At 43.5% G+C, this 107,999-nt stretch overlaps 1 protein-coding gene across 2 annotated transcripts; it reads left to right on the top strand.

The window, feature by feature from the left end:
- The first annotated feature begins 6,395 nt into the window (after window positions 1-6,395).
- Window positions 6,396-72,698, top strand: LOC306921921 (uncharacterized protein). Of its 2 annotated transcripts, none has more exons than XM_079499237.1 (29): window positions 6,396-6,475; window positions 6,598-6,708; window positions 39,515-41,414; window positions 45,525-45,586; window positions 46,158-46,187; window positions 46,345-46,547; window positions 47,090-47,200; window positions 47,621-47,913; window positions 48,421-48,633; window positions 50,232-50,330; window positions 51,250-51,284; window positions 51,429-51,457; window positions 52,311-52,345; window positions 52,611-52,730; window positions 53,235-53,366; window positions 53,617-53,658; window positions 54,429-54,578; window positions 55,980-56,144; window positions 56,811-56,964; window positions 57,517-57,599; window positions 58,005-58,158; window positions 59,014-59,297; window positions 59,895-60,211; window positions 64,100-64,283; window positions 64,675-65,034; window positions 65,500-66,292; window positions 67,932-67,994; window positions 68,465-68,586; window positions 70,647-72,698. In XM_079499237.1, the coding sequence occupies exons 2-29, from the start codon at window positions 6,629-6,631 to the stop codon at window positions 70,680-70,682; spliced, it is 6,249 nt and encodes a 2,082-aa protein (XP_079355363.1). In that variant the 5' UTR covers window positions 6,396-6,475; window positions 6,598-6,628; the 3' UTR covers window positions 70,683-72,698. The 2 variants fall into 2 exon arrangements, with proteins under 2 accessions (XP_079355363.1, XP_079355364.1); XM_079499238.1 differs by lacking the exons at window positions 6,396-6,475; window positions 6,598-6,708 and adding exons at window positions 33,183-33,220; window positions 35,565-35,642.
- Window positions 72,699-107,999: the final 35,301 nt, after the last annotated feature.

The raw sequence follows: 107,999 nt of genomic DNA, 5'->3' as shown, positions 1-107,999 counted from the left end.
TCTTAAGGACGACTTCAACCATTTTCAACATATCTTCATATAACTGGTCCTCACTAACGCTCATTATAATATGGCTCTCTGTCTACTCACTCTTGTCTCAGAGGAAGACTGTGGACTGCTCAGAAAGCTACCAGTGACATCACCGGTAGGCAGGTTTTGTTTGTCATTACCAAACCAAAACTCACACCCGTGTGAAGTGATCATACATCATCTCATTCCGGCCAATCAGAACTTGCGTCTTCAACGTTCGTGTTTACGCAATGTTTGTGTTTACACATCACTCAAAGCTGGCCATTCATTGTCAATGGAATTCAATGTTTCTGTTGGGACAAATGCTCAAAGCTGGCCATTCATTATCCATTGTTATTCAATGTTTGTGTTAGGACAAAAATACTGATTTGCTCAGATACATATGATGTAATTTCTCCATTCATTGTCAATGGAATTTAATGTTTGTGTTAGGACAAAAATCTACACTACAGCTGAATATAGGAGGTGCTAGCACCCCTCAAAAAATAGAACTTTCCATTTTATAATGAGCCATAACGAGGGCCAAATATGTGAAGATAGGTTGCCAACTTGACAAAGATATTAGTACCAGCGAACTGGCCAGATGTATTGAGAACCGACCGAGAATGACTGGAGGCGATGATGGAAGGCGTGTCTGAGGACAACCTATAGAGAGGTCCTTTATGTAAAAACAAACAAACAAATAAATACATAGTGTTACAAGCAAAAAAAGGAAAAGTACAAACGTATTGGTGTCAGTATATATTATACTTAAAGTAACAAAAGTAAAAGTTCCCATTATGCAGAACATGCACCGGTTATTTTATTTTTTATCTACTGTGTTTATTTTTTCAAAAGCTTTCAAAATGTGTAGAAATCTTCAAGCCCTAAATGTACACACATCTAAAGAAAACATGGATTTATTTCTATTTACCAACTGTCCAATCTGAGCATTGACTGGGATTATACATCACGTTACTGTATGACCATGTCCATGGGCACTGCCATTTTGTGGCCTCAGGTTTTGTACAGGTCCGGGTCATGTATGTCACGGTTTTATACGGGTCAGGTGACGGGTCCGACATCTCTTGGTACTGCTCAGGTCTGGAACTCAGATTTCTAATAATAGCCGGGCACTCTCACTCACTGCATATTTGCTTCAGATTATTGATCATGGCTTCTTCTGAGTCCATGTATTAACTGCTTTGCTAGCATTCTGGTGTAAGACTTCTGAAAGTTACCCTTGTCGGCAACAAACTTGAACACTATATGCTGAAGCTGGTAAATTTGTCCTCCACCTCGCTCTCTGTCCTTCCTTTTGCAGACTTCCTTAGCAGCTTGTCACAGTACCTGGCCAGCAGTTCTGGGGCTTTGCATAGACTTGGGTTCTGACTTCTGAGTAGTTCACCGCATAATTCAAATACTTGAATACTGAATACTGAAATAGCGATATCTGTTCAGAACTGTGTAAATGAGCTGAACAAATTTACCGTGAACATCCAGCACGGCCTCGACAAACCGGGTTGGCAGATGTTCCTGGAGGACTTTAGTGGCTCGGAGGCCCTCATTGTGGATGTGGTCCTGCAGCTCCTGGATAATGTGGGATAAGCCACTAGACACGGTCCGTAGTAAGGGGTACATTTTGGCCATGTCATCTGTCTTCTCTTGCCGGATGATGTTCTGACAGTCCTTAAGAAGGAACTCCAGGTGGTCGCCAACCATCCTCTGCTGACATACCTGGATGACTTTGAAGGTGGTGCTGGGTTGCAGATGCTCCTGACATCGCTCCTCCTCTAATTTCCCCCTGGCTATGACCTTTGTCATATACTGTGAAGTTTGTGAACAGTTGGACATTTGCAGTAGCAGATTGGATGTATACAACCTCCCCATTTGTGTCAGAAATGGTTTCTCTATAGGATATTCTGATAAAAGTCGGTTGAGCTTCTTCTTGTGCTCTTCTACTTGACCAAAGGAGGCAAATTTAAGTGAAGTAATGACTTTATTTTTGTTTTTGTTGAGCTGCATCCGGATCAGCCCAGCTTTACATGGCTGGAGTATGAACTCCAGACTTCCACATGTCTAACGCCTGCATGCATCTCTCGGATATCATACTTCCGATTTTCTTCTGACCGTTGTCGTGTGATTTGAGCCTGCCTTCTCTTTCCATCTCGTTTAGATCGATCAGCCATCAGATACCAGAGTGATGACTAGTGCAGATCGAGTGGATGGGATTATGAGATGTATGGGCTGGGTCATCTATACGGTACCTAAACATGCATTAATTGCGTTAAAAATGTTAATCTAATCAATTTCACAAGTTAACCAACTCAGTTAACTCAGTTATTTTGACAGCACTTAAATTGACCCAAAAGTAACAACAAAACAAAGTATTTCCTTGCTTACGGCAATGGAAGTATTCCATAAGTGTTGCGCTGGGTAACCCAACTCCGCCAGATTGCGGCAGTATTGAGTTCACAAGTTCTCTCCTCCTGCCTGCATCTGGTCTCTCTCAAGCAGAAACGATGAACCGGAAGCCGGAATCTGATTAAACATTTGAATGCTTTGAAAGGCCTAAACAATTTATTAATTTATTCATAAAGTAGCCGTGTAATAAGCGGGATAACTGACATTTTGTTTATAAATAACCTCCTTCAGTATTATTAAACACCTCAGCTTCGCCTCTGTGTTTAATCATCGTGTCTTGTGGTTTCTCGATTATCCCTTGCTTAACATACCATACCAATAACATATTACATGCAGCTTTAACTTGGCAGACTGTTTCACTGAAACATGTTGTAGCCTATATACTATCCATTCTCACTTGTACATCCTTTTGGTAGCAGATCTGTACATATTGTCACTATGGATAAAACAATATTTTTGCATCTGCCAAAGCTCTGCTGACATTCCCTTTGTTGAGTTGGTGTGCAAGCATTTCCTTTTATCTTTTTGGTCTTTTGCAGTAATGGAAGAAGTATAGTTTTTTTTAATTAAGTAAAAGTATCACTTCTTCATATAATTCTAGTAAATTGTAAATACTGAAGAAAGTAAAAACAAAATAGCCTGCCTCAAAATTGTACTTTTGTATAGTACTTTACATGTAGATACTGTACACCACTGATCTTTTTTATCCTGACTCGAGCGCAAATGTTTCTCTGATCTTCAGTTAACTAAAAAGTGTTTATTTTTCTATGTATGGTATGGTATGGTATGGTATGTTTGGTTGATTGATTGATTGATTGATTGATTGATTGATTTATTGATTGATTTATTGATTGATGTCTTTATTGATGTCATCATATAGGTTACTAAAACCAAACCTAGACAGCGAGGTGGAGGAACCATCATCATGGTCTGTTGGTTTGTTTCTAGTAATAAACCATGGCCTCCCCAGAGTCACATTCACACACCCATCCAACTATTCAGGACACTGAATAGGTCAATTGTTAGTTTTTTATGGGTTTGGGGACATTGCTGTTTTAAAAAACTGAAGCCACACTATTTTGGGTAATGCTCTTTAGCTGCAGCTGAGCCACTGGGGGTAATAATGTTGACATCCAGAAACTCTGAGACAAAGGTGATGTGTGCAGCTGGGAATGTCTCTCTGCTACGATTGGAATGATTTTATTCTTCTTGTCCGAGAGAGACAATGAAAGACTTCGTCACTGGAAGGAATGGATTGTAATGATGTCAACAGGAAATATGACAGGAAACCTCAATGAGACAATGCGTTACAATGCTACAGCGTGTGTTGGTACTCACTGGGGATTCTGTATACAGTACATGATGCATTCCATATTCCAGTGCACCAACATTATGAGAGAGCATTTTTTAAACCAGCATACCGGCTATAAATAATACACTTTTGGTAATTTAACAGATTTAGTTGCATTCCGTGAGTCCTAAAACTCAGGGTTAGACACCAAAACCACCATTCCACATATAATAGGCAAATTGAGATTTTTAAGATCCCAGCAGCCTGCTTGGACGCCATGTTGAAGTTCCGGAAGTTCCTATAGTGCTTTTTTCATGTTAAATAGTATTTAACATGCCCTAATCCATTGGGTAAAAAAACATTTGCATAAATTATTTGGGGGTTCAACCATATACTGACCTGTCTCTTCATACCGGCACTAGTGGGCCAGATGTTTTTTGAAAACCTTACACCCACTATAATATAGGCCTACTGTAGCTCTTCTATCTTTAACAGGACGGTGCTTCCATCTACTGGTCACACATGTAAGTTCTTCCTCAGTACCTTCACTTCACCTCAACAAAGACACGCCTTGAAGTACGAATAAAATGTGTTTTGTGGGCTTTGTTCCAGTGTAGAACATTAATCTGTGTAGTTTGGACTATTAGGCTTACATTAGAACAAAGCATTGATCAATTCTAAATAATAGAATAAAAGTGCAAAGGATTGTTGCTGTTGAAATAAGTAAGTAAGTAAGTAAGTTGAAAATAATCATTAAGTTACTAGGCTACTATCTCTGCTGACTATTATCATGACTTCCATGATGCCATCAACTAGTAGGCCTAGTAGATCGATCATGAGGACGCCCCACATTAACATGCATACGTGAACGTGGATGTACTCAAGAATGATACAGGAGCGCAAAGTACTGGTCAACAAACTGGCCATATATATGGAGAACCGGAAGTGGCGATGGAGGGATCGTCTGAGGATGATGTAGTGAGAGAGAAGTGTGCACGGCTACCAATCCTTTAAACCAGGGGTTCCCTAATAACGTCTGTTTTTTCCCTAATGGGACTGATCGAGGGTAGCTACTGGGACGTAAGTAGGGACTTGATCACCCCGGCTGGGTCACCTGAGTGAGGGGTATGATGTTGGGAGACCCGAAACCCCGATGACCTTGGGATACATCACTGAGGATACGTCCCAGGTGCATCCATGTATGTATGTGTTTTGTTTTAGTTATTCTATTTATAGTGACTCATAGGAATAGACTACGTGACAACCAGGAATAGTCTGGTGACCACCGGAGAGACGGGTGGCAGCCGGAAAGTAGACGGCACCTGGGAGCAGTATGGGTTGGTGCCCCAGCCTGTGTCTTCCGTGAGGAAGAAGCCCAACAAACCCACGGTGAGGCCTTTAGGAGGGCCATTCAAGCCTCAAGCGGAGCCTGCGGCACCACCAAGGGCAAGGTGGAGCCTGCGGAACCGTTGCGGCTCGAGAATCCACCATTCCTGAATAAAGTGCCTGGTGCTGGGTGTCTGGTGCAACGCACAGGGCCTGACCTGGTGAGAGCAGGAGTGGACCTGGTGAGACGTAGGAGGGGCCCAGACAGGAGTCAACCCACAGAGCCTAGTCCTTCCACGCGCCAGAATGGTACCTCCGAGTCCCGGCAGAGTAGTTCAGGAGGAATGGATTGTGTGGCCCTGGTTTTTCCCTAATGGGACTGATCGAGGGTAGCTACTGGGACGTAAGTCGGGACTTGATCACCCCGGCTGGGTCACCTGAGTGAGGGGTATGATGTTGGGAGACCCGAAACACACATATATTATATATATATATATATATATATATATATATATATATAACCATATAAAGTTGGATATTTTCTCACAATCCTTAATTTCAATGGATTCCTACCAGAGGTCATCAACACATCCGTACACAGACAAATGTGTGTGTGGCTAGAATTGTCCTTGTCCGTGGAACAAATGCAGTTTGTTATTATTACATTATTATTTTGATCATATGATCCACTTACTGAATGTCCGTCTCCAGGTTTTCTTCAGTATATGACACTGATATATGACATATAGGAGTCCACCATCAGAACTTTTTATTTTCATGGACCCCCATAACTCTCCACTAAATATTACATTTTAGTGAACATACAGTTGATTTGGCGGTGCACTTGATGGGGTCAAAATGCCTAATTCCACCCACTCAGCTAGGAGTGGGGGGGACTGATCAAGTTGCAGAGGATGAGTTGGCAGAGGATGAGTTGGCGGTGTGTGTGTGTGTGTGTGTGTGTGTGTGTGTGTGTGTGTGTGTGTGTGTGTGTGTGTGTGTGTGTGTGTGTGTGTGTGTGTGTGTGTCTTCATGACCTGCGTATAGGGTGTTGGGGAATCCAGAGAAGTGTGTGTGTGAGAGAGAGAGAGAGAGAGAGAGAGAGAGAGAGAGAGAGAGAGAGAGAGAGAGAGAGAGAGAGAGAGAGAGAGAGAAAGAGAGAGAGAGAGAGAGAGGGGGGCAAACAGCAAACCATGTACACCCATTTGAACTGGACTATTAGCACATGGAAGAAGCATTTGACAGCTCATGGCTTAGAGTTTAGAATTATTTTAGAGCTTAGATTTAAAAGTTTTGAGTTTGGACTTTGGAGCTCAGGGTTCAGAGTTTGGAGTTTGGAGTTTACTGTTTAGAATTGAAGAACGCTGAATGCTGTAGAGTTCAACTGCAACCTTCAGTGTGAATCTTGTGTGTGTGAGAGACAAGGTATGCAAGTCTACAAGGCATGAAGACCTAATTTCCACATACCTTCTCTGACTATATACAACCTATGGGCCTATAGACTTTTTTTTACATCCTCCTGCTATATAATCTGTGTTGGCGAGCAGTGCTGCTCTCTCTGCTGTTAGCAGCCTGGACATGCAGAAAGGCAACAGGAAGAGACAGACTCAGAAGACCTTTCTCAGTAGCACCATAGTCGGCAGCACACCCACACATCAGTGAGTAACCACGTCTCCATAAGACCCTGTTTACACTTTACACCCGTTACCCGTATGTGGATTTTGTCGACAAAAGAAATAAATAAAAAATAACGACATGTTAGTCGACTAGACATTTTTGAGGGGCGCTAGCCCCTAATATGCCCAGCTTTGAGTGTTTGTGTAAACACAAACATTGAAGACAAAAGCTGAGAAGTTTCAGAAAATGTGACCCGTATAGTCAGTATAGTCATGCAGTATAGTCAGAGTTACAGTACAAGTGTATACAAGGTATCTGCACATTTCTAAAGTGACAATTACTTTTAAGACCTTTTTAAACACTGCAAAAAAATGTTCAAAGAATAAGACTATACTGTATCAAAAGTAATCAAAATACTATAGGCCTAGCTATTATATGAAAAATAATCAACATTTGCAGAACTGTGGGAAAATGACCAGAGAAAGATAATTTTTTTTAAATTAAAATGGTTGAAAACGACTGCTTTGCCATGTTAATTGGGATGGGCATTTGAACCTTTTCCTTCTTGTAAACGTGTAACCTTTTTGTTAACCGTCTATGACGTCATGTTAATGTAACATTGCTTTAATTGACACGCCTATTGACTATTGTCTATGCTTGCACACGGACATGCCCTGGTATAGGCCTATCTATGAATCTAACACTGAAACCCATAGCTCTGGGTACACAATACACATAAATCTAACAACTGTATTAAGTGGCTGAAGCTGTACGTTGCTTACTAGGCTGCCATGTGTTTGCCATTCTGTAGTTTCTAAACCTGAACTGGAAAACAAACTGCAAAATCAAAGGGCAGTGATTCTCGACATTTATATCATCATCACCTGTTTTATTTTTACGTCCAGGACAGGCTTCAGGCGCGCCTCCATTAATATTTAAAACAATGAAAATCGGGACACCAATATATGCATTATAGGGACTGAGGGCCTAATGCCTATACAAAATAAGAAATGAGGGATAAGGCGGTGTCCTTATCCCTCATTTTTTATTTTGTATAGTTTCACTCTGAAACGGAAAGCTGTGTGTTTTTTAACCAATCAGAACATCACATCCCTCCAGGGTATAAGACGTAGATCCGCTACATGCGCGACCCGTGTTTGTTTGTTTACAAAGTCACAGAGAGACGGGCAGCAAAGCTCGTGGCTTATTTCTAACCTATAATGTTTTCACATACATATTTTAGCGTGCTGATTAAGTTTAAAACGAGAACGAGAACCACTGTCTCAGTCTGGATGTAGTTCTGTAATCAGAATCAGTTGTGTTTGGACGGACGCGCATCAATGGGAAATAGACAGGTGAATGAAATCATAGATTTTTATGGACTGTTGACATAAAAATACACAAAAATTTAAAATGTCCCATTGTTTTGGCATCCATTGTTAGGTATGCCCATATGATGGCCCATATGATGACCCATATGATGACCACGGATATGGTCTAAAAGTGTGAAAGAATTTCACCAGTTCTTTAAAGTAGTCAAAATAGCTGACTGTTATTTTCACTCTTTTAAAATGTTTTCAATATTAATAATAGAAAAGCCTAATAACATTGGACATAAACTACTATACATGATCAGTTCCATTGATCGAAGCTCGAACACGATTGATTGATTGATTGATTGATTGATTGATTGATTGATTGATTCAGAAAAGGTTGAGAACCACTTCATGCCCCTTTAATTGAAAGCTAACCACCTGAACAATGAATTAGAGCCCAACCAATATAATCTGTGATTATTTGACTTTTTTGACACCATCGGTATGGGCAGTTATGCTGCTGTGTCCTAATTTTTAACCACTTGCAATAATTCTGTCACTATCTTTTGGGCATGTTATTCTTCATAAAAATGAGCAAATGTACAAGCTCTCAAGCTTGTGGATCTGCTATTTTTTTAAATTCTTTGAATAGCGCTTAAATGTTTGAATGAAATCAATTCGGGGCAGATCTTCTCAAACAGAAACAGTTTTTTTTTAATCAGTGATCTATATGACTCTAAAATTGTGATCGACATCACACTCAAAATTCTGGCATTGGCCAATTTGGCCGGGCTGTACAATTAATTTCTAAGTGTCCTCCTGGGTTTTATGCAGATCATATGATGTATTCATCACACATATGGAGTACTGTGTGCAAATAGCTTTAGACTGGAACGTTTAAAGAGACAGGAGTGAGAGACGTGAGGACACACCACTCTGTCTGGAATGGAACCGAAGACGTTGAAACCAGACCTGTTGAAAGAGAGAGAGAGAGAGAGATTTATGACACTTTTCGATCTCGCTGTAATGCGATCATGTGGCTCACGTCATATTTTTAGTTAACAATTTCTATGGGGTATTTTGTGTCACTGTACATATTTGCACAAATGCGTCTGCATTTACCAAGCCTAATTAGTGGGCGCTTTATAAACTCTCACATCACTAACACTCATTATGAAGATCAATGGCAATGCAGCCCAGGGCAATAATTTGACGGAGTAGATGGCGGGCTGATGTTTACTCGTGAGATGAGATGAGAAGTTTTGCAACCCCGCTGATCCGAGTGAGGAACGCAGGTGTCGCTCCCTGTCTGGCAAGGGCAGCAACATTACAACATCAACGTCTTCACGTACCCTGTTCCAAAATAGTTTTCCGTATTGGAATTTTTAGAGAAGCATTTATTTTAAAAATCACTTTAAAACAAGACAAAACAAACAAAGACGTTGTTTCTTTTACTGAAATTGTTATTTTAATGGTTCCATATTTGCTAACAATTTTATAAAAAAGCAATAAACCAAAATAGACCATGGTAAAACCACAGCGTCTTGTGTCTTATTGCCTCATTAGAATCAAGCGTGATCTGTTGGCATCCTGAACACTGACTGCCCCCTAGTCAGAGGGACTGGTCATTCTGCTCGAATTACCATTCTGCGAGAAAGTGTGAACTAGATGACACTGACACTGACGCTGACGCTGACACAGTATCACACATGTTCTATCGTTTATTCGAGGATATATATACATTCGCACCAGTCACATTACGTGACCGGAATTATTATGCGAGTTGTGTGATACAGAAGTAGGCAGGAATACTGTATATTCTAACAAGCAGATGACAGGTGTTCTTTGGAAATCCTGAATACTGTACTTGGGCCTGCAGTACACCGATAGTAAAAGAGGACAGATAAGAGGGCACATAGTGAAAGAGGACATGAAGTTAGTTGGTGTGAGAGAAGAGGACAGGGTTAGATTGAGGCAGATTGCCCCTGAAGGGACTAGCCGAGAGGATAGATGGTGTCAGAAGCACAATGTTAACACTAATCGTGTGTATTTATTATCTAATATATCTTGATACTGAAGTAAAAGTATCAATACGGCAATATAAATTCGGTACTAAAGTAAAAATCTGGAATAGAAGTACAACAGTATGCTTAAAGTACCAAAAGTATATAAAGTACTCATTATGCAGAATGTCTCATTTCACAAGTTTGTCTTTTTCAAATGTTCTATGAAATGCATAAAGATGTATGAAAATAGCAGATATACAAGCGATGCATTGTGAGGATTTATATAGTGCTTTTCTGAGTACGTAAGTCGCTTTGCAAGTGTGTGTGTGTGTGTGTGGGGGGGGGGGGAGTATAAACATCTATACATCTATGGTATAGATGAGGTAACAAAAATACCTCAAAATTGTGCTTAAGTAGTACTCACTTGAGTAAATGTACTTAATTACTTTACACCACTGGTTAAGAGCTGGGATGTGAGTCAAGCCCTGTGTGGGTTACCACCACCACATACGTCTTCGGGCCAAATAAATAAAAATAACTATTGCCGCCCGCTACCACTGGAAGCTCAACACTTCTAGTTCAGCGGTGGGCAAAAGAAACAAATGGACTAAAAGTGATGCCTGTGGCAGCGGGTGTTCTCTTTCTATAGCCAAGGAAAAGAGAGCGTGCGATCACCCAACCCACCCGTGGCCCGGCCGGCTGCAAATAAATGTCAGTTTTACGATGAGCAGCCATTTGCAGGCTATACACCCTGTGGTGTTGGGAGTCAGCAGTCATGAGACCCCAATGGGTGTAACTGACGTATCACCTGTCACATTCCAAGCTCCCGTAGGCTTGGGTTAACTCAAGACTCCGGTCAGCTTGAATTTGTTCTGAGACAGACAGACAGACAGACAGAATATATACCACTCCTTTAGTGGTATATTTTCTCACTGTACATTTACATATAGGCCTGCGTGAAATTTGACCTTTAACCCATCCTAACTTAACATTTCATCTCGAAACTGTTACTTTTCACAGATTAAAAAAAAAAGAAACACAGCAAAAGTAGCAGAACTACAAGCTCAAAAAGATCTGCCACTTTTGATGCTTTTGTGTGACGCTGTAGTATGATCAAGTAGGGCGTTCATTTAAAATCACACCCGTGTGAACTGAGTGGTGCAACTCCCCTCTCCCCCTGCCTCTCTCTCTCTCTCTCTCTCTCTCTCTAATTAGCAGGCAACAGTGCAACACTATCTCTCTCTGTTTCAGCGCCACTTTTGCCCCTACTGGTACTCATAGTCACATAGGTGAAGACATACGGACATTGCTGTTCCTTGGAGTGGTTGCACCACTCAAAACAAACACAGAAAGTCTTCCAGTGACATCATCATTAGGCAGATTATTTTTGAAACAAGATTTTTTTACAAAAATGTTTAGATTTCCATTATCGTGAGAACGATGGCTTCCATTTTCGCATTGCAACTTTTCAGAACTAGAAATCCTGCAGTTTTTATTAGCTTGTATTCCCCATCGATGATGGGGAATACAAGACGGTTTCTGAACTGCCCACAGCCCTCCTATGAGACACAGACCGAGTGGAAAACAATTGCGCCATTTTTTCAAGATTATTAGTTAGGACCTATTATATGAAGATAGGTTGAAAAGTGGTGAAGTGGTCCTTTAACAGAACAGCGTTCCGCCACTGAATCTTTTAGCGGAACCCCCTGCCTCCACTAAAAAAAGCTGATGAATGCAAGCCATATAGTAGAAGTTATCAGTCACAAGCTTTGACTTAGATGATAGATCAAAGTTAGCATGACCTTTCCGTGACCCTGTAACTTAAATTGCTACAAGCTTCGATAATTTGAGAGGCATCGTACCCTAGTGGTGTTGAGGAGGGTATGCCTCCTCAACACCATTCTTCCACCCACACGTGCGTGCGTGCGTGCGTGTGTGCGTGCGTGCGTGCGTGCGTGCGTGCGTGCGTGCGTGCGTGCACCCAGTGTAAAGCTATCTGCACACAGAGATCCTTCTCCTGTAACATGTGTGTTTAGAAGACCTACTGCGACTGGCCTCACAAGTATGTCTGCTGTACAATATCAATCGTAAAAGTAATGGTCAGACAACATGCTGAAGGTATTTGACAGCTCGTCAGCAAGTAAAATTAACCAAGATTTACTTGGTTGGAGTACTTCTTCTGACTACATATACAGTACATGCATGACCTAGTATGAGCGAATAGGGGAAGGGGATCAACGTCATGTGATTCTTTGTTTGACCCCGCAAAAACTCAGATGTGTGTCTCAAAGAATATGATTATTGTTTAAAATTATTATTTTTTCATCGGTTGTTGTTGCAATTACCTGCACTACAATACTTCACCATTATGTTGCGCTATGATGAAAACAAAGTGTAACAATGTGTAGGCCTACATTCCCTAATGCCCTAATTCCAATGGTAAGCTCAGCTGTGTTGTTTTCACCCTATGCAAGGAAGCTTAGAGAAGGAAAGGTCATGGTCACGTGACTGGGCACTTTCATGGACACTTTCATGGGAGCCAAATCACGCACCGGAAGTTCCATGAATACATGGCAGTGAATGGAGCCGGCTGGATCAGCTCATAACAAACATTATTTATGAACAATTGAGACCTTTGTCATATAATCGATTCAGGAATACTTGCTCTTCGATTTGCACAGAGTGCACAGTACATAATTTTATTTGAGGATCTGATGTATATTTAGCACCAAGTTACCCAAATTGTGTCTTTAGCAGTGATGGTCGTCGAGGTGGAAGAAAGGAAGTCAAGCAGGTTGTCGTCACATTCTGATCAGTTTTATTGAACAGAATAACTCAGTACAAGGCTTTCCACGGGCGGAAGGCCCCGTGGAATACATGAAGTCACATCATAGCTAATCAGTGTGGACTCTGCTAGTTTCACAGCGTCTACAGTATTTACTAACTCCTAAGTCCCGCCTCCCTAGAAACTCACAGGATCTTCCGGTGAAGGAGGAGGGACCCATGGCATTCAGCTCATGTGTCACTCTATAAGTTTTATACCAAATAAGACTAATTCAATATCTATACTATATATGAAGTATGCCGAACACATGTAATGAAATAGTTCAAACTATATTGTTAACCAGTCTAAATGATTAAGCACAAATACACAGTGTAGATTCATGTCAATTCTGGAGCAGAGAGCAGGAAGCTCTCTGCCACACGCACTAAGCAAGATTAGAAACAGCACCCAGACCCCCTGGGGTGCCTGGCCGCATTCTTAACAAAAGGCTTTGTTTTTACAGACTGGCTGTAAATAGCTCTAAGCCGTTTTTACTCTGTGCTAGTCACCAAGTCTCAACTTACAGAGCTCCTCTTGTGTCCTGTGCAAACTGACACTGTGTGTCAACTGTCTATTAAAATATCAACTGATTGATATATACGTGTCCATGTCTATAAAATATCCATCACATCCTCCCTCAACAGGCTCTTACGCCTGTTGCAATACCATAACAGCATCATACGTCATAACCTGCCTAATTAATTTTTCCAAAAATAAATTGCCAAAAATATTTCTTTTTCCAAAATTAAAAATTAATCATTTTAACCATAGTACAACGTGATAGACCCCCCTGGACACAGAAGCATCTTTTTAACTACCTAAATTGTATCAAATTAGAACCGAACAAGCATGGAGCTTGTTCTGTTGTATCTCTTGTGGGACAGACCTGAAACTGAACCATATTTAAAACAGAAATTAAACTCCTTATTTAACTGAAATCCTATTTAGACTAAATCAAATTCCTATATTGATTACATTCAAATACCTGTCCTTCTTTAACTGAAATCCTATTTTAGACTAAATCAAATTCCTATATTGGTTACATCCTGTTTAGACTAAATCAAATTCCTATATTGATTACATCCTGTAAATGAAAAGTTAACACTCAAAGCATGACAAAATGGTTAGACCATAAAAACAAACTTTAACAGTACTATTTCAGTACCTTGTTATATCTACCTTGACCTATGTCAGCACAGAATACAACAACATACAAACATTAGAACAACATTTTCCAACATCAATCACAATTCAGATGAACCACGATTTTCTTTCCATGACGCAAATTGTTCAGACGTTCAACGCGCAGTAGGAAACGGTTCCCACAATTATTTTTTCGCCTATAGAATAAAAACGCTTGGAACATCCTTCTTGATTCTCAGAGCTAGCACATAGCTCTCAGATCTGTAGGTTTGAAGCAGACCGTTGTCACCATATGCTTCAGCACACACGTGAACCACAGCTTAACTGCAGTCAGCAGTAGAACTTCCTTTGAGCATCACAAGGCTCGAGTGGACTGCAGATTCTCCTTGAGCAATCACAAGGCTCTTAGTAGACAGCTTATTGCTTAGCCATGTCAATCATGACAGCAAAAGCATTGAAACGCTCCTGTAGCAGGAACGCTCCTCTTCTCCATTGTATACGAACATTGGAACGGTCTCCCTTGGACCTCTCCTCCCTCCTAGTGCAGAAGGAGAACCAGTTGGCACCGGCCCGTGGGCCGTAGCCTCCCTTGGACCTCTCCTCCCTCCTAGTGCAGAAGGATAACCAGTTGGCACCGGCCCGTGGGCCGTAGCCGCAGAAATAGTGTTCGATCCAACACCTCCGGTAGCGAACACAGGTCTGTGAAAGTCACCTGCTGTTGATTTCCGACGGTAGAAGCTGAGTTAGGAGCTCCTCTGTTGCTGTTGTCACAGCTGCCTGCAGACACCCCCCTGGACTCTCTGCCCTCGGGATGACCTCCTGTAGGCGCTGTTCAGATGTCACCGTTGACATCTTGGAGACCTGGTGGTCTCCCCGTGATCCTCTGGGTGCAGTCAGATGTCACTTTCGACACCTTCAGGAATCCATGGATGGACTCCTCTCCTCCACACCTATTAAAGGAAGAAATGCAGGCTCCCACTACAAATATCCCCAATCATTTCTTAGGATATTGATGACACTACAAGCTACTGGTCACTAAGATGACCTCTCTGGCATTAATCTCATTCTCTTTTGCTTTTGATGGACAGGTGTTTTGAGCTGAGGGGCTGGCTTGCTTTAACCCTAAAAGGTTCAACCGTGGGTGATCATCCCTCGGCTGAAACCTCCACTCCTAGAGATATGGGTCAACTCCCCCTCCGCAATGCTACCAGCTAGTCGTGCTCAGAACACAGGGTTGCGAATTCCTGTGATCACCGTTATGTAGTAAGGCTGTTAGCCGCCGCCTTCATCACCCTACACACAAACAGACACTTTTGACTAAAACCAATACTTAAAATTCACACCATAATACACCCGTAAAAATGTAGTCCTTAATTGCGATCTACGGTTGACATCAGACTCCGAAAAGCCAACATCACATCGTGTTCATGTCATTGCATGCCACTGGTCAATCAGTCACTCTTCACTCCTTCTTCAAACACTGTCCCATCTGTTTCTCTAAATAGCACCCCCAATAAATAGCTGCCTGCAGGACAGCTCAGTGGGTCTTTTAAAACAGACAGTGATAGGAGATAAGGAAGGGACAGGATGTCCACACCTGGCCCTAAAGCTCTCTATCTTAAAACTATTTAGGGTGAGAAGGGATTTTAGCTCTCTCCCCCTCTTTCCCTAAAAGCACATTCCGTCAGAGCATGCTAAAATGGTCATTGCAATTCCTCACACGTAGCTCTGTATGTATTTACTCATTTAACTATCACTTTTAGAATGGCTCCTACTAGCAATATTTCACCGGACATAGCTAGAACCTTCTTGAATTAAGTAAGTCTAGTATGAAGTACATTCAATCATTCATTCACTCACACATACATTATTCTCAATCAATTCTCGATTTCATTCACACCACAAACACTCTCAGGCTTGTGTGACCTTCTCATTGAAACCCCTGGCTGGTGTCTACCCCAAACTCAAGCTTCATATGGCCTGGCAAACATACTGTACGTTTCTTCTGACACTCAAGGTGTACCAAACCATATCCACCACCAAAATAAAAAAGATCAACCGTAGACAAGTCTACCATTGCTATGCCTTTTTTCAATGAGAAGTTCCCTGGCCTGTACACACTCTCATACAGAGTTGATTCAAAAATACTACCACTGTTTTAGTAGTATTACTTTCCAACCCTTCAAACTCACTCACTTCACACAGTCGAACAGGGCAGAAGTAATCTCTCTACCACTGCGAGGGGAGAGGGACCCCCCTCGTTTCACTCACTCATGCACTCAAACAAACAAGGTGGAAGTAATTTTTGACTTCCATTGCAATAGGAGAAGGACCCCCCTCGACTCTCTCACTCCGTGACACAATCTCACACACACACACACACACACATGGGGGAATAGTTACCCCATCACCCACACACTCATTTGCATACAACCAACCCCATACTGAGTTCACCCTAAGCAACTGTTTTTGTCCCAGAATCAAATTACTCACGCAGACTATATATAAATTTTACTAATGAGAACTGTGTTTTTAACAATCCCTTATTAACCTATACCTAACTTTTACCTAAATGTAACCATTTCCACTGAGAGATGCATTTCTCATTTACCTTCTAAATTTTATTCGGACCCCCAAATTGAACCCACCTTTTTAAACCTTAATTGTCCTCAAACTCTGAGTTTTTGAGCACAAGACAACAAAAATAGACTGAGCTGTTGTCTCCGTCAAAATTTAAATGAACCTCCCTACTGTAATATCTATATTATTCATTTAAGAAAAAAGTCAATCTACCTTTGAACAGTCTCTGATAAAAAATGAGGTAACACCCTATCATTATAGCTACTACGTTCACCAGGGCCTAACCCCACACCGTATTCCTACAGTGAAGTTAATAGACTCGCTATCGTGGTTACTATATGCCCAGTGGTTACTCTTAGCCCCACATTTTAACACAGAAATTGTCCATAAATGCACTTTAAATAATTTCTCAAATATCATTTCACACTCCTTTATATGTGTACACTCTAATGTACATGAATAGCCATATTATAGTTCCCTTATCTAATTTAGTTCATGCATCCAGTTTATTTGTTAACCTCCTATTAATTTCGTTCATTTATCTAGTTTGTTCATAAATGTATTAACCTATACTCCCCCCTGAGCCATGACCAACATGGCTCATGACAAGAAACAGATCATCACAGAAAACAGTGCTACGCCATCCATAACATCACTCTCAGTACAGTCATACAGTCAGTGGAACAAATCAACCGACACACACACACTCCCATCACGCACTCATCAGACGCACCCAAGCAAGGCAGGCACGCACGCACCATAAACAACCATCCACAAGTACACACGTACAGTACAGTTCCACAGTCAGCAGAACAAATCAACTGACACACGCATATCACAGACGTACCATATCACAGACGTACCACGCACTCAAGGCACATGCACGCACGCACGCACGCCAAAACCATAGGCTTTGTCAAGCCAAAGATAAACTGTCACTCAAAGTCCCCAAAGAAAACAAAACAGCGCCGAAAGAGCGCACACCCACACGCACACGCGCACGCACGCAGCGGGCGTAAGGGAACAACTTTAGCCAGAGCTGCTGACAGAAAACCAGCTCAAGTTTAGAAACAACGCTCCTAGTTCAAGCATTCTACTTCCCCACATTCCCTGTAATGGAAAGTGAAAAATAAAAAGCATAAACAGTCCGCATCACATACCGGAAGTCTGAAGAGACTGTAAAAAATAAAGAAACGCTCCCGAACGGGAACAAAGACAGTACGGCCGTCGGATAGCCAGTACTCAAAGAGCCGCAATGCCACTGGGAAAACCAAAATGGCCACGAAGAGATATTAACAACAAGATGAGCACATCCAATATGAGCGTCACCCAAATGATACAAACAGCAAAAATAAATCAGCACGCTGCACGTCCCACTCAGGCCTCACAGGAAGAGCAACCATAAACACAATGAAAAGCAAAGCGTAACCAAATCGAATGTAAGACGCACGTTTAGTAATGCAGAAACATTTAAAAAGCGAAAAAAGATCCGATTCCTGGAAACACTTGCTCCTCACATAGGTTACCCACTCCCCCAAAACAATACGCCCAAACGTGGAAAGCAGTACGCTGACGACAAATCATTGGCAAAAGTGTAGCAACAACATAACATCGCCACACTTTACCTGTCCAGACCCTTGTCCACAGAACAAAGGAAATACGACTCTGCCATCACATCCCACGCATCTGTGTGTAGCGCTGCTCAAAAAAGACTAGCCCTTATACAAGAGAAATACTCATCTAATCCCAGAATAAAGCGCTCCACACAGACCCACGCGATGTTTCAGCAAAAGCCCCTGTACTTTTCTTAAACAAAGGACCCCATACCCCGTCGAGCAGAGACCCCCCACCCCCACTTATACGAAGGTGTAAAACATTTAAACGTACACCCGTGTTTTTCCACAAATCACCGCCAGGAGGAAATAGTGCCAGCACAAAGTGATCATAACCAAACAAACACCATAAATGCAGGCACATCTCCCCAGCAGCAATGTAAGCAAAAAAAAACACACGTACACAGCAGTGCGCGCACATATGCATCGTATATATATATACGTCACAAAATCTCGGTTTTGCAATACGCTCGCCGGCTCGTCTTACTGGGCCTTGCGTAATCCGACAACAATCTCAGAAGAATAATATTAATAAATATTAATATTAATAATCCAAAAGCAGACTCCTATTCCATACACCCAGCAACGTGGGGCCTCAGTTTTCCCACTAAACACTTTCGGCTTGCCCTCAGGAACGCACAAAACCGTCCAAATATTGTGCACTTCCATTTAATATGAGGGCAGCCACGCAAACAGAACGTGGACATGAAAGACAATCGCACACCAGGCGCGCCTCCCGGTTTCCCGAAAAACGCGTCCAGTTTGCAACTGCCTTAACCTATAAGGCACGCTACTCTGAACACACGCTTCTATTCGAAGCAGAAGGTAATAATTACATAGATTTAAAAAACCCACATCTTCCGCACATTGGCCAGGAATGCTTCATGACAGCCATCACTTGACGACGGACTATCAAAAAGTAGGAAAGTACTTAATTGTCGTAAAAAATGCGAGATAAAGGGATAAAGACAAGTTTATGACTAGCCCGCCTGGCGTTTACAGAAAAAATAAAACAATGGTGAATGAAAACACGCGTTGTCACTGAGCAGACGACCCCCCTCTTCACCCCAACTCACCTCGATCACCCCATCACCGCCACGACACAGAGCCACAAAAGTGACCCCCAGCAGGTCGCAGGTCCGTTCAGCGTGGCATAGAAACTACACCATCATTCCTCCAGTCCATTGGGCGCCATTTATGATGTATATTTAGCACCAAGTTACCCAAATTGTGTCTTTAGCAGTGATGGTCGTCGAGGTGGAAGAAAGGAAGTCAAGCAGGTTGTCGTCATATTCTGATCAGCTTTATTGAACAGAGTTCACTCAGTTACAAGGCTTTCCACGGGCGGAAGGCCCCGTGGAATACATGAAGTCACATCATAGCTAATCAGTGTGGACTCTGCTAGTTTCACAGCGTCTACAGTATTTACTAACTCCTAAGTCCCGCCTCCCTAGAAACTCACAGGATCTTCCGGTGAAGGAGGAGGGACCCATGGCATTCAGCTCATGTGTCACTCTATAAGTTTTATACCAAATAAGACTAATTCAATATCTATACTATATATGAAGTATGCCGAACACATGTAATGAAATAGTTCAAACTATATTGTTAACCAGTCTAAATGATTAAGCACAAATACACAGTGTAGATTCATGTCAATTCTGGAGCAGAGAGCAGGAAGCTCTCTGCCACACGCACTAAGCAAGATTAGAAACAGCACCCAGACCCCCTGGGGTGCCTGGCCGCATTCTTAACAAAAGGCTTTGTTTTTACAGACTGGCTGTAAATAGCTCTAAGCCGTTTTTACTCTGTGCTAGTCACCAAGTCTCAACTTACAGAGCTCCTCTTGTGTCCTGTGCAAACTGACACTGTGTGTCAACTGTCTATTAAAATATCAACTGATTGATATATACGTGTCCATGTCTATAAAATATCCATCAGATCTAAACAGCACCAGGTATATTTTCTGTCTCGGAGGTCTTGCAAGATTTGGCTGTCAGACAGGAAACGGCGGACAGTCTCGCAAAAGTTGGTATGTTCAGAAACGTACTTTTTGCTCTTTAGAGCGTGTACACATCGAAAAGCAACACAGCAGACAATAATGTGTTATATGTCTTCTGTTATTTTCCAGAAGCGATTACTTTACAAAAGGTCTCAGTTATTCAGAAATAGTGTTTGTTCATGAGCTGGTCACTGGGCTCTTAATTGACTCCAATGCATTCCACCAAACTTCCGGGTGTAGTTTGGCTCCCATGGTGTGCCGAATCTGCCGTCTGGAATTGCATGATAGCGAAAATGACGTTGGTGACCTTACCTCCATTCCATCTACCTTGACTCCATGAAGGAATGGCGGATCCGGCCACGCCCCAAAATAGTCTACCCATAATGTGTCTCAAAGAATTGGGGCATTTTATTTTAAAACACTTTTGGGCTCATTTTAACATCTACTCTGGCTATAGTGTTTCACCTCAGAAAGATTTTAAGTCGACTCGATTCAATATGATATTTGATATTAATGTAATCAATCGCCCCTGTCATGTTATGTCACATTATCGTTGCTTAACCTATCCACATTGGGCCTCATGCGCCAATAAGTTCCTAACTTTTCCTCTTACATTTATTCCTAAGTGAATTCCTAAGAGAAGTCCAGTCAGATTCATGAAACGTTCTTAAGTAGGCAGAATTGTTCGTAAGCATGTTCTTATGATGATGAATCCAAATCCTCGTAACTTGAAGGGGTGTGCCAGTTCATTCAAATTATCATAGGTAGACGCCCCACATATCCTAATTAGCATCATAATTACCATAGGGAACCGCCCCACCAATCCCATATAAGGCATTGGGAATTCACTTTCCTACCTGTGTTCACCCAGGTGGGTGTGGTTTTGCATGACTCCATGGCCTTGCCTGCAGTCACACCTGTGTGTGATTGCAGCACACATAAATCACAGGACCTCACACATAGAAATAAAGTTGAGTGAAGTCAAGAATACCTAAACTAAAGTCTAAATATGGTGGAACACCAGACTCCAAACATTAAAAATCAATAATACTGTGGAGGTACTGAAGTGAACAGACATTTTCATATTTTCAATATTTAAATATTTTCAATATTCATGAATGTATTTTATTATTTATCTCACAATAGTCAACTTGGGGAGGGGGGGGGGGGTGATGGTGGGTGGGGTGGGGGTTATGTGGTGGGTATGGTGCGTTTGTTTGGGTTGGGTTGTAAACTCTAAACCAGTGGTTCTCAAACATTTTCATGTCAAGGACCCCCAAATTGACATGCATTCTGCAGACGCACATATGAAAATATTTTCTGCTAGGGAAATGTTTTGAAGATTTATCAAAATGTTTCGAAAATAGCCGATCTACAAGCTCAAAATGGGCAGTAATGGGACGCGTTTGTGAGCTTGTAGATTGGCTATTTTCAAAGTATAAAATGGGATTAAAGTGGTAAAATGTTCCATATTTTGCTGTGGACTGCCTGGAACTTCCTCAAGGACTCCTTGAGGTCCTCAGACCAAACTTTGAGCATCATGCAGATGGCGCTGTTTTTCCTTTATGTTTTCAGATTGCACTTAAGAACGAAAAAGGAACCCTAAGAGTGCTCCACAGTGTGCGTAGATTCTGTTCTTACCTACGAACAAATCACAGCTAAGAAAATATTGAGGGATCCCAAAACCTTCTTAAAAACTTCCTAAGTGGGTCTAAGAACAAATTTCCTCTTAAGAACTTCTTAAGAACGGTTGGCGCATGAGGCCCATTGTTCCTTCATATTGGCTCATACATGTTATACACTAACAGAGATTTAGGTACAGTGTTGCTTGGACTTTACACTAGTATCAGGGACTTGAGCAGAGCGAAAAATGGGATTTGAACCATGATCCTCAAGTAAACCCTCGCTGAAGAGAATCACCCCCTTTCTGAAACCAGCTCCTCGTCACTCGCTCTACACACTTGCCCTCGATATGCGCGTTCACGCGAGGCTGCGCCATATTAAGTGTCGTCCGAAACCAAGCAGCCTTGAGTGGAAGTGGCTTATAAAGCCCTCAAGAGCGAGTCTGTGCCGATCTAGACTCGATTGCCTTGTGCAGCCCTGTTCTCTGTCCACATGGAAAACGCAACCTACAAATGTAAGTACCACCACAAATAAATGATAAATAAACTCCTCCTAAACAATCTTCATCTGATGCAGAATAGACAACACTCCAACTGATGTTCACAAGGGCTCTTTATTTACCCCACCGTGAAAAAAACTATGAATGAAAGTTATGAAACCACACAAACAACATGTCATTTTTGACAGTCACGCTGTATTTCCTTTTTCCATATTAATGAAATCCACATGTCACAAACATACTGTACACGATGCAATGCAATATAACTGTACAAACAAAATAACAGGTAACACAATTGCGTGATGGTAACCATGGCAACGAATGGTGTCTGTTTCCTGTTTCTGCACAAGGAGGGCGAGTGTATTTCCAAACAGTTTTTTATACCCAGCACCCTAATCAAGGGAACTTGATTCAGATGGAGGGGCACTTTCTGACGAGGGAACCTCCCGAGAGCACTTCAAGTCAAGGGACTGGTTTCAGAAAGGGCCTCAGGGTGCTTGGTGAACCTCTCCCCTTGAGCAAATAAAGGTTAAAATCCCACTCGTGTGAAGTGAGTGGTGCAACTCCGTGTGGGGGTCCCCAGGGGGGTCCCGGAAGTTCCAGAGCCACAGGAATGCGGCCAGGGTGCCGGCCGGGTTCCGGCGAGCCACCCCACGTCCGAAACGGTAGAGAAATGAGAGAGTTACCATGTGGGGGTCTCCGGGGGTCCCCGGGGAGTCCCCGGGGGGGGGGGGGGGGGTCCCAGGGGCCAGGGGGCCAGGCTCATTCCGGCAAGCTGCCCCGCGTCCAAAACGGTTGAGAAATGAGAGAGTTACCGTGTGGGGGTCCCCAGGTGGTCCCTCTACTGTACTGTACTGAACTGTCACTGTACTGTACTGTAACACCTCAAATCATCATACAGTTAATATGTGTGTATGTGTGTGTGTGTGTGTGTGTGTGTGCGTGCGTGCGTGCGTGCGTGCGTGCGTGCGTGCGTGCGTGCGTGCGTGCGTGCGTGTGTGCGTGCGTGCGTGCGTGTGTGCGTGCGTGTTAGGCTGTGCAACAGTGACACTTGGTTGTGAAAACCAACCAAACGCTGTTTTCGTGCTCGGACACAGGGACAGACCCAGGGACCCAAGGACACACATAGCTACTTAATGGAGTGGTTGCACCACTCAAAAATAACAGGTGGATTGCAAGGAACCCACAGCAACCCCAATGAAGTGGCCAGTAAATTCACAATAAACAACCTTGAGCTGTCACTGCCGCGTGATTGATTGAGTAAACTAACTGAACACCTAACACCTAAAGCAGCATGCATGCAGGCCTAACTTTACAAGGCATACTGATACCACCAGTCTGTGTTGTGACATTACATTTAACGGTGGACATCATGTACCGGTATTAATGCGTGTCAGTGCCACCACGTGAGTGCGTTGGTTTAGTCTAGTGTGTCCGAGTTGGAAGCAAGTCAAGTGTCATACTGTGCTGAAAATTCCACCAGTTTCTCACTTACGGAGTAGGTCACCCAAACCAAAAGAAATTACTATTTTTCTATCATGAATCCTCAAATTCATGGAGATTTGTTTAGTTTTTGTCACATTCCACAGCCAATAATTTGATGACCGGTGTAGTAATTGTAGAAAGAGAGAAATGTGAGACTGCTTTAATAAACAACAGAAGTTGAAGTTGATCAAAGATTGTGTCTCATTATCAGTTTGAGCCTATAGTGTTTTTCATTTAGTCTGTAAGTTACGAATTCATATAGTAAAAGAGTGTTAATTTATTTCATTACAAATGGAACTAAATGGACCCATCATGTCATATACAATGTAGCATAAACGGAGAAAGCTAAACAATTACTAATGTTGAAAATGCAAAGTAAGACTTTTGAGAATCACTGGGGGCGAGTAAAATAAAGTAAAGTAATAAGTAACAAGCTACTTTTGGCAGGGAGTAATATGTAAAGTAATACAATTACTTTTTAAAGTAACAAGTAATACAGTAGGTCATATATTACTCAAGTCAATTTGTCTTGCTGTTACATGGTGTGTCCGGTGCGATGGACAGAGGTAACAGGGCGGCAGGGTCAATCTCTTTGTTCGTCAACACTCAACAGTATTTATAGGTGGAGTTAACATCAGTGTGGAATATGTACTGGCATATGTATGCATGTGTGTTTGGTATGCACGAGTTAAGTGTGCGTGCGTGCGTGCGTGCGTGCGTGCGTGCGTGCGCGCGGGTGCGTGGGTGCTTGCATACGTGTATGTGTGTGTGTGTGTGTGTGTGTAATACTGTGTAACGTGTGTGTGTGTGTGTGTGTGTGTGTGTGTGTGTGTGTGTGTGTAATACTGTGTAATAATATAATGGATGGATGGATGGATGGATGGATGGATGGATGGATGGATGGATGGATGGACGGACGGACGGACGGGCGGACGGGCGGACGGGCGGACGGACGGAGTTCCAATCTTATCAGTTCACAAATCACAAACTATAGAACAGTTGACTCAGGTACTGGGGCTTAACTGGTGTCAGTTAAGCCCTGCCTTGCTCAGCATTTTTGGCTGGGGACCCCAGGAAATGCTTTGGCGACCCCCTCCCCACCCCCAGTACAAATTGATCGCTACCGCTAACCTTAATAATAGAGATAATACATCATAAATCAATTCTGAAACCGATAAAAACCGATATCATTAAGGAAAGTGTATGCATGTACTACAGTATGTGTACTATGTAAACTCTTGATTTCCATTTTCCAGCTATTAAGTTGCTGAGGGGTTGTGAAAAATGCAAATGAAAATGCAGATACACAGCATAGCATACCCAAAGTCATTTGATTGTTGTTCTAGATTAGAACCATTTGGAATAAATGCATTGGGCATGGTCTCATTTTGAAGGTAACACTTTGAGGTTTTGTTCCCCAGCAAAAAGAATCAACTCTATGCGAGTGTCGACACGTTATGAGTGAGCTTGCAGATTGGCCATTTTTTATATTATAGGGAATATTATGTTGTTCATTCATGACGATTCATGACGTATTTGTGCTAATTTGGCTCTGGAGCTGACACATTATTTGGAACCCCTGCGTAAGTGTGACCTTTCAGCGCAACATTCGAACTTGAATGAAGCCATCCATGTCTCACTGGAATGTTTCTCCTGGATGCTATGTGGCTGAGTCAGGGGGAACCCTGTGTTCAGGTTTCAGATTGACCGAGATTAGAGACTCAGGTGGCACAGGGCTAAGGCGCGATTCATACTCCTATTTTAGAGCCGAATAAAAGTCTGTTCGGCTCCGTAGAGCCTACAATGTGACGTCATTTAAGGTTCGGGGGGGGCGGGTACCGTCCTAAAGTCGGCCCCTTCATGATCTGACATAAACTGAGACTTCCTGTGACCTGTGTGTGCATGCATATACTGTACACACACACACACACACACACACACACACACACACACACACACACACACACACACACACACACACACACACACACACACACTAATAGTTTATTGGTGTCAATAGAGGAGAGTGTTTGAAGAGATGTGACAGTGGCAGCTGGCCATTTTATGTTCTGTCCATACAGTAACCTTCATCTGATCTTCTTCACTTGAGTTCAACACGGGTGAAGTATGTGCTATATTATAAAAAATATGATCTATGTTAGTTAGTTTAACCTCACGCCAGCTCTCCCACGATCTTCATATGCTACTGAGAGTCTGTATAACTGACTGCACATTGGAAAAGTTGTATTTTAAATATCTTTAAAGTGTATTTGTGAATTTACATTTCTGTGAATCTTATAAATAAAGCAAATGTTTACTGGGTGACTCTATACAACTCAACTTTCTCTTTATACTGCACATTACATGACAGTCAGTCAGTGACGTCCAGGGCTGAATCTGACAAATATTGACAAGTTGTGAAATAAATGGGTTATATTTCGCTGATAGTTATACTGTTATTTCACTATATTATAATTAAACCATCCTTAACTTTAAGTTAAATTAATAATTTTGTGGACTTAAAATCATTGTTTTATTTGATGGCCTTCCTGGCTGCCCTGGCATTTGGCCTTTCTGCCGTAAACAATTGTCAACACTAAAGACCAACTGGCCTCTAAAATGACAAAATTCCATGCCTGGTTGACTCCCACAATTTTCAAATGCTTCCGTCTCACAGTCGTCTCACAGAAGCTCTGAAAATTATCCGGGAGTAAAGTGGATGTCCTGCCTCCTCCCCGGTTCCGTTTTGTCTTTGCAGTCGCGCTAAATTTGTCCTAAATCAGAAAAATAGAAAAAATCCTATATACAGTAAAAAATACATATTTTTTTTTTTCCATGAACGGAAACAGATGACAGCTTCCTTTCTCGACTTTTGGGAGGTGTTCCAGACTAGTATTCTGAGCTGGTACCAGCAAAAATAACAACTCATAGTGTCAATTCATGCCTCGATATGAGCTTGTCACATCTGCACATTTTTAACTCAAATCCTTGCTTTTGGAGGCCAAAAATAGCTCATATTGGGTCCTTCATTAGTCTGTGGAAAGTCTAGAAATTTGACCCCCAAAAAGAGAAAAAGATCGCAAGCTTGCATGGTTTTGACCTCTGAACCCAAGTGTAATGAGTTAAAGTGACTTTTTGACTACATGTCAAAAAGGCTGGTATGATCATTTAACATGTGGCAGGGTCACTTAGATCGAAAGAGATCAATGGCACTGAAATTAGATAGTAGTGATGTCAGCTAAGAGAGAGAGAGAGAGAGACAGAGAGAGAGAGAGAGAGAGAGAGAGAGAGAGAGAGAGAGAGAGAGAGAGAGAGAGGATAATGATATGATATGATATGATATGATATGATATGATATGATATGATATGATATGATATGATATGATATGATATGATAATGCCAAATGATAATTGAAATATGTCATCAACCTTTTGCCTTTGCTGAAAGAGATACAGTATAGGCCTATTTTCGTAGCTGACTGAAAATGTCCATGCATTCTACAAATGGGGAAAACAGATAGCCTACAAGGTAGGAATATAATCTGCATAGTTTTACATACATTTGGATACTATTTGGACACAAGCAAGGTACATGTTAATGGCAATGTGATGCCAAAAGGTCCCCCCCTCTCTCACACACACACACACGCACGCACGCACGCACGCACACGCATACACACACACACACACACACACACACACACACACACACACACACACACACACACAAAAGTATACATTATTGTTCTCGTTATAGCGCACAGGGACATTTGCAGTAGTCTATAGGTCAGTGTCACATGATGGCCTCAGTCTCACAACACAGTCACACTCACTCACTCTGTACACTTTCTCTTATTTCTCTGTCGCGCTTCCAAACATGCACATTCACACATACTGTATGTCCATGGATATTTCACTCACCAGCCACTCTTGCACACATTCTCTCCCTCATTTATTCTCCACGCCTGGCTGTCATTTGATGCTAGATAACTAGCTAGCAGCCGTCTCCGTTTACTCCTGGCCTAGCCAGCCATGCAGGCAGGCAGGCATGCAGGCAGGCAGGCAGGCAGGCAGGCAGGCAGGCAGGCAGACAGACAGACAGACAGACAGACAGACAGACAGACAGACAGACAGACAGACAGACAGACAGACAGACAGACAGACTGACTGACTGACTGACTGACTGACTCAGTAAATAACCATTAGAATAACAGAGTGTCTGGTGGGGAGCACGGGTGACGGGGCGCCTCTGACCCCTGTGGGGGTTAGGTTATTTGAAAGAGGATACCCAGGCAGGGGAGTTCTTACACATGCAAGCACGCATGCGCGTGTGTGCGTGTGAGTGCGTGCGTGTGTGCGTGCGTGCGTGCGTGCGTGTGTGTGTGTGCAAAGGCTATAATGTTATTTACCGGTAGCCTACATGTTATGTAGATAGATGCCAGGTTCATTTGTAGACCTGGCATCCTTTAGTCAAGTGAGTATATTCAATGTATAGATTTTTGTGTGTATATATATAGGCATATATAAATTATACTGCTACTGGTGATAGGTTCTTTGTTTCCTATATGCTGTATTTCTATTTTCTATGCATTTGCCTCCTATTTACCCTGCTTACAGTAAATCGCTCTGGATTAAGAACAACTGCTAAATGCCTCTATTGTGTGCCTCACGAGTCACGCCTGCCCATTTTGATAGGCTGGAACGGCTTAGGGTGGACGACAGAGTAAAAAATCTTGCAATGGGCCTGGTCTACAAGATTCGCTACACCACCATGATACCCACCTGTCTAAATACTTTAGACCTTATTGTCATTAAAGTCCACACGCACAACACCAGAGGGAGTTCAACAAACCACGTCCAACCCAGATTCGGCTAAATTAAATAATTTAGCTCCTATGCGACTAAAATGTTGAACACCCTACGAACAGCCATTAAGAAATGTGAATCCCTTTACTCCTTCAAAACCGCACTCAAAGAGCACCTACGGACGGCTACAATTCGAAACTGGCCCCTGTAAAAAAAAAAGTTCTGAGTCCCCCCCACCCCATGTCTTCAACCTGTAGAGGGCAGTGTAGCTTTGGGATTAAACTTTATTATCGGTAAACAACTTTTTGTATTTCCATGTGGCATTCATATTACAATGTTTTATAAGGATATGATATGAAAATGAATTAAAAAAAAATAGCATTTTGGATATTTCTCATATAAAAGTGGTGGTAACAGTTAGAAAGCTGAGTTGGTAGTGCTACCTGCAGGGCTTAAATGATACCATTGGGCATGTGGGAACATAAAAATCATCATTAGAATTTGGCACCAGAATCGATTCCTTTTCATGAGATTCTGGGTTCTGGCAGATGGCCTAAGTATATTGTATAGCAGGGACGTTAGGAGTCAACCTGAGTCAGGTTTGGTTTCTATTGGTAATTTAATAAAATACATTATGTACTTGACCAGGGTCTTCAATGAACAGGGGCTACGGGATAGGGCTACCCCATGGGGCCTCAGAGTCATTACAGTGTGGCCGCTACATCTTTGTGTGTGATAGATAGTCTATTTGTTTAACCACTTGAACGCTATAGCATCCCTATTCTGAGGATAACTTTACCCAAAAATAGCAGATCTACAAGGTTGGAGTTTGTAGATCGGCTATTTTCAGCAGATCGGCTATTTTCAAAGAGGTTTAGTAAGCGCACAGGGACATTTGCAGTATAGTCTATGTCAGTATCACATGATGGCCTCAGTCACACTCACTCTGTACACTTTCTCTTATTTCTCGCGCTTCTAGTCCAGTTCCCTATGTTCAGCCATATGAGTTTGTAGGCTTAAGACGAAGATTTTTAAAACTATATATTTTTGGAAACCTTATAGCCTAACGAATCAGAATTCTTTTTTCGAGGTCGGTAAAGCAGCCATCTTGGAGCTTTAAAAATGGCTACTTTCAAAAACGAATTTCTCAATATCTCGCCTCCTAGACCTAAAATCAAGATTGCAGTTAAATCTACATTTTTGGGGGCAAGTAATCCAATGGAGCTGATTACAATCTATATGAGGCATATATGGGAGGGTATTTCACATTTTTACATGATATATCACGTAAAAATGCTAATTTCCCACATTGGGGAACCCCCTTTTTTAGATTTCTTCATTTGCCCTGCTATAAAAGGTTGGCCACCAGAAATAATATCTATGAACCAGTAGGAACACAACCTATATGGACAACCCGGTCAATCGGTCATCTTGCTGCTGGAAATCCAATATGGCCGCCTCAATATTGGCCCCCATCAGAAAGTACCTTTGGTGATAGCTTTTGAACCAGATGGGATAGAAATGCAAACTTGGTAACTATTTCATAATTTATGAGCATGAGAAACTCATTGGAATACTTATCTTTATGATTGGGTGTGCCTGGACCCCTAATTAGCATATTTCCAAAATGGACGCCACCTAAAAATGAGTTTTACTGTGACTTTTACAGTGACATCCGACTGTTATGGCAAAAAGATTGCTTTTTAAGCAATGTGAGCACATATGGTCAGTTTGAACTTTCATTTCTATATTGACAATATGGCTGCAGTCATAAATAATGTATGGTATTGTAGTCCGGCAGCCGACAGGCTTCTTTTTTATTGGCCTAAAATATTGTCTATATACATACATACATGAATCCACTTGCTGACCGGCTGTTAGTATAGGCCTATCTCACAGCCCCCTTTCCACGCCCCCTTCCGGTAGATAGTGGTGTCATTTAACATTAGCATTTACACGTTTTTTTCTCTGGAGAATCTAAGTACATTTCCTAATGTAAAAATGTGACAGACCAATATTATTATGAAGCAAACAAGATGGTAAATCAGCTCGAACAGATAGAACAAACCTTACCTTGAGAAAACAAAAGTTATAGACTTCTTAAATAACCTCCGTTAACATGTAGTGTCTATGGAGTGACGTCACGCTATCACCACTAGCCCCGAAAGGGGGTGTAAAAAGGGGGCGGGGAAATTCTGTGAGATAGGCCTATTGGGCAATCTTTTTATAGGGGTTTCTTGTGTGACCCTAGCCTCGGTCCCAGGCTCACTTAACTGCGAAAAAGACCCTACCATTATTAACCGGTTGGTGCCAAATTTTGCACGCACACTCCCTGGATGCCAACGATGAACCTCTGCCCCAATTCTTCCAGAACGGCCTGTTATAGCGCCACCAGGAGGCCGACTTTTGAAAAACATTTTTTTCATATAAACTCCTCCAGATTCTGTCCAAAAATCCCGCAAATCGTTACACACTATCTCTATGGTCATGTGTTCAAGACGGATCTCTCCGATATTTCATATTCCATCCTATAATTGGCTAACATTGGCTTTCAAAGTTTGCAGGATTGGACAAAGGACAAGGATTTTGAACAAAAATCCTCAAATCATGAACACAGCGTGCAATTTACATGAAATCTTTCACAGACTTTCCTACTAGGCTGAGGAATATATCCCACCATTTTCACATTGGCCTGTTATAGCGCCACCAACAGGTGGATTTTTGCAAAACACATTTTTGGAACAAAATGCCTCAAATCATCCAATTGCCATCCAAGGCGTAAGAACTAAGAAGAAATGGCACCCTTTTCAGCTTGGCCTATTATAGCGCCGCCCCAAGGGGCACTTTATCTAGTTTGTCATCTAGTTTCGTAGTAGGGTTTCATCTAGCCTACAAGTGTTATAATAACATAGCCTCCTCTTCTAAAATCTAAATACTGCTAACTATATTTCTGATCACCATATTTCCTGGTAGATTCCATATTATGAAAAAGCCAAAAATATTTAATTATATTGCTTCCTAGTTTCCTGGTAAATTCGTGATCAAAACCGAATTATTTTATTGTATTTTTCCCTTTCGGTACTCGATGTAGTCTTCTTGTCTGCCCGTTCATTTTATTCATTCAGTCTGCTCTCGATTAAGCATCCTGAGCCTGTACTCTGTGTTGCCATGTCTGATTATTATAAGCGGCTTTCGATCTACAAGCTCCCAACGCGTCACAAACTCACAATGCAATGCATTGGGTGTTAGGTACTCAATGCATTACATTGCAAGCTTGACACAGTAACATGTCATGACATATAACATGATAGAAGCAACATTTACCCAGGTCTAAAATGTAATAGGCCTATCATACATGTTGTAGTAAATAGTAAAAGGTTCTGAATAACAAACGTTATTTAATTGGCTATATAGTTTAACTTTAAATAATAAATAAACAAATACATAAATAAATAATAATCTTATAACGTGATTAACAGCGGTGTGTGTGTGTACACACCTGTGTTTAGTTGTAGCGTTGGCATTAGCTTTAGCTCGGGCCTGTACACCAGAAAGAGGGTCGAGGGGGGTCAGTTTCACCACCCAACTGAGGTACACTTCAGGACGGTAACAGGGTAAGGTTAGCCACAATTTGAATACATCATCTGTTCAAGTTTAAACTTGCACATTAAAATATCAAACTTACCATGCACTTGACGTGGATCAACTTACCCTTATCTGGGGCAATTTGAGCCACATGACCACTTTTGTTTAGGCTAGTCATAGAAGACATCCTGAAATAATAATGGTAATTTAGATTTTACTGCCATCATGATCTCATTTTACCTTTGCTTCCAGGACCAATATGTGAAAAGTGGCTATCTTACCCCGTTCTCCCATAACTAAATGTATTTTAAATTAAATATAAAAGTAATTTTCAGGACTCCAATTAAAAAATAGTGCAAAGAAAAAGTCACACTGCAATTACATTACATTACATTACATTACAGTCATTTAGCAGACGCTTTTATCCAAAGCGACTTACAATAAGTGTATTCAACATAGGTAGGGAACAAAAACTACTAATCACCAGAAGTCTTGCATTTTCTGCAAAAACAAGCAACCAAGAGTATACCTAGCGCTAAGGTAAAAGTGCAATGTGTTTGAGCTTGTAGATCTGCTATAGTTTTGCTACTTTTGTGTGAAATGACAAAGTATGGCATTCATTTTTCGAAAAAGGTTTCTTCCCGAGTATATGTAATGTGGCTTTCTGAAACGCAGATAAGAGGTTTCTTCCCGAGAGTATGTGGCCTTCTGGAGACTTCAGACTATTTTATCGATTCTGACATTTTCAATCTGTCAGAATCGATAAAATAGATAGAGCTATGAATAAGGCTATGATCTATTCTAAACTAGAGTCTAAATCTGTTAGTGGCCTTCTACATCATCACAGTTGCCAAGTTGCCAACCCCCCTGACCTATAGAAGTTGATCCTTTTGGGTTTGTTTTCATAAACCTTTGGTTGCTTATTTCTCTCACAAAAAACAACAACCTGGCAACACTGACTGTACTGACCACAGCAGACCGTTGGTGGACAGACCAGACCGCAGACTCTCCGAGGAGGAATAAATAACAAACTACCATAACAAAAAAAAAAACTAGACCTCACATACAAAGGTACATTTTAACTCTCCGTGTGGTTATAACAACTCTACGTTTGTGATTCACAGCTCCTCCAACCATATTTGTAAATAAACGAAACGAACAAAATGGCTGCTAACCTGTTAGCCGGTTAGCCTTGAATAAAACGTCGCATTCATGTAGTACAGGGCTTCGTGTCAGCTATAGCCGGTAGACAGTCTTCAAAACAACATTACATGATGATTATATGAAGCTTGTCTTATAACGTGATTAACAGCGGTGTGTGTACACACCTGTGTTTAGTTGTAGCGTTGGCATTAGCTTTAGCTCGGGCCTGTACACCAGAAAGAGGGTCGAGGGGGGTCAGTTTCACCACCCAACTGAGGTACACTTCAGGACGGTAACAGGGTAAGGTTAGCCGCAATTTGCAACTCTAGATTATTTTTATAATGGGATGAATCTATAGTTGCAATACCCTCCATTGACTCCCCATTCATCCAATTTGCGTTTGCGATCTGCTTGTATTAAACGACGTTAAACACCCCAACATTGCAGCTCTAGGCCAAGCTTGAATTATCCTCTTTCAATCTGCCGAGCTTTTGTTTCATAAAAATCCACCATAGGCATGTTATATAGACATGTTACTTTCTGTCAAGAAATTCTGTGTTGGAGTTTGGAAGCACTCGTTTTTATTAACGGGTCGCGCTGCTGCCTCCTGCATTTTGTGCAAATTTGAAACTCGGGGTGGTACGCAGTGACTTACGACGAGTGCTTCCAAACTCCAACACTTAAAGGCTCATTCATAGTCTGGATTTTCGGTGGTGAGGTGACCACCGCTCTGGTGTTGAGGTGACCACCGGAGCTGAAATAACGTTGAGCGGTGGTGAGTAAAAACAGAGAGAAGGGCTGGGGCTGTGGTTTGCTCTTCACCGCGGCTCGTGACGTCATGTTGTAGTTCGGTGGTCACCTAACCACCGAAAATCCAGACTATGAATGAGCCTTGAGACAAAGAATCACCTGCAGAGAATTTCTTGACAGAAAGTACTAGCTCATGTGGCAGCGGTGGCCGAACGGATAGCGGCGCGGTCTAGATACCGGAAGGTTCCCAGTTCGAACCAGCCGTCCGACACGTTAAAATTACCACCGCTGAAATGCCCTTGAACAAGGCATCAACCACTACGATGAAATGTGTTCTATGAGCAGGGCCTGGCTGGAAACAAGTTCTTGAGCTTAGCCCAGATACCCTGGGTAAATATAGATTTCATTTCATTTCATTTCATTTCTCATAACATGTCTACGGTGGATTTTTATGAAACAAAAGCTCGGCAGATTGAAAGAGGACAATTCAAGCTTGGCCTAGAGCTCCAATGTTGGTGAGTTTAACGTTGTTTAATACAAGCAGATCCCAAACGCAAATTGGATGAATGGGTAGTCAATGGAGGGTATTGCAACTCTAGATTCATCCCATTATAATAAAATCTAGAGTTGCAAATTGCGGCTAGGGTAAGGTGTGCAGTGGGCACCAAGGAAGAGTGGGCCAAACATTATAGCCAATTTAACATCGAGATGCCCACTCTTCCTTGGTTTCCACCTATCCTGTTAACCACAGGATGCCCCAATGTATGCTCCGTCGTTCGACGGTGTTGCGTGTGTGGCCAAAAGTAGCAGAGCTGCGAGCTTGTGGCAAGCAGCTTGTTGTACTGGGCTATTTTCGGTGCGCAACACCACCAGGCATAATTAATATAGAGCCTTTCTCCAAAACAACGCTTTACAATGTGTAATTGTGTGCATTACATGATTCACACAGTCAAGACACATTCGAACCAGGCCAGCCAACCTCCGGATTCCTGATGTTTGATTGATTGAAAACGTTAACAAATTGCAAAAAGCATAACACAAAAAGCCCTGAGGCCTTGTTTCCATTGTGATCCTGTGGTGGTACCACTGCCGCCACGCTCGGCAGCAGTTTCTCAGCCCTGGTCATCTAGTAGTCCCATGTTCTGGGGTAGCCTGGTTAATAAACCAGACCGAATCAGCCGTTGGCAAAAAGAAAATTGCCTGCCAGCGGATTAGGGTCTGGCGAGGCTCAGTAGCACGCCTCTTTCCTACAACCGAGAACAGGTCGGGCCAATCGGGACACGGTATGCAATATGGGCGGGCTTTGGTACAGTGACGTTCAATGCTTGAGACCTTTGACTGACAGTAGCTCTGACCAATTGCGTCAAAGAGAAAATGTTTGAACCCGCCCCCCGGGAAATGAAATCCAAGTGGAGCCAGCCCAGACTAATATACCGCGACAGTGTTGTGTGATATTAGTCTGGCTTATTAGCCAGGCTAGTTCTGGGGAGGGTGAACATTGTCACTGCATGTATTCCTATAGGCTGGGGGGCAGCACCTGTCAGCAGGGACTGTTGGGCGAAGGCTCTACGTCCTCCCGGTGGGGGCTCCTCCCTGGCAGGTGAGTCGGTAGAATATAACAGCAGTGACAACACAGAAATGTGCGTGGGGAGTGGGAGGAATTATATGGTGACTAAATTGATGAGATTTTCTTTTTTGGTAAAGATGTATTTATTGTTTTGTTATGTAAGCACGACTGGCCAAATGCAAATAGGCTGCATCCTGCATCGGTAGACTCACTAAATTGAGAAAGGACGCAATCATGTCACCCTCCGGGGGTCCTGGGATGCAATACTGTACTCAGTACTGTAGTCTAACGTAGTTGAAGTATAACTCAGAAAATGTCCCTGGGACCCATCTGAAAGACAACCCCTGGGTCTGGAGACCCATTACATTACATTTCATTTCATTAAATTTCACCCGCCTTCTAATGAGAGCGCAAAATCTCTCTTGGAAGAGCCACCCATAGGCTAATCTAATATACGACAACCTTCCCCGTGTTTCTTCACTAGTCCGATCCAGAAGAACACAGTTTGCCGGCCACTGCTACAGAGCTGACAATGAGGTTATATCTTCCCTTCTCTGGAATCCTGCCTCAAAGCAGACAAGAGGTAGAAAACTGTCATTCCCTGATGTCATCGCTAGGGACACATGCATCAGTAAGCAGGAACTGGGGATGGCAATGAAGGACTGGAAAGTCTGGCGTGGCATTGTGAAATCCATGATCTCGACCGCGGATGAAAAATGATGATGATGACATTGAAATCCTATTTACATCACTTCTTTAATATTTATGTCAGTTTCTTGGCGTTTCTTGGCACATTGAGCTCTGATGCTCAGTGATTTTCTGAAACATGCACGTAGGGAGCGCTTATTCTAAAAAAGCCTTTCAGAAAAAAAGATTCAAACAGCAAAAGTAGCAGATCTGCAATCTCAAGCTAGTAGATCTGCTAGTTTTGATGCTTTTGTGATGCTGTAGTATGATGAAGTAGGCTGTTAATTTAATTTACAAAAATATGGAAATAAGACAGTTCTGACAACTGCGATGTATAGCAACAACTAAAATGACACAGGCATTGAAAGGTATAACCAAGGGTGCAGGGGCATTTCATAAATGGGGGTGTCCCGATTTCAACAAACTTGCACGTGGTGTTGTGCACCAAATCATGCACACCGCGCCAAAATGTCGGGATTTTTTTCACGGATCTTCGCAGATTTTTCACGAATTTCAAGGCAAAATACTGCCAGCACAGCAAGACACAGCCACAGCAAAGCCAGCCATCCTTACCTGATTTGGATGTGGGCTCCAGTAGGCTACAGCTGTTTACATCTGACTGGCACTTTACCTAATCCCTTCCGTATTCTCATGAACAGTGTGCTGGTTGTCATGACAACGCAGAGCGTTTGTCAGGAAGTTGCAGTGTGAACGCAGTATAACGGGCAGCGCAGCTGTTTTAGGACCCTGCCCCCACAAGAGTAGCAGATCTGCAAGCTCACAATGCACAATAGTGCAACGCGATCAGATGTGAGTAGATTAATTATTGTAGATTAGTTGTTTTTGTTTGGTAGCATCACCAGTGCAGAAGTGTTGCTGTCATCGTCCTCATGAAACTAAAAGTACGTCCGGAACCCCCCTTCCTCCTGCGTGGTGTGCATGGGTATAACAATGTAAAGGTGGTATAACAGGTCTAAATGGGTTGTTTTACAATATTATTATCATCCAAAAACTTACGCTAAATTCACAAAATGACTCGTGCAATGGCTATAGTCTATTTATGGTCTGATAATTAGGTTATTTCCAGTCTGGGTTGTGAAACTGCCTTGTCCATATATACTGTACCTGCCTTCTCCACGTCTGCAGATCTCCCAAATAGATGCGCGAGGAGGCTTTGGTTTGCCCGGCGCGGGGTCTCGCTTGCCTGCTGGCCTGCCCAGGTGCAGCTCAAGAGCCCCACGGCCTTGTCCATTAGCGTCAACTAAGGTCCCAAGAAAGGCTTGTAAAGCCTCCAGAATGGCAGGAAAGCCAGTAAAATCATTATACTGTCCCGATAACGTTTTATAGAGGCCTACCACTAAATTCACAAATTCAGTCGGCATCTAAAGGCATGTTATTGTTTAAGTTTCAATTAGGCAATTTCTGTCTGTAAATGTGGTTTATTTTTGCCTGGTGTGTTGTGAAACTTCCTGGTTCTGCTCCAGTTCTGGAGACGCCCTGATCCAGGATGTAAGTCTGGTGTTGTGTTGAGGTGGTCAGAGGCATCATGGGTAGTTTCTTACACCTCAAGTAATTGAATGCCACAGACAAATAAGGGCCGATTCATACTCCTCTTTTACCGCTGTTTCGGCGCTCTAGTGCCGAAATGATTTCGGCTCGTCAGAAATTTTCAGTAGCACCGAAGAGCCGACTTTAGGACGGTACCCGCCCCCCCGAACCTCAAATGACGTCACATTGTAGGCTCTACAGAGCCGAACCGACTTTTATTAGGCTCTAAAATAGGAGTATGAATCGGCCCTAAGTCCACACTATTTATCCATAATGTATAAATGATGGGGTCAGAATGAAATTTGGACTTAGACTCGTCTGTGGTACTCAATTGTGACATATTTCCCAGTGAGCTACAGCTATTTGGCCTCAGTAAATTATTCCAAAGTGCCTCTTAGCCTCTGGCCTTCTTTGTACGGAAACAAATGCCTATTATGCCTACATGGATCTTAACTCGTGAATGAACCTCTTTGTCAACTAGAAGCAGTTAAATAGAGGTCAGTTTTTATAGATGACATGTTGCTCGTTATGGTTTTTCGATAGTTTATTGATTAGTCAATCGATTTCTATCCAACTGCCTCTTAACACACATGATACGTTAGATTGGCTTTTACAAAGCATGGTTACCAAGCCTGCAGAACCTGAAGTAAAGTTTTATTCGAGAGGCACGCTTTAACTATGTTGCCCTTTAAAGGCTAAATGTGTACAACATGTGTTTTTGGGTGTTGGTCAAAATCCCAGTAATTGCGACATTTTGGTATACTGGAACCGATTTTATTGATTTTATTTTGCCTAAAAATACCATTTTCTATGGCTTCTTTTAAATAGCTTTTAATGGGAACATTAGAGTGCAGCTGGTGCAACATGGTGTAACAATGATTTGTTAGAATGCATCAGTAATAGGCTGGCCTGTCTTCAGTTTGCCATATTGGCTAAACTTGTAGTTGCTTGTTAATTTGCACGGTGCACGGTGCCTAACTCCTCAATGGCTCTTGAATTTGTGTGTCCTTAACATCCAGCATAATGTATTGTAGTCAGTGCTTTTGAATTCTGTGTTTATTGATATATTTATACCATAAACGGTAATATACATCAGATTATTTAGATTCCAGTGTCTGGTACATGAGCGTGGTTCCTAAAAGTCAGCATATCCCGGGTGCTCACTAAGCAGTAGCTAGAGACCGATTTGCTTGGCAATTAAACATTTTTTGACAACTTGCACTTTGGCTACATTTAATGTAGATGGGAGGTCTGGATTGGGAACTGCATTCATAGCTTAAGTCTGGTGTGCTGGTAGTGTTGTCTATAGGGTCAGGCCTAGATGTGTTTGTTTGTTTTTTTGTTCCTTGTCAAGCTCATTTAAAGCTACCTGGAGATGAAAATGCTTCTCGTTGATTCACTGTTGTTGCATAACATTGCTTTGCTTTCCCGTCCTGCAAGACAACCATGGTGGATCCATTGGATACGGAGGAGATCTCAAATCTCACTGCATTTTTCTGCGATATAGCCTAACAGATGTCTTTTGTGTAATAATGTCCACAACCACACAGGAAGACTGACAACATTTAGCTGAAGCAGTGAAAACAGACAAGGACTTAAGCTCAAAACATTTTCCAAAAAAAAAAGACGAAAACTTCATCTTTAATATATTTCTGCTTTTCATCTCCCAGCTTCGCTGTTCTCACAGACAGTCAGTCGCCTCTTGTTCAGTCCCTCCGTTTGGGCCAGAGCGGGACATTTGGCGCTGCCACCACCGGCACCAGAGGGGCCCGTTGCCTCTTTGGACCCGCAGCTGGTGCTGTAGCGGCAGCAGCAGCTCTGCAGTTGGTCCACCTCGAAGCTCAGGCCCAGCACGCCTTTCAGCAGCTCACTGCTCTAGCAGCTGTGACTTTCGGCAGCCAGCGTGATCGCAGTAACCGCTTAACGGCTGCATTGTCTCCTCACCTCGCTATCCTGAATCTCCTCGGCACACAGCCACAGGTGTCAGGAGTGGGCTTAAACGTTGCAACAAACAGGAAAAACTGCAGAACGTTTCCGCATCAGCGCAGCACAATGTATCACCACCATGGCCAGCAACAGGGGCCACCACAGTCTTTCTCCAACAGGCCCAGTCCTTCTCACAACCAACATCAACAGCAGCAGCAGCAGAGTCGCTTCCAGTACCCTCGTCCAAATCAGCTGCCTGAGGAGCTGGAGTCAGCCCTGGCTATCAGGGGCTCCAGGGACATGGACCATCGTCTCATAGACCTTGTGAACCGGCCAAACCAAAACCAGGGGCCAAGATCTGGAGGCTACAGCTCTAGCCCTATGCCTCACTCTGAGAGCCATCCGCCAGGCCACCAGCAAGGTATTGAATGGTCAAACTACCAACACCCTGGCAAACTGTTTTCCAATCCTCCATCCGCCGTGAACCATGAGCCCCAGCACCATCAAGGGCCTCCACCGCAACAACCCCAGAGCAGCCACTCTGCAATAGGTATGCAAGCGTGGAATGCCCCAGTCCATGGTCCACTTTCCCCTCAGGCTAGAGGCCCCGTTAGTGGTGGAAATAGCAGTGGAGGAGGTGTGGATATGCTGGGTTTATACACCCCAGAAAGTGCAGGTAGTATCTTGGCTAGCTTTGGGCTCTCCAATGAGGACCTCGAGGTCCTGAGTCACTACCCTGATGACCAACTAACCCCTGACACTTTACCTTTCATCCTTCGGGACATCCAGATCAATAAATCAGGCCCCCAGACCAGCGTGGCTCCGTCGTCCTCTTCGTATTCACAAAGTGCATCACGCACCATCCACGAAATTCTGCCACCTGCCTCCCACCCCCCGCTAAGGGAGGGGCGTTCACGGTCCCCGGACGTGCCCAGTCTCCTCAGTGTTACGCAGACTGCAGGAAAAGTCATCGACTACGGTCATGCCAGTCGAGCTGCTGACGACGGCAGTGGCGGCGGCAGAGAGACTTTCAAACGAGAGCAGCTGTCTAGTGAAAGGAAGGTTAAAATGGTATTTCCTCATCAGCCACCGTCATCCTCGGCTACTAAACACAAAATGGACATGGCCGAGAGGCGGCAGGTTCGTCTGCAGCCCGTAGCTGAACCTAACAAGCATGGAGACCTGGACTACCGCAGGCCAAGTGGCGACGTTAACAAAAACAAACGACGGTCGCCGCCGGGAGAATTTCAGCCGCCGCCCAAATCCCGCCGTCCAGATCGAGACCGCGACTACAGGAGGGACGCGCCCAAACCGAGCCCGTCGATAGAAACACGTAACGACGCCGCATCCCGGAACGAGTCAACATTACGGAACGACTCTGCATCACGTAACGACCCCGCATCACGGAACGACTCTGCATCACGTAAAGACTCCACATCACGGAACGACTCCACATCACGGAACGACTCTTCAACATCGTCATCCAGACGTCCTGCTTCATCATCGTCGTCCTCCGCTTCGAAATCACACGGCAGCACCACGAGGTTGCCCACTCCCACCATGATATGTGATTTCTCAGCAGAACCTCCAAAGGTGTACCCCCACACCTGCTCCCTGTGTGAGACACAGTGTGATCAGGCTAAGGTGAGTGCCAACGTGTCATCGTCTCATTGTCTAGGGGTCTCCTTAAAGGAATACACACAAAGAAAAAATTATCCACACTCCGTCTTCTTATGCTCTTCAAACTTTATTGAAGACTGAAGAACACAACATTTCGACCTGCCTCGATATCTTCGTCAGGTGCGATGGACGAATAACTCGAGCATGTCGAAAGGTTATTTTCTGCAGTCTTCAATAAAGTTTTGGGAGCGTAAGAAGAAGTGTGCTGATATTTTCCTCTGTAGTTCAAGTGTCTTTTTGTATCCAGAACCTGTGGTAATTTTGGGATGTGAGTCCACCACCTGGACTGCTCCTTTAAAAAGGAATACCTGCACTCTTTGAATTGAAGTCTTCTATTTTCCTTTGCGAGGCAGTTGTCAGGTATGTGGTTGTACCCTTTGTTGTTCTTCATTGAAACCAATAAGGGCCTTTCTCGGCCCCATCCTTCTCCCATTGTTTATATTGTGTTAAGTTTCCAAGATGGCCGCAGCACCAGGGGCGGAGGTGAGCTGGTGGGGTCGACATAATACCCTTACTGGGCTGCATTCACAAATTCAAGACACCTGTCTTGTGTCTGTGTTTAATGGCCGCTCCAATGCATTTCCAATGGAAGCCCATATGGTTTGACCAAACATTTTGTTTGATGGGGGAGGGGGGCAGAACACATCCATCAAAGCTGTGTTCAGACACAAGTCAGGTGTCAGACACAAGGCACGTGTCTTGAATGCAGACCAGTAAGGGCATATGTAAGGGCATATGTCGACCCCGCCCGCTCAACTCTGCTCCACCCCCTCCTGGTGCTGCGGCCATCTTGGATCCTAAACGCAATGTAAACAATGGGAGAGGGGTGGGGCCGAGAATGGCCCTTATTGGTATTGCTGGTTCCAAATGACCATGTTGACTAGATCAGGCAGTGGTTCTCACACTGGTGTGCTGTAAGACAAGTCCAGGTGTGCCCTGTTAAAACCACTGGACCAGTAGCTAGTAGCTACCATTCCTATTGACTATATTCACATAGCGGCCATTTTGCTCTCACGTCATATTAAGAAATTCCACCCTGACATGGTTGCATTTCATTAACTTCATAGCTAAATGGCTGTCTTGTGAATTTGGTGAATTGGTTTGAATGTTGGATAAAATTATGAATCAGATAATTTACCCAACATAGTGATAACTGCCTTTTGATGGGAAAACCAAGCCCAAAATGTACAATATTAGGGGGACTCTTTTGTTGACCAGATGAGCCAAGATCTGTTTTATATTTTACAAAGCAGGAAAGTTTAAAAATCAAAAATCGTGTGGGATTTCTTTATTGGGAAACCAGGAGATTTTATGGTGATCTGAACTACAGCCTATCCGCCATAACTTGACTTTTCTTTTATCAGTATCGGCAGTTATGCAGTCGATGTGTCCCGATTTTTAACCACTTCCGATCTTTCTATCGTTATCTTTTGGGCATGCTTAACTCATTTACCGCCAACAGCCCCATACATGGACGGCTCAGAGTGCCGTCCATGTATTGAATAGGGTGAGATGCTTAGATTGAAGGCCGATTTGTCCAGAAACTGTCAGGAAGTAAAAACATACTTTTTGTAATCGAGGAAGAAGAATCCGAGATATTGCGATTCTAAAAACTGCGTCCCCATAGACTGCATAAGCCAGCGGAATTTTCAATTAATTTCCTTTTTTGTGTCCTTTGTTTACTTAAAGAGAAAACAGTGTAAAAAGTCAAATGAGCACCATGTCTTTAGATTGCTGTTGGGAATCAGAACCTGTTTTTAATAGGTTATGAGATTAATGATAAAGAACTAAATAATTTGTTGCAGAAATAATCTCGGTTCAGTTTAATTCTATCACTTTGGGTGTAGTGGTTCTTTAATATCATTAATATTAATCTTACTGTAGTAATGAAATGGTGCCAATACATTTAGGGTCCATAGTGCAATATTACAGTCATACTCGTAAGGTTACCGAATGTGTGGATATCAATACATTTAGTTCTATTACATGTATTTTATTTTAATTTTGTATTGGAATTTAGGACCAGCAACTTGCTGTTACTGAGTCGCTTACAGTAAATCAATGTCCTTTTAATTTCAATGACCCCCCCCCCCCCCCCCCATTTGATGTTCTTTCTATTTTTATTTTTTATGTCTTGGGACCTCAATCGAAGAACATTTTTTATTGTTGGACTGATTTGGTTTGGGCTGATATGGTCATTTATTTATGTAATGATGCAAATTAATGATCAATAATTTAGTTTGGGACCCCTAGACCCCACGTTGCACAGTAGCTATGTCGGCAGAGAGGCTATCTGGGAACCTGAAGGTCCCTGGTTTGCCTCCCGGTCTGCCAAGTCCGTGTGTGGAAGTATCCCGGAGCAAGAGACGACTCCTAATGGGAGCATACAGATATGTGTTGTTAATTGACAAAATTATATTAATTATCATTTTATTTTTTCACGCCCGACAAAGCCGGTTGCACCACAGTGTACTTGAACCCACAAGCTCTGTGGTGGTGGGTGTGCCCCACCCGAGCACCATTTTCATTATAATTATAAGAAAAGCCTGACATTAATTAATGTAAGGTCCCCCCATCCAATTGGCATGTCCCGATCTTAGATGGATCGTATTGCTACATCTGTCTGGAAAGATTCCTGTACAACATTCTATGCATATTTTATCTAGAACTAGCTAACCAATTTGTCATTTTCACCTAATTAAAATAAAGCTGTTTAAAATGTATTTTCCCATTATTATTATTTTATAAAACGGTGAACGCTGTCATTTTTTTCTTTGTAATTACTCAATTACGAAAGATGAGTTGCACTGAATTATTTGAATCTTAAACGACATGAAACGCATCTGCTAAAGAAAAAAACGACACATTTCTGTGATAAAATCCATGATCTACATTGGTCAGTTCTGTTCTGGCTCTTAGCCTATTTGTAAGACAGTGCTTTGTTGTTTGTAACATCATGTCATGTCAAAGCCATGTGCTCAGTATCATGTTTGCATATCGTCTCTGTCGGGTGGAAACGTCATATGTCCAAAACAAATTTCAGGATTAAATTACCAAAAAGGGGAAAGTAGCAGATCGACGAGCTCAAAACGTGGCGGGAATTGACACGTTTTGACTTGAGCCTGTCGATTTGCTACTTTTGTGTGACGCTGTAGTATGATCAAGTAGGTAGGGTGTTAATAAAATATGTCAATAAGAGGTTTCAGCACAACAGCAACGATATATTGGCTGTCGGGGTGGAAGCCTCTTATGGCCAAAACCATCACTTTACAGGGGAAAAAAACTTTATAGTAATATTGTTTGTGACAATGTAGTTATTATTTAGTAATTAGACAACCGTAATCTGGTGTACCTATTTTGGGCATGTCACTATAGGTGAGCAGGTATTTTAATGTTTTGTCTGACACGTCCTACTACAAATTGTAAAATACGACATTCATTTATGAATCATAAAAAATAAAATTGAAGATAAAGACATACATGGTTTCTGACCGACAGCGACAATATATAGTAAGTGCTAGTGAATAATTTGGAAAGTATTGTTTGTTGTAAGCTAATTGTGATGTGGATTTAACAAGAAAAAAGACACACCAGAGAAAAGTACTGTGTATATATTATGTCTGAATATTTGTATTTTTAACATGTTGAAGCTTGAAATGTACAGCTGGCGGCAGCCACCAGAAATGTAAAGTAGTGTTGCAGAGAAGGCAAGCTGAAATGAATGGTTTTGTATTTGCTCTCACTTAACGGTACACTGCCATCTAAGATGGTAGGTGGACCTTAAGCCATAGCATTATTAACCACCTGAACCCCAGCATCTATATCTTTTTTTTTTGGGGGGGGGGGATAGCAGGTGAACTAGATCTGCTATGTTTGGCGAGTAGACTGAAAGAAGTACAGCTCAGGTCTTTTTCTAAGTCTATAGCCCCAACAATTATTTTGTTTGCATTTTACTATGCTGTTCTCTTTGTGGCTAAATGTATCTACACCTAAATATCTTGAGGATAATTTGCCATTTCTCTCTCTGTCTCTCTCTCTCTCTCTCTCTCTCCCTCGCTCTCTCTCACTCCCTAGGATTGGACTGACCACATAAATACTGTTGGGCACACTGCGGCCTGCCGTGACTTACGCAACAAGTGAGGAGGCATGACCACATGAACCCTAGCGCCCCTATTCTAGGGGTGAACAGCGAAACATGAAGCAAAAACTGCCAATCTATTGGCCTGTATTTTGGTGTAGAGGGAAATACTAGAGAATCTAGTGTAGAGCTCTGGGGGCAACGGCCAATGAAGTATATAGGGTTTAAGTGCTTAAGCCTTGAATCACCCTCTGATTACTAACATACTGAAAAAAAGTATTTTATTTCAAGTGGTTTGCCTCCAAATGTGAGGTTACTGTAAAGAACAATGGTTTCAGCAAGGCTTGGACCCGTTTTTCGTTTAAGAGAAAGCACTACAAAGTAGAATGAATTATTAACCACTTGAACCCCAGCATCTATATTCTCAGGAGGGCATTGGCCAGAAATAGCAGGTGAACTTGTAGATCTGCTATTTTTGGCGAGTAGATGTGGTGTAGACGAAAAAAAGTACAGCTGAAACTTAAGCCATAGCATTATTAACCACTTGAAACTGCAAGACACTGCACAATTTATCGTATTTACGCCTACTTGTGTTAACTCTGTGTGTGCGCGTGTGCCTGTGTGTGTAGGTACCCAGACTGGAAGCCCAAGCTACCAAGGTCAGTATTGGTATTTATGTTCCAGTATGATTTGAAAAACCAGTCAGATTGAAAAAAGAATAACTTTGTGTTTATTTATGGATCTGATGACCCATTAAAAGTACTACATTTAACCTTTTGAATCCGTTCCTTCCCATTCCCTATCCGCCTCCTGTAGGAGGGAGCAGTCTCCGGTCCAGGATGAAAGCCGACCTGCCTGGCACCATGGAGCCAAGGAGCAGCGCTCTCCCTCTCGCTCTGTCTCCCGCTCTCTGTCCTATTCTCCTAGCCCTCCTCCTGGTAAGCCCAGAGCAGGGGGTCCCCACCCTCACAGGCAGTACCGCAGACCCTACCACCAGGCCCACCGTCCTCATCACCAAGGTACAGCACATGCTAGACCAAGCTTGGAAATGTGTCTTTCTGCTATTTTTAAGTATGTAAGCCTTGCAGGTCCGTGAGGCCCGCATAGGGCACTAGGGCAGGAGCCTATCCCCTGTTTCTGAAACGTAAGACAGCTTGATGTACAAGTCGCAGGGACTTACCCCCCCAATCCAACCGTTGATGCTGAGTGCCAAGCAGTTGGGTCCCATTTTATAGTCTTTGGTATGACCCGACCAGGGATCGGACCCCAACCTCCCAATTTCAGAGCGGCCACTCTAAGGTGTTATTTTTTAAAATGTGTGATCTTTCTCCCTCCGCCCCCTTTTTAAAAAATTGATAATGAATACATTTTCACCAATTATGACTGGCAGGTTGAAAGTGTTTACCGGTAATATTTATTTGTTCAGGTAAGGGTATAGAATTTGCCTCTGATTTCTGTTATTGTTAGCCTATTTTGAATCACAAAAGTAGCAAAAATAGCCGATCTAGAAGCACACAGTGCGTTGAAATGTTGCGTATGTTTCCTTTTGTTCGTTGTGTAGCAGAAGAGCATGTCCGTCGCATGGAGCCGCGTCCCAGCGGTGTCCTCAGCCCCAGCCGCTCCTCCTCATCTAGTGGTCATCGACCGGAGAGAAGAGCCAGCCAATCACCAGGTCTGCATGGTATCCTATATTAAAATTGCCTAGGCGGTGGGTAGGCCAGCCAGTAACATGAAATATGTGGACCTGCAAGGCACACCGTTGTTAAAGTGCAGTCCGGGCACCCCCAGGGGTCCTTGAGGGGGGGTTCCCAGGTGGGACTACAGCGCTTTGCAGCAGATTTCTAACATTTCAAATGGCCATCCAAATGGATTTTGGCGACCTGAAAATCTCGTTTCTTGAGTTAAAACAGGAAGGTACCTATTACAGAGACCTGGGGTACTCTGGTCATCATCATTGACAATTGTGAAAACCTCTGGAAGTTAGTTTTTGTACAACAGTCCTAACGAGAACTATCCATCCTCTTTGTATCCGTCTTTTTTTCTTTATTAATTATTTCCTTTTTCTCTCTTTTGCCTCAATCTGTGGCTACAGGAAGATCTTCCCGTGACGGCTTGAAGCGTCCTCGCGATGACACTGCTAGACCCGACAGTTCTGCCAGACGCGAGGACTCGTCCAAACATGACGACTCGGCCAAACGCAAGGACTCGGCCAAACATGATGACTCGGCCAAACGTGATGACTCGGCCAAACGTGATGACTCGGCCAAGCGTGATGACTCAGCCAAACGCAAACTACCACCGTCCACCAAGGCCCCTGTAAAGACACCGGTGGCTAAGCCTGGGACCAAGATAACTAAGCCAGCGAGCTCCAAGCCTGTAGACACAGTGGGTGTTTTGTTAATAACTTTTTTTTTTACATTTCAAATTGTATAATATAGCTTTTGAGCTTGTACAGAGCAAATTGTCGGCCAGATCCCATCTGTGTTACTTTTTTATTTTTTTCTGATTTTCAAGATCTTTTGAAAATAGCCTATCTACAATCTCCTCACGGCTGTTGTGAGCTTGTATATTGGACATTTTTTAACATATTTGACAAATACAAAAGTTGTAGTAGATTTATTTGATACTGTGAGTATACTCTTAGTACTTAGTACTCTTAGGATAATCAAGCTCACAGCCCGTCACTTCGTGAGCATTTTAAAACAATCTTGAAAGTGTGAAATGCTTAGAACTTTTTAACATGATTATTTTGGGGGTCTTTGGCACAAACAAAGTTTGATAACGCCTGATTTAGAAGGCATTTGTAGAATCTGCCTCAGGTCTTAATAATGCGTTAATTTACAAAAAATAGTACCTGGCTCTTCCACAATCTAAACAGTCTATGTTATGCAGTCTACCAAAGCTCCACCAGCTAAGAAGAAGAAGAAAGTCACCACCACCAGCTCCCAGTCGTCCAACATCGTTGCGTCTCGTCTGGTCTATCTGACGGGCATCCCCGCCGCCGCCACAGAGGACGAGGTCAAGAATCTGGTCGGAGGCTTCGGCAAGATCAACAACGTGGTTGTGTTGTCTGGCAGCAGGGAGGAGAAGGCCAATGGACAGAAGGTACTCCTGCCGCTTTGCTGTGAAAATGCACACTTGCGCACACTGTAAGAGGCTAGTCATCTATTAGAGCAGTGGTTTCCAACTAAGGATGTGATGGTTTGAAAAAAACAAGACCAGTATGGTATTCAATAAAACAAAACCAAACGTAAAACCGGGTTTTGACCACTTGAGGGCGCACTTGAGTCATTTTCGTTTTTCTTTCATAGCTGTGACCATAGCTGTGAATGTGATGCATGTTGGATTATCATACAACCATAATTTGGACAACAGAGTGACAAATTTCACACATTTGTCTTTATTTTTCAATGCTCACACAAATGGAAACAAGCCAGTATTTTCTTGCCTTCTTGGGCTCAATTCTTTAAGCATTGTATTAAACTGTACTTTTTCTTACAAACACTTACAAAGTATTCAATAAAATAAAAAAACTCAAACTTCTCTGAGTGCAAATGGACGTGAAAACAAACTGTAAACATCCCCAAATACCAATACAATGCTGCTGATACTTAATCGCATCTCGATCTAAACTTTCTCCAGGCCAATAATGGATTTAATGATTCCAAGTAGGTCTCCATTCATTGCTACGGTCGACGTTGCTACGGTCGATGTTGTGTTAATCTCGTCTCGCTGTCACTCGCTTTTAGTTTTGACTAACGCAAAGCAAAGCTACCATTGTGCAGAAGAGCCGTTGGAAGTATGCGAGAAAACTGTAGGCCAGAAAACTGAGCGCTCGAGCGCTGTTCATGCAGCCTGGAGTGTGACAAGCTGGAGTTTGAAATACATTGTTTTCAATGAGAGCAGCACAAATGTGTGTAACATGTTTTAACTGTTTTAAAGTATTGTACAGTGACAACTATTGAAACTTTATTGTGAACAAACAACAGTGTGGTCCACCCAGCTCCACCCCCCTGCCCCCATTCACTTGAAACCTGACACCTTGTGTATGTGCTGGGCTCCTCTGCAGGCTACATCAGGCACCCAGCACTGCCTACAGTAGCAGCAGTCAAGCTTGAGCACCGCGGCGAGGGTTGCGACCGCTTCCGTTGGTAAACATAAAAAAACGGTTCGGTTGGTTTAATTAAATTAATACCAGTTGAACCGAAAACCACATGCTTATTTCCAACCCTTTTCATATCAAGGTCCATTATTAATTGGCATTTGAGCCACGGACCACCATTTGATGACATTTAGCCTCGCAGATCCAAGCGTAAAATGAAACTAAATGGACCCTTACGGGTCCATTTAGTTTCATTTCACAAGAGTTAAAAATCTATGAGGGTCCATTTGGTTGCCAACTCTCCATCATTTAGCTGGGGACCACCTGGAACCAAAGTCACATGGCAAGTTTGAGACCGAACGGTCAGGCAGAGTTACAGACAGACGCACATATTTGGTAAATTATACTATAATATAGGTATAGGAGATGGTTTGTATGCAATTTTGGATGCAGGATTTCTTGTTTACTCTCATGCTTAACATTTATTTTTATACAGTATATTACTCTTAAATGTTATGACTTTTCTTGGTCAAATAGTATATATTGTATATGTAGACATATAGCAGTCCAATAACAGGATGTGTTTGTGTTGTGTTGCTAGGCGTCAGTGTGCATGGTGACAGCAGAGGATGCTCGGGCTCTGGCCCGGTCTACCAGACTGTCCATCAGAGACCAGACCATTACTGCCACCTTAGCCGAGGTATGGAATGTACACCGTTTGATGGATTTTACAGTTACACCACTGTTTTCCTGAACAGTGGGTCGGGCCCCTTTTGTGGGTCACTCACAGACACATTTTATAGGTCCCTTTATTTTGTTAATTTTGTTTTTAATCATTTCAACAACATTTTGAAAAAACATTCCCAAAAAGGCAGTTCAGTTGCACAGATACATATTATATAATATAGAGGGTATGTGCTTGACATCATCATACCCGGAAATTATGCAGGAACGCCTACTGACTGAGTACCAAAAAAATACTTGTCTGGCCTTGATAGCCCATACATCCAAACAGAAAAGCCATATCTGATTGCATTAAACGACATTAAACTTACTTTGTCAAGTCACTTTGCCACTCAATTTGCTCTGATTATTAAAAATATTAAATATTGAAAATAGCCGATTGTTGCCTCTTTCTTCGGAGATATTTGACAATTTGGCCAATGTTTGACCCTTTTATAGACTATGGTTTGTTGATTACTTTTGACACAAATGTTCCCATTGTATTTTATTTTTATTTTTATATATAGGTATTACAAATGACTTAAAAGTAATGAAATTGTCACACCCTGGCCTGTATACACTTACAATGGTTGGTTTGTTTTCTGTTGAGTAAACAAAAACACTAATCATCTGGGGACCCCTACAATTAATTGTTTTAATAGTTTGTTGAGAACAATTGCATTAGGCCACGGAACCCCAAAACTCTTGAGTGTACAAATGGAACCAAATGGACCCTTACAGGTCCATTTGGTTCCATTGGCCAATGCGATCCAGTGGACAATGCAGCGCCGGCATCTACGTACATATTATGTCTCAATGATGCTTGGTTCTTGTATGATGCATACAGGTAGTCTAGTTGTTGCATTTTATTCATGGCTTTGTCTCCTTCCTTTCAGAAACCAGAAGCAGACAAATCAACATTCAGCAATGGGTATGTTAGATGTTTTCCATCCTGTGTGTTCTCTCCCTTCTCTTCAATGCCTTCCTGCCCTCTCACTCACCCCCCATCTCTAACACATACACATCAGAGGTAAAAAAAGAAAAAGAAAAGAATCTTGTGTTTCTCTCTTCACAGGAAATCTACCACAGGTGGCGAGGATTCAGGTAAGATAACACCCAAAACCCATGGAGAGAAGAACACTGACAAAATGGGACCCTCATTACCAAGAACCATAATGGAAATTAGCTGAGCGACCATCCTCATTTGTGTCTCAGATTTCCTACTGTGGCCCCTTTTCCACCGGGTTTGAACCAGGTCAGACATTTTTAATTGGTGCAGAACCGTAAAAGTTGGTTCGGAACTGGAACCAAAAAATACTTTTTCTTTCCCTGAACTGGGAACCAAAGTGGGCGTGTCACTATTCTACAGGTTGGGAGATACTGATGTGATAATAAATAATACGCGAAAAATCATCATAAAAAAAGAAAGCGGGAAACCAGCCAGATCTCCACCAAGCCGATTTGGTGGCGCTTCAGCGGCAGAATAATCTGAAAGCGTTTTCTGCCAACAAGCTCTCGTATTTGTCAATATCGCTGTGCCGACAGGTTGGAATATTTACGGGACTTTACAGGGAAACAAGACCAAAGTCGCTTATAATAAGCAGTCCTGGCAACACTGCAGATGGCGCTGCAGGCTGTTTTGCATGCACCAAAATGTTCCATTCTCCGACTGGGTTGTGCTGAACTAAATGCTAGTCTGTTGTACTCTGTTGGAGTTGGAAAGAGTCTCTTTGGTGGAAAGTCACCTTTTACTGTCATTGACGATTGAAAACTGGTGAATGCAAGCCGGTTCGTGGGCAGTTTCGTGAAAGCACCAAGGTTACAAGAATCTAGAACAGAACTAGTTCTAGAACCAAAGTTACTCTACACAAGCAATCTATGGTGTTCTATGGATTTTAAAGTCAGTCATCCTCGCTCATTCTGTCTCCATGTCCTGATTGTCTGTTTTCCCTTACAGGAAATGGACAGAAACTTGCCAAGAGTTCAGAAGAGGTATGTATGTCTAAGCGATATGATATTTGTGGTGCACGAGAAAGAACTGCTATTTCTGTTCTGTATGTGGAATGGCAGAAACATTTTTGGATGATCTAAACATCACAATTCTACATAATAGTTATGTGTTTAGGAAACGGCGTTAGTGTGGAGGCACTCCTTTCTTGCCGTTTCACAAATCACAGATTAGGACTGACAAAACATTTCAGCCATGACTCATGTTCTATCTATGCATATTGTTGATGTGTAAGCTGTTTTGTTTCAGAACGGCACAGTGTTGATCACTGGACTTCCTGAGACCGGCTGGACCGAGAGTGATGTCATCAAACTGGCCCAGCCCTTTGGCGCTCCCACTGACCTTATCCTGGCTCCAGAGCTAGGGAAGGTGGGTGCCAAGTCCATCACATATGAAAATAAAACAAATGAAATGGCAGATTAGAACATTGTAATGAAATGACATTTCAACCTGACGTCTTCGTCAGGTGGCAAGTCTCTCTTTTTTTTTTATCCAGCATTTGGCTGTATGGGGAGATTATATCACTTGATTCTTAGATTATTGGCATCGTGATTCATGTGTAATCAAATCGTAATCAAATTGTAGCCCTCTGAATCTGAATCGAATTAAAACGTCAGGTACTCCTATCGTTAGACCCGATATGAGATGTGGCCCAGGGCTGATATTTCTGCACTAATCCAATTAAATCCAATATGTTTTGTTGACCAAAGTCCCTCACAGGTCTGTAATTGGTCTGGTCTTGTCCTCCTCGCCACACATCGCATTTCAACACGTTCAGAACTTGCTTATGTTCAGCTAGGGTGTGGTTAAAAAAGTGAGAATGTTGGTACAGCATTGAAGTTGAAAGGTGGGATTGTTTTGTGTGTTGGCCAGGCGCTGCTGTTGATGCCAGACGCAGAGACGGCAGAGGAGATGGTGAAGGTCCACAGCTTCATCCCGGCCAAAATCAACGACTCTCCGTTGACCCTGACCAACTTTAAACAGGCTGTCAGTCGCAACACACCGGTAGGCTTCTACTCTAATCTGTCATCCTCTACGTCTCCACTATCCTAATCTGTTCAGATAATTTCTTGGTGTGGTGTAGTGCTTATATATAGTTTTATGTCTATTTGTGTTTCAAACATTTGTATACACACATTGCATAAAGGGTTTCTATCTTTTGGGGAAATAACTTGACCCCATGCAGTTTTCTAGCAAACATCATTCCTGTTGTCCTGAAGCCAAGCCTGAAAAGAACTCTTAACTGTTCATGTAGGTGGCGCTGTACAATCTTCTGAAGGTATCGCAAGACCCATTAGTAAGTATTCAGCCTTTCACTTGTATTATGGACACAAATCAAGTCAAATTGGGGCAGAAAAGTGATATGTTGCATTCCATGTGATTTAAAGCTGCAACCCGAGACTGATTTGAAATAATCTAAATTGTATTTTAATCAATCCTTGTGGTATAATATGTTAATGCAGTTTATTTTATTTTATTTCATTTTTCAATGTCAGGTTGATTGCAAGCTCACGTTGTGAGCTAATCAGAATCATCTTTATTGTCACAACTCAGGTTTACACATGGGTGAAATATGTTTTGTGTGCAAATCTCCATCGTTTTGTTGCTTTCATGAAGAGTAAAAGACTAAGAAGAGGGAGAGGTGACGGTCAGGGAGAGCAATGAGAAAGGAAATATAAGAAACATGTTAAGGATAGGCAAACATCTAATATATCTACATACAAAATTCACCTGGTACAATTTGTACATGAGGTTAGACACAGAGGTGGTAGCGCTTCAATAAGTCCAAAGCCATCCTGATGACAGGCAGTGGTCAGGCCTTGTTACCAACAGTCTGATGGTTAGCAACAGTCTGATGGTTACCAACAGTCTGATGGTTAGCAACAGTCTGATGGTTACCAACAGTCTGATGTTAACCGGGTAGAAGCTGTTCAGAAACCTGGTGGTCTTGCCCTCGATACTACGGTTGGCCTCCTTGCCTGTGCTGTGTAGGTTCAACCTGAACTTGAGTTTACTAAATTGGCTTAATTAAGTGATGGAATGGTGTTCCCCTCTCCTCTGCCTCAGGGGGCACTAGCGACCGTAGGCTGGAGGGCATACTATAGCCTGTTGGTGATCTTCAATGTCCCGAACACGCCCACGGGCCCGTCCGAGGTCAAGAATCTGGTGCAGCGCTTTGGAACGGTGCACAACACGCTGGTCCTCAACCACGGCATGGTGAGAATGAGACACACATTGATGCACAACACCCTGGTCCTCAACCACGGCATGGTGAGAATGAGACACACATTGATGCACAACACCCTGGTCCTCAACCACGGCATGGTGAGAATGAGACACACATTGATGCACAACACCCTGGTCCTCAACCACGGCATGGTGAGAATGAGACACACATTGATGCACAACACCCTGGTCCTCAACCACGGCATGGTGAGAATGAGACACACATTGATGCACAACACCCTGGTCCTCAACCACGGCATGGTGAGAATGAGACACACATTGATGCACAACACCCTGGTCCTCAACCACGGCATGGTGAGAATGAGACACACATTGATGCACAACACCCTGGTCCTCAACCACGGCATGGTGAGAATGAGACACACATTGATGCACAACACCCTGGTCCTCAACCACGGCATGGTGAGAATGAGACACACATTGATGCACAACACCCTGGTCCTCGTCCTCAACCACGGCATGGTGAGAATGAGACACACATTGACGCACAACACCCTGGTCCTCAACCACGGCATGGTGAGAATGAGACACACATTGACGCACAACACCCTGGTCCTCAACCACGGCATGGTGAGAATGAGACACACATAGACGCACAACACCCTGTTCCTCAACCACGGCATGGTGAGAATGAGACACACATTGATGCACAACACCCTGGTCCTCAACCACGGCATGGTGAGAATGAGACACATTGATGCACAACACCCTGGTCCTCAACCACGGCATGGTGAGAATGAGACACACATTGACGCACAACACCCTGGTCCTCAACCACGGCATGGTGAGAATGAGACACACATTGATGCACAACACCCTGGTCCTCAACCACGGCATGGTGAGAATGAGACACACATTGACGCACAACACCCTGGTCCTCAACCACGGCATGGTGAGAATGAGACACACATTGATGCACAACACCCTGGTCCTCAACCACGGCATGGTGAGAATGAGACACACATTGATGCACAACACCCTGGTCCTCAACCACGGCATGGTGAGAATGAGACACACATTGATGCACAACACCCTGTTCCTCAACCACGGCATGGTGAGAATGAGACACACATTGATGCACAACACCCTGTTCCTCAACCACGGCATGGTGAGAATGAGACGCACATTGACGCACAACACCCTGGTCCTCAACCACGGCATGGTGAGAATGAGACACACATTGACGCACAACACCCTGGTCCTCAATCACAATCCTTGTAGGATCACCCCCCCTAAAAGCTTGAGCTATTGTTTTTTTGTTTACACTCTGCACCCTGCATATGATCACCAGATGTTTCTTTATGCACCCTTGTATTTTATTTCTAAAGAGAACTGATTGTCCAATCTTCCCTCATTTCCACCTCATGTCAGATGATCTGTGAGATGGCCACTGCCGCCATGGCTCTGGCCGTCCACAAGCGCTTCCAGAGGTACCCCTGCATCATTCAGACCTGCCCGCTGTCCTTCAGCCGCAAGGCAGACCCCAAACCCAGCACCCAGGGCAAGGTCATCACCACCTACCTGGACGCACCCAAGGTAAGGCAGACCCCAAACCCAGCACCCAGGGCAAGGTCATCACCACCTACCTGGAAATCTACGCGTTAAAGTCCGGCCCTAATTTCGACGTCATCATAGCTGGCCAAAATACATAAGGTTAATCCATTTTGGGCGGGAACCCCTTTTGATGTTTTAAGCATTATGTTATGATTTAGCTGTGAAAAATAGCAGATCTACAAGCTCATAGTGCGGCACCGAGTGCCGTGCTATGAAGGTCTGCTATTTTTGAAAAAACGTGAAAATGTGCCTCAAATATTTGAATATATTCTTTCAGAGTGAAAGTTTTTAACTCAAATCTTTGCTTCTGGGGGGTCCCTGGAACAGCATATTTTCAGATGGGGGTCCGCGTCCAAATACAGATAATTCTGGGGGTCCTTGAAAACGGTTGAGCACCACTGACATAGAAACGGAGGTTTTTCAGAAAACTGTCATGATTTAGAAGACATTTGTAGAATTTGGTGTCAGGTCTAAATGGGTTAAATCCTCAATCTGCATGGCTACCAAAATGTCATTATTGTACATATGAAACGCAGTGATAGTGTGTGGATGCTTCTTCCACCCCGTTTCACAAATGGTACATTATTTAGGACTTGGCCTAACAAAATGGTTTCAGATGTGATATTTCATTTATCCACGTGTCCTCAGAAGTCACCTGCCAACAACTCGGACAGCCACACAGCCGCCGCCACGGCTCGCCAGGAGCACACGGCGGCACCTGGAGAGAAGGACTCTACTGTCCCCGGGGGAGAGACGCGAAAAGAAGATGTCGTCGTGGACAGCGGAGACATGGAGGGTGACGGTGAGACTGGCAGTGCCACCGCCGAGGTGGACACATTCGCAACATTCGGAGGTTCGCAACGACAAAGGCAAAGTCCTAGTACGCAGTGTACTTTGTCCACTGTACAGTCATTGGGCAGATGGCAAGAACGTTGCCCTTTCTAAATCGCAACATACACGTGGGAAAAAACACTGTTGCAAAACGGCAAGGACCAAACCGCCAATAATTATCGTTTATGGTGATAAAAACACTCGTAATAATCGTATCGTGGATGTCCTGATCACGTTCTTTCGCTCCCTTTCCGATTGTGATCATTTGATTTTGAGTATTTTTATGCCATATCACAATAGTATAATATACATAATCACAGACGATATCCAGTCTAATATCATGATATGGATATAATATTGGTACTAGGGATGTCCCGATCACGTTTTTTCTGCTCCAGATCCGATTCTGATCATTTGAAAATGACGTGATCGGATCGGGACAACCCTAATAATATGGTATATAATAGTTGATAATCTATGCCAATTAACCATCAACTAAAATGTCATCATAACTGTGACACAGGTGTAGCCGCTGGGAACGAACGGAGCAAACCCCAGGAGGACGTGAAGGTGGGAGAGCAGCTTTCTACCGTCACTGCCACGCAGGTCTGCAAACGCCTTCTATGGAAGCATGTCGGGAGCTTGTAGATCTGCTATTTTCAAAATGCAATCAAGTGTGAAATCAGCCATTACGACACCATCAAGGCCAGCCAAAACAGATTTTTGTCAACAAAATCAACGGTGGATATTAGTCGACTAAAACATTTCAAATGACTAAAATATGAAAATGTGTTGTCAAAATCAACACTTTTAGTTAAGGTTAAATCCTCAATCTGCATGGCTACCAAAACATAATTGTACACATTGTGCTAATAATTAATGATGAAACGCAGCGCTAGTCTGTGGATGCTTCTTCGCCGCCGTTTCACAAACGGTACATTATTTAGGACTTGGCCTAACAACATGTTTCAGTCGTGATATTTCATTTAGCTTTAATCCACGTGTCCTCAGAAGTCACCTGCCAACAACTCGGACAGCCACACAGCCGCCGCCACGGCTCGCCAGGAGGACACGGCGGCACCTGGAGAGAAGGACTCGACTGTCCCCGGGGGAGAGACGCAACAAGAAGACGTCGTCGTGGACAGCGGAGACACGGAGGGTGACGGTGAGACTGGCACCGCCGAGGTGGACGAAATTCTCGATTTTCACAATGACCAAGGCAAAGTCCTAGTACGCTGTGTAGTTTGTTTCCACGTCCTGTGCGTGGCAGACGCCAAGAACCTTGCCCAATGTATATCGCAGATTCACAAAACACATGTGCGGGGATAACGTTGTCCAATGTACATTGGAACACGCGTGGGGGAAAAAACACGTAGCAGCGGTTGAAAAGCTCAACGGCAAGAAGCTGAAGGACAATGAAAGTAAGTGGAGAGTCGGCGCAGAGAGCAGCTAGCCTGGCTAATAAGCCAGACCGAATCAGCCGTTGGCAAAAAGATTGCCTGCCGGCGGATTACGGTCTGGAGAGGCTCAATTGTACGCCCATTTCCTACACCAGAGAACTGGTGTGGCCAATCGGGACACGGTATGCAATATGGGCAGGCTTTGGTACAGTGACGTTCAATGCTTGAGACCTTTGACTGACAGTAGCTCTAACCAATTGCGTCAAAGAGAAAATGTTTGAACCCGCCCCCCGGGAAACAAGATCCATACACAGCATCTCCACACTCAAATACCACACAACAGTGTGATTTGAGTCTGGCTTATTAGCCAGGCTAGAGAGCAGCGGCAACGATCAAATGGCGATTTATGGTGATAAAAAACATTCACAATTATCGTATCGTGGATGTCCCGTCCCTATCATGTTTTTCCCGATCATTCGATTTTGAGTATCTGCCGATACCGATCCGATATTTATATTTTTATATACATTTTTTGCCATATCCCGACACACATACATACATAATAGTTGATAATCTATGACAATTAACCATCAACTAAAATGTCATCATAACTGTCACAGGTGTAGCCGCTGTGAACGAACGGAGCAAACCCCAAGACGAAGTGAAGGTGGGAGAGCAGCTTTCTACCGTCACTGCCACGCAGGTGTGCAACGCCGAGGCGGACGTGAAGCAAGAAGAAACCGACGTGCCGATCGGCAAAGAACCGGCAGAGGGCAAACCCGGCGAGGAGGCTTCACAAGAAGGACTGGACAAGACCAACTCCGGACAAAATGAGATCCAGCCCTCCAGCTCTGTTGATGGAGAGGTCTCGTCCAGCAACCCTGACGACGTGGAGCGTCCTAAGGTATGTGATTCAAGCGCTTTATTGTCACAAGGATGTACGAGTTCATGCACTGCGAAAAACATAGGTTTAGGTGCTCCATAATGCACAATAAAAACAGTACATAAATAAGAACACTAAGCTAATTACAACCCTAAAGCTATTTCTAAAATAAAAAAAACAGATTTATTTTCTTATTTAGCAGTCTTATAGCCTAGGTGAGGAAAGTGTTCGTCATTCTGCTTGTGCTGGCTTTGAGGATCTGAGTGGCGGAGTAGGGCTGCAACTAGTGCTGGTGAACGGAAATATATTGAAACCCATATTTAGAACTTAGCAATGCGAGAGTGCGGACTAGCCAACATCAACTGGGGACTCCTGAAGCCGCATTGTGTCTACGAGGTGGTGCGATTCCTTTCCCTAGTCTGTGCCTTTGGGATGTGTACTGCCTTTGGGGTGTCTGTGCAGAGATGCCAATGGCTGAATTTGTGCTCTTTAGAAGATGAATGTGACAAAGGCCTGAACTTTGAGTTCACAATATAGAGCTATTTAAACAGTTTTCGTTTAACAAAGGAATATCACTTACCCTTAGGACAGAAGCTCATTTTGTCATGTCCTGTTCAGGTTACATCAGAAATGGTGGACGCGCTGCTGGTTGAATGCCGAACGAGCACGGCCAGCCAACCCATCGACGCCACGACGACGGCGGCGCCTCCCGGCAGCGATGGGGCAGCGGGAGCAGCAGAGACCTCCGGGGCACACGGAGGCGACAGCGTCGTAAACGCACAGGAGGGGGAGAAGAAGGAGGCGGCGGCGAAACGGGTGAAAACACAGGAAGAGGAGGAGGAGGAAGAGAGGGAGAAGAAGAAAGAATGCGACGCCAAGAGAGAGCTCCGGGAGCGAGAGAGGAGAGAGAGAGCCAAGAAGGACAGAGAAACAAGGTTACTATATATATATATATATATATATATATATTTTTTTTTTTTACTGTTTTGTTATTTGTTTCCTTTTCGTTTTTGATTACTTTTTGCTAGGTTACTTAATTTTTTATTATTTCTTTTTTATTTATTTATAATTATAATTTGGGTTTAGTTTAGTTTTTATAAGTTTTAATATTGTCTTTTTAGTCCGGGAGCCGTGGGGCTGAACGTGGTTTCGTCAGATAAAGTTTCTTTCTCAACTGATTCTTGTAGCTTGGGGTCACCTCTCACAAATTCAAAAGGGTGCCCAGTGATATCCCTTGGGCAAATTTAGTTATTAACCCCTTAATGCCTGAAATACTAACAAATCCCTGAAAATAAAGTTGTATGGTATTTCATGCGAATTACTTGGTCTAAATGCATCAAATTTGCTTTCTACATGCGTTTGTGGATGTGGATAGGCACAATGTAGTAGATTTATGATGAATGCATTATTAACTAGAACTGCACTCTGTCGAGTGCCTACTTGCTTGTTGCACACAAGTAGGCCTGGCCTACTAGTGCGCAAGCAGAGCGTGCAAGTACTGTAGACCGCTACAAACGTTCAAATCTCAGCCTCTCTGTGAAAGAACGTTTGCAATATTGAATTATTAGGTTTAGCTATTTGCTACGTACCTTGCTTTTGGAGGAAGAAAAGTAGTATTTTGAAGTATGGTAATGATTACTTGTGCCTGTTATGGCAGTGGTGTCAGATTACATACATGTATACATAGGGGCATTACCTTTAGTCCACCCGACACTGTAACATGTCATCGTTACGTCACCTTCAATAACCATGAATTACACCCTGGCATTGGTACATATATTCATCACGTCATATGCTCATATGTATATGTCTATATGTATGTATATGTAATTTCTGAGTTGATTAGTGGTATAATGTGGTTACTCGGGTGGTCTGATGCGTATGTCCCTTTAATCCACCCGACACTGAAACATATCATTACGTCACCATCGTAAACCAATTATACCCTGGCATTGGTACATATCTTCATCACGTCATGGGACATACGCTTCATAGCATGACGGAAAACATACCTGCACGGTCTGCTTCCGTATGTCCCGTGCCAGCATATGACGTCATATCATATGCTGCTAAGGGACATTGGTACATATCTTCATCACGTCATGGGACATACGCTTCGTAGCATGACGGAGAACATACCTGCACGGTCTGCTTCGTGCCAGCATATGACGTCATATCATGTACTGCTAAGGGACATACGCATGCATATTAACCCCTTCATGCCTCAAACCCCCAAATCCCATAAAATATATTGTTTAAATGCATCAAATTAGCTTTCTAGAGTGTTTATCCGCATGAATGTGGATATGTACAATATATTTGATTTCAGAATAGGGCATTTTTAGATATTAACCCCGTCATGCTTAACACAGCAAAAGCCCATAAAATGGGCCTACAATAATTAATGCAAAAGCAACAAATTTGCATTCCAAAATAAATGCTTATTTGGAAGTGGTCATGTCCACCACACCTCCTTTCCTATGAATTAACTCTCACTTATTACTTTATTACACTTATTACTTTTATTACTTCATTACACTTATTACTGCAGGTCTTTAGGGCTCAGTGGCCTGATAGATCTGTCTTTTTCCATCCGAACTACTCAAGGGCTCATGCTGGTGTAAGATGCCCATCAACATTTTGCCACAAAGATGTTTAAAAGTGGGGGATCTATACATTCTCAATTAATCTGTTGGTGGTAGTGCAGCTGGTTTGAAGTACATGCATGACCTTTCCCATTCTTTTCTCCCAGACTAGTAGTCTAGTTTCCTCCATAGTTTCCTTAACGGAACAGGATCTGAAGGTCCAGAATGCACTTGCTGGAATGCCTATAGCACAAGATCAGTGTGGAAATCAGACCTGTTTGTAGCTACAGTGATTGGAGGAGATATATCATGATAGGACATGGTATTTCTAGTTGACCCCCGTCTCCCTGGCATCTCTGCTGACTGACCTGATATTGTAATCACAGTAGACCTATATCTCGAAGATTAGGTAGACATCACTGTCAGACAGGTATGTGGTTGACATCAGCTGGATGGTCCAAAGGTCTGATCCATCAATGACAGTGACATCTGCATCAGCAGCATTCCTCCCGAAGTGACGTCTTCAATGTGGACAATCACTTCTTTTCAATGTACAGTATTTAAAGAATAGATTTTCACTCATCTTCTAACACTGTGCTCATGCTTCTAATCTTTTTTTTTTTTTCTTGGACTTTGTCTTTCTACAACAAACAAAGACATATTGGTTGTTCAGTTTGACCCACCAGTTTTGGAGATATGGCTTATAGAGTAATGTCTTGCAGAGAACCGCGAGTTGAAAGGTTGAAACAGGCTTGAAAGGTTCACTTCTGTGGTCTCTAACATTACACCTAGCTACATGTTTAAGCATTTATTTCATATTTACATGTCGCTTTCAGCTCTGACATTTATTTCAGACATGCTCTAGTATGTGAAGAGTCTGCCTGTGCTATAAACTCATTTTGAAAAAAAAAGTTTTTCTCCTCTGGTGAAAAGCTGTAATTTGCGCGATGGCAGGCTCTCAGTCAAATCTGGTCACATTTATACAATGTGGATTGCATATCCACATTCATAAACACTGTAGAAATCAAAGTTGATGCATTTAGACCAAGTATTTTGCATAAAATACCATAAAACTCTATGGGTGGATTATTTTGTGTTTCGGGCATTAAGGGGCTAATAACAAAAAATGCCCAAGGGATATCACTGGGCACCCTCTTGAATTATTAAGAGGTGACCCCATGCTACAAGAATCAGTTGACAAAAAAACTTTATCTGACGAAACCACGTTCAGCCAAAAATCACCCTTCGGTTCCCGGACTATTTAGGTGTCAGCTGTTTCTAACTAATAAGATTTTCTCTAGGATTTCAGTTAAAGGTCTGGTGAAATGAAAAAAATACCCTTTCACACGTTTAGAGCATATCCGTGGTCATACGGGCATACCTAACAATGGATGCCAAACAAAAAATCAAAAGTCATAAAATCCCATCTTAATTACTTCCTGTGAGCGAAAATGTGCTGCGTGATGACATAGACGTTCATGAATATAAATGACAACAGGTGCTCTGCGGTGTTGGGTGAAATAAACCCTCAGCGTCTTCTGACAGACATATGGGGGGGTGCTAGCACTGCCACTTTAACACCATCTTTTTTTCTTTCTTTTTTTTAACACCACGAACGCCCGGGGGTATTTGTAACCATTACATCAGGACTCCCAGTGATTTGTTTCTTCAGAACCTATTTCAAGCTGGCTCCGCACCATTTTGGGAAGTAGCTGGAAGTAGCTACTTCTAGTAGCTACCACCCCCCCCCCCCCCCCCCCCCCCAGTTATTCACGTTTTAAGATTTTCGCTAAAATTTGGCTGACGTCCCAACCGGAAATTACATTGAATGTTGCCCAACAGACGCTCCCAGCCTGTGGAGCGATGCGATCGGTTTTGATATCAATAAAGTTCCGTCCTTTTATTAATCTCCGTCCTGAGCATCGAGCGTTACTATTTGATAGGATGGAGAACTCTGTTTATGCCGCTCAGGGTGTTAAGAAGGCCCACAGGACCCGAGACATGAACCTGAAGTAAACAAACGTCTTTTCTTTAACCTGGAAAATACATTTAGTAACCGCAATCATCGGTTGTTTTACTTTAGTTGTGGTCCGTGAATAAAGCTAGCTTTGACCAAAAACGCAGTCTGGGAAAAGAATCTGAGATAAATGCATTTTTGTAAATCTGTTTACATTGAGGCAGATGGAGACTGATTAATTTCGTCTCCTAGCAACCATGTATTCTTTCAAACCCCTGCAGGGAGAGACGAGAGAAGGAGAGGAAGGAGTTGGAGAGGAAAGAGTTGGAGAGGAGGGAGGCGGAGCGGAGGGACAGGAGGAGGAATCACTGGGAGGATCCTTCCTCTGGGTCCAGAGGGTCAGAGGGCAGCAGACGCAGCTCCAGGAGAGACGGACCCGACAGGCCGCCAAGCGAGGTCAAAAAGGTCAGTTCCCCAAGACCTCAGCTTAGGGCTGGGGGCAATTAACCCAAAATATATAAATACCTCAGCTTAGGGACGCAAAATATATCCATACCTCAACTTAGGGACCCCAAATATATCCAAACCTATGTTTAGGCAGGGAAAACCGACATTTAGAACCAATTACCAACCATGCTCATGAAAGTTATTTGAATATTTCCTCCCTTTTATATCAACAAATTGTCAAAAGAAATGTCAACTTCTGTACTGTCTACTCTACTGCACTACTACGAGATGCTCCAGTTGTAATTTATTTCACAGATAGATAAACACGGTTTGTTCCCACCATGCTCTGACTCCTCTGGCGTGCTATGCTCTGAGAACAATGAACAAATGGAACAAAATCATCCTCCAGGTGGCGGCAGACGAGACGGAGCCAGACTTCCCGTTCGACCTGGGGGAGTTTGTGACGGTGGATGAGATTGGATATGTCACCGACCTGCCTGGGGAGACCACCGCCGCTGCTGTTGGGGCCACCGCTGCTGGGCAGACCGCCTCCGCTGAGGAGACCACCGCCGTTGTTGGGACCACCGGCGATGGGGAGACGGCCGCTGCTGGGGAGACCACCGTGGACGAGGTGGGAGACACCACGGACCTGCCCTCTTCTCCTCCTGCCCCCGCTGACGTTGCCATGGAAACCACGGTGAAGGGAGACGTCACCCAAATCCCTCCGGCCGCCGACGCCTCCCCCGTCGCCACGGACACCACAGCGACGGTACATGGCTTGTTGCCATTATTTTACAGTCATCGCCCGACAGCGATTATTTAACATAATCGCTTGAAACATTTGTAGGAATCGTTTTCATTCCATCTGTATGAATTCATCTACTGAACAATGTTCATACATTTTCAAATATTTTTAAAAATAGTGGAAATGGCCGATCTACAAGTTCACAACATGTCACAATGCATCACATTGTGAGCTTGTTGATCGGCTATTTCCACTTTCTTTTTGAAAGAAAGCTTTTGAAAGTATAAAATGTTACAAATATTTGTGTTTTGGTGTGTCATTCCTTGTAGATCGGCTATTTTTGGTGTAGACTAGTGTGAAAAAAGAAAGAACCAAGTAAAGGAAACTAAAAGGCAAACAAGAAATTCCATTTTTATTTATGTTCCAATGTTCCACACTAACTTAATTAATCTAATCATTTTATTTGTACGGTGACATTGTCATCTCTAGACAGTAGACGAGGTGGGAGACGTCACTGGCCTCCCCGGCACCGGTACGGTTACCATGGATACCACGGTGATGGTTGACGACGTTGGAGACGTCACCGTCCTCCCCGGCACCGGTATGGTTACCATGGATACCACGGTGATGGTTGACGAGGTTGGAGACATCACAGGCCTCCCCGGCACCAGTATGGTTACCATTGATACCACGGTGATGGTTGACGAGGTTGGAGACGTCACCGGCCTCCCCAGCACCAGTACGGTTACCATGGATACCAAGGTGATGGTTGACGAGGTTGGAGACGTCACCGGCCTCCCCGGCACCGGTACGGTTACCATGGATACCACGGTGATGGTTGACGAGGTAGGAGATGTCACTGGCCTCCCGGGCACCGGTACGGTTACCATGGATACCACGATGATGGTAGACGAGGTAGGAGACATCACCGGCCTCCCCGGCACTGGTACGGTTACCATAGATACCACGGTGATGGTAGACGAGGTGGGAGACGTCACTGGCCTCCCCGGCACCGGTATGGTTACCATGGATACCACGGTGATGGTTGACGAGGTGGGAGATGTCACCGGCCTCCCCGGCACCGATGATGTTACCATGGATACCACAGTGGTGGTGGATGAGGTGGGAGATGTCACTGGCCTCCCCGGCACCGGTACAGTTGCCATGATGATGGTTGACGAGGTGGGAGACGTCACCAGCCTCCCAGGCACCGGTACGGTTACCATGGATACCACAGTGACGGTGGATGAGGTGGGAGACACGGCCGACCTCCCTTGCACCGGTACGCATGGATTAAAGCAGCTATAACATGAATTTTAAACAGTTTTTAATATCTTATTGTCTATGTCCCTAAAATGTATTTCTAATGGTTTGAGCCTCAATCACCTCTCCATGGCATTTCTGTTTTGGTTCTGAAGCTGTTTTAGCTGCAGTACCACAATGTCCTGAGGTGGTGGGGGTGCTGATATGCAACTTATTTAATATTTGAGTCATTATAATACTGATGCTAGAAAAACATAAAAGCCCCTATATGATGAGAAATCATGATTGTTCAAAATTGCATATTTGTGGGGATAGAATATACACAGGGGGAGCTCAAAAAACAAAAAAATTTAAAGTTCTCAGTCTGATTTCAGTTAGGCCACGTTTACACGGTCTCTACAGAGAAAACGGCAAAGTCCCGTTGCGTTCCCTTGTCACTAACACCAGGGCTCCACCGGGCGTGTCAGCGTCGCGTCAGCGTCGCGTCTCCGTCACCGTCAGGGAATGTTCCCTTTTTAATCAATGAAGGGTGGCTCCACTGCCCACGTTGCGTTGACGGAGACGCGACGCGTGCATTAAAATTGAACCGGTGCGTTTTTTGACGCACGCGACGGAGACGCAACGCGTCCGGTGGAGCCCTGGCGTTAGTAGTCTGTGATTTTCGCGTGCCAGAACGAAAAACAACGTGTCAAAACAGAGCAACATAAAAAAAAAGACAATAAGCAGTACATGGGTACATAGTACATAGGTAGGCTATAAGGGCCAAGGTAAACTTAATAGACATCGTACATCATCCATTCATTGTCGATTTGATCGACTACATATGTAATAAATTCTCCATTCATTGTCAATGTCTCTCTGTCTATGTGTAATCCACGTATCTTGAGGACCGTTCGCCCCAAATTCGACACTCGCGTTCCACACCACAACAGTGGCCGGTGTCAAGTCGGTCGGACTCACGGTAGTCCAGAACCGCCCCAAAAAGGCCTCTGCCCGGGCTCTGGACAGGGCCCCTGCCCAGGGTCCACATATGGAGCTGGCCTGTTCTGACATCATTCTGACGTCTGCATATATTGCCCAAATTATTTGGGCATGCCTCCATATATGGGCATAAAAGGGAATATCTGACACGGAATAGAGGGTATGCACGTGACATCATCAAACCCGGAAGTTATGCAGGAATGCCTACTGAGTGGCAAAAAACTACTTTCTGGCCTTGACAGCCCATACATCCAAACAGAAAAGTCCTATCTGATTGCATTAAACAACGTTAAACAATGTTAAACTAATTTTGCATGTTGCTTTGCCACTCGATGTGCCATTCACTTTAAGCATGAGCATACCCTCTATATCTGGGTGGGGCATGCATTTCCAACTTGCATCGTTCCAAGTAGGCCAGGCCGCTGTGGAGGCCCCATGAGCACCACTCTAGTAACAATAGGCCTAAATGTATAGTTGCACTGCTCAGTTCACACAGGTGTGATTCTTTTTTAATTATTTTATTCATTCATATATATATATATATACCACACCTAGTAAAATATAAAACTTAACCACAATTAGTTTTGCAATACGAGATGTTTGTTTTATTAAAAGATAGCACGTTTAACGTTGTATTTAACCATCCAAAAATGAACACTCAACGATGTCTATTTCAGCGAAGCGCCCGACGCTTGGAGGACCTGAGGACCTCTCGCCATATGACCCTTCCACTGCAGTCGGTGAGATACCCTCCATGCCATCATCTATAGGCTCATTATAAACAAAACAAGCTGTCTGTCAGTCAGTCACTCAAATATGGTGTCTGTTTCTAGCGAAAATCTAACTAATTCAGCAGCAGTAACATTAGCATTTTCTCAGTCAATTGATAGTTCATATCCATATGAGTGAAACGACCGGGTGTTTATTTTTCAAACACAGTTCTTATAGGAGGCGATCTAAAATCACAACTGGCAACTGTGGTTGCCAGTTCGAACCCGGGCTCCCCCAGAGTTAGTGTCGAAGTGTCCTTGAGCAAGACACTGAACCCCTAATTGCTTCTGATGTGCTGGTTGGTGCCTTGCATGGTTTCCGCAGCCATCGGTGTATGAATGGGTGAATGTAATGCACAATCTATGTAAGCGCCTTAGATAAAAGTGCTATATAAATATATGTGGTTAATGTGTCTGGTGGTTGCTTGCACCCCCTGCAGGCATGGATTACCTGGTTCCCAAGACGGGCTTCTTCTGTAAAGTGTGCAACCGCTTCTTCACCGGAGGACCGGAGGCTGAGCTGAGCCACTGCAAGAGCCTGAAGCACTATGAGAACCTGGAGGTACGTACTAACTAGCCTGGCTTTGGCCAGTGGATTCACTCACGCCTCCTCCCCGGTATGAGTCTGAACTTTGGCCCATAGACAGAGAGTATGCAGAAGGTTGAGAAATGACCGGGCCAATCAGTGACTGCGTTTCGTGGCAAATCGAGTGGCAAAGTGAGTTTAAAGGAGAGTTTCATGCTAGAATGCTTTCTTACCTTTCGTTGTAGTTGTTAGGTCTGCCTCAAAGTGGTCCAGGTGTTATTTTGTGCAAAAACGCATTATGTAAGGGATAATATCTGGCTAGGTGGGTATTGTCGGGAGATAATTCACAGAGGGAGTTTAACCACCTAGGTGAAGCCGAGGTGGTTATAATATCATATATCATATCATATAATTCACCTTCAGGGAGTGTAACCACCTCGGCTTCACCTAGGTGGTTAAACTCCCTCTGTGAATTATCTCCCGACAATGACCACCTAGCCAGATATTATCCCGCTTATTACATGGCTACCTAACATAAATTAATACATTGACCCAAAACACAACAAAAAAAGTATTCCATAAGTTCGCGCTGGCTGCGTCTGACTGTCGGAAAACATAGTCCATGAGCCAGACCCCCCTAATTTGCGTGTTAATTACAAAATGGGTGGGCAAATTCTTGTTTGAATTTTTGACTAGCTGTACATCTCTACTTCACATTTTTGTATGATAAACATTGCAGACTAGTAGCTTAGTGGTAGTTATCATGCATTGAATACATGCACCCATATATTGTCACACACAAATTGTGACAACAAATGTATGATATATATACATTTCCACATGTGTCTCATCTTACTTGATAAACTGAACATTTGTACCTTCAAACTCTTTGTGTCATATGAAGCAAACCATCAGTTCATTTTGACTTGAGGTGTATAAAAAGGTAATAATAATAATAATAATAATAATAGAATTTGGCAACCAAAAAGCGTTTATTTTATGCCTGCTCACATCATCATCATCATCATCGGTTTAAAGTCCGCTTTCCAGGCACCGCTGGGTTGGACTGGACTCTATATGGCTTTCTTCCACCGGGAACGGTCCATGGCCACCTCGTGATCGATGCTGAGTGCTTTCATGTCAGCCAACACGGTGGTCTGCCAGGTCTTCTTGGGCCGGCCACTGAGTCTTGTCCTCTCTAAGTTAATGCCAGGTCTTCTTAGGCTGGCCACTGGGTCTTGTCCTCTCTAAGTTAATGCCAGGTCTTCTTAGGCTGGCCACTGGGTGGCCAGCCTAAGAAATCCTCTCTTCATAATGTCAACAGTATAGTGTAGTGTCACACTTTACTCTATAGTAACGCCGTGTGTTCCAGCTGTAAAGCGTGAAGGCTTGTCTATCGCGAGACTTCGCAAGCTCCATACAAGTGGATGAAGTCTTGCGAAGTCTCGCCATAGACGACCTTTTTCGGACGTTGGGCGGGTCACCAGAACCGGGCCGGCTCACTGGGCGTGTTCCTGGGGGTCTGGATGTTCCGGGGACCCTCACACGGTAACTCTGTAATTTCTCGTTTGTTATTTTTGAGTGGTGCTAACCATAGATATTAAACAAATAGATGCCTCATTGGCTGCTGCAGTTCGTTGGAGCCATGTGTGTTGACGGGAGGGCGGAAGAATTTACACTGGTATGCCAGAAGAGTGGACGGCACCCTATGTCACGCTGCCACTCAAGTGACTACTGGCCAATCACAGCGCATCTTTTCCGGGACTTACCAGACCCGAACATGCGCTCTGTGATGCACACTCACACACTCATGCTTCCGCAGTGCTTCGCAAGGAATCTCGGGATTTTTTTGCCCTCCCTTGAGCACATACACTCCAGAGCCGAAAGGGGCGTCTACCTTTATATGTCTATGGTGCTAACCACCACATTACCATCGCAATACCGCTGGATGGCACTGTTGAGCAGCATCACACACACACACACACACACACATAGAGGCCAGGGAGGAGGACTTGCACAGTACAGTAGCACAGCACCACTCAGTTCAGACGGGTCTGTTTCTTTTTTAATTCTGGCTCTTGTTCCTTCTTTTACAGAAATACCTGCAGACCAGGAAGACGAACAAACCGTAGCTGAAACGATGAGAAGCTGACTGGCAAAAACGAGTCATTCCTCTATATTTAACGATGTTGTTGTTACCGTCACCCGTGTAAAGGTCCACACATGTTACATTGTCACTACCAGGTATCGACATTTTCTGTTGGTTTGTTTTTTGTTTTTGTTTTGTTCTACAGCATTCGATGAGTAAAGACAGTTGAGTCTAGGTCTGGGCGATGTGGACGAAATGGTCACTATTTTTGACCGGGTCATAATCAATATGTTGTGAGGATAATATAATATACAAGTTGTGAGCTTGTAGATCTGCTGTTTTCCAATTGTTTGAACTTTTTTTTTAAATAAAATCAAGGTGATTACAAAGAGGGAAAGACGATATTTAAACTATGCCATATTAACAATATCCAAATTCTGGTCTCATGTAACAACAATATCCATATGATATAGATATGTCGCCCAGCCCGAGTCGAGTCGACCATCTTCCCAGTTTTCTTTAAGAAAGACAAACTTTAACAACCAAACCCAACATATGCTGTGTGAGAGCAATGTATTTAAATTAATGAGGTAGTTGAGGTGCTGGCCACAACAAACGTATAATTCTTATTAATATATGTAATATAATGTTTCTACAGAAAAGGTCTTCGACAGGGCATGCTTATGGATTAATTCCATGCATTAGATTTTGTGAGCCAGATTTGTATTTCATAGACATTTCAATGTAATGTAAGCTAATCTAGAGTCTTACCATCCTATACTATTTCATGAACAAAACTGTCATTCTCACCCGTTTTCTCTCCACATTGACCATTGACAAGATGCAGTGAGTGAGGAAGGCAAACATCCCAAATTTAAGCCATTATTTATACCATAGGCCAGTTCCCAAACTGGGAGTCGGGACCCCCAGAGGGTCCCCAAATCATTTTGAGCAGCCCCCAGATGATTAGCTTAATGTGCAACATTGTTTTCTCACTCAACAGTAAACAAACCAACGACAATATAAGCATATACAGGATATCTGTACATTTATATAGTTACAATTTTATGACGATTAAGACCTTGTTGAGGGGCGCTAGCCCCCTCCCTATGCCGAGCTTTGAGTGTTTACATTGATGAAAAAAGTGGGGACGCAAATTGTGATTGGCCAGAATGAGATGATGTATGATAAGAGAGCCCCTCACTTCACACAGGTGTGTTTTTTTGTTAATACCAAATTGGCCAAATTGTCAAATATATTACATAAAAATGAGGCCAACATTGTGAAATTAGGCTAATTTCACAATATGTATCTGTGGAACTAAGGTCAAACTTCACTATGTATGTATCTGTGGAACCAAGTCAAACAAAGTAAGTCTACAATTCCAAGTGCTTTGTAAGGGGTCGTGGGTCTCCAGTTAAAAAAAATATTATTTTTGGGAACCTTTTGATTTAGGCTATTACATCTGTAGTCACAGTACCCTTCAGGCTACGGCATCTGTTGTCGTGGTCACCACATGTTTGCCCCCAGAATAGGACAGGGTTCAATTTGTTAAGCTTTTTCATGTTAAGGACCCCCAGGTGAATTTGTATTTGACCGCAGACCCGCCCATCTGGAAATGAATATTTCCAAAACGTTATAGATAGGACTTTTATATTTGCTATTTTCAAACAGTGTAAAGGGTCAAGTGGTCGGAACAAATTTTGGTGCTTTATTATGTAATTTAGCTGGGGAACCAATGGAGCCCCCTCAAGGACCCCTGGGGGGGCACCGGGACCTCACTTTGAGAACCACCGCTGTAATCCTCCATAATAGAGTGCTGATTGGTCTATCACCATCATTAGCATCCATAACCATAAACTCACCCCGCATGTAGATTTGACCCGACTGTTTCACTCCATGCAGATTTGACCTGTCAGCTTTTCATGTCCATCCATAACTTTTTACTTTATTTTTTTCCTTTTGTGTTACTTTGATTTGTCCTGGGTGAACTGAAAACATGTTGACTTAAAGAGTTTTTGCAGAGAAACTAAACAAAGAAATAAAGTTTGTTCTATTACGCTTACGTTGCTGTTTCTCCTGTCTATGAAAGACTTAATGGACCAATTATTTGCATTGTCGCTTCGACGGTGATGTACAAACATGATACTGTTCCTGACAGGGAAGCACCATATGACCCCCCCTCTCTCTTTCCCTTCCTCCACCTATTTCCCTCCCTCTACCTCTTGCTGCCCCCTCATCTACTGTAGCAACCTAGGCCTGCACATCCAGGCTATTGCGTGACCTTCACATTTCTCTCCATCTCTCTCTTCTCCACTCCAGTTCCCCCCCCCCCCCCCCCCCCCCGAGTAGGTTAATAGATATATACTGTAAATGCTGACCTATAACAGTTTGTCTATTCTAATACCTTATGCTAATAATCACCTTTCAGCTAATAGCGCAGAATCACACCTTCCAGCCCACACATATTCATCCTCATATTTTGAGGGCACAATCTTTACAATTAGTTATATTATTAGATACAGTAGATAGAAAGCTATGGAGTGGGGGTCCCTGCTTCATCTCTCAGCTAGGGCTCCTTGGCCTGAAACACATTGAAGACCGCTGTTCTACATAGTAAAAGTACCTTGTTACATAGACTGGGCAGGCCAGGGGGGTCAAACCAAATGGTGACATCCCGACCAGGCCTGGACTGGCCACTTGACTCACCAGGCAGGCATATGCCCGGTGGGCCGACCAGTAATGGGCCGGTGGAATCGTGACGTTATGATTTTTTAAAGGCCCCATATTAGGATAAATACGGTAATTGTCTGGTCCGGCACTGGCCATGTGTAATTACTGTCAACTGGCTTGTCTATCACAGAGACTCTGGTCTATCATCATCCTCCTCTGCCAAGGACTACTTAGGACGACCATAATTTATGGTCACAGTATGCCAAGGACGACATTGTACGACATGGACTTTTATACAGATTTTATACAGATAATAATGAAGTCCTCCTTCACCAGGTATTAACTGTCCTCCCTCTCTGATGTAATGTGATGTTAAAGCAACAAGCAACAGAGAAAGCCTGTATGCCTTCCTTATCCAACATCATCAAGCATGGATAAGTTTTCAAGCACAAATAGCGAGTCATAATTTTTAATATTTTTGAATGTGTCGCTATTAGCGGTGCATGATCGCATCACATGGTGAATGTAGTCTTGTCTTCCAAAAAAAGTGGTTTCTATCAAAAGGGGTCAGATTCAGAAACGGTAAACTGTGTGTTGTCTGGTGGTGTTGCAAGTTGCAACTATGTCTATATGGCAATAGGCTAATAATAAAAATGAAAAGACATACTATCCTGATTGATTGATTAGTTGCTTTTATTAACATTTTATACTGTCGACATAATAAATAATCTCCAAGCTCACAAGTCACAAATTGTTGTCCTTGTAGATCTGCTATTTTTGCAACTAATTTCTGCCAAAACCAGTACAAGAGGGTTGAAGTGTCATGCATCTTTCCTGGTAAGACAATATTATTGTCAGTCACAGTGTAATTGTTTAGTGGCCTTTCAAAATGTTCACAGGGTCATAGGCCTACATAGTAATTAAAACACTGCATGACTTTGCTGTTACAGTAAACAACGTATTTGCATACACAGTACACACAGTACATACAGGCCTTCACTATGTTAAGCATTTACGTTCATGCCATCCTCATATAGCCTATAGATCTACCCCTACTATAACCGATACTGTATATTTAAGTGGAGATCTGACTGTAGCTTGCTGCCAGTGCCATGATGTGCTTTAGCCAGCATCCTACACACTCTAGTGTAAGGCCAAGCTATTTATAGGTTGTGTATGGGTTGTGTAGTTATATTTTACTCAAAGCTCCAGAGTCCAGAACATGGAGGGATGTTGTTCAGTAAAAGTGGTGGTATTAAGGGCATCTGTTCTGCATGCCTGTTGTAGTGGTCCGGTCTGGGGCAAAATGTCAGGGCCGAATTTTGCCCCTAAAGGGGCTGCTGTTTTAATTGTTAAGGTGTATCAAGGTTTGATCCCCGGGCACCGCCAACTCAGCATATGAGTAGCACGGCTTGGGTGCGGCAGGTCATCATGTGGTAAGTAGCTGATAATAGCTGTTAAAAGTACAGGGATCTGATGAAAGTAGCCTACTGGGAGCTGATGGTAGTTGTTTTAAGTACTGGGAGCTGATGGTAGGTGTTGTAAATACTGGTAGCTGATGGTAGGTGTTGTAAGTACTGGGAGCTGATGGTAGGTGTTTTAAGTACTGGGAGCTGATGGTAGTTGTTTTAAGTACTGGGAGCTGATGGTAGTTGTTTTAAGTACTGGGAGCTGATGGTAGGTGTATTAAGTACTGGGAGCTGATGGTAGGTGTTTTAAGTACTGGGAGCTGATGGTAGTTGTTTTAAGTACTGGGAGCTGATGATAGGTGTTGTAAATACTGGTAGCTGATGGTAGGTGTTGTAAGTACTGGGAGCTGATGGTAGGTGTTGTAAGTACTGGGAGCTGATGGTAGGTGTTTTAAGTACTGGGAGCTGATGGTAGGTGTTTTAAGTACTGGGAGCTGATGGTAGGTGTTGTAAATACTGGTAGCTGATGGTAGGTGTTGTAAGTACTGGGAGCTGATGGTAGGTGTTTTAAGTACTGGGAGCTGATGGTAGGTGTTTTAAGTACTGGGAGCTGATGGTAGTTGTTTTAAGTACTGGGAGCTGATGGTAGGTGTTGTAAATACTGGTAGCTGATGGTAGGTGTTGTAAGTACTGGGAGCTGATGGTAGGTGTTTTAAGTACTGGGAGCTGATGGTAGGTGTTGTAAATACTGGTAGCTGATGGTAGGTGTTGTAAGTACTGGGAGCTGATGGTAGGTGTTTTAAGTACTGGGAGCTGATGGTAGTTGTTATAAGTACTGGGAGCTGATGGTAGGTGTTGTAAGTACTGTAGATTTAAGTGGAGATCTGACTGTAGCTTGCTGCCAGTGCCATGATGTGCTTTAGCCAGCATCCTACACACTCTAGTGTAAGGCCAAGCTATTTATAGGTTGTGTATGGGTTGTGTAGTTATATTTTACTCAAAGCTCCAGAGTCCAGAACATGGAGGGATGTTGTTCAGTAAAAGTGGTGGTATTAAGGGCATCTGTTCTGCATGCCTGTTGTAGTGGTCCGGTCTGGGGCAAAATGGCAGGGCCGAATTTTGCCCCTAAAGGGGCTGCTGTTTTAATTGTTAAGGTGTATCAAGGTTTGATCCCCGGGCACCGCCAACTCAGCATATGAGTAGCACGGCTTGGGTGCGGCAGGTCATCATGTGGTAAGTAGCTGATAATAGCTGTTAAAAGTACAGGGATCTGATGAAAGTAGCCTACTGGGAGCTGATGGTAGTTGTTTTAAGTACTGGGAGCTGATGGTAGGTGTTGTAAATACTGGTAGCTGATGGTAGGTGTTGTAAGTACTGGGAGCTGATGGTAGGTGTTTTAAGTACTGGGAGCTGATGGTAGTTGTTTTAAGTACTGGGAGCTGATGGTAGTTGTTTTAAGTACTGGGAGCTGATGGTAGGTGTATTAAGTACTGGGAGCTGATGGTAGGTGTTTTAAGTACTGGGAGCTGATGGTAGTTGTTTTAAGTACTGGGAGCTGATGATAGGTGTTGTAAATACTGGTAGCTGATGGTAGGTGTTGTAAGTACTGGGAGCTGATGGTAGGTGTTGTAAGTACTGGGAGCTGATGGTAGGTGTTTTAAGTACTGGGAGCTGATGGTAGGTGTTTTAAGTACTGGGAGCTGATGATAGGTGTTGTAAATACTGGTAGCTGATGGTAGGTGTTGTAAGTACTGGGAGCTGATGGTAGGTGTTGTAAGTACTGGGAGCTGATGGTAGGTGTTTTAAGTACTGGGAGCTGATGGTAGGTGTTTTAAGTACTGGGAGCTGATGGTAGGTGTTGTAAATACTGGTAGCTGATGGTAGGTGTTGTAAGTACTGGGAGCTGATGGTAGGTGTTTTAAGTACTGGGAGCTGATGGTAGGTGTTTTAAGTACTGGGAGCTGATGGTAGTTGTTTTAAGTACTGGGAGCTGATGGTAGGTGTTGTAAATACTGGTAGCTGATGGTAGGTGTTGTAAGTACTGGGAGCTGATGGTAGGTGTTTTAAGTACTGGGAGCTGATGGTAGGTGTTGTAAATACTGGTAGCTGATGGTAGGTGTTGTAAGTACTGGGAGCTGATGGTAGGTGTTTTAAGTACTGGGAGCTGATGGTAGTTGTTATAAGTACTGGGAGCTGATGGTAGGTGTTGTAAGTACTGGGGCCTGATGGTATGTGTTATAAGTATTGGGGGCTGATGGCGCTCCACCTCAGCAATCCATCTCCCAGGGTTCTAGCGTATCATGAAGCAGGGACAAACTCCCGTGCTCTGGCTGATACACAATAAGCCTCTCCAACCTACTTACTTGAATAAGTAAATAAATAAAAATAAATAATAAAAACCTTGGGATTTGTTTTATATTCATAAATCTGACAGGGACTTAATTGTTTTTCTTTATTTTTTAGCTTCAATTTTGTATTTACTTTATTTTAGGAGTATATTATTTGTGTCACCGTATCGTGCTAGAAAAAAAAATTTCTCTCCACCATTGCAGTGGCAAGAACCCTGATTTAGCTTCTAGATTCATAAGCTAAATCACAGGTCTTCAAAGTTCCTCAGGCCAAGGACCACTTAGATGCGAGAGCGATGAAGCAGGGACCCCCACTACCCCAATTGTGTTGCGGATGAAACCTTTTCATAGATTTGATATAATACTATATATAGGCTTCAAAGGCCTGTTTGACAACACTATCATTGTGTAGCGTGGTTTTGGATTCATGTCAATGTGTATTTTTCAATGTGTCAGTTTATAGTATACCACTTAAACCCTAGCCTAATTAACTCAACTGTATACATGATGTTTTTCCTCCCTACACTAAACCTCTTTGCTGAAAATACACACTATTAAAACATGCAGATGTGTATAGCCTATTTAGAAACAGGGTTTACAATGCTTAATCATATCCATACAAGTAAATGACAAGTCAAAAAACATTTTTGCCAAAAAAATATATTTTAGACGTGAGAGAAGTGGGGGGATGGCGCTCCCCCACGTCTCGTCCCCCCACTACACCCCTCCTAAATTAAAGTAATTTTAATAGTCAGCTCGCATATCAGGTAATTGATACTGTACGTATGCATTAACAAACTATGCACTAAACCTGGCCATAGCCCCGGGCACTACTAATCCGAACCCTGACTATAGGCAGCAAAAGTATTGTGCTTCAGGATTCCTCAACGGTGTCGATAACAATAAAACAATAATACATGAATACAAATAAAATAAAGGTAACTCACTGCTGATCAAGTGAGGCTGATCAAGTGAGTATTTGTGTGCTATACAAATACTCTGATATTTTGTATAGTTATTACATTTGAAAGGCCTAAGGGCCGAAAACGTCAATAAAATAAATCACTGCATATGGTGCAACTTTTTCTCACCAAGGTATTTTGTGGAATTCCCAACGATGTCTCCGGCCCTCAACATTTTATGTTGCCCAAACGCTTAATATTAACACATTAATTACATCCTGGCTTGACCTGAAGTTCCATCTGTCATCAGTTTCCTGTCTACACTTTTAATACAATTTAGTAATGAAAAATCACACCCGTGTGAAATGAGGGGCGCTAATATATTAAAGTCTAACTCATGTTGATTAGGTGATGTAATGGTGATGTAAAACAAACGGTGCAAACACAAACATTAAACACCATTAACAACAAAGAGACAATATGATGTAAATGTTCCCTTCATTGTCAATGGCGTTTACAAAACAAACATTGAACTAAAGACAAACATTAAACCTGTGTATTTGATGGGCTAGCGCCCCTCAAAAATCACACCTGTGTGAAGTGAGGGGCGCTCTTATCATTGTGCATCATCATACATCACATTCAGTGCTCAGCCAATCAAATCATTACATTCCGTGCTCATACACATATACACACAAAGCTGTGCATAGGAGGGGCTAGCGCCCCTCAAATATAACAAAGAAAATAATATATTTGTTTTTTGTATTTTTGTCCCTCAAATATTACTTTAGCTGAAAGTTTCCTGTGGTAGCCTATGATCCTGTCCTAATTTGGCATCTTCCACATGAGCGTACACATGTTTACCTTCCGGTTCTATCACGACGGTCATGTAGTTTAAATTTTCTGATGTCCTCAGCGTGGTAGACCGCAGTTTGGGCAAGTTGATTTAGTTCTATCTGGAGGCAATGCAACTTGTCCTTGAGCTGCTTATTCTCCTCTGAGATCTGAGTTGCTTTCAAATGCTCCTCCATATATATCTCTTTAAGTGTATTGATCTCTATCGTCTTCTCTTCCAACTGCCTTTGGACTAATAGGAGGCTCGCGTCCTGTTTCTTCAACTCACCCATGGCTCTCTGTTCTTCCAATTGGTCGAGTAGCCAATCCTTCGGAGCCAAAGCCACCCTTTCCCCAGCCTCTCCTGGTCTCTCGTCCCATGTATACTCTGTATACCAATCACTACCTTTGGTTCTCGGTTCTTTCTGGAGGCGGTCCAGTTGTTTCTGGAGTTGCCCATTCATCTCAAGCAAAGATTCATTTTCTCTTTTGCACTCTTGCATCTCATACTGAATTTTATTCTTATGCATTATTAAATTGGCATCTTTGATTCTCACTTCTACCTGGATGACTTCAAGTTGGTTCTGGAGTTGCTCATTTTTATCTTTCAAATCATCCTTTTCTCTAGTCCATCCCAGGCTCTCCACCTCCCATTTATCCTTCTCATCCTGGAGGAGGTACAGTTGGTTCTGGAGTTTCCCAGTCTTTCCTGACAAATCTTGTCCCTGTCTCTTCCCCTCTGAATCTTGATTTGGTCTCAGTGTTTTCTGGATGATATCCAATTGGTTCTGGAGTTGCCTATTCTTATCAGATAGAGCCTCAATTTCCCTGGCTTGACCCTGTCTCTCGTCCTCCCATTTCGACTTATCCATGCCCCAATAATTTTCTTTGGTTTTCAGTTCATTCTGGATGAGGTTCAGTTGATTCTGAAGTTTCCCATTATCCTTTGCCAAATCTTCCTTTTCTCTGTCATGGCCCAGTCTCCCAGCCTCCCATTTCTCCTTCTCCACATACCAATCAGTGTCCTTAGATCTCAGTTCTTCCTGGATGAGGTTCAGTTGGTGCTGGAGTTTGCCATTCCTCTCAGCCAAAGCCTCATTTTCTCTAGATTGTGCCTCTTTCTCCTTCTCCCATTTCTCCTTATGCATGTACAAATCAGTGTCCTTGGATCTCAGGTCGGTCTGGATGAGGTTCTGTTGGTTCTGGAGTTGCCTGTTTTTTTGAACCAAAGTCTCAATTTGGCTGGATTGTTCTTGTTTCTCCTCTTCCCATTTTTCTTTATCTTTGCGCCAATGACAATCTTTGGCTTTCAGTTCATGGATGAGCTGTATATTCTTCTCAGATAAGGCCTCCTTTACTCCAGCTTGTACCTGTCTCTCCTCTTCCCATTTTGCCTTCTCCACGCACCACCGAGTATCTTTGTTTCTCATGTCTCCCTGGATGTGATCCAGTTGGTTCTGGAGTTGCCCATTTCTCTCAGCCAAAGTCTCATTTTCTCTATCTTGTCCCTGTCTATCCTTCTCCCATTTCTCCTTGTCCTTGTCCTTGTCCTTGTCCTTAGATCTCAGTTCTTCCTGGATGAGGTCCCGTTGGTTCTGGAGTTGCCTATTTTGTCTGGAGTGTTCTTGTTTCTCCTCTTCCCATTTATCCTTCTCTGCGCACCAATAGCAATGTATGGTTCTTAGTTCGTCCTGGACGAGGTCGAGTTGGTTCTGGAGTTTACGATTCTTCACAGTCAAAGCCGTATTTTCTCTAGTTAGTCCTTCCTCCCATTTGTCCTTCGCCACGCACCAATCAGTTTCTTTTGTACTCAGTTCCTTCTGGATGAGATCCAGTTTTTTCTTTAGTTGACCATTTCTCTCAGTCAATGCCTCTCTCTCCTCCTCCCATTTTTGCTTATCTGTGCACCAAAGACTATGTTTTGTTCTAATTTCTTCCTGGATTATGTCCAGTTGTTTTTGGAGTTGCCCAGTCTTGTGAACCAACGCCTCCTTTTCTCTAGCATGTCCCCGTCTCCCGCCCTCCCACTTCTCCATCTCCATGGACCAATTCATATTATTGGTTTTCACTTCTTCCTGATTGAGTTCCAGTTGGTTCTGGAGTTGCCCATTCTGCTTAGCTAAAGCGTCCATTTGTCTAGCTTGTCCCTGTCTCTCAGTATCCCATTTCTCCTTCTCCACACACCAGTATTTATGTTTTGTTCTCAGTTCTTCCTGGAGGAGATGCAATTGTTTCTGGAGTTGCTCAATCTTCTCATCCGAAACTTCTTTTTCCCTAGCTTGAACCCGTCTCTCCTCCCCCCATTTTTCCCTCTCCACACACCAATGAGTGTGTTTGGTTTTAAGTTCTTCCTGAATGACGTCTAATTGGTTCCTTAGTTGCCAATTTTTCTCCACCAAAGCCTCCCTTTCTCTTCCTTGTCCCCATCTCTCTTCCTCCCAATTGTCCATCTCCATATACCCATTCATATTTTTCAGGATTTTCAGTTCATCCTGGATGAGGTCGAGTTGGTTCTGGAGTTGCCCATTCTTCTTAGTCAAAGCTTCAATTTTTCTAGCTTTTCCCTGTGTCTCAGTATCCCATTTATCTTTCTCCACACACCAATCATAATCTTTTGTTTTCAGTTCTTCCTGGATGAGTCCCAGTTCATTCTGGATTTGCCCATTCTTCTTAGAAAATGCATCAAGTTTTCTAGCTTGTGCCTGTCGCTCAGTCTCCAATTTCTCCTTTTCCACAAACAAAGCAGTATCTTTAGTTCTCAGTTCTTCCTGGACGAGTCCCAGTTCATTCTGGATTTGCCCATTCTTCTTAGCCAATCCATCAAGTTTTCTAGCTTGTGCCTGTCGCTCAGTTTCCAATTTCTCCTTCTCCACAAACGAAGCAGTATCTTTAGTTATCAGTTCTTCCTGGATGAGTTCAAGTTGGGTCTGGAGTTGCCCATTCATTTTAGCCAAAGAGTCAATTTGTCTCGCTTTTCCCTGTCTCTCAGCATCCCATTTCCCCTTCTCCACAGACAAAGCAGTATTTGTAGTTCTAAGTTCTTCCTCAAAGAGTTCTAGTTGTTTCTGGAGTTTCCCAATCCTCCCATCCAAATCCTCCTTTTCTCTAGCATGTACCTGTCTCTTCTCCTCCCATTTTCCCCTCTCCAGGCACCAATGATTATGTTTGGTTCTAAGTTCTTCCTGGATGAGGTCAAATTGGGTCCGAAGTTGCATATTCTTCTCAACCAGAATCTCATTTTCTCGAGCTTGTCCCTGTCTCTCCTTTATAAAATGTTCCTTTTCCATACACCAATTCATATATTTTGTTCTCAGTTCTTCCTGGGTGATGTCAAGTTGGTTTTGGAGTTGCTCATTCTTAGCAAAAGCATCAATTTCCCCAGCTTGTGCCTGTCTCTCAGTATTAGAATATTTGGTTCTCAGCTCTTCCTGGATGAGATCCAGTTGTTTCTGGAGTTGTCTATTCTTCTCAGCCAAAGAATCCTTTTCTCTGGCTTGTCCCAGGCTCTCAGCCTCCTGTTTCTCCTGGTCTCGGCACCAATTAGTATATTTGTTTCTCATTTCTTCCTGGATGACGTCCAGTTGGTTTTGGAGTTGGTGATTCTTCTTAACCAAAGTGTCAATTTTTCCAGCTTGTCCTTGTCTCTCAGCCTCCGATTCCTCCTTGAACGTGCACAATAGAGTGTCCTTTCTTCTCAGTTGGCCCACTATTTCCTCCCGTTTCTCCTTCTCCCCACACCAAATGCTATCTTTGGTTTTAAGTTCTTCCTGCATGACGTCCATTTGTTTCTGGAGTTGCTCATTCCTATTGGCTAAAGCATCAATTTGTCCAGTTTGTCCTTGTCTCTGCGCCTCCCATTTCTCTTTCTCCATGCGCCATTGAGCATCTTTGATTCCCAGTTCTACCTGGATTAGATCCAGTCGGTTCTGGAGTTCCCCATTTTTCTGAATCAAAGTGTCCTTTTCTCTAGCTTGTCCCTGTCTCTCAATCTCCCATTTCTGCTTCTCTGTGGACCAATAACTATCGTTGGTTCTCATTTCTTCTTGTATTTGATCCAGTTGTATCTGGAGCTGTCTATTCTTTTCAGTCAGAGAATCCTTTTCTCTACCTTGTCCTCGTCTCTCATTCTCCAATTTCTCCTTCTCTAGAAACCAATCAGTATATTTGGTCCTGAATTCTTCCTGGGTGTGATCCAGTTGGTTCTGGAGTTGCCAATTCCTGTTCACCAAAGCTTCTTTTTCTCTAGCTTGTCTCTGTCTGTCCTCCTCCCATTTCTCCCTCTCAATGCACCAATACGTATCTTTAGTTCTCAGTTCTTCCTGGATGAAATCTAACTGGTTCAGGATTTTCATGTTCTTTGTGGCCAGAATGTTGTTTTTCCTAGTGAGTCCTTGCCTCTCAGCCTCCCATTTGTCCCTTTCTTGACACCAATGAGCATCTTTGGTCCTCAGTTCTACATGGATGAAATCAAGTTGGTTCTGGAGTTCCCCATTCTTCTGAGCCAAAACCTCATTTTCTACAGCTTGTCCTTGCCTCTCAGCCTCCCATTTCTCATTATCCCTGCTCCATTGGGTGTTCTTAATTCTCAGTTGTTCCTGGGTGAGATCTAGTTGGTCCTGGAGTTTACCATTCTCCTTAGCTAATGCTTCTTTTTGACTCACATGTCCTTGTATCTCCTTCTTCCATTTCTCATTGTCCATACACCACAGAGTATCTTTGGTTCTCCGTTCTTCCTGGATACGATCCAATTGTTCCTGGAGTTTCTCACTATTCATGGCCAAAGTGTCATTTTCTCTCACGTGTGCTTGTCTCTCATTCTCCCATGTCTCCTTTTCCACACACATATCGGAATCTTTAACTCTCAGTTCTTGCTGGATGAGATCTAGTTGGTTCTGGAGTTGTCCGTTCCTTATGGCCAAAGCATCCCTTTCTCTAGTTTGTCCCTGTCTCTCAGCCTCCCATTTCTCCATCTCCAGGCACCAAAGGGCATCTTTCGTTTTCATGTCGTCCAGTTGGTTTTGGAGTTCTTCATTTGTCTTAGCAAAAGACTCCTTTTCAATAGCGTGTGCCTGTCTCTGTATCTCCCAATTCTCCTTTTCCATGCAGCAATTAATAGGCCTATGTTTAGTTCCCAGTTCATCCTGGATTAGATCTTGTTGGTTCAGGAGTTGCCTAATCTGTTTAGCCAAAGCCTCCATTTTCCCTGCTTGTCCCTCTATCTCTTCCCCCCATTTCTGGAGTTTCAAATTTTTCTCTGCCAAAGCATCCTTTTCTCCAGTGTGATGATGTGTCTCCTCCAATTTCTCCTCCACCCGCCACTGAGTGTCTTTGGTTTTCAGTACTAATTGGATGAGATCCAGTTGGTTCTGGAGATTCACAGTCTTCTCAATCAATGCCTCCTTTTCCCTAGCTTGTCTGAAAGCATCCTTTTCTCTACCATGCCGTTGTGTATCCTCCATTTTCTCCTCCCAACCCCACTGAGTATCTTTGTTTCTCAATACTATCTGTATGAGGTCCAGTTGGGTCTGGAGTTTCTCATTTTCCTCAGCCAATGCCTCCTTTTCTCGATCTTGTCCATGTCTCTTCTCCTCCCATTTCTTTGTATCCACACAACAATGGGTATGAAGGAGTTCCAGTTGTTTTTTAAGTTGCAAATTCTTATCAGTCAACGCTGCCTTTTCTCGAACTTGTCCCCGTCTTTCCTCCTCCCATTTCTCCTTCTCCACACACCAATCATTGTCTTTGGTTCTGAATTCTTCCTGAATGAAGTCCAGTTGATTCTGAAGTTTACCATATTTCTCAGCCAATACCTCATTTTCTCTAGCCTTTTTCTGCCTCTCCTCCTCTAACTTATGCTTCTCCGTGCACCAATGAGTATGTTTTGTTATCATTTCTTCCTCATTGATGTCCAGTTGTTTCTGGAGTTGGTCAATCTTCTCAATCAAAGCCTCCTTTTCTCTAGCTTGTACCTGTCTCTCCTTGTTCCATTTGTCCCTCTCCACGCACCAGAGAGTATGTTTGCTTCTCAGTTCTTCTTGGATGACAACCAGTTGTTTCTGGAGTTGCCCAGTTTTCTCATCCAAAGCTTCCGTTTCTCTAGCTAATACCATTCTCTCCTCCTCCCATTTGTCCTTCTCCTCGCACCAATGAGAATGCTTGGTTCTAAGTTCCTCCTGGATAACAAGCAGTTGGTTCCTTAGTTGCCCATTCTTCTCATCCAAGGCCTCATTTTCTCTAGCTTGTCCTTGTCTCTCCTTGTTCCATTTCTCCCTCTCTGTGCACCAATGTGTATTTTTGGTTCTCAGTTCCTCCTGGAGGATGTCCAATTGTTTCTGGAGTTGTCCAATCTTCATATCCAAAGCCTCACTTTCTCTAGCTTGTCCCTGTATCTCCTCCTCCCATTTCTCCTTCTCCATGCAGTAATTGTCATGTTCAGTTCTCAGTTCTTCCCGGATTTGGTCCAGTTGGCATTGGAGTTGTCCATTCTTCTCCACCAAAGCCTCCTTTTCTCTATATTGTCCCTGTCTCTCCTCCTCCAATTTATTCTTTTCCAAGCACCAATGTGATGCTTTACTTCTAATTTCTTCATCAATGGTTTCAATTTTTTTCTGTAGTTGCCCACTCTTCTTATTCAAAGCATCATTTTCTCTTTTTAGCCCCTGTTTCTCCTCTTCCCATTTCTCCTTCTCTGTGCACCAATGAGAATTTCTTGTCCTCAAGTCTTCCTGGAGGAAATCAATTTTTTTACGGAGTTGCCCAATCTTCTCGTCCAAATCTTCTTTTTCTCTAGCCAGTCCTTGTCTCTCCACATCCCACTTGTCCTTCTCCATGCACCAATGAGTATCTTTGATTCTCAGTTCTACTTGTAGGATATCCAGTTGGTTCTGGAGTTTCCCATTCTTCTCAGCCAATGCCTCCTTTTCTCTTTTTTGTCCCTGTCTCTCCTCCTGCCATTTCTCCTTCTCCGTGCACAAATGAGACATTTTTATTCTCAGTTCTTCCTGGATGAGGTCCAGTTGATTCTGTAGTTGCCCATTCTTCTTAGCCAAGGCCTCTTTTTCTCTAACAAGCTCCTGTTTCTCCCCTTCCAATTTCTCCTTTTCAATGCTCCAATGAAAGTTTGCCATTCTCAGTTCATCCTGGATGAGGCCCTGTTGTGTCTGGAGTTGCCCAATCTTCTGAGCCAGAGTCCCTTTTTCTCTAGCTAGCCCCTTTCTGTCCTCCTCCCATTTCTCCTTCTCCATGCACCAATCCATAGTTTTGGTTCTCAGTTCATCCTCAATGAGTTCCACTTGGTTCTGCAGTTTCCTGTTCTTCTCACCCAATGCCTCATTTTCTCTTATTTTTCCCTGTAGTTTATCTTCCCATTTATCCTTTTCCACACCCCAAAGGTTATGATTCATTCTTAATTCCTCCTGGATGAGGTCCAGTTCATTCTGCAACTGCCAATTGTTCTCATCCAAAGCCATATTTTTTCTAACTTGTTCCTGTCTATCAACATCCCATTTCTCCTTCTCTGTGCACCAACGACGATCTTTGGTTTTCAGTTCTTCCCGGATGCGCTCAAGTTGGTTCTGGAGTTTCCCATACTTCTTTACCAAATCCTCCTTTTCTGCTCGTTGTCCCTCTATCTCTGCCTCCCATTTCTGCTTCTCCCGGCACCAATTAGTATCTTTGGTCCTCAGTTCGTCTTGAATAAGATCCAGTTGTTTCTGGAGCTGTCTATTCTTCTCAGTCAAAGCCTCCTTTTCTCTAGCTTGTCCCTGTCTCTCCGCCTCCCATTTCTGCTTCTCCAGGCACCAATTACTATCTTTGGTTATCAGTTCTTCCTGGAAGAGATCCACTTGTTTCTGGAGCTGTCTATTCTTCTCAGTCAAAGCCTCCTTCTCTCTAGCTTGTCCCTGTCTCTCCGCCTCCCATTTCTGCTTCTCCAGGCACCAATTACTATCTTTAGTTATCAGTTTTTCCTGGAAGAGATCCAGTTGTTTCTGGAGCTGTCTATTCCTCTCAGCTAAAGCTTCATTTTCTCTAGATTGTCTTAGTCTCTCAGCCTCCAATTTCTTCTTCTCCACACACCAATCATTGTCTTTGGTTCTGAATTCTTCCTGAATGAGATCCAGTTTGTCCTGGAGTTGCACATTTATTTTGGCTAAATTCTCAATTTCTTTAGCTTGTCCCCGTTTCTCATTTTCCCATTTCTCCTTCTCCATATACTTAGTTTTCAGTTCTCGTCGGATGAGGTCCAGTTCGTTCTCAAGTTGACTGTTTGTCTTAGCCAATGCTTCTCTCTCAGCCTCCAATTTCTTCTTCTCCACACACCAATCATTGTCTTTGGTTCTGAATTCTTCCTGAATGAGATCCAGTTTGTCCTGGAGTTGCACATTTCTTTTGGCTAAATTCTCAATTTCTTTAGCTTGTCCCCGTTTCTCATTTTCCCATTTCTCCTTCTCCATATACTTAGTTTTCAGTTCTCGTCGGATGAGGTCCAGTTCGTTCTCAAGTTGACTGTTTGTCTTAGCCAATGCTTCCTTTTCTCTAGATAGACTGTGTCTCTCATCGACCAATTTCTCCTTATCCATGCGCCAGTCCTTCTCTTTTTTCGCCACTTCTTCCTGGATCAGGTTAAAATTGCTCTGGAGTTTTCTATTCTTCTCAGCCAAAGTACCCCTTTCTCTAGCTTGTTCTTGCAATTCATCCATCAATTTGTCCTTCTCCACGGACCAATCAGTATTCTTGGTTATCATGTCTTTTAGGACGAGGTCCAGTTGGTCCTGGAGTTGCTCATGCTTCTCAGCTAAAAGTTTTTTTTCTCTAAGTTGCCCCTGTCTTTCCTGCTCCCATTTAACTTTCTCCATGGACCATTTAGTATCTTTGTTTCTCAGTTCATCCTGGTTTAGATTCAGTTGTTTCTGGAGTTGGTCATTTTTCATAGCCCATGAGTCATTTTCTCTAGCTTGTCGCTGTCTCTCAGAATTCCATTTATCTTTCTCCCTGGACCATTGAGTTTCTTTGCTTCTCAGTTCTTCCTGGAGTTGGCCATTTCTCATGGCCAATGTGTCTATTTCTCTAGCTTGTTGCTGTCTCTCAGCATTCCATTTATGTTTCTCCTCGGACCACTGAGTATCTTTGGTTCTCAGTTCTTCCTGGATTAGATCCAGTTGGTTCTGGAGTTGCACATTTTTCATGACCAACATGTCTATTTCTCTAGCTTGTCCCTGCCTCTCAGCATTCCAATTATCTTTTTCAGTGCACCAATTAGTATCTTTTATTCTGAGTTCTTCCTTGATTACGTCCAGTTGTTTCCGGAGTTGCTCGACCTGTTTATCCCAAGCCTCCTTTTCTCTAACTTGTTCATGTCTCTCATTCTCCAATTTCATCTTCTCAGTACACCAATTACTCTCTTTTGTTCTCAGTTTTTCCGTGATGAGGTCTAGTTGGTTCTGAAGTTGCACATTCGTCTCACTCAAAGCCTCCTTTTCTCTAGCTTGTCTATGCACCTCCTGCTCCAATGTAACCTTCTCTGTGCAACAAAGAGTATCTTTAGTTCTCATTGCTTTGTCAAGTTCCACAACCTTATCAGACAAAGTGTCATTTTGAGTATTTATGGCTTTAATTTCTCCCTGGATTAGTTCAAGTTGGTTCTGGAATTGCCCATTCTTCTCATCCAAAGCATTATTTTCTTTGGCTAACCCCTCTCTCTCCTCACACCAAAGAGTTTCTTTTGTTTTCAGTTCTTTGTGGATGAGGTCTAGTCTGTTCTGGAGTTCCTCATTCTTGTCACCCAAATCATCATTTTCCTGAGCTAATCCTCTCAGTTCCCCATTTTCTATCAAAGTGTCCTTTTCTTCCGCTTGTCCCAGTCCGCTTGCCTCCCATTTGTCCATCTTTGAGCAAATTTCGCTTCCCAATTCTTGAGTTCCCAGTTCGTCCTGACTTCCTGGAGAATTCTCATCCAAAGCATCTCGATCTCCAGCTTGTCTCACCCCCGAGTTCCGGTGTTGGTCAAACTTGTTTTGTTTATGTTGTCCCCGTCTCTCCTCCCGTTGCTCCTTCTCCATGCATGAATCATCTATATCTGTCAGTTCTTCCTGGACGATTTGCCCATTCTGGTTAGCCAAAGCCTCCTTTTTTCTAGTTTGTATCTCCTCATCCAATGTTTCCTTCCCTATATCTTTGGTTATCAATTCTAGGCCCAGTTGACCATTCATCTTAGGTAAATTGTCATTTTCTCCAGGGTGTCCCTGTCTCTCTTCAACCAAGAGCTCCCCATTCTTCTTATGCAAAGCTTCCTTCTCTCTATCATTCTCCTCTTCCAATTCGTTCAGGAGTGGCTCGTTCTTGGTAAAATGATGTTCTCGAGCTGGCCCCTGTCTCTCCTCTTCCCTTGTATCCTTCTCTATGGTTGTTAAGTCTCCTTGGATCTGATCCATTGGAACCAGGAGATTTGTATTCTTCTCAGCCAAAAAATCATCTTTAGTTTTATGCTCTCTTTCATCCTCCTCCCATTTCAGCTTATCCGTATTGCAATCAGTATCTTTCAGTTCTTCCCGGATGCGCTCAAGTTGGTTCTGGAGTTTCCCATACTTCTTTACCAAATCCTCCTTTTCTGCTCGTTGTCCCTCTATCTCTGCCTCCCATTTCTGCTTCTCCCGGCACCAATTAGTATCTTTGGTCCTCAGTTCGTCTTGAATAAGATCCAGTTGTTTCTGGAGCTGTCTATTCTTCTCAGTCAAAGTCTCAATTTCTCCAGCTTGTGCCGGTCTCTCTACTCCCCGTTTATGGAGCTGTTCCCCTAGTTTCTCTGCCTCCCATTTTTTCCTCTCCATGCACCATTGGTATTCTTTTCTTTTCTGTTCTTCTCGGATGTGGTCTAATTGTTTCAGGAGTTCCCTATTCTTCTCAGCCAAAGCATACTTTTCCTGGGCTAATTGCAGTGTCCCATCCATCCCTTTCTCCTTCTCCACATTCAATGGAGTATCTTTGTTTCTTAGTGTTTCCTGGGAGATCAGTTCCTCCTTTTCCCCTCCAGTTTGTCCCTGCCTCTCTCCCCCCAATTTCTGGCGCTGCTTTTCCTCATTATCCAAAGCCCCCATATCTTTATTGGGTCCCCGCCTCTCCTCCGCCCTCTTCTTCTCAATGCAACAAATGTCTTTGGTTGAATTTTTTTCCTGGATGAGTTCCAGTTGGTTCCTGAGTTGTTGATTATTCTCAACCAAATCATTTTTGTCTCGAACTAGTCCCTCTGTCTCCTCCTCCATTTTCTCCTTCTCCACATACCACTGAGCATCTTTTTTTTGCTGTTCTTCCTGGATTTGGATAAGCTGCTGCTGGACTTGGAGGAGGCTTTGCCTAAGCAACGTCTCCTTTTCTGCATCTTTTCCCGGTCCCTCTTCTTTCTTTCTCAGTTCCTCCTTCATGAGGTCCAGTTGGTTCTGGATTTGTCCATTCTTCTCAGCCAAAGCATCCCTTTCTTGTGCTAATCCCTGTCTCTCCTCCTCCATTTTCCCCTTCTCTGCATACAACTGAGCATCTTTGTTTCTCAGTTCTTTCTGGATAAGGTCCACTTGGTTCTGGACTTGGAGGAGGCTTTGCCTAAGCAAAGCCTCCTTTTGTCCAGCTTCTCTCTGCTTCTGCTCCAATTTTTCCTTCTCCACGCACCAAAGCTTTTTAGTTTTCAGTTCTTCCTGCATGAGTTCCAGTTGGTTCTGGAGTTGCCTACTCGTCTCGGCCATTGCCTCATTTTCTCTAGCTTTTCCCTGTATCTCCTCCTGCCATTTTGCCTTCTCCACACTCCAAAGGGTATCTCTGGCTTTCATTTCTTCCTGCATGAGGTGCAGTTGGTTCTGGAGTTGCTGATTCTTCTTAACAAAAGCGTCCTTTTCGTGAGCTAGTCGTTGTCTTTCCTCCTTCCATTTCTCCTCCTCCACACACCAATCAGTACGTTTGGTTCTCAGTTCTTCCTGGATGAGTTCCAGTTTGATCTGGAGTTCCCCATTCTTTTCGGCCAAAGCCTCCTTTTCTCTACCCTGCCCCTGTGTCTCGGCCTCCCATTTCTCCTTAAGTTGCTTCATCTGACTATCCCTGGTGGAAATAATGCGCTGCAGGTCCTGAGACTCGAGTCTCAGGTTTGTTGTAATTTCATTGAAAACAAACTCTTCATTTCTCAGGTGTTCCTGAATTTTATCCAGCTTGGATTGAAGTTGATTGTTATCACTCAGAATCTTCATGTGCTCCTCATGTTGCACCTGTAGCACAATTTTCTGTAGGTCATCCGACTGCACTCCTCTCCTGGCCTGCTTAAGGGTTTTGTCTTTCTTAGACATGCTTCCATTGCGGGCCGCCATCTTCAGCTGGTGGTCCATCTGGAAGATACTCTCTTTGAGGGTAGTGATTTCTTCATCTTTCTCCTCCAAAAGCTTTTGGACTTGTCTGAAGGTCTCGTCCTTTACCTTTAGTTTGTATGTTTGCTGTTGTATACACATGTTCTTAGTTCTTATCTCACGCATGGCCGTACGCAAGTCATTACCCAGTTTCTCCACAAGCATATTGCATCTTATGAGATCCTTTTTGAGAATGGCTTCTTCTTCACTTTGCTTATAAATCTCAGCCAGCATTGCTTCCTTTTCCGTCTGAAGTTGCTTGATCTGGCTATCTTTGATGTCGAGATCATGACACACTATCTCGTCCTTGTGAGACAGTCGATTCTGTACGTCTTCGATGTACGTCTTACCCAGCGAATCAATTTCTCCTGCGGACATACTTCCCATGCAGCTGAAGCACACGTCTCTGTTGCCCGGCCTGTTGTCATTCGCCGTGTCTTTTAACTCCTGAAACCCATGCGCATCTCTTGTCCGGGCTATCATGACACCGCGGTTAACATAAATGACTGACAATTTAATTGTTGCGATTCTGTATTCATATTGATGAGCTGCTCTACCTATACTGTTTGTCCTCGGTATTTGCATTTGAGTGTGACGTAAAGTAGATGTAGCTCAGTGCCCAAATATGGACTCCGTGTGTGTGTGTGTGTGTGTGTGTGTGTGTGTGTGTGTGTGTGTGTGTGTGTGTGTGTGTGTGTGTGTGTGTGTGTGTGTGTGTGTGTGGTGACTGGTTGAGGAGGGGGAGGAGAACACTCGTTTTGCTTGATAACCGATTCTGTCCGGGTGAGATATTGTTGCCCTAAAAAGGGACAAGACATATGTGGTATAATTGTGTTCATCTGACACCCAGGAGTGCTAAATTGTGTGATAGCAGTTTCAGAAGGGCAGCTGAATATGATTTTGGGGGTATAATCTGATTATGCAAAACCATATAATTCATTGTTATCTAAACTCCATAATTATTCACTTTTATGCACATTTCTGATGTTTGTACCATGGATGGGCATGACCAACATCATAATAGAACAACAGACATGCTGAATTATACTTCTTGTAGCCACATCGGGCAAATCCACAATACCTGCCTCTCTGAAACAGGGTAGGCCTACATCTTAAACTTCTGTATTAAACAGAATCATGAGTTATACGTCTTTTTATGGGTTTATGAGGATGTAGAAACCATTTAGACATTACTTTGAAGAGTCAGGAACTCTCAAACTCAAGGTTGTACCCCAGCACACAACGCAACTCATGGAAAACATGTAAAAAACGTAAATGAGGACCACACAACTAGACTTAACTTAGAGACACGTGTACACACACACACACACACACACACACACACAAGCTGTGTTATGTTACTTCTGGAGATACTGATGAAATGGTTCTCTGTTTAGCATTCCAAAAACACATCCCTTGTCCTATCTATCAGAAGTGTGGTACACAAAACTGCACACGGTTTGTGGCCTTGGTTTGGGAGAGAACCTTTGTGAGAGTCTGTCACATATTTACAGGATGTGACATTGTGAGTGCCTTTGCTGGTCATGGAAATCTGAATGCACTGAGGTTATTGAAGAAAAACCCTGATATTCAAGAGACATTCAAACAACTTGGCCAGACTTGGGATGTTTCAACAGAGCTCTTTGACTGACTGCAGCAGTTCACTTGTAGCTGGTACCTGTCTGGGACCACCTCCAGTGACGTGAACGAGATCCGCTACCATCTTTTCTGTAAATGGGCACAGATATGCAAGCTTCCTAACTGCAGTTGTCTCAGCAATGGTTTGCAATGGCAGATTTACAGACCTCTGCAAACTCCAGAACTGTACAAACCAGTAATCAAAAAAGCGAACGGATTTCACATCATTTCAGATCAAGACAAGTTGTGTTGAACGTCTTTTTCCTGCGGTCACTAACAGACAACATTTATAGGTGGGTCTGGTTTGGAGTAGCGGAGTAGCCTAATTTAAAACACTGTCCGACTTTGTTTTGAGCGAATATTAATACCTTGCGCTAGCCAGCCAGGTAAGCAAAGCAAAGCAAAGTTCTTTGTTTACCCAGGGTGAATGGACTAAGCTCGAGATGCTTGTTTACAGCCAGACCCTGCTCATAGAACATTTCATGGTAGGGGTTCAATGCCTTGCTCAAGGGCACTTCAGCGGTGGTAATTTTAACGTGCCGGTCCGGGGATTCGAACTGGCGACCTTCCGATAACAAGACCGCTCCGCAAACCGTTCGGCCACCGCTGCCCCCAATGCATCGTGCATTGCTCAGACTCAGACCATCAGACGAAATATACGACATCAGAGTTATGTTGTCATTAGAGAGAGAGAAACATTAGGCTAAACGTGTAGCCTATGTATAAGGGCGCATAAGGGTGCATCGATGTAACAGGTTTCAACTTTGTATTGATTTGAACCAGCGGAGAGGTCCGTGGCACATCTCATACAAACAGCAGCATGACTTGGATTCATGAACATTGCATGTGTAATAAACCTCGTCTCAGGTATGAGATGTAAAGAGCCCGCCCTACAGAAGGTTTCCACTGTGGGCATTAATAACAGAGGCAGAACTTCCCACTACCATTATAAGATACTGCTTTATTTAATTCGTCAGAGCACAATACAAATCAGTGAATTCATTGAATAACTAGAAAAAGTGCCCTTCTGGGCACAGGTCTCCACCAGGAGGATAGGACTGTGTGAGATGTTTGGCAAAATGTTTAGGAGTAATATAAACATGTTTGCCTTTGATGGCAATTGGATGATTTGAGGCATTTTGTTCCAAAAATGTGTTTTGCAAAAATGAACCTGTTGGTGGCGCTATAACAGGCCAATGTGAAAAGGGTGGGATATATTCCTCAGCCTAGTAAGAAAATGTGTGAAAGATTTCACGTAAATTGCATGCTGCGTTCATGATTTGAGGCTTTTGTTCAAAACGGGGCAAACTGTGAAAGCCAATTATAGCCAATTAGGATGGAATATGAAATATCGGACAGAGCCGACTTGAGCACATGACTATAGAGATACTGTGTAACGATTTGTGAGATTTTTGGACAGAATCTGGAGGAGTAATATCAAAAAATGTGTTTTACAAAAGTCGGCCTCCTGGTGGCGCTATAAAAGGCAGATGCGGAAAATGCAGGTCAAAGGTTTGTCCTTGGCCTCTAGGGAGTGTGCATGCAACGTTTCACGCAGATCGGTGCAGTTTTAGGTAAAACATGTGAAAAGCTGCCTCATGGTGGCGCTATAACAGGCCGTTCTGGAAAATGCGGGGCAGAGGTTCATCGTTGGCATCCAGGGAGTGTGTGTGCAAAGTTTGGCATCGACCGGGTTAACGGTGCCGGAGATTAGCTGGTAACGGACGGAAGGAAGGAAGGACGGACGGACGGACACACACACACACACACGGACGGAGTGCAAAACATACTCTCTCCCCATGCCTTCGGCCTGGTGGAGACAATAATAATAATAATAATAATAATAATAGCTCAGATTTATATAGCGCTTTTCTAAATACCCAAAGCGCTTTACATATAGGAACACTAGGAACATACTTTATTAAGAAAAAAAACAAAGCAAAACATAACAGATATAGCAACAGTACAGGGTTAAAAAGATAAAAGGATAAACGAGGGAAAGGGGGGAGGGGACATCCTAACCAGACCTCAGCTGGGGAAGGCTATCCCGAAGAGGTGAGTTTTGAGTGAGGTTTTGAAAGAGAGGAGAGAGGGAGCAGCTCTGAGATGGTTGGGGAGTTCATTCCAGAGTTTGGGGGCCGAAACATAGAAGGCCCTGTCCCCCCAGGTGCGGTACTTGGCCTTGTGGACCTTCAGGAGGTTGGCTTCACTGGACCTGAGGGAGCAGAGGGGGACATATGGTTCGAGAAGATCGGAGAGGTAGGGGGGACCCAGGTTATTGAGAGCTTTGTAGTTGGTGAGCAGGATTTTGTAGTGAATTCTTTGTTTGACGGGAAGCCAGTGTAGGTCGTGGAGGACGGGTGTAATGTGGTCTCTGGAGCGTGTACTGGTGAGCAGGCGGGCAGCGGAGTTTTGCACGTGTTGAAGTTTGTTGAGGACTTTGGAGGTGGTGCCATTGAGGATACTGTTGCAGTAGTCAATCCGGGATGTGATGAATGCGTGGATGAGGGTTTCGGCAGCAGGGAAGGACAGAGAGGGCCGGAGGCGGGCGATATTCCTGAGGTGGAAGAAGGCGGTTTTGGTGATCTGGTTTATGTGGGGGAGAAATGAGTCGAATGGTGGAGTCGAAGGGTGGAGTCGAATGTGACACCAAGGTTACGGATGTGGGGGGAGGTTGTAACAGTGGAGCCATCGATGTTGAGGGTGAAGTTCTGGGTGGAGCTGGTGAGAGAGTTAGTGCCGATGACAAGGATTTCTGATTTGTTGCAGTTGAGTTTTAAAAAGTTCTGTTGCATCCATATTTTAATATCAGTGAGGCAGGTGGTGAGGGTGGAGTGGGTGGCAGCAGTGATGGTCTTGGTGGAGAGGTACAGTTGTGTGTCGTCGGCGTAGCAGTAGAACTGGAGGTTGTGGTGACGGAGGATTTGCCCAAGTGGTAGAATGTAGATAATGAAGAGGAGAGGACCAAGTACAGAGCCATGGGGGACGCCGTGGGTGACTGGGGCAGTGGAGGAGTGACAGTTGTTGATGGAGATGAATGAAAGCCATCCGCCGGTAGCTCTAAAAGCATCAATTCATATATCCTACACATAATATCAGTATACACCGCAATAATTCCTGATACCTAAAAAGTCTATAATACACAAAGCATACACTGAATGAATGTCTTTCAAGCGCTACTTAGTACTTAACTTTCCAATTGGAAACGACCCCCCCACAGGGTCGGAGCTGTGTGGTTGGATCGGCTGTTTGAGGCTGTGTTGGTGTGTGGGAAACACCGCCGGTCCAACGCCGTGAGCCGTCTCCGTTTTCTGTATGAGACCGCTCGCCCAAACTGGAGAGCGGAATAATAGCACTCCTAATTGTCCCCGCTATATCTTTCTTTCTCTCTCCCTGCCTAACGCCGGAACCTGGCCCTAAGTCCCTGGCTATCTTCGCCGCCGGCAGCCCTAAACAGCGTGCGAACGGCACCCACCCCCCCCAGTAGTGAGTGCACAAATATATAGTTCAGCTGGCTCAACGCCAGCAACACGAACAGAGCTCCGCTCTCCAAACACACCGTATCGTACTCAAGGGGCCAGTGAGGCACTCCAACGTTGAAGCACTGGGCCCTAGTGGTAAGAGGAGGGACTACAGGCGGACCCGTGGATTCATGACCCGGAAAACCCCGTGCAGCTGGGCTTTAACATTGAGCGCTCGGTTGCACTTCCGCATTTGCCAACCAAAATTTGGTTGGCAAATGCGGAAGTAGACGTTTTGAGACGGTCCTTCCGGGTGCTTCAAAACGCCACTGAGCAACTTCCACTGACATGAATAGCGGAGGGGGCGGAGCTTCGCGCCAGATCAGTCTCTATCCTTTCATATACTCTATGATCGTACTGAGCAAAACAGTTTTATAGTTTCCCCTTCCACGAACCAATCATGTCCAGCCGTGAATGATCAGCGCGACGCACGTCTCTCACAATCATTCTGTGATTGACACTCCAAGTTCAGGTTCACTACACATGTGTGGCAGGATGGGCGTGAGCGTTCCCACCCTGTCATGGCCCGTCCTCCGCCCACTGATTAATGGCTTGATTTGTAGCACGGTGGCGTTATAAGGCGGCGCGTCTTCCGGGTGCATTAGCTGTCTGTGGAGTGCTACACCACGCTCTCCACGGTTGGGAGATATTCCTATTCCACTGAGGTGGTCATTCTAAAACAGCTGTTCTGTCGGGGAACAGCGTGTTTAGTTGGCACATCTGTGAAGGTACGTCTCTCCACATTGCTGTGTATACTAGCGCCTGCCTTAATAGTTTGAACGTGACTGTAAATGGTAAATGGTGCATTTATATAGCGCCTTTATCCAAGGCGCTTTACATAGATTGTGCATTACATTCACCCATTCACACACACATTCATACACCGATGCCGGAGGAAACCATGCAAGGTACCAACCTGCACATCAGGAGCAATTAGGGGTTCAGTGTCTTGCTCAAGGACACTTCGACAATAACTCTGGGGGAGCCCGGGTTCGAACTGGCAACCTTGCGGTTGCCATCCAGCCACTCTACCCCTGAGCCACCGCCGCCGCCCCTGTGACCGCTTGTTTTGTTTTTAGCCTCGGGGCTACACATGAATATGTGTAGCTCCTTCTGGAGTCCTGTGTGGTGAACTGGCACGACGCCACCCCGGTACGTTATTGGTGGTTCTCCTTCTCATATATATTCATTTGGTGTCGTTGATGCCAGGGGAATATAAACACGGGCTTTTGTTGTTTACAGTCATCCTCTTACATGTATACCTGGCTCCCGGTGCGGTGAAGCACAACGGCAGTGCATTGGCTTCATTATAGCTGGTAAGTTCATTGTGCGCCTCTGTGTTCTTGCCTTAGCAAACTGTAGTAGTTAAGTAGTAACTTAATTCGGCACTTTGTGTTTCAGGGCCAGCGCTACACCTGCTGCTTTGCTGAGGTTTACCCTTCCACCCACAATCCCATGTACCGCTGTGTTTGAGGGAACAATCACTCGACCACGAGTGGTCCTCGCGGTTTGATCATTTGTCGCCTGTCTGGGCCTTGGTTCATTGTAGCCCATATCGGGTTTAATTCTACTCCTCTATTATATTGTATTTCTTTCTAGTATCTTGGCTTATATGTATATATATATATATATATATATATATATATTGTATACTATATCCTTGTAAATTGGAATACATATTAGAATACCTCCCACTGTGAAGTGCTAATATATATTTATCCTCCTTATAGGACCAGTGCTGGGGATAAGCTACGCTGGAGCAGTTGACGGCCGTCCAGTGGTGGTCGTAATGCCCTTTTCCCTTTAGTTTACTTTTCCTTTGTGGTTTAGTTTGAGTTGCTGTGTTGTGTTTTGTTTTGTGTATTGCCACCACCCTGGACAGGTGAGCCTGCCCAGCTCCCCTCCTCCCCCCAGTACTGGCTTGTAATTGTGTGATATCCCTAGCTTTAGGCACTTTATAGTCACTCGCACTTTAACCCTGTTGGATACATCTATTGCTATTTATTGTTGAACAGTCCCTTTGATGAATGAAATGTCTTCTTGCTTGATGCATTGTTTTAATTAATTATATATTGCTGACTAATTCATTTAATAAAGTATTTTGTATATTGGTTACACACGTTTCTGCCTGCCTTGCCTATATTGTTACTAACCTCACCAGGCTTTCCACCACCTCGGAGGAACGCCTGGTCTCTGTTTCAAAAGTCTGTATGATCCGGACATAACGATATCATCCTCTCCCGACAGGATCATATACCCTAAATGAAATGGTGCTCAGGCTATATTGTTACTGAATCTGTGTTGGGGAGTCATTACGTGCTCCGGCCCCGGGTGTTCAGTATTATTCTTAGTAAAATATCTCCTGGGGCGCAATTCTCCAGGTGGCGTAGTTGGCTACCTTAATCAATACCACCCCGCCACACATGCGACGTGCAGTGTCTGTCAGCGAGAGACGAGGGGAGAGAGAAAGGGGGAGAGAGAGAGAAAGGGAGAGAGAGCCAGGCAGTTCCACTGCATGTCGCTCGCGGAAAGATTTACGGACAGAACTGTTTTTGAGTGGTGCAACCACTCCCTTACGGAGCTATGTGTGTGGGTGGCTGGGTATGAGCACGAAAACAGCATGGTTGTTTTTCACCACCTGTGCGCAACCTAACACACACACAAACACACACGCACGTATTAACTGTATATATGATTTCGGGTGTGCCAGTATAGTACAGTGACAGTACAGTTCAGTACAGTACAGTAGAGGGTACAGTCATTTTGCAACCATTTCGGACGTGGGGCGGCTCGCCGGAACCGGCCCGGCCCCCTGGGCGCGTTCCTGGGGGTCTGGAACTCCCAACCCCCCCCCCCCCCCCCCCCCCCCCCTCATTTCACATGGGTGTGACTGACAAAACGTTTAGGCTGAGGTTTAATAGGTAGGTCTATCCGTCTATCGTGTTGGAGTGATTTAAAAAACTGTCATTTAGTTTTGCAATCGCAATGGCAACCATTCTCACTCCAAGGAAATGCCCGCTCAGCAGCGCATCACATGAAACAAACACCTCACCATTCAAAAACGCCCCCTCACGTCACCTATTATCTTAAACATATTAAACAAATTCCAAGTTAACTGACAATAGATTGCTGAGCCAAACATCATATATGATGAATTGAAAGGTTCAACTTTCAGCCGCTCCACACCCCACTCCCCAAGCCATGAGTTAACATTATTGCTTGATTGAAGTTTGTATTAACAGTTTGCAGAATTACAGTACATTTCTAGCACAACTCAATACAAAAACTGTTAACTGTGAGTGGACGACACCATAAAGCATTGCACTGTTTACAAGAGGGTCCACTGTTTTCAATTCATCATAACATATGTATACACTTATACACTATAAAGCCAAAAACAGGAAATCATCATAAAGGGGGAAAAAAACATACAGTGAGGGGAAAATGGGGTGGGGGATTTGAGAACAGTTTTGAAGGAGTCAAGGGATTCACATGTCTTAATGACAGTTGGTAGGGCGTTCCATGTTTGTGGCATAGGAGCGAAAATAATTAACTCCCTCTGGTGGTGTTGTGTTGCTGGCATGATTAGACTGAGCCTAACTGATTCCTTTATGATACACTTTTCATATCACACCATATGCACTCGTAGGCCTATAGAACTTAGGTCGCCAGAACAGCACGGACAAAATAAAGTAAAAAAAAAACCATATATATTTTTTTAACGTGGTAATGAACCCGAATGATACCCGCCGGCGATATTGCAGTTATCTCACCCAGCCCTAATCCTGAGGTAACCACTCCTCTTCAGTCCCTATCCCAGGAAGAAGAATACAAGTATGGTTATAGTGGCTGCCCTAAAGGCCCTGGAGTCAAGAGGGGAGATAGCATATTGTCTGGCATACTTAGTAGCCTGTAGTCCTGGGGTTTGTCAGACTCAGAAGAAACTCTTTAGTAGCTTGCCCCCAGTGAGGCCTTGCTGCCTTGTAGTGTTGATTTTGAATACAATCAAGTTTTAGACATATCTTTGTCATCTGAAATGTTTTAGTTTTAGTCTAGTTTTAGTTGACTAAATACCATAAGATTTAGTTTAACAAATAATATATATATATATATATATATATATATATATATACATACAGTATAATACAGAACAAGACTCTGCTTTCATTAAAAAAAAAATACATTTACCCCATCTAAAAGTCAGAAAAGTCATTTTGACACTAGCCTGGAACTTACCTATGCTTTTTATGGCATAGGCAGCTCCCGGCAGGATCCGCCGGGAGAAACTATGCGCAGCTGCGCGACATGAGACTAATTACTTAGAGCGACAGAGAGAGAGAGGAGTGTTTGTGTGTCTGGCATGCCTCCACACTAACACAGTCATGATCCGTACAACGAGACAATCGAGTCCCGGCCAGTGCTTTCCACCTGCTGGCAGCAACCCGACCTGGCCACTGCTGGTGACGGTCCCTCGCCTCGATACAATCCATGAAGTTGTGATTCGTTTGTTAGTCGTCTTGTTTGTTCGTAGTATGAACGAAAATAACATCGCCTGGATGCAACTGGGACATATCCTCAATGATGTATCCCAAGGTCATCGGGGTTTCGGGTCTCTGGAACATCATACCCCTCACTCGGGTGACCCAGCCGGGGTGATCAAGTCCCGTCAATCCATTGGGACCACTCCGGAACTACTATGCCGGGACTGAGAGGTACAATTCTGGTAGGCTCTGTGGGTTGCCTCCTGTCCGGGCCCCTCCTACGTCTCACCAGGTCCACTCCTGCTCTCACCAGGAGTACCGCCAGGACCTGTGCGTTGCACCAGACTCCCAGCACCAGCCACTTCATTCAGGAGTGGTGGATTCTTGAGCCGCAGTGGTTCTGCAGGCTCCACCGCTGGGCAACGGTAGTACTGCAGACTCCACTTGCGGCTCGAATGGCCCTCCTAAAGGCCTCATCGAAGGTTTTTGGCCATCCTCCTCACGGAGGATGCAGGCAGGGGCGCTAACCCATACTGCTCCTGGGGTGCCGTCTACATTCCGGCTGTCACCCGTCTCTCCGGTGGTCACCAGACTATACCTGGTTGTCACATAGTCTATTCCTATGAGTCACTACAAACAGAATACCTCAGAACGAAAATAACATCGCCTGGATGCAACTGGGACGTATCCTCAGTGATGTATCCCAAGGTCATCGGGGTTTCGGGTCTCTCGAACATCATACCCCTCACTCGGGTAATAATGAATGAATATTAATAATAATAATAATAATAACTAGAAAAGGATCGCTGCAAGCAGCGATAAGGCCGGACCAAGCAGGAAGGCAATAAGAATAATATGCACAAGAAACATGGAAGACTAAACTTGAGAAAAAGACCATGGAATTGTGACAGGGTCGTTTTTTATAGTGGGGGGCAGGTACGGGTTCTTGAAGACTCATACACAGAGTTGGCGGTGCCCAGATTTGAACCCATGACTTTGTGTTGCAAAGGCAAGAGCTCTACCTACCGAGCTAACAAAAATCATTCAGTGTTTTTGTAGCAAGTTGCACAAGGATAACTAATGATAAAGGTGGGTAAAGATAAATTAATTGACTGCATATAAACCAGAAAATGTACCAGATTCAGACGAGGAGCTCAATGAGTCGGAAACAGGGATTAAAGGTTAACTGAAAAATTATTATTAAACTTCACAGAAAATAAACAGCTTTGAACATTCATGAAAAACAAACAAATGGGGCCCACTTTAAGTTGTTGAATTGAAAAGTCCTAGTTCAGTTCCTATTCAATTCAGGGAAAGCAGTCTCTTTCTCCAATTTGGAGAACCAGATTACCACATTGGGTGAAGGGGGGGGTTCAGAGTTCCGGGTCGGCCAGGTGTCCAAATCAGTCTTTGTTTCAAAATCACTGTTGTACAACATCAAATAATCTATCAATTCATGAGTAAAGAACCTGATTTGATCAGGATCATGTTTCTCACTAAACAAATCAGTTTCTATCATTGTTACGGCCCTTTAAACTTGGCTCAACCAAGGGCTAACATAAAAGGACACAAAGTCAGATCAAAAGTTTACAAAGATATTACACATTTATTTAAAATCCTGCATTGCAAAACAGGGACTGATGGAAGAATACGACCAGCCCATCTGAAACTTAACTAATAACAGCAACAAAAAGGGAACACAACTGTTCAGTTTGGGTGTTTGGGAGACAATGAGCTGCTGGCCACAGGTCCACTTATATAGCCTGCAACTAATCAAGGACAGCTGACTAAGGGTGTGGTAGCCAGATCTCTCAGGTGATTGACAGGTGAGGCATTTTAGACCAGCAGAGGTCAGCAAAGCCACAGGCACTACAACAGAACAAAGTAAAGACAAAATTTCACAAAACAGCAATTTTCATTGGCTCATAAAACCTTCAGCCAGAACTGCTATTTTTGGCGGAAGAAAATAAATTACAATTCCGGCAATTTTCATTGGCTCATAAAACCTTCATTTTTTCACTTAAAAAAACGTACTATACTTTCCCATGTCCGTATAGGTCCAAAGTTAACGTGTAGAAGTTTTGCATTTTGATCAAAGATCCTGGGAGGAGATGCATTTTAATTGATTTTCATATAATTCAAAATAGCGGGTGATCTAGAGGTCAGAGGTCAAAAGTAACAGCACGGAACTTGTTTGGCATGAGGAGACGCATATGTGTGTCGAGGTTTCATTGCCGACGGTCAACGGTTCATGAGCTATGCCTGGTCAAAGTTTGCATTGTCAATATAGCGCCACCCTTTGGCCAATGGTTGTGGGCTTCGCATCCTCACCGTTTGGCATGGCCCTCTACCATATCTCCAAATTTCGCGAAAACCGACTGCACGGTTCAGCCAGAACTGCTATTTTTGGCGGAAGAAAAGAAATAGCAATTCCAAAAAAGGACCAAGTTCTTTCAGAACTGCTTGGTCCTTTAATAATAACTTGAATTTATATAGCGCCTTTCAAGAAACCCAAGGACGCTTTACAATACAGAAAAAACAAACAACAAACGAATTGCCAAAAGCCTGAGTGAACAAATGTCTCTTCAGTGCCAACTTGAAAGAGTCCAATGTAGGCCTCTGGTGAATCTCCAAGGGGAGAGAGTTCCAAAGGGCAGGGGCTGCCACATAGAAGGCTCTATCGCCAAGGGTCCGCTTTTTAGCGTGACGGATGGTGAGGAGCTCCATGTCCAAGGATCTCAGGTTCCGCTCAGGGGTGTAGTCCTTGAGGAGGTCAGACAGATACCGTGGGGCAAGGCTATGGAGGGATTTGTAGGTGAGGAGGAGCAGTTTGTAGGTGATGCAGAACTTAACCGGAAGCCGGTGGGGGTGGGGGTGATGTGCTGCCAGCGTTGTGTAGGGGTGAGCACTCTGGCAGCCGAGTTTTGGACATACTGTAATCTGTCAAGGGCCTTGTTGGGGAGGCCGAACAGGACACCATTACAATAATCCAGACGGGAGGAGATAAAAAGCCTGAATGAGGGTCTCTGCCACAGAGTCTGGGAGTGATGGCCGGAGTCTGGAAATGTTTTTGAGAAGGAAAGGAGACATGAATCGGACCGTCTTCTGTGGTTATGATGGTGGTAGGCAGCGTCCATGGGAGCCACCATGTTCCGACACACTACAGGGTGCACAATGCAGGGTAGAATTAGCATTAGGGTTATGGACCAGAGCTACCTTATATAGGTTGTTAATGGTACCCTAACGTTCAGCAGCTGTCATAAAGTTTCCCAAGGGAGTTAGTTGTGTTGGAAGTTAACACATTGCAGATTTGCCACACATTCCCCTAACTTTCTCTAACTACCTTGTGAATCACATTGAGTGGCAGAATCGGCCTGGTGGACTAAGTAAGCCCTGGCTAAACTATGTGTGTAATGTTATTTATAATAAATAACCAAAACATTATTTATTATAGACGTACAGTATAGTAAGTATAATGACATATGCATCAAAAATGTTATAGGGAATACAGTATATTGGGCTTGTTTTTCAAGGTGAGAGGCTTATTTCTCTTGTAAGATTTGGCTTGTTTGTTTTTGGAGGTAGGTTGGCTTATTTCTCTCACGAGAGTTGCATGGCAAGTGTTGGGACAGTGTGGGAGGGTCTGGAGGGAGGGGCTAGTGTTGGGACAGTGTGGGAGGGTCTGGAGGGAGGGGCTAGTGTTGGGACAGTGTGGGAGGGTCTGGAGGTAGGGGCTAGTGTTGGGACAGTGTGGGAGGGTCTGGAGGTAGGGGCTAGTGTTGGGACAGTGTGGGAGGGTCTGGAGGTAGGGGCTAGTGTTGGGACAGTGTGGGAGGGTCTGGAGGGAGGGGCTAGTGTTGGGACAGTGTCAGAATGGAGCAGTGAAGGCAGCAGGTACTGTATCTGGAACTCCATGATGCAGACGGTGGTACTGTGGCTATTCAGTGGGGCCTCTCTGGCCCTTTTCTCCCAGACGTATCTGGCTGATGGAGCCACATTGTAAGTAGACCTATAATCTATTATACCATACCAGTGGTTACAAAACTGGGGGTCGGTCCCCAGATGACTTGCTTATTCTGCAGCATTGTTTTCTCTACAAACCAACATACAGTATAAGTATATACAGGTGCCTCAACTCCTACAATTCCAAGTGGTTGTCAGGGTGTGTGTCCAGTTCAAATATGATTATTTTGGGGGGTCGCGGCCTGAAAAGCTTGAGACCCAATGTTAAGGTTTTTCTTTTAAATTGCTTTCAAGCACAACAGTGTTCAACCGCGTGCCTCAAGCCAAGTTCTGGTGCATCTCAGGAACCGGACGGGTATATAGTGGTCGAAGGAAGGCACTGGAGCAGTCTCGGACAATTAAAGCCTTTTATTCACAGGGTGCAAGGCAAACAGAGCCACAATGTTTTGATGTCAATACAATAATCAGCTTGCCTCAGGTCGGGGCATTCCAGAATCTATAGGAGCTTGTACTGTGAAAGCCTGATGATAGTTGCTTGCAAGGCATTTTATGTTATATTGTTGTCCTGTAGTCTGACCTTTTCATTTGTTTCTGCTCTATTATATTTTGGATCACAACTTACCAGGGATGGCAGGGAGCAAATTCATACACATACTAAATGCTTAATGCTTAATTTATGATTAATCAACACATTATTCAAGCATGAATTAATCATACATCAGATGTCATGTATTAAGTAACTATAATTAATTTGCTTAAATAATGTATTAGTTAAGCATAAATTAAGTATGAATTTGCTTTGTTGTGACCATATTTTGTAACCTGTAATCATTGTAGTACGGGAAATCATTTCACCTCTGACTGGCATTCTGTCAGAGGCAGAGCAGAGAGTCACCTGACCGGAGGACATTATTGATCGTGTCCAACTCCTGGATTAGTCATTAAATTCAATGTTACACGCATGCAAAGATGACCAACAAACTGTCTCCTGATACTTACATATAGCCTGAAGCCCAAAAGCAAAATATCTCCCCTACGATATTATGCATTGTGAGCTTGCTGCTATTTTCAAACAATGACAATGGCCCCAAAAGTTTTAGATACCCTACCGGCCTACCTGAGGTATGGAATGTATGGAATGCATATGCTAATACAAAACAATGTAATACTTCCTAAGGATGAGCACCAAAGCTCAACATTTAAATACTTTTTATTAGCACATGCATTCCATATATTCGATAGGGCTGCATCACACATGGACATATGACATCATCAACTTGTGACAGGAGCATTTTAGTTATATAGGGCAAGTATAATGTTTTAAGGCATATTTGTCTTATTAGCCATGCATGGGATCCTTTTAAGCTTCATTGATTCCCTCTTGTAGGCCTGCATTTTTCTATGCACTAATATTATTGAAGCTGTATATATTCTGTTTCACAATTTCTCACTTGGTCAAGTTTGGGACATTTCATACATTTTAGGGACTTCTCCTCAACTAGTTCACTTTTTCTAGAATGTAGAGGAATGTCCTGGCGTGAAGTATGCCAAGTTTGAAACTTCTCAGAGCTTACACTGCAAATTGACATGACTTTAATGTATGCCTTAAGCCCCAGACGGACATGCTTTATTTTTTTGTTTGGGCCCTGGGGTGTCGTGTATAACTTTATATATCAATTTAACCACATTTGTAGTAACATATTTGTATACAAGAATCCATTTCATGTATGGGAGGCCTTAGAGATGAGGAGAAACTATATTGTGTTTGGATCTACCTCCGGTATAGGGGTATCTCTCTGAAAATGTAAAGCCTTTTTGTCTGATTGTCACAGGACTATTATTATAGAATAGCAGCCAAGTCTATGGACCCCCCTGAGATGTAAAGAAAAAAAGTGTGACTTTTATTTTTGAATGGTGCGCACACACACACACACACACACACACACACACACACACACACACACACACACACACACACACACACACACACACACACACACACACACACACACACACACACGGGTGCGATTTTACTACCCAGGGGGTGTGTAGGCAACGGCTGAACAGTATAGCTTTCAGGAGAACTTCTAAAGCTATCGACCAGAGATAGTTGGTTCCCATGCAGGAGGTTTGACCCAAAGCCCCACCCCCCAGTCTATATGTTCTTCAGCCATATCTCTCTCTCTCTCTCTCTCTCTCTCTCTCTCTCTCCCGTCTTCCAGACAGGTGATGGCTGCTCCTAACCTGCTGCGCGTGGGAACGCCAGAAAAGGTTTTCGTGGAGTGTCTAGATTGCTCGGGCGGACCCCAGAACGTCGAAATCATTGTGATTAACCATCCAACTAAAAGCCACAGGCTGGCATCCACATATGTAACCATTGACAGTGGCAACGACTTCCAAGCAATGGGACAAATTACGGTACACTAGAAATGCTTTATTTATTATTATTTATATATCACCAAATAGTAGCCCGGGCAAAATTAGTAGCCCGTTTTGACCCCATTTTGCATTTTAAATGCCAGTTCAGGGCTATTATTTGCATAATGTGTGTCTGCCCGGAGTGCCCGGGCTGTTATTTGAGTTTCTTTGGCCTAATTTGGGTCCGCCTGGGCTATTAATTGCCATTTCTTCAGCCTAATTGAAACTGTAACCAAACAATGGCCCGGTGCAGGCCGGTGCAAAAATAAATGAAAGACTACAGCAAATAAACGCCTGGTTAAACGCCTGCGGTCCAAATCATCTTAAAAAAACACACCTGTGTGAACTGAGTGGTGCAAGGTCTTATATAGTCTGATCAGCCATGTCAGTGACGTCACACACTAACCATAGTAACCATGCTCACCTTTGCACGGACACGTACACAAACATAGATACAGACAAAGCTGGTTGTTGGAGTTGTTTGCACCACTCAAAAAACTATCTGGGGTGTTCACAAAAGCCTGAGTAGATGATGACCAAACATTTCTTTGAAAGTGAAATATCGTTTATAAACAGTAAACACAGAGGTTTTCTTTTTTTAGATCCCAGCCACGGAATTTAACAAAGACCCCAACTTGAAGCAGTATGTGTACCTGCAAGCCCAGTTCCCTGGTCGTCTGCTGGAGAAGGTGGTCATGGTCTCCTTCCAGTCCGGACACATCTTCATCCAAACGGATAAGACCATCTACAATCCTGGGTCCAAAGGTGAATCTATAGCACTGGTTCCCAAACA

The sequence above is a fragment of the Electrona antarctica genome, assembly GCF_951216825.1.
Source record: "Electrona antarctica genome assembly, chromosome: 4".
Classification (NCBI taxonomy): domain Eukaryota; kingdom Metazoa; phylum Chordata; class Actinopteri; order Myctophiformes; family Myctophidae; genus Electrona; species Electrona antarctica.
Note: the sequence above shows the minus strand (reverse complement) of the source record. Positions and strands in the feature narration are given on the sequence as shown.

What these genes read in the sequence shown, in the direction of transcription:
- LOC306921921 (XM_079499237.1), top strand. Translation starts at nt 6,629, where the DNA reads ATGCAGAAAGGCAACAGGAAGAGACAGACTCAGAAGACCTTTCTCAGT. An exon ending in CCACCGTCCTCATCACCAAG is followed by an intron (nt 46,548 to 47,089) that starts GTACAGCACATG and finishes TTCGTTGTGTAG; the next exon opens with CAGAAGAGCATGTCCGTCGC. An exon ending in TGGTCCTCAACCACGGCATG is followed by an intron (nt 54,579 to 55,979) that starts GTGAGAATGAGA and finishes ACCTCATGTCAG; the next exon opens with ATGATCTGTGAGATGGCCAC.